Source organism: Protopterus annectens, chromosome 3.part1, assembly GCF_019279795.1.
Source record: "Protopterus annectens isolate FY-2018-M chromosome 3.part1, PAN1.0, whole genome shotgun sequence".
Lineage (NCBI taxonomy): Eukaryota > Metazoa > Chordata > Ceratodontiformes > Protopteridae > Protopterus > Protopterus annectens.
In genome coordinates this window covers 898,831,060-898,975,238 of record NC_056732.1, presented here as the reverse complement: position 1 = coordinate 898,975,238, position 144,179 = coordinate 898,831,060, and positions in this window count along the sequence as shown.

Genomic DNA, 144,179 nt, shown 5'->3' with positions numbered 1-144,179 from the left:
TCGGCAGCCACCATACAAAACAGTATTTAACTCAGAAGGTAGGCTCAGATTAAAGGTTATGCTGGATGGAAATAATGGTATGTTTTGGTAGGGGTGGGCAAAACAACAATAAAAATATAGATAATTATGTGGATCATTTGTTGATTGTCCAGTCCTATCAGAAAAAGGAGAAAATAGAAAATGATAAATAGAATAGGGAAAGACATTGATTTATTTCAAGAAACAAAATTAAAAGTCAGAGGTGGGGAAAAGATTCCATGCTATGACTACCCAAAGGGAGAAATGGACAACAAAACAGAGGAAGAAAAGAGGAAAGTTGCAGTTTTGTTTTGAAGAGGGCTTCAGTCAACCATGGAGAAAGTAATAAAAAATGGGATAGGTAGGTGGATCATCTGGCAGAGAAGGGTTGAATGTTCATAGGTTCATACTAAGCTAACTGCCCTTGCGAGCCATTTTAAGCCTAGCCAATTATCACTTGTGAGACTCAAACCCTGAGCCTTGTGTTTGTAAGGCAAACACCTTAACCATTAGGCCACCCTCCCTCCCAGAATGTGTCTGCTGGACAATAAGAAGCACACATAAATCAAATGGTGCAAAGACGAATTTTTGAAAAAAATATTTATCTAATTGTTCAGGTATGATAACAGGCAGAAGAAAGATTTTAAGGGAGGACTACAATGTCATCACAACACCTGAAAATGACAGGCTATACAGAAGGAGCAAATATAATAAAAAGATGAGACAAGAACTAAATCAACGAATGAAAGAGGGTGGGTGGTTGAACATATGTAGAGGAAAGTTATCCCACCGAGAAGGAATATACCATTGCAAACATTTCTAGACCTGAAACTTGGTTAGACAGGTTCTTAGGGAGGAAAACCTAATGAAAATAATGGAAGGGATCCAAATACAGGAGATGCGCATATCAGATCATGCAGCAGTGAGACTTACGGTAAATGCAAAGGAATAGAAAACATGAGAAGGGGGAGGTGGGATAGCTGTAAACAGAAGAAGACAAATAAAACGACAAGTAAAGGAGTCAGTACAATATGAAAGAAAAGAACAAACTGGGTGAGCACAGATGGGATGAGTTCAAGGTCACTGTCAGCAACAAAGAAAGATGGCAAAAGAAGAGAAGGAAAGAAGGAAGTGTGATTGAGGAGCTGAAGAGAGAGCTAGAGGTGGTACAGAAGGAAGCCTGAAGATAGGAAAGTAGAAGGAAGCATGACAGAACAGAACAAAAAAAACAATATCAGTGTAATTAGAGAATAAAATTATTACAGAGAAAACAATTCAGTGATGGCACTGGACAGTCTCTTGGTGGATAGTTGGATAGGCACAGGGGAAACAGCCAAGAAATATAAGAGGCAAACATGGAGAGAAGTACTAAAAATAAGGGGATGCGTTGGAGAATATTTAGAAGAGGATGAGCTAAGCAGGGGAACATTTCAAGAAGTACTACAGGAAGATTTCCAAACAACAGGATGGGACTGAAGTCTCAGGATAGAACTGAAGAAAGAATGCAGAATGATATAAACTGGACGAGGAGTGAAGAGACAATTTGAACTTAGAGGTGACAAGTTATGAGATACGGAAACCCATATACAAGATGAAAAACAGGAAATCCAGAAGGAAAGATAGATTCCCCCTAGAATTCTACATGGGGAAAGGAGGAAAAATGGAAGGTACTACAGCAGGAATGTAAGAGAATACAGGACTGAGGCAATATGCTTAAATGTATGAGAAGGATTAGTATAACCATAACATCTAAAAAAGAGGAGAACGTGAGGAAGTGGGAATTATAGGTCTGTATCTTTGGCAAATGTAGATATCAAGATTTTGCCAAAGGTATTGACAAGAGGACTGGATGAAGTATTGCCAACAATATTACAAGCAAGACAAAATGAAAGGAAGGAAGGCAGAACAAAAACATGGTGGTACCTGCTGGAATTGATGAACAGGGAGGAATGAAAGCAAGAAGTGAACGGTGGGATTCTGCTTTCTGACCAGCAGAAGACCTTTGATGTAGTGAGGTGGGAATTCCTATGGAAGACACTGCAACAAATGCAGGTAGGGGAAAAGATTTAATTCTAGATATTTGCTATATACTGAGACCAAGACGTTGACATTTTGGGAAATGGAGGAGTAACGCAGGAGACAAGGCTAGAAAGAGGGGGCAGAGAGGGGTGCCTGCTTTCTCCAAGCATGTTCACACTTGTGATTGAGAAGGTGACAATGAAAGTCATACACAATTTAGCAACACTTTAAGAAAAGGAGGGAATAAAATCTCAGGTTCTGTAATATGTAGATATTTGCATGTTAATGACAGAGAATGTAGCCACAGCAATAGGTAATGCAAGAGAGACATGCAAGAAGTTCTTGGATATGGTGACACTCATATGCAACAACAAAAAGACAGAGATGGTGAGCTTAGGGGGGAAAAAAGGAGGAAAGGGCAAATAGGTAAGAAAAGTGGTGTTTGGAGTTCCCCAGGAACCTAGGGCTTTATGTTGGGATACAAAAGAGAAAAAATAAAGGATGTTGGAAAAAATGCCCAGACTGGGGACTGTGCAGATTTGGTGGAGAGAAGACTTATGCATCCCTTGGAAGAATAAATGCAGCAAAAATTATAATACTGCCAATAAACCTTCATCTACGGTGTACTGTACAAATTATCCTTATAAGCAAAAGGCTGCAACAAAGGCAAAATGACCTAGAAGACCAGATCAATGAAGGCAAGGGAAAAAAAGAGAGAACAAGAAAAAATAAGAATAAAGTGTAAAAAACGTGGGGGGGGTGCTCCAGCCGTTCCCTATATATGCATGGATATGTAACATCATTCACTGGGTAGAAAAAGAAAGAAATTAAGCAAATGAGACTAAAGGAGAGAGACAGAGTGAGACAGAAAGGGAGAGAGCGAGAGAGACATGTAGAAGCCTATTAAAGGACATGAATGAAGCAGCACTAAAAGAACTGGGATGTATAACGTGAGTGAAATGAATCTCAAAAACTATGTAGAACAGAAGAGTGCAGGACAAAACAGGGAAGAAAAATGAAGAAATCTGGAGGAGAAGAGAGATTGCTCAAGAGGAAGATTCAGTGTGCAGACAAAAGGATTGTGGGTACAGGCTAAACAATGAAAGAGTTACTACAGAACACAAGAATCCTAGTGCTGGGACTGTTTCATGCTCAGTGAGACCTGGAAAAAGAATATAGAAAGGGCAACAGAAAAAAATAAACAGTCAGGAAGGAAAGACAAAGGCAGAGAGAATACCACCCTGGCAGCAATAAACGTGGTTAGGCAGGCAAAAGTCCAAACAGATCCATGAAGCACTTAGGAAAAGAAAACAAGATTGAAGAAGAAAGAATTAGAAATATTTGAGAAAGGGGTAAAGGATGGAAGGTATTTGCAGGATACTAGGAGAAGACCATTCGGTCAGTGAGGCACATGCAGAAAGTGCATGGCGTGGGAGATCAAAGCCCAAGAATACAGCATAGATAGCATCGCACCTCAATGCGAATGGTAGTGGAAGGCAGAAAGGAGGATAGCAGAGGATGGAAATGTGAGGAAGAAGAGGCAAGAATGCTGCACATGTTCTGGGATTGTGGGTGGACACATGAAGTCTGGAAGATTTTAGGAGGCATATTTCAAAAGGAAGCAGAGCATACTTGGGAATTCTGTATATGAATCATAAGGAAAGAGGAAAGCATCAGGAAAGAAAGAGAGGGAATCATTATCAGACTGATGAGTACTGAAGTCAAAACCATCCTCACCTAAAACTGGAAATGGACAAAAACAGTACAAGAGCATAAATTACACAAAAGGTTCCTGGGCAAGGTAGGAATGTGGCAGAAACTGAGTAGAATGAGGAATGGAAGGGAGGGAAAAATAAAAAAAAGTAACGGAAAGAAGTATTAGAATACTAGAAGATTGAAAAGCAAGCAATGTGGAATAGGAGGGTGAAGCCAAAGGTAATCTAAGGAGGGGGAATAGGGACTGGAAAGGAAATGAAACAGCCAGCCATTGATAACATATGCATCATGCATGAGGACTATACATGAATGTAATATGCTCTATGGAGTTAATTATGTTTAAAAAAGAAGCACCATGAAATTGGAGTTTAAAAAAGTAAGAATAGAAAATGAATGTCTAAGCAGATGTGGTCTTCCTGCACAAGCACATCCAAAGTTAACACTAAGTGCAAATGAATATAATTAAGGGCATGATATAAAGCTGCATTTATCTATTATCAGGTTGGATTAGCAAAGAGATGTAAAGGAGATGGTCAGTTGCAGTTAGGTGATATATCCTGCAGTGTTGGATTTGTGCAGAGCTTGTTATGCAGGTAGACCTTGAAATGGGGTCTGAATTTCTTGTAAAATGAGACGTCTTTTAGAAAGGATGGGAGCCTTTGTCAGGATTTTTAATGCTAGGAGACATAGAAGCTACAGTTGGTGATGTCCAGTTGCGGTTAAATGGTATGACCTGTAGTGCTTCATTTGAACAGATGTTGTTATGCAGGTAGATCTTAAAATGGGTTCTGAATTTGGTGTAAAAATGATCTTTTAGGTAGAATGGAAGCTAGGAGAGAGAGGCTATGGTTGGTGTACTGAAAAGTGGTTCTGGGAAATTGTAGAAATGTCCAAGGTTAAGAGCGGGTATGGAGCGTTTCAAGAGTGAAAAGAAAAACAAACTATACTGGTTGATTGTAAGTCATGAGGTTCCTGTACTGCTTCTGTCCCTGCACCTTTTACTGTTCATCAGTGTTTCATGAAAGAATGGCAGTGGTGCAGCAGTGATCACAGTCACTATAGTGCAATACCCAGCAATCACCACATCAGCTTAGCACACTGGCAAACAAGAACAAACGCAGGAAAGTGAAGACGTATTACATTAACTTTGGCTTTCGTGACCAAGAAGCAGTCTCAGCCATGTCTGGAGAGCATAGTAAAATTATCAGAAACGCAAATGAAGAAAATGTTATCACATTCTTGATACAAGTGGGATGATAAACTTATTAAAATGTGAAATTATCATGCAATAATGCCTACAAATATAAGGATAAAAAAGGTGACATAATCTAAAGATAATGAACTACTTTAAAGGCTTTGACTGATAGAGTCTTAATGGAATGGGCTTCAGTATCTCTGTTTTGGTTGATAAAGCATTCTTTTTTTTTTAATTTTATATATACTTTTTGACAAGTATAATTAAGTAGAGATGCTAAAGGAAACAATTCTGCATTATCTGCCATTTCCTTCTTTGACACTCCATTTTCATCCTGATCATAAAATATTAATAATATTTAGGAGTGATCCTCTGCATACTGTTAGATTTAAACACAGCCAGTAGGAAAACGTGTGACACTTACTTTTTATACAAACAAATCCATGGAGCACCATAATGTACCAAATACTTATTCTCTGTATCTAACTCATGATTTTACCACACATAATTTTGCTCTTATATTTGAAAAAGGTTCGCCCATTTATGCGCAAGCAGTGGTCACCAAAAACTTACAGTTGAAAAGATCGCTCAGAAGCAATACAACAGCTGATAAGATTACTGATTGGTAGCACCAGTGATGGACTCTAATGAAACAAGGGATCTCAAGAGTAATGAAATTCTTGTAATCTGGAATACATTATACTCCTGATGAACAGTAATTCAGGTTTACCATCATAATGTCGAGCTCAATTGCTCGACACTGCAAATGCGAACACCGACTGCTGAAAATGCCAAATGCTGATGTTCCGAACCGCAAAATATCTCCCCTTTTTTGACCCATGTTAGCACTTGCTTTTAGGTGTAGAGGGGTCAGAAATGTTGACGTTCAGTGTTTTTACATTTTGACCGATCGGCATTATGAGATTCACATAAAGGTATACCTCATATGCAGTGTCGAGCAATGTGCGCTCAACATTATGACGGTAAACCGTAATTCATTTATGTATGCATGTATGTATGTATGTATGTGTGTATGTGTGTATAGGTATATATTTTTTTATTTATTTATGACATACTGCTGATATTGTTAAGCTTTGGCACTTAAAATATTTGACACAACACACTGCACACTGAGCCAGGTCTCATACATAATAGCTGAAGAACAATTATGACATGTGAATTAGATCTTTCTTGATTCTTTTAGTTATAATTCTGCACTATGTAAGGCTAATCTTTTCCCAAAATCATCATACAAATGTAATATTTTCTTATCTTGTGTTTCAGAAATGTGTGCGGCAAAGAAACTGCAAGTCTATGTAATGTTACTTAGGTTCATAGGTAGGTACTAGGCTATTGGCCCTAGGGCCTACATAAGCCTAGCAAAAAGGTACCCTGGCTTTCGCCACCCAAGAAAATTATTTTCCTGTGCCCCTGTCGAGCAGAGCCATAGAAGTGATCCCCGGAGTGAATTTCCTATCTCCCATCCAATCATCAAGATTTTTCCTGAATAGTGTTAATGAGGAGCTTTGCTTGATATAGATAGGTAGTTTCTTCCAGAGTATGGGAAGTCTCTGGGGGCAGGAATCTATCCCTCCAGCATGTCCTGTTTATTGTGGTGACAAGGTTTAGGCCCCTAGAGCATGTAGCTTGGAAGGATTGGGATTTCTTTAAGTAGAGCATGTCCAACAGCTCTGGGTTTGACATAGCTTTGTATGTTAGGCAGAGATCGCCTCTGAGAAGGCAATGTGCGATGGAGTAAAGCTGGAGTTTTTTGAGACGGTCTGCATAGGGCATCTGTTTGAGGCTGGTAATCTTCTTTGTGAGGTATTTCTGTGACCTTTCTAGTTGTTATAGACATCTTTTGAGGTAGATACTAAAATGGGCATTGTACTCTATAATGGGTCTAATGAGTGATGAGTAGAGGGGAACAATGACCTCTTTTTTCCTGGATGAGAAACCTTTTGTGATGAGGTGTGCCATGTAGAAGGATTTTCTGACTACTGTGGTGATGTGATTATCAAAGGAGAGACTACTGTCCACCTCTTATCACACTTTCGGTGTTAAGTAGACTACTGTCTATGTGATAGTTCATGAGTACAGAGTTTTTACCAAAAGGGATGACAATGCACTTTTTGGCATTGAGTTTGAGGCCATGGCTTTAACACTAGGCATCTGACTCATTGGGGCCCTTTTGTAGGATGTCCACATCATTAAGAGTTTCGATTATGGTTCCTAGTTTGCAGTCATCTGTGACCTTCATTAGCCAAAGACCTTCTGTGTTAGCCTGTACTTCTGAGAAGTAGATATCAAACAGGAAAGGACTCAAGACAGAACCCTGTGGTATTCCACTTGTCACTGATTTGAAGTCAGATTTGGAGTCTGCTACTTTCACAGTGTGTGTTCTGTCAATGAGCCACTTGGCAACCCATCTTGTGACATAGTGATTTATACCTAGTTTAGTGAGATTATCTATAATTCCAGAGTGGGGGATGGTGTCAAAAGCCTTAACGAGATCTAGATAGGCTGTGTGAACCACCTTACCCTCATCTACGGCTTTGGTGACTGCTTCAAAGAAGTCTGTCAGGTTTAGGAGACATTATCTGCCTTTTACAAACCTGAACTGGGTGGGGTCCAGAGTTTGGAGATTACCAATGTCATTGTTTATAAGTTCCATGATGATATCCATGCAAACCAGGCTCGTCAGGCTAATGGGGTGGTAGTTCCTGGGGTCTGTGGTGGCTCTCCCTTTGTGGAGTGGGATAACTGTTGCTGTGTGCCATTCAGTGGGCACAAAGCCTGAGGTGAGGCTATGACTGAACATGGTACTTAGGTGGGGTGCCAGTTCATTCTGTAGTCCGTGTAGCATGCAGCCTGGGATGTTGTCAGGTCCCATGGAGCTGTGTTCTTGGCTTTGGAGAGTGTGTTTTTCACCTGTGCAGCCATGATTACAGCACCTTTGCATTCTTCTGGTATAGAGATGGGCCCTTTAGGGGGTGAGAAGGGGGTAAAATTAGCACTGAACCTATCTGCCAGGATGTTGGCAATATCAGTTGATTCTGTATATTTAGTGCCATTTTGCTCTAACTCAGAGCAGATCTGAGTATTGCCATTGAGATTCTTGGCATAGCTATAGAATGCTTTGTGGTTGCCTTTAGAATCAGTGGTGATTTGTTTTCGTAACTAGCTTTTGAGGATTTTATGAGGGATCTCAGCTTTTTACTGAAGCTGACCAGGGAGTTCCTCCAGTCATGGGATTTTACTCTTTTTTGCAAAAGTTTCTTTCTTCTGTTGTAGAGTTTGTTTATGGCAGGGGACCACCAGCTTGGCTTCCTTTTATTGGAGGATAGCATATTGGTTCTGCTAGGGATTGCATGATCCATGCACTCACGTGAGTGCTTATAAAGTGCATTTATGTAGGATTCAGCAGTCGAACCTCTATTGTCCATCTCCATTGGTGTCGTGAAGTTTGCCACTTCTGTCTTAAGAAGCATGAAGTTGCCTTTGGAGAAATTTTTTTCAGTGGTTTCCCTAAAGGGGGTGGGGCAAGATGTGGATGTCTAGGGTGATTACCTTCTGGTCAGATCTGACCAATGAGGAATTGACCTCTGCTGTGGAACACTAGTTGCCCATGTTGGTATTGACCAGGTCTAGGATATTGCTGCTCTTGGTGGGGGTGAGGATAAGTTGATCCAAGGTGTTGGAATTTATGAATTCCAGAAAACGTTGAGCAAAAGAGTTGGTGCTTGAGTAGTTTTTCCAGTTAATGGTGAGGTAGTTGAAATTGCCCATTCTTAGGGTGTTAGGTTTACCCTAATATTTTCCAGTGTATCAAGAAATGAGGAGTGGGAATCCTGGGGCATGGTGAGGGATCTGTAGCAAGCTACAATTTGGATTGTGGTCTTGCCCAGAGTTAGTTACACTTGGATAATCTCGGATGCATTATGCTGAGCAACTAGCCTGGAGGTGTGGATATCCTTAATAAATATGGACATGCCTCCGCCTTTAGTGTTTCGGTAAAGGTTAGGTGGCCGAAAGGTTTGGTATAAATTATAGCCTGGTAATTCAGGGGTGTTCTCTGGAGCCTTGAACCAGGTCTCTGTCACTGCACAGATGTCAATGTTCTCCATTTTAAGGAGTGCCTCGAGTGAGTGCATTTTAAGATTTAGACATCTAGCATTCAGTAAAAATTACCCTCAGATTTTGCTTGCTTGTACCTGTTACGGTGGTGAATTTGTCATTTGAATCCTGCCTAAAAAAGGCACTATAGGGTTGGCAAGAGCCTTAGCCAGTATCCGGAATCCCAAGGGCGACAGGAGCAGGCCATCTCTGGAAAAGCATGGTGGCTTGTCGATCATGTCATCCCAGGCAGACAGATATTGGATCCCCTTAGAATGACACCAGAATCTTAACCAATTGTTGAAGTCAATCATTTTGTCCTTGTACTGTGGTATCATTCTGGGTGATGGCAGGATGCTACTCAGGGTTTGGGTCATACCTGCCTAGGCTACAAGATCAGACAGCTCCTCCATGTCTCTTTTCATGTAGTCCAGGCGGGTACATCTCAGGTCATTTACACCAACATGGACAATGACAGAGTCATATTTGTACTTGTTGTGGTGTGACCTGAGTCCATGCATTATGTGGCAGATCTTGGCACCTGACAGGCAGCTGACAATAACGTTCTCCTTGTTTAGCCTAGTGAGGGGAACATCAGTGTTCCTGACTGTAGAGTCACCTGTGACTAGAGTGTTGGGGTTGTTATGCCTTATGGGCTGTGGTTGAGTGGCACACTGAGTTTGTGGGCTCTGTGTCATTTGGGTTGTGTTGGGGGGGTGGAGGTTGCTTGCGTTTCTGCTTTGGAGGTCCCTGTTGCTTGGGTAGATTTTTTTTGAGAGTTTCCGCGAATGTAGGTATGTTTTGTGTTTCTATGTGTGTGTTTTGTTGGTGTTAGTTTTGAGGGACTATGTGATGAGTGTGGTGTGTATATATATATATATATATATATATATATATATATATATATATATATATATATATATATATATATATATATATATATATATATATATATATATATGCCAAAGAACTGCAAAAAACAACGACTAAATAACTAACAAATTTCTAAGACCTGGAAGAAGAGAACTGAGCCAAACAGGTGTTGAGCGCTTTCATTCTTTAATAGATATAAGAACTTCATCAGAAAAAGCAAAGAATGAAGTAAAGCCTTGTTGTGTCTCTCTTTAAAACCAAAAAAAAACAGCCAATAAACATCATGTATAAGCAATGTAGCAAAATAAAACAATGCATTTGCCAAAGATAAACAGATGTGTAATGCAGTAGGTGGAGTTCACCTGTACCATCGCAAAGCACATTTTATATTCAAGTTTTCATTAATGCCGGAGAAGCTTCAGCATTCAGAAGCAACTGCCATTTCAATTCTCGCACTTCTAAAAGAGTTTCACTGTCACCTAAGAAGGAATCAAGTTGCTCCAGTAAATTAAACTTAAAAGGTTGAAATCCATTACAAAATGAACTGTGTTTACCTAGTGCATTCCTTTGATCTTTATGTCTGATTGCTGCTAAATGTTATTTTATCCAATCTGATAATTTCCTGTATATTTTACCAACATAAAAGAACTCACATGCCACAAATACCAACATAAAAAACATTACAACTTTGGAAGTCATAGTATATGAGAAATAGCATTTTAAAATTACAATGCCTGAAAAAAATTCTGTTTATATTTGAATGGGTTTGCAAGCGACACACCGACCACAAAACAAAAAAAAAAAAACCTGGGGGCTTGTTCCTATTTTCAGAGTCTTTAATCCCAAATGGTTTATCATTCTTTTCAAAAGAGTTGCAAAGAGGTTTTTTTTTAATGAAGAGCTTGGCCTTTTGCACAGACCCAGAGCAAGCTCTCTGCAGCTTTTGATAATGTCCCAGTTTTTGGAAATAACATTTCTAGCAGCAAACATGTCTACACTAATCGGTAGTGGAAAGCTAAGCATATGGTCAATATTGGAGACCCTTAGTTGTTTAGGTTCAATGCGAAATCTAAGGACAGCCAAACAACCAGAGGAACATGAACACCAGTTTCAGAGGAAAGGAGAAAATGATAGGGAGCAATTTAATTGGAAAAGAAACCAAAATGGATTGTACACCAATGGCAATGAGTCTGGATAATTTTTGACAAGAGGCAGGTGGCAATGACTTTGTTAGCATGAACTGTAATATGGTTGTAAATCTCTCTGGATGTATTTTGTCAGATGAACAATATGCTGTTTTGAATTTGGGGCTGAAATATGTCCCTAGTGGTCTACCTAGGAAACCTATTTTAAACCAGGAATTGTTCTGTTTTGTTCATAAGTTGCACCTTAAGTTTTTTTATGCTAATAGTGATGTTAAGTTACCATGTGCTGATGTTTTTATGGAAGAAAGTTTTCACTCTTGTTTTTCAGATTTGAATATATCTGTGGAGCAGGTGGAAAATAATGCTTATTGTTCTATTGACACTTCTGTTGTGCATATGAAAAGCATATATCTATATATAGATATATATATATATATATATATATATATATATATATATATATATATATATATATATATATATTACTTCTATTCTAATGAAAAAATTATAAATTTTAATTCACTGTTAAAATTTGCCATGAATGAAATCTGTGATAAGTTGTTATACAATAAGAACAATATTTGTTATAATTTGACATTAACAGAGTTGAAAGTCCTAAAAGAACTGCAAGAAAGAAGGGATTTAATTATAAAGCCATCGGATAAGGGAAATAAAATTGAAGTAATGCATTTTCATCAGTATCACAAAATGTGTTTGGAGCATTTACAGAATAAAGATATATATGAAAATAGTGAAATGAAAAGTAATAAACAAGCTATAACTAAGTTTCAAGAACTCCTAGAAAAAGGTGTGAGGCTAGAGTATTTCACAGATGATGAAGTACATAAAAAATTAATAGTGAAGGTTGTGTTCTAGCTACATTTTTCTATTTGCTTAAACTGCACAAAGACATGAATAATCCACCAGGACGTCCCATTATTTCAGCTTGCAAATATTTTTTACATGGAGTTGGGCTTTTGCTACATAATATTTTTTTACCATATGTCTTGAAAATTCCATCCTATATTAAGGATAGTTTTGATTTTTTTAGATAAGATTTCTCATGCTAAGTGGAATAGAACATGTATTGGATGACATTGGATGTTAAAAGTTTATATATATCAATTCAACATAAGGATGGACTTCATGCTATAATGTGTTTTTTTGGGGGCTAGCCCCTTAACAAATTATTTGCTTGATTTGACTTATTTTTGTTTAAGTAATATTTTTTTTTACATATAATAATGACATTTTTAGGCAAAAACAGGGAACAGCCATGGGGGCACCATTTGACCCATGTATGTAAACTTATTCATGGCTTATTTTGAATGAGTATGTTTGCTTAAATGTAATTTTGTTAAGAATTATGTAAAATATTATTTTCATTTTATACTGTGGTGGTAGTGCTGCGGTAGCATTGTCGCCTCATAGCAAGACGTTGTCCCATTCAATTCTCAGCTAGAGCGTCTTCTGTGTGGAGGCATACGTGAATGGGGCATGCCTTCCTTGAAGGTTGTGCATCAGGCCTGGTAACCCGGTACATAAAAATCCACTACCAATCATTAGCAGACTGGAGTTCTGCTGTGGCAACCCCTAACCGGGAAAAGCCGAAAGACACAAACAAATTATTTTCATTTTATAGATTATTTAATGTTTGTATGTGAAGGGGATTAGAGTGGAATTTTGCAGTTTGTTGCTGATTTACAACAAAATAAATTCAATTTGTGTTTTGATGGGATACAATTTTTAACCCATGTTGCTTATCTAGATCTGACACTTGAGGTTTTGGATAATGGCAACATTTGTACTGGGGCACACAGAAAATGTGTAGATGGAATCCAGTACCTGTATGCTACTAGTTGTCACGCCCCATGTTCTATCATCTTATCTAGAATATGTAATGTTGGGACAAATTTGTTGTAAGAAATATACAATACTTTCATTATGTTTTATAACAGAAGTTATAGTAGGAAAGCAATAGAAGAAGCTAAGCAAAAACTTTTTATGTTAAAATCAAAAAATAATGTTAGTGATAGGTTGTGGGGCAATGGGGGGTAGAGAGAATGGTGAAAACAAGAATGAACAAATGTATTTTGTTAGCACATATAACATTTAAAGTAAAGAAGTAAGTAGTATTGTAATATATTATTGGAATTTTCACCACAAGGATGGGGATTTGAGTAAAATTTTAAGTAAGCACCTTATGATGCAATACAAACAGGGAAGAAGTTTAAAGGACATGCTTGTTCATTGAAACTTTTCTTACCAAAAAGTAACTTAAGTGTTTGTCCAACATCTATGGGCACATACAAATCCAACAGTTGTTCTTTTTGCAAATATATAATATGTTCCTTCGAATATAGGAATAAAATCAAAGATGTACCAAGGGGAAATTTTTCATGTAACAGCAAGGGGGTTATTTATGCCTTAAGATGCCTGTGTGGTTTCTTTTATATAGGTAAAACAAAAAAAAGTTTTAAAGTGAGGTTAATGGAATATATCAGGGACATTAAAAATCAAAATGAAGACAAGATTTTGGCATGTCATTTTAGAGATGTATTTGACAGTGATTTTTCTATGCTTCAGGGTTGTATTTTAGAGCAAGTATTTGTAGAAAATGATGAAATTTTTTTTTAAAGAAAAACTGTTATATAAAGAGTCTGTCTTAATTATTAAATATGATACTTTCATCCCCATGGGACTGAATGGAGAGGTTAATTGGAAGTATTTTATTTAATTGTTTGATTGTATTATTGATTGATTGAGTTTGTGTTTTTTGTATAAAAGGTATCACATTTTTAGCTGAATTTTGTAACTCCTGGAAGGTTTTTATACCAAGGAGCTGGAGAATAAAATACATTTGGGTCTGAACCAATGGTCTTGATTTTTTATTGTTGCTAGTTGTATGCACAAATCAAAAATAGGTCTGAATCTGGTAGTAAGTGTTTAACAAATATGACCAGAAATGTTCTCCATAAGCTGTCTTGGATAGTTTATGTGTATAAATAACTCATTAAGAAAATTATACTCTTGCAGGAAATCATTATCATTACTTATTAAGTGAGACAGCCTAATAAACTTCCCCCTAATAATGTTCCCTTTCATAAAATGCGGTTACTGACTAGTGAAGTCTAAAAAAATATTTCTGTAAATTTTCTTGTGGAACACATTTGATTCCAATGAGTCAGCAACCAAAGTGATCAACATATCTAGGAACTGGACAGTAGAACCATATCCTGAAATAACAAAACTAAGAAAATCAATAACCAAATAATCAATAACAATGACAACTGCCTTTCTCGGAACAATTTTGTAAATACTATTCTTTGATATGTAAATATTAGTAATTGTATTTCTTATCTACTGTATATATTCTGTTTATACATTGTTTATATTTTGCTGTTTTATATTTTGCTGTGTTTTTTATTTTGTAATGTTTGCTATAGCTGGAGCTTTTCTCCCTGAGCCCAGTGGACTTCCCCAGTCATCAAACTGGAAATAAATAAATGCTGTCTCACACAGTCTGAATAAATGAATGTAGTTTACTTCTGGACTCCTTCCAAATATAAAAGATATCATCAATATACATTTTAGCTTTGCAAAACCAGCCAAGTGAACCAAAGTGTGCATTTTCCATGCAATCAAAACTAATTAACATATGCAGGGGCCATTTTTGACCCCATGACAACTCCTTTTATCTGCTGTTAGTCTTTCCCATTAAAGTGGAAGAAATTGCTACACAGGATTATGGACACAAGTTTACAGATAGTATCTATTTTAGCACTAAAGAACGTAGTATGTTCTGTCAAAAAATATGAAACAATGCTAGACCTTCTTTGTGTGGAATGATAGTATATAAAGATTCAATATCCAGAGTTACTAACATCCAGTTTGAGTCTACAGTATCCGGCAAGAATAATTGATGGAAGAATCACGTAAATAAAATGGAGTAGCTTGCACAACAGGGTTTAGCACTGATTATATATATTGTAAAAGCAGCCACCTGTTCCACCATTTGTTCTGCCTATGTTATATTTTTTTCTAGGTTGTTTGTTTTATCCCTGGGAATGTTATTGTATCCAAATTTTTGCAGGCCTTGTCTAGAGCTTTGGTCTTAGGCAGCCATCTTAACAGTGCTCTCTAGTACCCTCACTCCTTTGAAACTATCTTGACCACAACTAATTATCTAGGTTCCACCTCCGACCCTACTTAACAAAAAAACAATTTGAGCAATTAAACATACATCTTAGTTGTTCACAATCTGTAATTCACCATGTAAATATGTATTCAGTATTGATTTTTCTTTAATTTCATTAAAATGTAAAATGCTATTGTATTTTTATTTATGCATTTGTATTCTTACTTCTCTTTCATGTCTTTGTGATTTACAGAACTTCATAGTGTGCTTCTGTAACCTACTTTGTTGTCTGTGTGCAGCCTAGGCTGGGAGTAAAATCGGTCATTTTTGCTGATAGCCCTATTGGGGTAAACAAGTTTAAATGAATAAATAAATGGCCATATATCAGATGAGTGGGGTCTATATTAAATCATCAAATTCTTAGAAAAGTGAACGATGATTTATCGACCCCGTGTAAGAGAAAGCTACAAACTCGAATGCTTAAAACAGCGATTTATTTCCAAGGGAAAAAAAAATTGCTGTTCCAAAAAAAAAAAAAAAAACACTTAAAACATAACATAAAGTGGGGGGCACACCGCCCTACTTAAATATACCAACTCCAAGATTGCACTACAGTGACAAAAATGGCAAAGTAATGGATGCGGCCAAGCGATTTTTTTCCCAGGGAAAGAATTTGCTTATATACTGCTTCGTCATTTTGCCTTTTTGTCTTTTCAAGTTCGACCAAGATGCATTCAAAAGAATGCATCTTCGGTCATCTAATAGGAGCCCGATGATTGCAGGTAATGCAATGTCAGACATTTGTCTCTCAAAAACTGCTTCATACAACCAAATTATTTATGGAATGTTTTAAGACTAATGAGTTGAAAAATAAGAACAGTATTGTTTTGCGTATTTAATGCTAGAAGAAGCATCTGTAGTCTGCGCCCATTTCATACCTATACTTCCATGTTCTCCAGGAAGTGCAGGAGATGTTGCACCAATGTATAATTGGCAGTTACACTGTGTGTGCTTTTTGTCACTATACCAACAGAGACTACACTGATTTTTTTAAATGTAAATGATAAAAATTAATGTTTTAGTATATAATGTTATGGATACACAGCCACGGTACTCTGCTGTCATGTTTCTGCATCTCAGCACCAGTTTAAGAAAATAAGTTAGATCCACTCAAAGTGAACAGCACTCGTTACCACTGTAGACATGATAGAAACACTGTGTTCTTGTGAATGGTGCTTCAGGCATGAATGAGTTACGGCATCAGCTGGAAGATACACTGCAATGGAAAAAAAGCATTTAACTGAGCTATACTAAGTCAGTGGTTTAAATCCCAGCATCTGCCCATTTGAGAACTTTATCAGCATTATATTATCACTCACAAATTGCAGAGCTTCTCTATAACATGAAAACAGTAAGCTTTAGTAACAATGATTCACTGAATGTGGATCATAAAAACTTAGACAAACAAAGGAAAGGTACCACAAGGAACATTTGTAACATATGCTCTTTGGAAATTTGCATTGTATTACACATAATGGAACTCTGTTTCTGATACTTATTGTAGAGCCTTTTTGCAGTTTACTATACTACTACTGACATAGATAACACACTGCTTGTCCATTAGTTCTAAGGCAACTAATAACAGCCTGCTTGGTCCATGAAATGCATCTCTAACTAAAACAAATGCATGTGTCAAGCCTAAGAATGAATACTCACCCAACACAATATTTACTCTGATTTTATCTGAAAGATTAATAAATATTTGTGCATTGACAGCTGTCTCTTATTTAACATCTGAATGTACTGGAATGTATTGCATTTATATGCCATACAGAAAAAGGGGCAGTTCACCTGGCCAACAAAAACAAACAAGGAAGCCATCACCCAAGAGAGAGTTTTCTAAAAATCCTAAACAACCATAATGTTGCTGTTGAAAAGTGGAAAGGAATTACAGCAGTTACTCTGGTAACAACCTATGACTTTCTATCTTTAGGAAGAATTCCATGTCCAGCCTGCGGTAGGCTAGCAAATCCACTGAGAACAATTAAATCATGGACATTACTAGTGCATGTTTCTTTTCCTAACATTTCATACATATTACCTAAATACATTTCTTTCAGGGACTTGCCTTCAGTCTTCAAACAAAATTGGACAGGATCTCACATTTAGTGTAAAAGGCTTGCAGTTTATGTATCAGATAATGAAACAAGCAGCAGGAAGTTATAATTCATTTTTTCAGCCTTGGCTATCTGAACGGATTAGGCTATATCATTACTTAAGCTCCCTAAGAATTAATTTGGCTCTTCATATACAGCTGTAGGTAATGACAGCATGGTAGTTTCATTAGCAAAAAGTACCATCTGGACTATCTGTTTCTGTCGTTATAAAAGCTTGCATGCTCTTGTACGACACAGAGTATACTTTTTTCAAAATATAGATTAAACAACTTTCTTGAATACAAAAATAATGACATTTTTAAATGAAATTGAGAAAGTTCTGAATTTTAGCTTTCAATTGCCTTAAAGGAAGCAAAACATTTTTTTTACAAATTAGATTTAAAAACATATAGGACTGAACAAGAAATGAAATGTAGCTCTAATGCTGTGTGCACAGAAGCAGAACTTTGCAGTGGCATATTAATCTAAATTATTCTGTTCTTTTCATTATCGGAAATCAGGAGCAGTGACCTGGACCTGAAGGCACATCCTGTAAAGATGTAGAGCTGCACATTTTAAAGGCTAACAGAAGCAGGATGCTACTACAGATACTTTCTTTCCTGTCATCAAGGTCTGGGTACAAGATGAAACATTTGTTCTTTTACAAAGGCTTCATTCATTATATTGTTACTGTGAAATTATGTGAAATGCTAATGCAAGCTTAAAGCATTTTGAAAAGTATGCTGTCCACAACAGTGCTTGTGAACATGTAGTTAGAATTAATTAATGTTTTTTTTTTTTCAATCTATATTGCTGCACTGCTTGTGTTATTGTTTGTCATATCTGAAAGCTTTTGTGGTAAAATAGTTAAACCATGAAGTAAAAGCTTGGATATCTGAAAAAAAACAGCTACTTGGGTAATTCAACTATATCTTGTTTAGCCATATCAGCTCCAAAAAAGATTTGAAGGGAATGAAACAACTCAGCAAGGAATACACTTGATGATCAAAACTGGTTAGGAATTCAGCCTGAGGAAATAATTAAACGCATATGCTTCTTCCTGAACCTATATTTAAATATACATACATATATATATATATATATATATATATATATATATATATAAACATGTAGAAACCACACCAGCAGAGATTTTCTATGGCAAACAGTGAGTGAGAACTTCCACTGAGTGACCTCCCAAACCTCTTGTATCAGAGGCACATGGGATACATGCAAATGACCCTTATGAACATCAGGTGTTTCAGCTAAACAAGTCATGGGCATTCAGAATTGTCATTTAGCTGAAACACCTGATGTTCATAAGGGTCATTTGCATATATCCCATGTGCCTCTGATACAAGAGGTTTGGGAGGTCACAGAAGTTCTAGCTTTGCTGGAGTTTTCTTTTTGTTTTTACTGTTTTTTTTTCAGTGACCTTCTCAACTTGTTTTCGTTTGTTGTTTGGGATATTTCTGCAGTGACCCTAATGATAATGGACATCAGCTGGTTATAACAGCCCTGTGTTTCTTATGCTTAGTCATACACTCTACTTGTGCTGTACTGACGAGGTCATAACAAGGCCAAAATATGCATATCCACAGCTAGTGGAGTTTGACTTTATTGGCCTGAAATCCTCCATTAAAATGACAAAACAAGTCATGGGCATGCTGAATCGCCAATTAGCTGAAACACCTGATGTTCATAAAGGTTATTTGCATATATCCCATGTGCCTCTGATATAAGAGGTTTGGGACGTCGCTCGGTTGAAGTTCTAGCTTTGCTGGAGTTTTCATTTTGTTTTTACTGATTGCTTTTTTAGTGACCTTCTCAATTATTGTTTTAGCATGATGTGATGTAGGGAAGGCAAAAAGAAGATCTTGCTTGTTTATGTTATTTAGCTAATTAAATAACAAATAAAATGCAAACCTTTACAACATCAGTTCAATAAGCCAAAAGTAATACATTGAAAAATGCGTCACAAAACCAGTGGCGGCTGGTGACTTCAAATCAAAGGGGGGCTGCAGGAAATAGCTGAATGGGTGTGGTCAACTGGAAGGGGTGTGGCCAACCACAAAGGGGTGGGGCTATGCTCAAAACCACAAAAACTGTAACTTTAATTAAATACACTGCCCTGGGTGCCAAACTGTCATTATGAGAATCCAATCAAGACAAAATGAAGTGTAGAAGGAAAAAAAAATATTTCACTGCATTGGCTGCATGACAGCTTACTTAATATCTAGATGGAAACAAAAAGGTTGTGAGGCATGAAAAAATAAATTACTTTTTAAATACATTACTGGAATTTTTGTCTTTTCGGCTTTTCCTGGTTAGGGGTTGCCACAGCAGAACTCTGGTCCGCTAATGATTGGCAGTCGATTTTTATGGTGCCGAGTTGCCAGCCCGACACCCAACCTTCAGCAAAGGCACGTCCATTCATGCATGTCTTTTGGAGGCCATGTCAAAACTGAGTATAAGAAAAACAAGCAGCACTCAACTCAAACCACTTCTCCTTGCACTGCAGTTCTAATTATAATTTATATTCAGCTTTATTAAAGTAGCAAGTAACATGCTGAAAGTAGCAATCTCTGTGATACCCCCACTTGTAAAAATGTTTCTCATCCAAAAAAGACCTGCTGCCTGACAACAACTGTCTACATGTTTCATGGGGAAAACATGATCAAAGTAAAAAATGAAAAGCAAACAAGAAACAAGCTCAAGATACATTGCTTAAAGGATTACTGCACAGGTTATGGACCACACATGATCGATTGGCATTCTGTTTGGTTTACAGGTAAAGCCTGCAAAGATGACTGCAAGTCTCCAACAAATGTAATGAGCTTCTTAAAATAATGTAATCCTGTCCTTTATTACAAATACTGTCATATGCATTTCAATACCCAAGGCTTATATGTTATCTAGTTATGTAAGCATTCTCTGCATGGCAACAACAGAAAGGCTTTGAGTGTTGGCAATTCTTTAACAGTATGCTTATTAAAGCTTACTTGCATCTTACAATCTCAGACAAGCTTACCTGATGGTCATTAAAGCATTGCTACTTAAACACAGAGCAACAGGCACTTTCTGAATAATAATAATAATAAGCATAAATCAACAGTATAAAAATATGACAGAAACCAGAACATTCTGCAAAAACAAGGACAGATAAAATGCCACTGTAGTACTTGTGTCTACCTTGGATGGGGGGATACTCTGCACATTTACACTGCATAACTGCTCCTTGCCTTGCTTGGATACTTCCAGAGTCACTACATGGGGGAGTGGGGTGCAACAAGTATGTCACAATTTGAAATATCTCTGGCTGACTGTGATGGCCCTGACACATTTGTCATATCTTTAACCTTATAGCAAGACATCTGGACAAAGCCATACATAGAAGTGGGACAAAGCCCCCAAAATAGGGACAATTTTTAAATATTGCTCTTATAAACTTAGAAAGATAATTGAATAGTAGGTCTTGGATTAGTATGAATTTTCTGAAGGGTATGAAATCTGAAACTCAAATGTCTGTCATTATTTTCTAACTTCAGTCTTTAATGATTTGCCAGTAATTTGCCCAAAAAAACACAATTTTATGAAAAATGGACCAAAAATGTGATTCAAAAATATAAAATAGCCACACAATACAGCTGGGAACCTGTCAAAGAAGGGACACATTTCTAATATTAGTACTGCTAACTTGAGCAGCTGACAAAATAATAGAATTTATATGTATTTCTGAAATAAAGGTAATCTATAACTCTGATTATTACACCAAAAGCCCTCCACGTTTTCTTCCAAAATTGCCATTTTGCGGAGGGATTATTATGGGAAGAGCAACATTTTGAGCCAAAATCTGGGACAGTTGAGAGGTTTGGATATGCCTAATTCTATAAAGCAATTTATTTGCACGTACCTCTCAACTTGTTAATGCAGGAAATCTGGACAAGGCCAAATATATTGGGGGAACTTATAAACAGTACTACAAATTGCTCTTGTATAAACTGAGACAGTTGATAGAATATAACAGGTCTTGCTTTAGCATGCAGTTTTCTGAAGGTTATGATGTTTGAAACTCAGTGTCTGTCATTATTTACTGACTTAATTCCTAAATTATTTGCCAGAAAACCACAAATTTTATGAGGAACAAACCAAAAATAAGAAGCAAAAATCTATTCATTCTGTGAAAATCTGGACAGTTGAGATGTATAGTTCAGCCGGGTCTGTCTTTGAGTTTGCCTGCCTTCCCCCTCACAAAATCATGGTCCCCCCTGCAGCCATTCCAATGAACCATTACTTGGCTATTTCACCCCATTTACCATAAACACTAGTGTGCATACTGCTTTACTTCTACGATGATTTGGACTTCATTTGAAAGTTTTATTTTGCATTTTACAGCACAAACACTAAGACATCTGCTAAACAAGGCAATGAGGTCTCACAATGAAAACAGACTTAGCATTAAAACGTCTCTGCCTTGAAACTCACATTCATTGAAAGCACTGAAACCCACATTCAAAGAAAATATGTTTTGCCAGTGGCAGATAAAGATTAACTTTAGTCTGTTTTCAAATCATTGGCCCCTTGCACACGAAACATACACGTGCTCTTTGATACACCTTCCTGATTGTATTCAATTATATTCCTTGTACAATACAGTACAGTTGTTAGAGGGCATTTTAAATTTGTTTTTAACATTTTTCCAGTAAATAATGAAACAAAATGCATGCACCAATAATGACAAAACTGCCCAATTCTGACCATTTTCCAGTAAACAATGGAACAAAATCCATGCACCAATAATGACAAAACTGCCCAATTCAGAACATTTTCATCATAAAAGTCTACTCAAACTTCTATAGTCCACCAGTATCAGTAAATATGCACAATCTCTGAAGAAGTAAAAGTCATCTAAATAATTCCACATTAAAGAAATCTGTAACTAATGAAGAGGTTGCTGCTAGCAAATAACTTTATATTTCATTGTCTCATCTACAAATAAAGTGCCTGTTGCCCTTGAGGAATAAATTGCCTATGTTGCATTAAAAATGATAAGCTAGTAATATTGCATTAGGGAATGGATGGCAAGGACTGCATCATCCACCTCCTTTACAACACAGTACAGTACCAGTAATGCATCTACTTAGTGTGGGAGTAGAACCCGCAGCCTTCTGCATCAAACGCAAGTATATTACCTGTTGTGCTATTAGCAACACAAGCAGACTCTGCATAAGCACCACTAAACTATTGTTTCCCTGCAGCTCTCAGCTTCTTATAAAATCTACTTGACAATCGGCTATATCTCTGAACTTTGCAGCACAAGAAATCTTGAAAAAGTCAACATTTATTGTGGGGGGGACAAAAGCCCAAAAAACAGGGAAACATTTTAAACATTGCTTGTATAATGTTGGAGAGTTGCTAGAATAAAACGCTGTGTTACCAACATACATTTATTGTCAAGTATTGAACCTAGGACCCTGTGCAAAACAGTCAGAGCAACATACCACTATGCCAAATCATCTGTTTTGTGAAAGAGAGGAAGACTTAAACTTAAATGGCTACAATTTAGTGAATTCAGTTCGCACCATAGCTGTCAACCTCTTAGCACAAACACCTTAACAAAGCCAATAATGGGGGAATACAGCCCCCAAACATATTCAGTGAATTCAGTTCTCATCATAGCTCTCAACCTCTTAGCAAAAAACACATAGACAAAGCCAGTAATGGGGGAATACAGCCCCCCAAACATATTCAGTGAATTCAGTTCTCACCATAGCTTTCAACCTTAGCACAAAAAACCTGGATGAAGCCAATAATGGGGGATTACAGTCCCAAAAATAGGGACAAATTTCAAATACCCATGTTATAAACTTAGAAAATTGCTAGAATAAAAGGTTTTGTGTTACCGTGTACTTTCTGAAGAATATGAAGTCTGAAATTCAAATGCCTGTTATTTTTATTTATTTAGCATTTGTTAACCAGGAAAGTCTGACTTGGAACAAAAGCCAATGCACCCCAGCCAAGAATCAAAACAGAGAACCTGTAGCTGTCAGGCAGTAATACTACCAGTGCACCACGGCACTACTGAAATTGTCAGACAACAAAAATACAGAAACCACAGATTTTATGAGGAACAGAACAGAACAAATATGAGGCAAAAATCTGCAAATTATTTACAAATTGTGGTGGGTAGGGAATTCAGGCCCTTGCTACCTGCAACCAAGGTACAGGATTCAAGCCTGAGGTATTCTCTACCCACCAACATGTGTTCTTTATAGCCACCAGTATACAGCAACTAGGCCATTACACTTTTACAAACACACACATACACACATACAAGATTATACCGATTTACCTTCGCCTACTACTCCTATCAAGCAGGGGACATACAACTAAACTATAGACCACATAATGTAACCCAAAAGAGTATTAACAGGTTAAACCCCTCCCACTACTTATATGTCACCTGTCCCACTTTGAGGCTACAACGGCTAAACCAATACACAAATGAATACAACAAGCTTGAATAACAAATGGGAACAACTGGATTCATGGCTCTCAATCAACAATGACAAAATAATTACCTTAGCAGAATTATGGCTAAAAAAATGGTAGTTGGATGTCACCAAACATATAAAGAGATATTACATATACACAAACAACTGTCCTGGAAAAAAAATAGAATAACGGATCATAATGCCAGTAAAAAAGAAAGCCAACTCAATGTCATCCTAACAGCCACAAATACCTCCTCTAACTTCAGTCCAAAGTGGACCCTAATACAGGCAATGCATGGGGATAAAACAAAGCCTTTCATAGCATCAGTCTATTTCTCACCACAAAATCAGACTAATGAAATAAACCATAAACCATGTGTTATCACATACCAAAAGGTGTTTAACAGTAATTGTGGGTGGCTTAAACGTTGAGTGCAAAGGTTATTTAACATTGCAACATACCAGGGGAAATATTAATCAACCTAACACAACTGTTACTGAGAAGGTAGTAGACCATATCCCACAAGAGGTAAATGTACCATCTTTGAAACTGGCATCACAAGGATTGCAGATATATCATTTGCGCTAGTGATATTCCATTTCATACTAAGCAATCCCTGTTGAATCATCTCTAGAGAGAAAAAAAGTAAGCACCCAGGATCACTCCAATATGCACCATAACTAAGGCAAGCAAAACCGCATGGTATAAAAGTTACAACTTATAAACTGGGAACAAGTTTACAAATGTTAGAATCCTACAACTGCACTATCCAACTTCTGCATAATAGTAATTCTAATTAAAAAAATATATAGATAAATATGCACACACACACACACACACACACACACACACACACACACACACACACACACACACACACACACACACACACACACACTTACCTGGGTCCAGGGCCTTTGTTGGCTGTATAGCTCCATATTTCCACTTGCTACACTCCTAGGGCCTTCTGTTAGCTCCTGTGGATGTCACTGATCCCGTGGTGACATCCTTCCTGCGAGAGCAGGCCAGACTGCGGACGTTGCAGTCCAGTCCCTTTCCAGTCTATGCAGTTGTACCTAACTGCATAGACATCTGGGATGTTCTTGATTGCTGTGTTTGTAATCCAGACTGCTGCTGAATCAGTCCGGAGCTCTGCACATGCTCCAGACTGGTTCAGCAGCAGTCTGGATGTCGGAAATGCCACGAGCACACATGTGCAAAGGTAGGCAATTTTTGTCCTCCCATTTAAATGTTTTTTCTTTTTCTTTCTTCTTTGTTTTACAGCTGGGGGGCTACAGTCCTGCAGTCCAATAGCACAGGCCGCCCCTGCACAAAACATCATAACCAATTGCATACCCTGACAAACCAGTAAAAGCAGTTATGTTAACTTGTGGAACAATAGGCCTGTTTAAAGGAATGCAGCTAACGTATTGCTCTTTGAGGAGCTTGTAATTCGATAAGGAAACACAGATATATTAGAAGTTAACTATTAAGGAGAAAAGGGTGGGGAACAATCATGCAAAAGATAAGAAGGAATAATAAGATGAGCCTGTAAAAAAGTTGAAAGAAATTAAGAGTGATATGGTCAGTTTCTGATATTTATCTTTTATCTGTCTGCCTGTCTGTCTTTATATTAATTTGTTAAAGAATAAGTGAACTGGACTGCTAATGTCCTTATACAGGAATGACCTTGTTACAATACAGAAAAGTCATTATTGAAAACACTACACATTATAGGTTCATAGTTTCATAGGTTAGTACTTGGCTATCAGACCTAGGGCCTATACAAGCCTAGCCATAACAATTCCCTGGCTATTTCTTCCGACACTATTTACTTCCCTGTACTCCTGTCTAGCAGAGTGACTGACATGATCCCTGGGGTGAATTTCCTTTCTCCCATCCAGTCATCAAGGTTCCTTTTGAAGAGGGACAAAGAGGTGCTCTGCTTGACATGTATGAGCAGACTATTCCCGAGTCTGGGGAGTCTCTGGGTCAGGAACCTATCCCTCCAGCATGTTTTGTTTATTGTGATGACAAGGTTTAGATCCCTGGAGTGTGTGTCTCTGAGGGACTGGGATTTCTTTACGTGTAGCATGTCCAACAGCTCTGGGTTTGACATGGCCTTGTATGTTAAGCAGAGATCGCCTCGGAGTAGACGATATGTGACAGAGTATAGCTGGAGTTTTTTAAGGCCATTAGCATAAGTCATCTGCTTTAGGCCTGTGATTCTTTTAGTGAGGTATTTCTGTGGCCTTTCCAGTTGTTGCAGATGTCTTGAGTGGTACATACCAAATGGGGTGTTGTATTCTATAATGGGTCTAATGAGGAATGAGTTCAGTGGGACAGTGACCTCCTTTTTTCTGGATGAAAAGCCCTTAATGATGACGTGTGTCACATAGAAGGATTTCCTGACTATTGTGGCGATGTGGTTATTGAAGGTGAGACCACTGTCCACCTGTGTCCCTAAGTCTCTTATCACACTTTCAGTGTTTAGTGTACTGCCACCTATGTGGTAATTCACGGGTACATGTTTTTTCCCAAAGGGGATAACCATACATTTCTTGGCTTTGAGCTTGGGCCCATGGCTCTGGCACCAAGCATCTGTTTCTGTAAGGCCCTTTTGTAGAGTATCGACATCATTTGGGGATTCAATAATGGCTTCCAGTTTGCAGTCATCTGTGAACTTTGTTAGCCAGAGTCCCATAGTGTTGGCCTGTACTTCAGAGAAGTAGATGCCAAACAAGAGAGGTCCCAGGACTGAACCCTGAGGTACTCCACTTGTCACTTGTCTGGAGCTGGATTTGGAGTCAGCTACTTTTACAGTGTGGGTTCTGTCAGTAAGCCAGTTGGCAACCCATCGAGTAATGTAGGGATTAATGCCCAGCTTAGTAATTTTAGCTATGATTCCAGAGTGGGAGATGGCGTCAAAGGCCTTGGCGAGGTTCAGATAGGCTGTGTGGACTGCCTTACCCTCGTCCATGGCTCTGGAGACTGATTCGACGAAGTCAATCAGGTTCATGAGACAAGATCAGCCCTTCACGAACCCAAACTGGGTTACTTTTAACAATAACAGCATTAAGCTAGCTTAGCAAGAGCCACCTTCCTGAATTGTATAGGTAAACATAATAGAGGATTATGAGTGGGTTACTGATCCTAATTGATTTATTATGTGTTCAAGACATGGATCCCAAGAAATTCACCGTGAGAGTTAAGGCTAAGAGGGGAATCTTGGCATCCATGTCAAGAACACATAATAGGTTATGGAGATCGATAATAATTCTTTGAAGTACATGATGCTTTATCTGCTACATGCATTACTAGTTGCAGGAAAAAACATTCTAAATGTTCTCCTGGCTTTCAAAGCCATAAAGCACTTAGCAAGCACAGTAAAAAAGGTGATGTAATACAGTCCCTTACATTTGCATTCACTTTTCACGCTTTTGAAATTTCTAGATTTTTGCCTCATATATTTGGCTTGTTCCTCATAAAGTTTGTGGTTTTGTGACAAGATATGAGGATTGAATTCTTAAAATAATGACTTACATTTAAATTTCAGACATTGCATCCTTCAGAAAGTGCAGGGGAACACACATCCTTTTATTCTAGCAACTTGTTATTCTAGCAATATTCCACAAAGTAAGGGCACATTAGTGAGAAGAACAGCAGGCAGAATCAACTCTTTATTCTGTTGCCTTAACTTGCTGGTCAGTACTGTAAGATTTGTATGCCTAATGCTAGACCCGACCTTAACAACGTAAGCAGGGGATGCTTAACAATTGTTAAGATCGGTCTAATAACACTCTAGCTCTTAACTGATTTCTCTTTTTTTCCAGTTATCAGAGCACACACTATGGGCTTAATGTACTGCATGGTTATTTAAGTGACTGTGGATGTTATAAGTAGTTTGACAAATTACAGACCTGCTAACCATGTAATTGTCATATTAGTCTACATTAATCAACTACTTTGATGCAATGCCTAGAGATAGTTAATAGTATTGTTCACTGCCATACAGTAGAGCATTACAGATGTTATGATGAGCTGGGGAAGGCATTGATTATAGAGGATAAGATTCATGCAATACCTCAGGGGTGGCTGCATTGAGCACTATAAATTATACATGCTTTTTTCTATGTGTGTATCTTTATTTATAATCACAATATCCATATAAACTGAGGTACGTCAATGACATTAACAAAACACATGAACATAATTGAAATTTACTTTTGTATTTTCATAAAAACATATTGAGAACAAAGAGCAGGTGTAGTAAATAAAAAGTATATATCTTGAACATTCACGATTTTGTCCCTCAGCATAAAAAACATAAACTCTAACAAAGCATAATAAAAAGCAACAGTTTAAAACAGAGAAGAAGACAGAAAAATAATAGCAAGGAATCACTGAATTGCTGAAACTAGCAGCATCTACATAAATAATGCATCAATATTAAAAGTAAAGATCAAAACACATTTTTAGACCTAGTTCCTCACTGAACCTTTTGAATATATCCAATATTTCTGACAAAACTCCTATGCCCTCAAGTGGTAGCATGCAGTTATTTATACTGCTCCACTCCATCATTGTACTCCGCTCTATAAAACCAATGTTATATTTGTGCTACTACCTCAATTGCTAACAAAAAAACTTGGATGATAGCAGACAGCTACCTATGTTCCCACATGAAAATTTTTTCATGTCAAGATGTGTTTATTTACCAAAATTGTGAACCATGATTACTTACATACAGGCTCAAACCCTGTAAGAATCCACACTAATATATCACCTGGTCCTGCATACCAAAAAATAAATAAATGCACGCACAGCATTAAATACATTTTCTATATCTCTTAATTGCTTCTCAGCCTTTGGCTAACATCAAGTATAAAATCTGTTCTTATCAATTGGCCTGGTCATGTCTCTCCTCCCATTCTACAAAACTGATTATCTATTATCTCATTAAACCAGTCCATATAGTAACATTGTAGTTACAGAATGTCAAAAGTTATATGGTTGAGATCATACGATTAACATTCTATAATGTTGCAAACTAAAAATTCAGCCCCCCAGTACCCCTCACACCCCCTGCTAATTTTATATACCAACTCCAAGATCACACTACAGTGGGGAGGTGGTGATTTCCCTAATGTCTACTGTATCATGATCTCCTCAGAAAATATCAACTTTTTGGAAAGTCAATCATATAGTCTCGACCATATAATGTTCATTTATCTGAAGAGTCGCTCTACTAAGTGGGATCCATTACACACCTCTAAAAGTACCTCTTCTAACTCAAACTCTGCCAACTTATAATTTAGTAGAGAAACCATCTGTCTCACTCCCATCCTTCTCTGTTTCCATAGATCTGATCACCTCCATCAACTCAGCTCTGCCTAAAAAGGGAATCTGTGCCTCTATCCCCATCTATCCTTCCATATATCCACCAGCATTCTAACTTGTATCTTCCATGGAGCACTTTGCTGTCCTGATGAAAAGGTTATCCAATTTTGGATCCATCATACAAAGTTAAAATTGCACACCATAAACATCACATCTCACTCCCATATCTATTAAACATCACATCTCACTCCCATATCTATTAAACATCACATCTCACTCCCACATCTATTAAACATCACATCTCACTCCCACATCTATTAAACATCACATCTCACTCCCATATCTATTAAGCATCACATCTCACTCCCATATCTATTAAACATCACATCTCACTCCCATATCTATTAAACATCACATCTCACTCCCATGTCTATTAAACATCACATCTCACTCCCATGTCTATTAAACATCACATCTCACTCCCATGTCTATTAAACATCACATCTCACTCCCATATCTATTAAACATCACATTTCACTCCCATATCTATTAAGCATCACATCTCACTCCCATATCTATTAAGCATCACATCTCACTCCCATGTCTATTAAACATCACATCTCACTCCCATATCTATTAAACATCACACCTCACTCCCATATCTATTAAACATCACACCTCACTCCCATATCTATTAAACATCACATCTCACTCCCATATCTATTAAACATCACATCTCACTCCCATATCTATTAAGCATCACATCTCACTCCCATATCTATTAAGCATCACATCTCACTCCCATGTCTATTAAACATCACATCTCACTCTCATATCTATTAAACATCACATCTCACTCCTATATCTATTAAACATCACATCTCACTCCCATATCTATTAAACATCACATCTCACTCCCATATCTATTAAACATCACATCTCACTCCCATATCTATTAAACATCACATCTCACTCCCATATCTATTAAGCATCACATCTCACTCCCATATCTATTAAGCATCACATCTCACTCCCATATCTATTAAACATCACATCTCACTCCCATATCTATTAAACATCACACCTCACTCCCATATCTATTAAACATCACACCTCACTCCCATATCTATTAAACATCACACCTCACTCCCATATCTATTAAACATCACATCTCACTCCCATATCTATTAAACATCACATCTCACTCCTATATCTATTAAACATCACATCTCACTCCCATATCTATCCTATTGTAAGAACCTACTGATAGCATCTCTCTTTCCATTCACACCTTCCTACCAACCATTTTCTATGTCCTTCAACTAAAATGCTACAATTTTGCTATCTTACTAGTTGTTTGATTAATACACTCCCTTTCCTTCTTTCCACAAGCAAAGCTAGTAAATTCTATCTCCTTTGTAGATCAATGTGTATGTATTTAACATTTAAGAAGTTATTCAAGGGTTTGCTCATGTGTATAAATACTGTGCACGTGCAAGCTCGACTGCCATTCTGTAGTTAGCTTTTGAGATGTAAGCAAGTATGTATGTAAGGTCTTTCTGTTAACTAGTTTGTTCATATTTAATGATTCTGATATCCAGCCTGATGTGTTTCTGTTTATTAAGTCATCTCAACGAAAACCCCAGCCTTCTTGTCATATGTGTTTGAGACAAATGAGCAAAATGGTGCCAGAAGTGGCATGTCTAAGGGACATGGAATTAGAAATGGCAGATCCAAGAGGCATGAAGTCTGAGGCAGCGTGGCTAAAACGACTTAATGAACTTGCTTGGAACTGGTGGAATATAGAAAGAGTGAATTATCCCTAAATGCGTAAACTTCACAAAACAAGTTCTAAACTAATTTCAGGTGCTAAAACTTGCTCAGCATTATTTCTTTTTACATAATATGAAACGGGGATGCAGAACATTCTAAATAATATTTGCTTAAGCCAATATGTATGATATTGATAAAATATTCTAATTACTATGGAAAATGTTTGAAATAAAGTCTGAATTGCGTAAAGTTAATAAAATAAAGGGAAAGGACTACATTTTCACAAAGCATACATTTTTCATATTAAGCAAAGATATCAAACTTCTCAGAAGTGTATAAAGTGTTAGCATGTTTGTGCAGTGTTACAGTAAAGCTATTTCACAAAATACAGCCATTACAGGGCATATTTCACAGAATACAGCCATTACAGAGCATATTTTGCTAAGTTCAGTATTTCAGAGAGTTTATTGTGCATTTGAATGTTATTAAAAGCTAACAGAACTGATTGTATGCATATAATTACAAAGGCCATATTTTCAGTATGTATGTGTTATAAAGTGTTTGTATGTTTGTGCAGTATGGGCATGGCAGATGGATTTCAAAAACCCAGTGCATTTACGTTTGACAATAATATTGCTGAAGAACTGGAGTGTGTTTGAGCAAGAGTATGACATTTCATACAGGCTTTATTTTCTGATAAAGATGACCATACAAAGGATTCATTCTACTTAATTTAGCTGGGTCAGAAGCCATAGAAAGAGTGCGTTCATTTGTGTATGCACCTGCTATCTATACCAGAGAAAACTATCATATTGTTGTACTGGCTGAGTCAAGAGAGGATGCAGAGTGCTTAAAATGTACATTTTTGAGAAATGTGTAACCTCCAGACAAATGTTACAATGGAAAAGCACTTATTTTATACAAGGGATTAAAAGCCTAGTGAAACTTTTGCAGCATATATAATTGACCTGAGAAATAAGGCTAAAATGTGCAGATATGGTGATTTCAGGGATGAGTTGATAAAAGGCAGACTTGTGTGTGGTATAAAAGATGATGCTGTGAGAACGATTTTGCTTTTTGACAGTGATTTAACTTTGAATAAGGCTATTGAGATTTGACAGATATATGAGCTCACAGAAAAGCACACAAATATGCTTACAAATGAAAACAGCTCTAGAAGGCCCAGTGATAAAGCTCATGTTGATAGTATGCAGCACATAGTTAAAAGACACAGGCCCAAGCATATGGCAGCAACTGTAACCCCTGCAGCGCTCACTGGTAAACCCCAGAGCTTTCTAGCAAATTCTAGAGCTTGCACAGTCTCAGTGAAGCATAAGAATGAGTCAGCAAACTCAAAGCATAGGCCCCAATCCAGTTTCATTGCCAGTTGTTGTTAAGTGTGGTGGAAACCATGAATCTAAAAGGAAGAAATGTTTAGCTTTTGATCAGCAATGCCACAAATGCAATAAATGCAATAATTTCAAAAGGTTTTGTAAATCACAAGGCCCACATTCTTTTATTAAAAGGGAACATTTTAAGAAACGAGTTGATAAAGGGGAAAGCTGTAACCCTACTCTTTGCCGTTGATGGTGTGTCACTCCTTCATGAAACAGTCAATGCAGCAGATTTAAGGGCAAAGAATGAAGTATTTTGTACTGTTCAGATAAATAGAAGACAAATAGTGTTCAAAGCTGATACAGGTTCCAAGTGCAATGTTATGTCAGCAGAAAAATTTGCTAGTGTGTCATGGTGAAAGGCTTGATTTGGCAAGGGGTGCGAAGCTTGTTGCTTATGGAGGTGAAGAAATTCAGACCGAAGACTCAATAGTGCATTCATGTTACTCAGCTGGCAGAAGTTATTACTTGTTATTTTATGTGGTCAAGAGGCACATCCAGTCATTATTAGGGCTCAGAGACAGTTTGAAAATGGGACTGCTTTCATTTAACAAGGAAGTCCATCATATTAGCTTAAAAGACTACTACTCAAATTTTTCTCAGTACATTTTTTCTACCTATGCTGATCTTTTTGAAGACAAACTAGGCAAGCTTCCAGTTGTGTACTCCATGAAGTTAGACCCAGAAGTCAGTCATGTTATTAGGCAGGCATGTAAAGTTACAATAACCATGCAGGACTGAGTCAAAACTGAGTTAGATAAAATGGTGAAACAAGGTGTGATTTGTCCAGCTGAAACTCCAGCTGAATGGGTATCTCCAAGGTGGTAGCTTTTAAGAAAAGCTCAGATGACATCAGAATATGTATTGATCTATGAGATTTGAACATAGCATTAAAAATACCTCATCATCCAATGCGAACAGTTGAAGATGTCTCGGCCTTGATGCCAAATGCCCACTGTTTTTTTCTGCCCTTGATGCAAAGAGTTCATTTTGGCAAAATCAGCTTGACAAGAAATGCTCATTGCTCACTATATTCAATACTCCATTAGGCAGCTACAGATTTTTGAGAATGCCATTTGGGATAAATTCTGCAAGTGAAGTCTTTCAATGAGCAATGGAGCAAATTTTTTTCTGGGTATCCTTGTGCTGTTATAGTAGACAACATACAGGTAAGAGGTCGTGATGAAGTAAAGCATGACAGAAACCTCAGAAAAGTTCTGGAAAGGGTACGTCAAGTCAGTCTTAAGCTTAATCCACACAAATGCAAGTTCAGGCTACAAGAAGTTGCTTATGTTGGTCATTTATTTATCAGTTCAGGCTTATGACCAAACCCTTCAAAACAAAGAGCCATTCTTGAAATGCCAGCACCAGACAATGTTCAAGCCCTGCTATGTTTCCTTGGCATGGTCAACTATTTAGGTGAGTTCATACCAGACTTGAGCTAACTGTCAGCACCACTCATTGAGCTGAAACATAAAGATATACCCTGGTCTTGGTTAGAGCAACACCAAAGAGCATTTGAAGTCCTGAAACAGATAATTGCTAGTTCACCAACTCTCAGATACTATGATGTTCACAAGCCAGTCACAGTTTCCTGTGATGCTTCAAAATTTGGTTGTGGTGCAGTCATACTTTAGGAGGATTAACCTGTTCCCTATGCACTGAGAACTCATCCAAACTGAGATGCAGTATGCCCAGACAGAGAAAGAGCTTTTGGCAATTGTGTTTGCATTTTCAAAGTTCCATGATTATGTTTATGGTAGACCTATCCAGATTGAAACAGACCACCCACCTTTAGTCACTATCTTGAGAAAGCCTATGCATTCAGCTCCTACCCGACTGCAACATATGATGCTGAAATTGCAAAAGTATAATTTCAATCTTGTCTACAAGAAAGGCAAACTTCTTTATCTTGCTGATACCTTATCCAAATTGCCCACTAATAACACAGAACTGCATGAGAATGAGAATCTTAATTTTGATGTCATGGAAGTGAGAATTTTTTCTTCCAAATGTCTTGAAGAGTTGAGAGATTATGCAGTCACAGATCCAGTTTTACAAAGGCTTAACCACTTTATCAATCATGGATGGCAATCAAGTTTACCTCAAGAAGTGCAACCTTATTTTCCATACAAAGATGAGATTTTGGCTGACAAAGGATGATAAACATCTTGGTTCACCTGCTCAGAGACTTTTATCAAGACAAACCAGAACCACATTACCAATCAGTAGTCAATTGTTGGTTCCATGTGATAAGAACAGCAGGTTAGTGAAAACCAATCTGTTGAAGAAACGCCTAACCCAGACGTTGTACTGTGATAAGACCAGCAAACCGTTCAGTCCATTATGAGAGGGAGAAGTGGCAAGGATGCAGATGACCAAAAGTTATGATTGCATTGGTGTCATGAGGAATATTGGTCCAGAGCCAAGATTGTATATCGTGGAATCAGAGGGAGTAGTTTTTATTTGGAATTGGAAACATATGAGACCGGTGTCTGAGCCTATACCACAGCACATAGCCTGTGAAAAAGATTCTTTATCTCAGAGTGAGTTGTCCAGTGTTCCAACTCCTGAGGAAAATCCAGAGGGTATTCCCTTTTCTGTGATGAATCCAGAAGTTCCTGATTCAAGTTGTGCACTGCAGACTGCCTCTGTTACTAAATTTGGTCCACACTGTTATATTATGAGATATGGTCGCATCTTTAAACCCTGTAGCAGATATGAAGCAATTTGGATATAAACACTGTGTTTTGTTTCTAATGTTTATAGTAGTGCATGTTTAGCTCTAATATTGTTTTTCAAAGGGCAGTCTTATTAAGTGGGGGGATGTTGGGAGGATGTAGATCAATGTGTGCGCATGTATCTTTAAGAAGCTACCCAAGGGTTGCACAAGTGTATAAATACTGATCACGTGCAAGTCTGACTGCCATTTTGTAGTTAGCTATTGAGATGAAAGCATGTATGTATATAAGGTCTGCTAACTAGTTTGTTCGTATTTAATGATGCTACTATCCATCCTGATGTGTTTCTGTTTATTAAAGCATCTGAACGAAGACCCCAGCCTTCTTATCACATGTGCTAGAGATGAATGAGCAGCACCCTCCTTTGCATGTTGTTTGCCTCCTTTGCTTTTTTAATTCTTTTAAGAAGGCCATTCCATTCCATTCTGTAACCTTTTTAATCAATACTGGTGGTACGGCGGTAGCATTGTTACCTCACAGCAAGAGGTTCTCCCGTTTGATTCTCGGCTTGGCTTTGGAATGCCTTCTTTGTGGAGTCTGCATGTCCTCCCCATGGTTGGGTAGCGTTCGAAAGACATGCGTGCGTAAATGGGCATTCCTTTTTTGAAGGTTGGGCGTCGAGCTGGCACCTCGGCATTTTGTAACAATCTACTGCCAATCATTAGCGGACCAGAGTTCCGCTGTGGCGACCCCTTACCAGGAAAAAAAACGAAAGACAAACAACAACCATCTCTCTCCGTGTGGGATTATTTATTCCCCACATTCCATAGTTATCACCGTAATCTTCTCATTTCTTTCCGCTATTGCATCTATTTTTTCCCAGACTCACAATGGCACTCATATGGCGATGGACCTGGATCACCTAAGATACCACTTCCCAGCAGTCAGTGACTTTACTTGCTGTCAGTAATCTCATCACTAGCTGTCCTGGCCATTCTCAACACCTTCCTTAAAACAGTGCACCCCCCACCCATCCCTGCCACATCAGCCAGCCTGTTGATATACTGACAGACATATAGACACACTACCCTGCAGGCGGTCATGTCACCACCAGTCATTTTCAGTTCTGCCTAGCTAAGATAATCCCCTTCTGTCATAGTCTTATCAGTAGTCATGTCCAGAGAAGTAGCACATGTTGTCTGTCCTTTTAAGGCTATGCTATGACCAACAAATGCCAGATGCAATGCAGTATACCATGTTTTTATACAGCTATTATAGATGCCCTCTACAGGCCCATCTTGATGAACATCCATCTGTTTAAATGCTACAACATTCTGAAAATGAGAAATTGATTAAATAGCATATGCCCATATATGCATTTCCTATATATTTATTCAGCCATGCCTCCACATATGTATATCCAAATGTATTCAAAAATACAATGTAACAATTACCAAATCTAGATTTACTGGTACAATTTCAAACAAAAATGTTACTGTGCCTTGTGTCTGTGAGGTAAAAAATCTTGAGCACTATGCCAACCCCCACCTTCAACGCAGAATGCAATCTCAATGGCTGCAATTGTATTGCAGGTAAAGGTGTAATTGCTCCTCATAACCACCACATTTATTAAAAAAGAAGTGCTTAAAAAGAGATATTAAATAAAATGTCAGGTGCACTATTGAAACTGCACATTTTACGTAGGGCATTCATTGTTTTAAATTACCATCTTTTTTCAGATGCAGATATTACAATTCCTTCTGCTGATGTAATCCTGCTGTTGGTTCCCTTACATTTTTTGTTAAAGGATGAATTACTCTACATTACTCTACTTTGTCTTGCATGACATTCACTAACAAGCCAAGAAAGAATGTTAATGTACTTATTTTTGAAGGTGCATGAAGCATATAGTTTATGACACCTGACACTCACCCCCCCCCCCAGTTAACTTACCAGCTTTTATTTAAAAAAAAACAGATTGTTAGGCCCAGCAGACACTGTACAGTCTACTTATAACATCCACTGGTTTTAATGAGTAAGTCTTTAGCTTCTACCATCGTTTTTGCTGATTTGTAAGTCTGTCTGTGGTTTAACTTTATTTGGGAATATTACTAACATGGGACCATGCTGTTTATGATGCCCTGGTGTAAGCTTATGATTCTAGAGTGGGATCCCTGAAAATAAGATAAAATGTGTATAGTTCACTACAAATAAATGCAAACTGGAAATGCTAAATTACACATTAAACTAAAGTGGCTGGCTACACTGCCATGCACTATACCTCTACGCAGGCAAACTCTTACACTGTCAAACCTTGGAGAAGATGAAGTTTTCTTAAATGCAGTAGATTCATGTATAATATATATTTTTGGTTTACTATTGTTACAGTGATCACACTTTGTGTGAATTATTGCTTCTATGAACCATAGAAATGAAAACTTACAGTAAAGAATGTTTTTGCAGGGGCAAGCCCCCCTGCACCCCCATACCCCCTATTACTTATATATACAAACTCTGAGATTGCACTACAGTGAGGGAAAGGGTACATTTCCTGATCCCCACTATAGTGCAATCTGCATTAAAATATAGAAAGTCACAACAGTGAATGCTGTAGTGCATTCACTGTTGTGCATTTCTATATTTCTATGTTTGTTCATTCCATACTATCGAATGGGGCATTTTAGACTGACATGAATCGCACAAAGTCCGATCGCCCATTTGATAGTAAACCTATATTTTCTCCAAATTGTACTTAAATTTCCACAGTTCTGAGGACCACACATTACTGAATGGGCTGGCTTAAATGGGGCATATTTATCAAAAATACATTCAAAATTCACTAGATCCAGTGTTAGCAACAACTGCTCATTTCAAAATGTAAGCACTTTTTTTTTTGCACCTGGTGCATAGCTTAAACACAACATTAAAGATACAGTACCTAAACCAAAATTATTACGTAATATGCATTTGTTGGCATACCTAGTAATATGAGAAGCAAACATTCATCTGGATGTGATTTTCACATTTGACAGCCATTTTTTACCCTTCTTATTGTATTTGTTTGCTTGAAGCAGGGGGCATGTTGTGCCCTTATGATGAGCAGAGCATTGTACCCTTAAAAATACATTTGTAGAACATGGTTTATATGATGTGTGCCAGGTTACATCCCTAATTCCAAATATGCTTGATTAAAAACTCATCAATCACATCCTTGTGTTTCAGAAGTTTAGATATCTACATATTTGCTGGCCAATATGCTGGCCATGATTAAGTCTTTGGCTTAACTCGATCAGTTTTTCCCAAGTGACTTATTTTATTCACACAGAAATAACTGCTTACCAAAGCTTTTATGTGTATCTTGATACAGACCATCTGAACTCTAAACACACTTTATTATCTGACCATTGTAAATGCAGTGTTGCCAAATTTGTGAAGAGTAACCTCAGTACAATGTTATCTGTCAGACTATCTATCTAATTATCTGTCATCAGCCTACTCTTTCCTATTTTTCTTTTACATGGTGTTGGGGAGCTGCATCAAATATTGCCATGTTTCTTTATTCAGAGGTACTCTCCAACCTTCTTCAAGAATCATGCCTCAATGTTGTTGGTCTTCGCTCATGAAACCCATCCAGCTCTTCACTGGACATCTATCTTTCCTCTTTTTTCATATTGACAATAATCTGCTTTTGATTAAACCACCACAAAATGTTTTCCTCGACCTTCTCTGCAATTTGGACTATTTTGGCTTCTGCTCTGATATCCTGATTTGTTTATCTTTCTCACAGTGGACACACTACTACCCACGTTATGTATTTCATTTCTATCACCTCAAGTGTTTCCATCAGCTTTGTCTTCACTGTCCATGCTTCTGTGCCATACAGAAGCACTAGCCACATTACTGTTTTATACACCTTACTTTTCATCTTCTTTGGAATCACACTACACCTGACATTTTGTGTCAATTGGCTGAAGTGCTTCTGTACTTTTTATTCTATTTTTGATTTTATGTGCACACACACACACACACACACACACACACACACACACACACACACACACACACACACACACACACATATATCTTCCAAAAAAAGCTTCTGGCACCCAAGTAATATACTACTGCTTTAATTTCAAATGTCAGCAATAGCAAACCAGGTTTTGGCCTTTAAATAGGCTTTTCCAGTACTACATTATCAGAGGCCAAACATTTATATACAAGCCATGATATAGCTTACTGATCTTATGTCTACTAATATTTCAGTTTATTGCAAATAACAAATGGATTTATATCACATTAAATATATATAAAAGAAAAAAGAAACATCATAGCAAAATTCAACACTTATCTGTCTATATAAAAATATATACTTACAACACATTCCCAAATAAAATGAGGAAACGAGAAACTGACACATTTTTATCTTTTACTGCTATCTAATGGCCGTTTGGAGAATATACCTTCCAAACAAGAAAATAAATTCCAAAACTGGAGCAAGGTCAAGCAAAAATGCAGATACTGATTTTAATGTATTAGTGCTATCTAGTGTCCATTTGAAAATGTATCAACAAAGCCAAATTACATTAGTTTATTTAAATCTGGATGTACATTGCCCCCAAATCAATAATTCATTTTTGTACTAAATAATCCATCTTTTTATATCTCTGTGTCGTAGTCATAAAAGGATTACCCAACCCCTTGGCAATAGCTATAAGGGGGAAAACCGCCCCACTGTGTTTCAAAAAATGTTCTTTACATTCCATTCCTAACATCGCTCAGATGAAGTGAAATATGCTGTTTCCACATCAATCACGTCTGTCACACATAAAAAGCACAACACTGGCATACTGCCATGTAAACCAACCAGTCAGAGGTATGACTAATAAGATGTCCTATATCATAAATTCTTGTAGTGTTAACAGAGGTAAAAAAATCTGGTCTTACACACCTTAACACAATGTTTGCAGTTTCCACAGGAAAAACTGCCAGTGTGATTAAACTATCCCTTGTCCTAATCTTCTCTACCATTCTCTTATAACTAGAACAGAACTTAAAATGGTATGTTGCCTCCTATATATTATCTGGCACCAGTTTTCCAAAATATTGTTATAATATGTATGTGTTGCCAAAATATTCTAATGTTTATTCATTTTTTTTTATATTAAACATATTATTAGCATAAGTGGTGACAAATCTAATCTGTGTAGGTTTACTGTTTTCCTTTACATCATAGGTTAGCAAAGCTGATCTATCCAACTCATTTACCTTTTTCAAATCATTTTCCATCCCCCTAACATCATTTTTTTCATCTCAAATTGCCTTAATATCATATTAGCTTAGTTGTGGTAGTCTTCTTTATTATTACAAAACTGCCTGAGTCTTAAAAACTGTGCACAAGGGATATTTTTCCTCACATACCAGGAATGACAGCTAGAAACCATAAGAATTGTGTTCCTATGGAAGGACTTTTTACAAAGAGAAGTAGATAATGAACCATCAATCAGTTTGTTAATCTGTACATCTAAAAACTGGCTGACAAGTCTGCAAAGTAAATTGTTTTCCAATATCGTAACTACTTATATAGGAAACAAAATTTCATAAATCTTTCATATTGCCCCTTCAAAAAAACCAGCAGTCATCCACATAATGTTCATAGGTTCATAGGTTCATAGGTTGGTACTAGGCTATCAGCCCTAGGGCCTATGCAAGCCTAGCCATAACAATTCCCTGGATATTTCTTCCCACAATATTTACTTCTCTGGACCCCTGTCTAGCAGGGTGACTGACATGATCCCCAGAGTGAATTTCCTATCACCCATCCAATCATCAAGGTTCCTTTTGAAGAGGGCCAATGAGGCGCTCTACTTGACATGTATGGGCAGTCTATTCCAGAGTATGGGGAGTTTCTGGGTCAGGAACCTAACCCTCCAGCATGTTTTGTTCATTGTGATGACAAGGTTTAGATCCCTGGAGCATGTGGCTCAGAGGGATTGGGATTTCTTTAAGAGGAGCATGTCCAACAACTCAGGGTTGACATGGCCTTGTATGTCAAGCAGAGATCGCCTCTGAGTAGACGATATGCCACAGAGTATAGCTGGAGTTTTTTTAGATGGTTAGCATATGGCATCTGCTTTAGGCCTGTGATTCTTTTAGTGAGGTATTTCTGTGACCCTTCCAGCTGTTGCAGATGTCATGTGAGGTACATACCAAACAGGGAATTATACTCTATAATGGGTCTAATGAGGGATGAGTACAGTGGGACAATGACCTCCTTTTTTCTGGATGAAAAGCCTTTAGTGATGAGGTGTGCCACATAGAAGGATTTCCTGACTGTTGTGGTGATGTGGTTATCAAAAGTGAGACCACTGTCCACCTGTGTCCCTAAGTCCCTCATCACACCTTCAATGTTTATTGTACTGCCACCAATGTGGTAATTCATGGGTACATGTTTTTTTCTAAAGGGGATAACTATACATTTCTTGGCATTAAGCTTGAGCCCATGGCTCTGGAACCAGGCATCTGTTTCTGTAAGGCTCTTTTGTAGAATATCCACATCATTTGGGGATTCAGTAATGGATCCCAGTTTGCAGTCATCTGCGAACTTTGTTAGCCAGAGTCCCTTAATGTTGGCCTGTACTTCAGAGAAGTAGATGCCAAACAACAGTGGTCTCAGGACTGAACCCTGAGGTACTCCACTTTTCACTTGTCTGGAGCTGGATTTGGAGTCGGCTACTTTTACAGTCTAGGTTCTGTCAGTAAGCCTGCTGGCAACCCATCGAGTGACGTAGGGATTTATGCCCAGCTTAGTAAGTTTATCTATGATTCCAGAGTGGGGGATGGTGTCAAAAGCCTTGGCGAGGTCCAGATAGGCTGTGTGGACTGCCTTACCCTCATCCACAATTCTGGAGACTGATTCAAAGAAGTCAATCAGATTCAGGAGACAAGATCGGCCCTTCACAAACTCAAACTGGGTGGGGTCAAGTGTTTGAAGGTTGCCAATGTCTTTGTTTATAAGTTCCATGGTAATGCATTCCATGCCCTTGCAGATCAGGCTTGTCAGACTGATGGGACGGTAGTTCCCGGGATCCAAAGCAGATCCTCCCTTGTGGAGCGGGATAACTGTAGCTGTGCGCCACTCAGTGGGCACGAGGCCTGAGGTGAAGCTATGATTAAACATGACACTTAGTTCAGGTGCCAGTTCATTTTGTAGTTCATGTAGTAAACAGCCTGGGATGTCATCTGGTCCCATGGATGCTGTATTCTTAGCTTTGGAGAGTGCGGCTTCTACCTGTGTGGCCATGATTATTGGAATTTGGCACTCTTTTGGTATTGAGATGAGCCCTTTGTTGGTGAGAGAGGGGTGAAGTTGGCACTAAATCGATCTGCCAGGATATTGGCAATATCCTTGGGATCAGTATATTTAATGCCATTCTGTTGTAGCTCAGAGCAGATCTGAGCATTGCCATTTAGATTCATGACATAACTATAGAAAGCCTTGTAATTGTCTTTGGAATCTTTGGCAATTTTATTTTCGTAGCTAGCTTTTGAGGATTTTATGAGGGATCTCAGCTTCTTACTGAGGCTGGTGAGGGAGTTTTTTGCATCCTGGGATTTTCCTCTTTTCTGCAACAGTTTCTTCTTTCTGTTGTATAGTTTGTTTATAGGAGGGGACCACCAGAATGGTTTCTTTTTTTTTTGGAGAAGAGCATCTTGGTTCTATTTGGGATGGCACGATTCATGCATGAGTGGATGTGCTCGTACAGTGCCTTAGTGCAGGATTCTGCAGTCGAACTTCCAGATCCCATCTGCGTGGGTGTTGTGAAGTTTGTCAATTCTGACTTCAGTATCATGAAGTTGGCTTTGGAGAAGTTTTTTAAGGAGGTTTCCTTACTAGGGGGGGTGGGGGTGGGATGTGGATGTCAATGGTGATTTGCTTATGGTCAGACCAGACCAATGAGGGGGTGACCACTGGTGTGGAGCATCTAGCTCCCATGTTGGTAATGACCAGGTCTAGGACATTGGAGCCCCTGGTGGACAATGAATTAGTTGATCCAGGGCATTGGCATTTATGAATTCCAAGAACCGTTGGGAAAAGGAGTTGGTACCCGAGTTAATGGCAGGGTAGTTGAAATCACCCAGTATTAGGGTGTTTGGTTGTATCTTAATATTTTCCAGTACGTTTAGAAAGGTGTAGTGAGAATCTTGGGGCATAGTGGGGGATCTGTAGCAAGCTACAATTTGGATTGCAGTCTTACCTAGTGTAAGTTGCACCTGGAGAATTTCAGATGCATTGTGTTGAGCAACTAGCCTGGAGGTGTGAATATCCTTGGTGAATATGGACACTCCTCCACCTTTAGTGTTTCGGTCTTGGTTTTGTGGCCGAAAAGTGTGTTAAAAATTGTAGCCTGGTATTGCAGGCGTGCTCTCTGGAGCCTTGAACCAGGTCTCAGTTATTGCACAGATATCGATGTTCTCCATTTTTAGGAGTGCCTCGAGAGAGTGCATTTTGAGGTTTAGACTTCTAGCATTGAGTAGCATTACCTTCAGATTTTGCACGCTTGTATCTGTTACAGTGGTGTTTTTTTTCCTTTGAAACTTGCCTAAAAAAGGCACTATAGGGGTGGCAATAGCTTTAGCCAGTAACCTGAATCCCAGGGGTGACAGGTGCAGACCATCTCTGGCAAAGCATCGTGGTTTATCGATCATGTCTTCCCAGGCAGACAAATACTGGATCCCCTTTGAATGACACCAGAAGCTTAGCCAATTGTTCATAGGTTCATAGGTTCATAAGTTCATACTAGGCTATCTGCCCTAGGGCATTTATAAGCCTAGCCAGAATGTGTTTGGCTTTCGCCACCCATTTTAAAATAATTTTGCTATGCCCTTTTTTGAGGTTAGTATACTGTGCCTCTGTCTAACAGTGACACAGAAGTGATACCCGGGGTAAACCTACGATCTCCCATCCACTCATCAAGATTCCTCTTGAAGAGAGTCAATGAGGGACTCTGCCTAACCTGGACTGGGATTTTATTCCAGAGTGAAGGGAGCCTCTGGGTTATGAATCTGTCCCTCCAGCATGTCCTATTTATTTCAGTGCTGAGGTTCAAGTCTCTCGAGCATGTAGCTCGATGGGATTTGGATTTTCTGAGGTGCAGCATGTCCATTAATTCCGGGTTGGACATGGCTTTATACGTCAGGCACAGATCGCCTCTGAACAGGCGGTATGCCACTGAGTAGAGCTGGAGTTTCTTTAACCGGGCAGCATATGGCATCTGTTTGAGCCCTTTGATCCTCTTGGTGAGGTACTTTTGGGGTCTTTCCAGTTGCTGCAGGTGTCTGATAAGGTACATCCCAAAAGGGCATTGTACTCAATTATGGGCCTGATGAGGGATGAGTAAAGAGGCACGATGACCTCCCCTGATCTATGTGAATCCCTTCATGATTAGGTGGGCTGTATAAAATGTTTTTCTAACCACTTTGGCCAAGTGGTTGTCAAATGAGAGATTGCTATCAACTTGGGTCCCCAGGTCCCTAATTACTTCTTCTGTACTTAATGGATTACCACCTATGTGGTAATTTGTGGGCACTTTGTTTTTGCCAAAGGGGATGACTATACACTTTTTGGCGTTTAGCTTGAGGCCATGGCTCTGGCACCAGTTGTCTGTTTCTATGAGGCCATTTTGGAGGATGCTTATGTCAGCTGGAGAGTCGATTATGGCGCCCAGTTTGCAGTCATCTGCAACTTGGTCAGCCACAGTCCTTCCATGTTGGCCTGTACCTCCGAGAAATATATACCGAACAAGAGAGGTCCCAGGACTGAGCCTTGTGGGATGCCACTTGTAACTGGTTTGGAGTTTGACATGGCTCCAGCAATTCTAACCATGTGGGTTCTGTCCTTGAGCCAGTTTGCAACCCATCTAGTGACATAGGGGTTTATATTTAAGCTGGTGAGCTTATCTATAATGCCCGAGTGGGGTATTGTATCGAAGGCTTTTGCGAGGTCCAGGTAGGCTGTGTGGACCACCTTCCCCTCGTCAATGGCATTGGTGACTGTTTCAAAGAAATCAACCATGTTTAAGAGGCAGGATCTGCCCTTAACAAAGCTGAACTGGGTAGGATCCAGTGTCTGTAGGTCCCCAATTTCTTTATTTATGAGGTCCATGATGATCCTTTCCATAGCTTTGCAGACCAAGCCAGTCAGGCTTATGGGGCGATAGTTTCCAGGATCCATTGAGGCACCACCTTTGTGGAGAGGAACCACAGTTGCTGTACGCCACTCTTTGGGTACATATCCTGTAGTAAGGCTGAGATTGAACAGAAGTTTTATGTTTGGGTTTAGCTCTTCTTGGAGTTCATGTAGGACACAGCCCGGGGCACCGTCTGGTCCCATTGATGCTGTGTTTTTTGCTTTGGAGAGGGCAGCTCTTACCTGAGCATCTGAGATGTCAGGGGGGCAGCACTCTGCTGGGATAGACATTTGCCCTTTTGGTGGGGGGGAGGGAGAAGTTTGCGCTGAACCTGTCAGCTAGGATGTTGGCAATGTCTGTGGGTTTGGTGTATTTTTTGTCATTTTGGACTGATTCTGAGCATATCTGGGAATTACCACCCAGGTTCCTAACATAACTAAAGAAAGCCTTGTGATTATCCTTAGTGTCCTGTGCAATTTTTCTCTCGAAGCTGGCCTTAGACGATTTTATGAGTGCCCATAGTTTTTTGCTAATACTGATCAGAGATGCCTTCCCTTTTTGGAATTTTGCTCTATCATTTAGTAGCTTCCTCCTTCTATTGTATAGTTTGTTTATGGCTGGGGTCCACCAGACAGGACGTCTGCCTTTGGAGGATTGGGTCTTGGTTTTATCTGGGATTGCATGATCCATGCATTCCTGAAGGTGTTCATAGAATGCATTTATAAAGGATTCTGCGGTCTGGACCGTATTTTCCACAGGCCCGGGGGCTTTGAAGGATTCCACCTCGGTTTTGAGGAGTGTGAAATTTGCTTTAGAGAAGTTTTTTACTGTGGTTTTCTGGGCAGGGGGTGGTGTCGGGATGTGAATATCCAGTGAGATTAGTTTATGGTCTAATCTTACCAGTGAGGGATACACTTCTGGTCTGGAGCATAGATTCCCCATGTTGGTGATGATCAGGTCCAGTATGTTTTCCCCTCTTGTGGGAGTGGTAACAAGTTGTTCCATAGCATTTGAGTTTATAAATTCTAGGAACCTTTGGGCTAGGGTGTTGGAGCTAGAGTAATGCTCCCAGTCTATGTTTGGGTAGTTGAAGTCGCCCAATATAATGGTGTTTGGAGAGACCTTCATATTTTCCAGTGTTCTCAGGAAGGCTGAGTGGGGTTCCTGGGTTAGGGAGGGTGGTCTGTAGCAGGCTATAAACTGGAAGGCAGTTTTACCCACTGTTAGTTGCACATGGATAGTCTCTGATGCTTCGTGCTGTGCCACCAACCTGGAGGTGTGGGTATCTTTGACGAATATTGATACTCCCACTCCTTTTGTGGGTCGGTCCAAGTTTTGGGGCCAAAAGGCATGGTATGAGGTATAACCTGGTAGTGCTGGGGTGCTCTCCGGAGCCTTGAACCAGGTTTCTGTTACTGCACAGAGATCGATGTTCTCCATGCTAAGGAGAGTTTCGAGTGGGTGCATCTTGAGGTTTAGACTTCTGGCGTTGAGTAGCATTACTCTTAGTTTCTTATCCCTTGTGATACCTATGGAGGTGGGTTTGTCTTTTGAGCCTTGCCTAAAGAAGGCACTATGGGGGTAGCAAGAGCCTTTGCCAATATCCGAAAGCCCAGGGGTGACAGGTGCAAGCCGTCCCTAGCGAAGCATCGTGGCTTGTCGAGCATGTCATCCCAGGCTGACAGGTATTGGATCCCCTTTGAATGACACCAATACTTAAGCCAATTGTTGAAATTGATCATCTTGTCTTCATATTGTGGCATCATTCTTGGTGAGGGTAAGATGCTTCTCAAGGTCAGGGTCATACTGGCCTGGGCCACATGCTCAGAGAGCTCCTCTATGTCTCTTTTCATGTAGTCCAGGGAGGTACGTCTCAGGTCATTCACACCAGCATGGACAATGACTGAGTCATATTTGTACTTGCCTTGGAGTGACCTGAAGGCTTGTGTTATGTGGCGGATCCTAGCGCCCGACAGGCAGCTCACCGTGACCTTCTCCTTGTTCAGCCTGGTGAGCAGGACGTCAGTGTGCCTGACGATAGAGTCACCTATTACAAGTGTATCAGGTGTGTTGTTTAGCCTTAAGGGCTGTGACTGTTCAGCACACTGGCTTTGTGAGCTATGTGTTGCACGTGTTTTGTTTTGGGGTAGCGGTTGCTTGGGTGTCTGCTTTGGAGGTCTCTGCTGCTTAGGCAGATTTTTATTTAGAGCCTCCGAGTAAGTTTTTGTGTGTTTATGTGTTTGGTTTGCTGTCGTGGTAGGTCTATGTGAGACTGGAATTGTACTGAGTGTGGTTTCCTTCTCCTCCTGACTGGTTACGCCAGTACTGAGTTGAGAGAGCTTAGCCTCCAGGTTGGCTATATGGATGCATCTCTCACATGTGTTGGAATTTGTTGGGAGGAGGAGAGGGTTGTCTGTGTACATGAGGCAGTTGTAACATTGCCTCAAGATTCCCAGATTCACCAGCTGGACCAGAGAGAAGATTGACAACTGACCTTTGGACATGCTGGAATAGTATTGGGAATTCCTTTATAATTGAAAAGGTTGAAGTAAATCATTTTGTCCTTATACTGTGGTATCATTCTGGGTGAAGGCAAGATGCTACTCAGGGTGAGGGATATACCTGCCTGGGTCACATGATCCAAGAGCTCTTCCATGTTTCTTTTCATGTATTCCAGGGAGGTATGTCTCAAGTCATTCACTCCAGCATGGACAATGACAGAGTCATATTTGTACTTGTTGAGGAGTGAGTTGAGTGCATGTGTTATGTGGCGGATCCTGGCACCTGACAGGCAACTGACTGTAATTTTCTCCTTGTTTAGCCTGGTGAGTGGGACATCAGTGTGCCTGACTATAGAGTCACCTATGACTAAAGTGATGGGTACATTGTCTTGCCTTAGGGGCTGTTGTTGGGTGGCACACTGGTGTTGTGATCTATGTGTCACTTTGGTTGTGACTTGTATTTGTTTGCGTTTCTGCTTTGGAGGTCTGTGTTGCTTGGGCAGGTTAATGTTAAGGGCCTCCGCATATGTGAGTTTAGTGTTGCTATGTGTGGATGTTGATGGTGTGGGTTTTGAAGGGCTATGAGTTGCTTTTGGTGTAATGCAGGTGTTAACGTTCTCCTCTTGACTGTCTAGCACAATCTTGGCCGGAGAGAGCTTTACTTCCAGTTTGGCTATGTAAGTGCATCTCTCGCAGGTTGTAGTGTTGGGTGGTAGGAAGAGAGGATTGTCTGTGTACATGAGGCAGTTGCCGCATTGCCCCAGTATGCCGAGATTCACCAGGTGGACAGGAGAAATCACCGGAAGCTGACCCTTGGACATGCCTGTTTAGGTGCTTTTTTGTAAAGTTTAAGAGCTGTTTTCCATTTCCTTTGCAAGGTACTTTGCAATTATAGGCTGTTTAGTGCCTATGATTCATTTCTCCTTATTGACAAGGAGAGCTGAGTGCTTGAATCAGTTTCAGGCTTCCTAGTGCTGCAGGTTCTAGAGCTAGTGTTATACAATTCCATTTGATTCAAAAAGATGTTAAATTTTATAATAAATTTTGCATCATAAAGATTTCGTAACTCAAAATATCCCAGAAAAATATCTGCATGAATGGAGGCAAAGGTAGCCCCCATTGCTGTACCTCACATCTGTAAATAACACGGACCAGAAAAAAAAAAAAAAAATTTTTGTCAATACCAAAAATCTAACAATTCCAATAAAAATCTAGAAAAACCTGCAGTATATATGCATGTGGCTTCTAAATAGTAGCTCACTGCCATCATGTTATGCAGTAACATCCAAATAAACCATATAAGTGTCAGAACCTATAGCGATATCTTCTAACATGGCTAAAAATTGACTAGTTCCCTTTATTCATGATGAAATATGAGACAATAACAGCTTTAAAAATGCTCTCAATAACTGAGAGGGGTTCCATTAATAACCCTGGACTACACACTATAGGCTGTCCTGGAGTGAGAGTTTATCATTTATTAACCTTAGGGACCAGGTAACAATACTGTTTAGCCAGATCATCCACCTTTCGTTTGTTGATATAACTGTTTTATCAACTGATTTGGCAATACATCTATCTATTTCCACTTTAAAATGTCTTGTGGGGTTCAAGCTTAATCTATAATAAGAAAAAAACAAAAAGAACCAACTGCAAACTATGAAAAAACAAGACAGGCAAACTGACACGACCACACACCAATTTATTTTTATAAATTGGTGTGTGGTCGTGTCAGTTTGCCTATCTTGTTGTTTAATCTATAATAAAAACTGTACAAATAACAGTTGTCTTTCCAATGCTTTTACAGGTGAATTAAATCTAAAGTATTGATTTCATACATGACCAAATGAGTGTGGTGAGGTTAATGAAATGTGGAAACTTAATTTTAAGAAATCTGACTTTAACCCTCCTTACCATCCAGCTGTTAGGTTATTTGAATAACAAGTGTTAAGAGAACAGGTGGTAGATCACAAACTGGTGTTGAGAAACTATCACTATAATTTGATAAGGGAAGAAAGACATGCTTTGAAGCACTTGGCTGCAAATAAAGACCTTATTATTACTAAGGCAGATAAAGATGGGGTTGTAGTAGTATAGGACAGGTGTGAGTGCAATAAAGGTGGGTGGTAGTTGTATGGGACAGGTGTGAGTACAATAAATGTGGGGCAGTGGTAGTATGGGACATTTGTGAGTACAATAAAGGTGAGTGGTAGTAGTGTGGGGCAGGTGTGAGTACAATGAAGGTGGGTGGTAGTAGTAGTATGGGACAGGTGTGAGTACAATAAAAGTGGGGCAGTAGTAGTAGTATGGGACATTTGTGAGTACAATAAAGGTGGGTGGTATTAGTATGGGACAGTTGTGAGTACAATAAAGGTGGGTGGTAGTAGTGTGGGGCAGGTGTGAGTACAATGAAGGTGGGTGGTAGTAGTAGTATGGGACAGGTGTGAGTACAATAAAAGTGGGGCAGTAGTAGTATGGGACATTTGTGAGTACAATAAAGGTGGGTGGTATTAGTATGGGACAGTTGTGAGTACAATAAAGGTGGGTGGTAGTAGTAGTATGGGACAGGTGTGAGTACAATAAAAGTGGGGCAGTAGTAGTAGTATGGGACATTTGTGAGTACAATAAAGGTGGGGCAGCAGTAGTATGAGACAGGTGTGTGTACAATAAAGGTGGGTGATAGTAGTATGGGACAGGTGTGAGTACAATAAAGGTGAGGTGGTAGTAGTATGGGGCATTTGTGAGTACAATAAAGGTGGGTGGTAGTAGTGTGGGGCAGGTGTGAGTACAATGAAGGTGGGTGGTAGTAGTAGTATGGGACAGGTGTGAGTACAATAAAGGTGAGGTGGTAGTAGCATGGCCAGATGTGAGTACAATAAAGGCACATGGTAGTAGTATGGAACTGGTGTGAGCACAATAAAGTTGGGGCAGCAGTAGTATGAGACAGGTGTGTGTACAATAAAGGTGGGTGATAGTAGTATGGGACAGGTGTGAGTACAATAAAGGTGAGGTGGTAGTAGCATGGCCAGATGTGAGTACAATAAAGGCACGTGGTAGTAGTATGGAACTGGTGTGAGTACAATAAAGGTGGATGGTAGTAGTATGGGACAGGATTGAGTACAATAAAGATGGGCAGTAGTTGTATAGGACAGGTGTGAGTACAATAAATGTGGAGCAGTAGTAGTATGGGGCATTTGTGAGTACAATAAAGGTGGGTGGTAGTAGTGTGGGGCAGGTGTGAGTACAATGAAGGTGGGTGGTAGTAGTAGTATGGGACAGGTGTGAGTACAATAAAGGTGGGTGGTAGTAGTGTGGGGCAGGTGTGAGTACAATGAAGGTGGGTGGTAGTAGTAGTATGGGACAGGTGCGAGTACAATAAAGGTGGGGTGGTAGTAGCATGGCCAGGTGTGAGTACAATAAAGGCACGTGATAGTAGTATGGAACTGGTGTGAGTACAATAAAGTTGAGGCAGCAGTAGTATGAGACAGGTGTGTGTACAATAAAGGTGGGTGATAGTAGTATGGGACAGGTGTGAGTACAATAAAGGTGAGGTGGTAGTAGCATGGCCAGATGTGAGTACAATAAAGGCACGTGGTAGTAGTATGGAACTGGTGTGAGTACAATAAAGGTGGATGGTAGTAGTATGGGACAGGATTGAGTACAATAAAGATGGGCAGTAGTTGTATAGGACAGGTGTGAGTACAATAAATGTGGGGCAGTAGTAGTATGGGACATTTGTGAGTACAATAAAGGTGGGGCAACAGTAGTATGAGATAGGTGTGAGTACAATAAAGGTGGGTGATAGTGTGTGGGACGGGTGTGCGTACAATAAATGTGGGGCAGTAATAGTATGGGACAGTTGTGAGTACAATAAAGGTGGGTAGTAGTAGTAGTGTGGGGCAGGTGTAAGTACAATGAAGGTGGGTGGTAGTAGTATGGGACAGGTGTGAGTACAATAAAAGTAGGGCAGTAGTAGTATGGGACATTTGTGAGTACAATAAAGGTGGGGCAACAGTAGTATGAGATAGGTGTGAGTACAATAAAGGTGGGTGATAGTGTGTGGGATCGGTGTGAGTACAATAAAGGTGGGACAGCAGTAGTATGGGACAGGTGTGAGTACAATAAAGAGGCAGAAATAAAGGCTGGTGAAGTTATTGTGCCACTGCATCAATTTAATTAGAACATGACATTTGTGACAATGTACAAGTTTTTTTATTAGCCGAACCTGCTTAATATAATAAGAAGTTGTACACAATGCTTCAAAGTGGTGAGCTTCAGAGCAAAGGTTAACAGCAAAGCAAGGTTTTCTCTTACAAGCTTTGCTTCAGTTTTTGCTTAATACAGAAGTGCAGAATTGTGAAATGGAGAGGAAAGAATGCAGCAAAAAGTTAACCAGTGGGTTGCTTTGTGAGCATAATTTGTTGTAAATGCTTTTGCTGTGTACAGTATGCCAAGTTTCTGGTTACTCTTAGTAACTAGAAAAAAGTAGGTAGCAGCGAGCAAAGGTCAGTAAAAATCACACAAAGCCATACAAAAACAAAGAGTCACCGACTGCCATGGCTAAGTCAGGCACAAATATTTGATATTAAAACAATAGAAGAAGAAAACATTGGTCAGCACTTTCACGGCAATGCCACTTCCTATGGTTATGGTCTGAAGAAGCAGCATTGCCATGAAAGCGCTTCCCACTGTTTTCTTTTTGTGTTGTTTTCATACTAAATGTTCATGCCTGATTTATCCATGGTGGTCGGTGACTCTTTGTTTTTATACTCTTAGTAACTGTAACCTTAATGCAGAGGCCAGACCTGAGGTACATGCTAATGATTAGTATAAGGAATTTTAAGAATTTTCTGCTTCATTAGGAGAATGAAGAAGTATATGACAGAAGCCAGAAACAGAGCTTAGTAATGCTGAATCAAACAAAACAGGATAAATTTGATTTGTTTATAAGTAAATGGAAGGCTAACTATCCTGAAGGGTTATTTTAAGCCTAGCATACAAGGCACGCACGTAGGACTGGTGGTGCTCGGTCCAAACTACGTCAATGAAGAAAAATGAAGGGACCAGCACTCGAAGGCAACAATATAAAACTCTTTTTTATTAGATTGTAAAAACAACCTAATATGAAATGCACATACCGGTTTCGGCCAACACTGCCTTTCTCAATGTGTCTTATCCAAATGGTTTAAATTTAGCCCATAATGCATCCAGCTATTCCATTTATAGTCACTTCTTAAAGTGGTATATTCCATATTCATTCAGTGGTGCTGACTACATAACTAAACACTGTATAACCATATTTAACAAATAGATTCACCAAAATAAACCTCTTATTTACCATAAAGACTGGCTTAAATGTTAACATTACAATCAACCTATATGTTGTACTCATTAGTATGGTGAAATCCATTTTAAACAGCAAATATTAAGCATAATATGATTAATGTGAATTGTGTTTTATGCATAAGAAACAATAATATGTTCAAAATGTTTTAAGAATAGTGAGTACATGTACTAAAACAGATGCTTATTTGTCTGTTTTGGATAATGGTAGGATGCTGGAGATTATTGTGGAGAATATTACAACTGAATGAAGGAAATAATAATATTATATCTGGGATGTAATACCAGATTTTCCTCAGTGTAACTCCACTATAAACATAACTTGTGTGTCATTTATCCTTCATGTACATGATATTCATTAAGTCCAGGTTTAAAAAGGGCTCCAAGTGTAGTAATCCATCTTTGTTCCATATTATTTAGTCTATTATGCCAACCCATTTTGAAATTCCTATGTGATTGTATTCTGTCTATAATAATGAATTGGAACGAAGCTGTAGTATGTTGTTTGGTATGTTTGTATAATGCATTGGTTATACGCCTGTTTCGAATGGCGCTGAGGTGCTCGCTAATTCTGATCCTCATAGGCCTAGAAGTCTGGCCTACGTAGAAAGCAGAGCAAGAGCATTGTGCCAAATATGTCACCCAGTCTGAACTGCAGTTCCCAAAGATTTTAATATTAAAAATTTTTGGTGTATTTTTGCTGGTAAATTCTTTTGTTTTTCGGATATGTTGGCATAAACTACAGTGTCCACATGGGTAACAACCAACCAATGTGTCTCCAAATAATGTAGTTTGGTGTTGTATACCAGGAACATGATGTTTATAATGTGCAAAATTCGACTGTATAGTCCGTCCTCTCCGATAGGAAAATGAACAGTTTTCAGGAAGAATCTCTCTAAGAAATGAATTGGACTGTAAGGTACCCCAATGTTTGTCAACAATTTGTCTGAACCATTTTGTATTATTACCATATGTAGTAATTAACCTGATTGGTTGTTTGGCTGACCGAAGCCCTTCTTTCGATTTATTATATTGAAGCAAATCCTGCCGACTTTTTTGGTCAATTTGTGCAGCTGTGTGATTAAGTCGGTTTATATTATATCCTCTGTCTGTAAATCTGGCGGTTAATTCACTAGTTTTTTTGTAATAATCTGTGTTGGATGAACAAATCCTTTTAAGGCGCATATATTGTGATTTGGGAATGTTGGTGATGACGTGGCGGGGGTGAGAACTTGTTGCATGTAGAGTCGTGTTGTATTGCGGAAATTTCCGGTATATTGTTGTTGATAAAGTATGATCCGCAAGTCTTTTGATTAGCACATCCAAAAACACAATCTCTGTATATGCAATGTTGATGGTAAATTCTATATCCCATGGATTTTTGTTGAGATATGCCACAAACTTAGTAAGAACATCTTGGCTGCCTCGCCACACTAACCAACAGTCATCTAAATATCTTCGCCATATGTCCATATGTTCCAGATAAATGTTTCGCTCACTATCATAAATGAAATGTAATTCCAAATATCCCATGAAGAGATCGGCATAAATGGGAGCAAAGGAAGCTCCCATTGCTGTTCCCTTAATTTGCCAAAAAGGGATCCCTTCGAAATAGAATATGTTTTTTTGTAAAACAAATTTGGTTAGTTGGATGAGAAAATTGTTGAATCCAGTTGGATATAAATTTGCTTCTGTGAGCCAGTATGTTACAGCTTGGATGCCCGGTGAATGTGGGATGCTTGTGTATAAAGAGGTTACATCTAACGTACACAAAAGCCAATTTTCCTCCAATTGGGAATCTTCAATAATGTTTAGGAATTGTGTCGTGTCTTGAATTCGGGATTGTACCTTAGACAGTAGCGGTTTAAGATATTCCGTTAGGAAAGCAGACAGTGGCTCAGTTAAGGACCCATGACCTGACACTATGGGTCTGCCAGGAGGGTTGTTTAAATTTTTGTGTGTCTTAGGTATTAAATAAAGGAATTGAGGCATGGGTTCTTGAACCTTTAGTTGGTTGGCCACCTTTGATGTAATAATTTCTTCTTCTTCCGCTAAATCCAGAAATTAGTCTATTTCAGATTTTAAATTGGAAGTAGGATCAATTGCCATCTTAATGTAAAACCTAGAGTCAGAAAACTGTTTCGTTGCCTCTGCCTTGTATTTAGTATAATCCATAACTACAATGCCCCCACCTTTGTCTGCATTGGTTATAACAATGTTTTTATTTTGTTGTAATTGCATTAGTGCTTCTCGTTCTTGTTTATTTAAATTATTCCGTGAAATATCCATGTTTTTTGAAAAATGTAGATCCCTTAAAACACATTCCTTAAATGTAGATGCATATTTATCCATTGGGGGCATGAATGAAGATTTGCCAAATTTAAAACCTGTAGATCTTTGAGAGTTATTAGAGTCTGAAAAAATAGCTTAAGGTTAAGATTTCTGCAAAACTTGTTAATGTCTTCTACAAATGAATGTTCTGACACTGATGCTGTGGGTACAAAATTAAGTCCTTTATTAAGTACTTGGTATTGACATTCTGTTAATTTGACTGATGAGATATTCAAGACATTGTTTATTGTGTTGTCACTTGTTTGAGTAGTGTCTGTAAATTGGTTATTCCTCTTTCCGTGTTTATGTTTATGCTTCCTGCCTCCTCTACGTGTCTGGCCCCTAAAGGGATAGATTGTTTTCTTTTAGCCACTGGGGACGCCTGGTTGGAGGAAACATCTCCTTCGGTGGTGGATGAATAATCATCATCCGTGGTGACCAAATTCCTATTCTCTTGTTTTTTCAATATGGGTCTAGGTCGCTTTCTACCTTTAGAAGGTTTAAATGTATCATCATTAAATCTAACATTTTTAACAGTGACAAAAGGTATACCTTGTTCGTAATCCCCTAAGTCACGATTAAATTTGTGTAACTTCCTTTTTTTAAGATCTGTTTCAATGTTCTCTAATTCTTTAGATAGTTGTGTTAACTGTTCTTGGTAATGAGTGGTTGAAGAAAAAATTTCAACTTCAGAACAGGTTTTATGTAGTTCTGGAGTAAGGGTCTCAATATTTCTTTCATAATACTTAATAAGGCAATCTATAAGTAACATTGATGCCTGATGTTGCGCTTTAGCCCAATCTTGTCTTAATTCTTGATCAATATTGGAAACCAGAGGTTGTAACTTAATACGAAGGCCTCTTGGGGTTATGTCCTTAATTTTGTATGCTTTAAATGATTTCAAGTGCCAGATATTAGTTCTAAAAGCCTTCATTTGTCGTTGTAACTTAGTAAATACCTGTATACATTTATCCTTTGAAATAATATTACTATCATTCATGGGTGTATGGTCCAAATTGAGTCCAAAGACTTCTAAGTTATCTTTATCTGCAGACAGGCCTTTTAACAGGTCATTTAAATCCATGTTTACTTTGATGATGTCCAAACAACACTATTGATCCCAATCTTATATATAGTTTTTAATGTGTATTTTTGGATATATCCAAGAATATTTGTACAATGTTTGTTATAGTTATTGTCATTGAACCTGACCTAATTATTATTAAGTTTTTTTCTATTTTTGTTGGTGCAATGTGCAACCAGTGATTGGACATAATCAATCAACTTAAGCCAAACTAGATGATTTCAATATTTATATCCTTACAATAAGTGGAGAAGGATTCAATGTAGTCTAATAATCAACCACCGTAAGGATAAATAAACTCAAATTTTTATAGTATTCACCTTCCCTTACAATCAGTGGAACCACCTTAACCATGATATTGTTCTAACAGCTGTTTTTTAAGAAATGCCACCGTAAGGGTATTTGTTAAGACTATTGTGGTTAATCTGGTGACCAAATAACATAAAATATTTATTATTTTAAATTAAATTCTCTCACTCTGAATGATAATTAGGTCTGGTCACTACCAATAATGTGTGTTAATAAACACCATTCAATAATAGAAAGTTAAATTCGGATATATCCAAAAATTATGATCTAATTTATTGTACAAAAGATGTGTAATAACCACATCTGGGATGAATGTGTATTTCAGACAACATCATTATAAACACCAAACTATGTATATATTGGAAATAGTGACCTATATATTCAACGCCTATGGTTTAACCCTTAATAGAATTAAGACACCTGGTATATTATATCAAAAATACTTGAAAATATAATCCACTATATGACATATTTGGCACAATGCTCTTGCTCTGCTTTCTACGTAGGCCAGACTTCTAGGCCTATGAGGATCAGAATTAGCGAGCACCTCAGCGCCATTCGAAACAGGCGTATAACCAATGCGTTATACAAACATACCAAACAACATACTACAGCTTCGTTCCAATTCATTATTATAGACAGAATACAATCACATAGGAATTTCAAAATGGGTTGGCATAATAGACTAAATAATATGGAACAAAGATGGATTACTACACTTGGAGCCCTTTTTAAACCTGGACTTAATGAATATCATGTACATGAAGGATAAATGACACACAAGTTATGTTTATAGTGGAGTTACACTGAGGAAAATCTGGTATTACATCCCAGATATAATATTATTATTTCCTTCATTCAGTTGTTGTAATATTCTCCACAATAATCTCCAGCATCCTACCATTATCCAAAACAGACAAATAAGCATCTGTTTTAGTACATGTACTCACTATTCTTAAAACATTTTGAACATATTATTGTTTCTTATGCATAAAACACAATTCACATTAATCATATTATGCTTAATATTTGCTGTTTAAAATGGATTTCACCATACTAATGAGTACAACATATAGGTTGATTGTAATGTTAACATTTAAGCCAGTCTTTATGGTAAATAAGAGGTTTATTTTGGTGAATCTATTTGTTAAATATGGTTATACAGTGTTTAGTTATGTAGTCAGCACCACTGAATGAATATGGAATATACCACTTTAAGAAGTGACTATAAATGGAATAGCTGGATGCATTATGGGCTAAATTTAAACCATTTGGATAAGACACATTGAGAAAGGCATTGTTGGCCGAAACCGGTATGTGCATTTCATATTAGGTTGTTTTTACAATCTAATAAAAAAGAGTTTTATATTGTTGCCTTCAAGTGCTGGTCCCTTTATTTTAAGCCTAGCCAATATTCTGAAGTCAGACTTAAACCTTGCATGTTCTGTTTATGAGGTGAAGACCTTAACCGTGATGCCAAACCAACTCCCCCAAAAGAAGGGTAAGGGAGCTGTGAGCACATTTAAATGCATTTTCTTCAGGGAAAGTTGATACCATACAAAGCATTTCACACACACACACACACACACACACACACACACACACACACACACACACACACACACACACACACACACACACACACACACACACACACACAAATTCCACATGTTGACTATTGAGCCTCCTGCCTATTTAGTTATGCAATGTACAAGCACCCCAGAAGTCTTCATCTTCACATTTCGGTAAAATCATGATTTAGCTGGATGAGCTCCCATAGATTGAGAGCCCTTTTGACAGACATTTCAGATTTTGTTACAGAGGTGGCATTATATGAGAGATTTTAGTGAATCTGTCTGGAATTAGCATAGTACTGCATCCATGTCACTTACAAGGAAGGTGATGAGAAATTAACCAAGTACGGAGCTCCATAAAACTAAAAGCCAGGCAACATAATGGAAAGGAAATTGTATGTTTAAGAAATAATCCTTGATTGGGTGTCCATAATGCAGGATTTCCCCATGGTCAGCATGGTTTGATCATGATGATGAAGCCTAAGTGATAAATCAAAACTAGCCTTGGGTAAATTCTGCATTACCCTCACCCTGTCATGGGATTATTGCGATTACACAATGTTGTGTCTTTCGGCTTTTCCCAGTTAGGGGTCGCCGCAGCGGAACTCTGGTCCGCTAATGATTGGTAGTTGATTTTTACATGCCGAGTTACCAGCCCTGATGCACAACCTTCAACAAAGGTATGCCCATTCACGCATGTCTCCATGCAGAAGAAGCTCTAGCTGAGAATCAAACTGGACAGCGTCTTACTGTGAGGCGACAACGCTACCGCAGCACCACCACCGCGGCTATTGCTATTACACAATAACATTATTTATTAAAAGAATCTTACTTTTTCTAAATAATGCCATTGTGTTAACTGGCTTTAGTGTTCTTCTACCAGATTCTTATAGTCTGTGACACTGAAGATATGTACTGCACATTCTCTAAACCTGTATGTGCTTCGCAGTATATTGCTGTCTTGATTTTTTTTTAATCTATATTCCTCCTTTTTAGCATCAGTGAATCATATGTACACACAAAACAAATATTCTTCTTTTGTCAAATGTACTCTTTTTTTAATTTCTCCAAATATTTGGGTTTTTAATACCATGACAGGAATGAACCCCATTCCTAAGTCAAAGTACAATTAAAGTTCATGAAATTAGTATAGTTTCACGCTTTGATGTCAGTCAAAAGTGTTCTTTGCAGCACCCACAATGTGCCCAGTAATGACTCCTGCAACTCATACAGAGTTACTTGTATTTGTAGCATATCTAAATATGATTGTAGACTTTTTTTATAAGACCCATTGCTCCTACAACTATTGGAACTATCTGGGTAACTTTCTTCCACATTGCTCTCATTTCTGCTTGCAAATCCTGATATTTTATGACTTTGTGTCTCTGTACTCAAGACACTGTAGTCAATGGGTGCAGCGATTTCAATGATAAATGCTACCATTGTCTTCTTTTCATGGACAACTATATCTGGTTTTCTCGCATCTATCTTTTGAACTGTTGGTAATGGAAGATCCCATGTGATATAGATTTCATCATTTTCTATGATGCTTTGTGGCTCATTTTCTAGTGCTTTTCAGCCTCTTCAATACCATAATGTTTGCACAATACCTAGTGCTACAATCTCACCACATTATTATGCCTTTCAGTATACAGTCCTTCTGCGATTAGTATGTCACAACCAGCAACAAGGTCTGCAATTGTTTCCGATTATGTTTTACAAAACCTATATTTGTCTGTTTTCCCACATGTTCACTGGACTTTGTAAACCAACGTGTACGTAGCCCACTATCTTGTGCTGCCAATATTAACCTTTCATCTCTTGGTTTGAATTCTCTCTCCTTGACTATTCCTGCATTCGTTCCTGATCAACATGAGGGTCTTCCAGAAGTTTTCTATACTTGCAACTATATTTCTGCATTTTCCACATTTCTTGCCTTCTCATCTGGTATTTCACCTTATATTCTTTCTTTTGTATTTTGGCACATTCATTTGCCGCCTGTTTTTTTTTTTCCACTTGTGATTTGATTTCCATTCCTGTTCGACATCAATATGTTTCTGCTAACCTAAGCAGGGAATTCATTTTAGATTTATTCTCCTCATGTTTCAAAACTTTCATTACATTTGGGTCTTGTGAGGTCAGTAGATATGTGTGGAGTCCCATGATTGCAGATCTGTACATGTAATCAATTTCAAGGAGGCCCATCCCTCCTTCAGAACAAAGAATATGTAATCTTGGTATGCACTGATTTTTATAAATCATTTGGTGAGCATGAAGCATCCTCCATGTTTTCCTGTATAATCTATCCAACACGTTTTGGGGCCAGTCAAGAACGTTTTATTGTAGATCCTTCATCAGTTCCCAAATATTTATACACTCCCTCTTGCTCAAGTTATTTTATATCACATTCTTGTCCTAAATTGATGTTTTCTTGGTGCTGCAGTTTTCCTGCTTTAAAGGTTGCTTTTACACATTTAAGACCAAATGACATTCTTATATCATCTGAAAAAGTTTTGACAACTTGCAGTTGTACTTTCAGTTCCTTATCTGATGAACTATACAGTTTCAAATCATCGACAAAGAAAAGATAAGAAGTCTTTACACTTTGTTGCTTTCTGGGAGCCAAATTATAGCCATGACCTAATCTTCTAAGCAGACAGCTTAATGGGTTAAGGGCAAGGCAAAAGAGCAATGGTGACAGAGTCACCCTGGAATATCCCCCTTTGATTTTTTATCACTGGAATAACAATTTGTCCTTTATCATAGCTTAATGCAAAGTGGTTTGCTACTGTTTCATGGCCAATGTAATGTAGTCAATCAGTGTAGGGTGTATCTTATAAATTTTTAAGCACTCTTTTATCCATAAATGTGGGATACTATGAAATGCTTTTTTGCAGTCAATCCATGCCATAGTTAAATTCTTCCCCTTTTTATAGTTCTCCACTATGACTTTATTTAACAACAAATTATCCTATGTTCCATATGACTTTCTTTCATTGCCCTTTTGTTCTATTGCCATAACTAAGTTTTCCTCTAAATGACTATAAATTCTGTCGGCATCAATTCCAGTGTATAGTTTATACGTCGTCAGAAGGCAAGTTATTGGTCTATAATTTTTAGGGTAGCTTGCCGGTTCACTCTTAAGTAGGAGCATTGTTTTTCCTGTTGTTAGCCAGGTTGGTGTCTGTTCAGGGTGTGCATATAAATAGTTCTTACTCATGGCTAAATCTTCATGCAAAGATGTTAATACTTTTAACCAGAAGTTAGGTACTGCATCTGGCCTGGGGTTTTCCAATTTGAGGCTTTTCTTAACTTTGTTTCAATTTCTCTGGCTGTTATTTCACCCCATTTCATATCCTGTACCTTTAAACTTCTTATTCTTTCTTTTACTTTTTCTCTCCATTTATCATCTCTGTTATGTTCCACAGGATCTTCATAGATGCTTCTCCAAAATGTATCTATTTCTTCTTTTTTTGGCAGTCTATCAATTCCTTTTACCTTGTTTCCCAGTTCTCTGTGAAGCCTTTTTGGGTCATCAATAGATTGCTTATCTTGTACTTTTCCTTTACATTTATCTGTGTATCTTCTAAGTTTTTCTGCCTGTGCTGAGATTTTTAGTTTATTTGAGATAGTGCATACTAGATCCTGATCTGTTCTAATACAGTGCATTGCTTTTATCACATCTATCTTTCTAAGCATTTTTGTTGATCTGTTCCCTCTTCTATACTCTTCTAACAATGACACTTCTTGTCTTAGTTGCTTTATAATTTTCTCTATTTGATACTTCCATGATGGTATTCGACTTCACCCCTTTCTCTCCCTCACTACCCTGTGTTCTTGTGGTAGAACTTTATCAGTTATTAGTTTAGCTGAACAGTATATCCTGTTTACTTCTGTTATATCATGTGGATTTCTATGAACAGCCCTAATAATTGTGTCCATTTGTTTTATCAAACTTCTGAATTTTTGGGTTTTATTGACCTTCTGCAGTTTGGATGGCCACGGTGGTGCAGTGGTTAGCATTGCTGTTTCCCAGCAAGAGGTGCTCTGGTTTGATTCTTGGCTAGGGTGCCTTCTGTGTGGAGTCTGCATGTTCTCCCTGTGGCTGCATGGGGGTGCTCCAGTTTCCTCCCAATGACATGCTGTAGGTGGATTGGACACTTTAAATTGGCCCTAGGTGTGAGTGCATGCATGTGTGTGCCTTCTGTGGAAGGTTGGGCACTGGGCTGGCAACTTGACACTGTAAAACTCCACTGCCAATCATGAGTGGACAGGTGATCCACTGTGGTGACCCCTAACCGGGAAATGCCAGAAGAAAAATTGACCTTCTGCAGTCTATTTCTTTCATTGATCTTAATATGTCTATCAATCTTTATTAAGTCAAGCAACTCTTCTTTAAGCTCGTTTTCTTCTAAACTGAGGGTACATTTTTGTTGTTTTACATTTCCTGCAGGCATTCTATAGAAATATCTGTTGCATCTTCATGTGGTACATTCTCTTCAATTTCCTCCTGTGCCATCCATTGGTCTGTCATATGAGAACTCACTGACCTGTCACTCCTCAGCATTAACTGTGTCAGAGTTTCCATAGTTTCCTGTTCCTTCTCTTGCCATCCAGCTTCAAGTGAATGTTTATACACATTTCCTGTGGAAGGCTCCAAAATATCTGGCACCTGACCAATTGCTTCCCATTCTACTGGTTTCCACTTAATCTGGAGTTCCATTGCTCTATCCATTTGTGGTGCTTTCTGAATTAGATTTTCTACATTGAATCCTTCACTTTGTAGGTACTCCATAACCTCAGTTTCTATTTCATTAACTCCTCCATTACTGATTTCCTTTTCTACTTTTCCTCTTTGTCTTCTTATTTTTTGTATTGTAAAGTTTTCCATATCTGCATTTCTTTGCCTGTATTTCTCTTCAAATATCTTTGGTGTTGCTCTTTTTGTATTGATTATTTTTGCTTTTTCCTTTGCATAGATATTACACTATATTAACTCTCTTTTTCTTTCCCATATCCATATTTTTTCTTCAGATGTCTTCTGTTCTTCCTGTTTCTCCTTACTTTGGGGACTCGTTCCATCATGCTGTGATGTAACCTGTGTTATATCTTCTACATCAAATCCTCCACTTCGCAGGCACTCCATAACTTCAACTTCTATTTTTTTTTAACGTCTACTTTACTAATCTGCTTTTCTACATTCCCTTGTTGTGATATTATCTTTTTTATTGTGAAATTTTCCATGTGTGGATGCCTTTGCCTGTATTTCTCTTTGAATATCTTTGGTGCTGCCGTCTTTATGTTGGTTAATTTGACTTTCGCCTTTGCATAAATATTGCACCATATCAAATCTCTCTTTCTTTCCCATGTCCATATTTGTTTTTTATACTTTTCAAAAATATCTAGGTTTTTGTTGTTTATATTTTTGTACTTCCTCAGATGCTTCTTTGTCCAAACAGATCAAAGTTTCTTGGTCTGTATACTGTTTTTCAAAAATCTGTTTCATTAATGACCACAACATTTTATTTGATGCTTCTGACAGTTTTTCTTGCAGAAGTATTTTTGTTTCCTCTAATTTATCTCTTAATCTTGTTGTATATCTTTTATCTGGTAATTCTGGGCTTTTTGCATAATAGCAACAATGCATAATTTCTTTCTTATCCTCAATAGTCCACTCTGTCATCCTTATGGCTCTTTTCTTGCCTATCAGTTTTTGTTATTTTTGTGGACTGCTACTTCCTCTTACAACAAGGAGTCCAAGCCCCCCTGGGCCTGGCGTGGCCCCATTGTAGGAATGTTTCCATGGTCGCTTTATGTATAAATAAATAATAATAATAATGTACTCTTTATGAATGAATAAATTAATTTGCAGTAATATTTAAATGCCTCTGTTGTATTTGAAGTCAAACCGCATTCGTTTTGGTGTACCAGAATTTCAAAGATTCATCTTCACTATTCAAATATAGATAGGAGCTGCCAGACACAGCTAACAAAATAATCATAAAGGAAATGAAGCATTTAATAAAGTTCCTTTTTTGATACACCAACAGCACTGTAGTCAGTCTGTCTTTTCCATCTTGGCTACAAAGTTTCAATACAGAGCAGGATGAATATGATTCATTTGCTTACCTATTTCAGCTGTGAATGCTTTATGGAGATGAGGATATGGCACATTCTGTTGTTTGAAGAAAAATTAATTTTATCCTTTTTTCAAAGACATTTACAGAGGTCTTTTGACCTAATTTGCAGGTGGGAATCTGTCGATTTACAATGGGCATGCTGATTGGTCTGTCCAATCATAGTGCTCACTTTTGAATAGTAAATAGTAGTGATTGTATAATTCCATCTCACTGTCTAAGGCCTGCTTTCTGGGCATCACAAGGAGAAGCACAGAAGAAAGGTGGCACTTGTTGGTTTACCAATACTTTTATAGGTTAAGGAGCAATAAACGGACAACCACATTCACTGTTTAGCACTGTGCAAAGTATTTAAGTTACTGGCAGAACATCAATTTGAGCAGGGCATCATTGTGTCCAGAGCATACCTGTCAACCTCTTAGCACAAAACTCAGGGACAAAGCTAAACATAATGATGGGACAAAGGCCCAAAAATTGGCACAAATTTTAATAACTGCAGTTATAAACAGGAAGTTGCTTGATTATCAGGTTTTGAATTAAGCATTCTTTTATTGAAGAATTTGAAATTTGAAATTCAAATGTCTGTCATAATTTAATGACTGCAATCCTTTAATGATTTACCAGAATCAAATAATTTTGTGAGGTACAAGTCAAAAATAAGAGGCAAAAATCTGAATGTTCTGTGAAATTCTAAAAATTGAGGGTATGGTCGAGAGAGAAAGCCCTGCTCTGAGTCTGAGACATTTTGTTAAAATTCATTTTATAGAGAATTTGTATATCAATATATTTTTAAGACCATTGAGGAAGGGCTTAATAGTATATATGAGCCTGCTTAACCTTGAAGACGTACAATTGCAGAGAACAAATACATTAGACTTTCAGATCTGAGGGCATATTTCTTGGACATATGTTAATTACAAACTGATTTGAAGCTAGCATCAGTTTTATCACTTGAATGGCAAGTTATCTGCTACCAGTAAGCCTTGTTTGAGATTACTGAATAGCTTTTTTAATTAGATCAACATGTTCCAGTTTGACATTTAGTTCAAGTTCTGCTAGTTAGTCTGCTTATTAGAGAACCATTGCATCAGTATCTTTACTGGAGTGCTTTGTTATGCCTGATAGGGTTGTATAATGGAATGTATTAAGTTTGGTTCAACCTGTATAGGGGTGGGGGCAGTCTCCCAAGGCAATGAGGTTCAATGCATGTGAGAGCTTCATTTCAGGAACAAGCATGTAAATCTGAAGTAGATGATAGTTCTTATAAAAGCTGTCAAAGCTTTAAGTCAGCTGAGGATCCCTGTATCATTGCTAGTGATAACAGACAATACCACAACAATGTGGTATATAAACATAAAATGGAGAACAAAGTCATACCCCATGTGCAGACTAGCCATGATCGCCTCAGACCTAGAAATACAGAACAACCTTACACTTCAAACTTCGTGCTTTCCATTAAAATAAAACAGAACACAACAGATGACATCTTGAGCAGATCCAAGGTAGACCCTCATGAGAAGATGCTATACCCAGAGATCCTCCAGAACACTGTGCATCTATGGGGGAATTCCCTATGTACATATTTGTCTACTTTCTCAACACATAACTAAATTAGTTCTCTTACAGAACACATTGCAAACAGGCCAGGAAAATGGAAGCACTTTCTTTCCCATGGAAGAGGATGTTCCTCTATGCCTTTCTCCTTCTTCATCCCATACCCAATGTTGTTTTAAGATTAAGACACACTTGCCAAAGAGGCTTCTGGAAACTCCCTACTGGCCCAGAGTGCATTATCTCTTAATTTTCATGCATCTAGCCAAGGGCAATTACAAAACATTTTTTCATAGATCTTTTCACAAAGGTGAGGGATCCTTAATCCATCTCTGTATTCAAAACCTCCACCTAATAGTATGGATGATAGCATTTTAGCACATTTATGCAGTAGGCATTAAAGGAGGCTAGGACACCTGCTACTTGGAAATAATTTGTAACAAAATGGAAAAGATTTTCTAGCTGGCACATCAAAATAAAACAAAATGCATCCCAAGTGGGAGCTCCTTTTGTTCTTAACATATGTGAATTGCTCAGTTCTGGCCTAGGGTACACCTCTGTAAAGGTACATCTTTTGTCCATTTCTGCCTGTCTCCTTTGGATCCCCTCTTTCTTTTTTTATCTAAAGCAAAACCATTTTTGAAAGGGAATGTGTATATTAAACCCAGGGGCGGCCCATGCTATTGGACTGCCGGACTGCAGCCCCCTCAACTTTAAAATAAATAAATAAAAAGAAATAAATAGAAAAAAAAAAAATTAAAAATCAAGACTTTGCGCATGCGCACTAGTCCGGACTGCTGCTGAGACAGTCTGGAGCATGCACAGATTGTCTCAGCAGCAGTCCTGACTGGGAAACATGGAGAACAGAGCTCCCAGAAGTCTATGCAGTTTTAAACTGCATAGACTGTCCTGGGAACTCGCTGGGGAAACGTGTCGGGGTCGGACTGCAACGTCAGCAGTCAGGAATTTAGGATCTCACGACGGGCAGGGTCTGGATTGGAGTTTGCTGCAGTCTCGTCGGGGGAAGATCTCACAACAGGCAGGGTCAGATGTGCACGGGTTTTGGATAGGGATCGGATGTGCAGTGGTGGTTTACAGGCAGGATTTATTTTATTTCGGATTTGTGGTGTACTTTGGAGTTATGGACTACAGGAAAGAGTGTGTGTGTGTGTTAATGCCCCAGGTGCAATATACTGGTGGTTAGACTCATGGTGGTGTGGTAGGGAATACCTCAGGCTTGAACCCTGTACCTTGTATGCAGGTGTTAAAGACCTGAATTCCCTACCCACCACCATTTGTAAAAAAATTGCAGATTTTTGCCTCATATTTGATCTGATCTATTCCTCATAATATCTGTGGTTTGTAAATATTGCAATACTTGATATTTGATGGTGCAGAGGTAGCATTGTTGCCTCACAGCTGTAAGTTCTTGGGTTTGATTCTTGGCTGGGGTGCCTTTTTGTGGGGGTGGGGTCTGTATCTTCTCCCTGTGTTTGTGTGGGTTTGCTTTTGTGTCCTCCCATGTTACAAAGACATGTCTGCATTATTTCTTCCTAGGCCTCTGCTGAAAATTGTTTTGTTTGTTCCAAGTCAGACTGTCCTGATTAACAAATGTTAAATAAAATTGACAGGCATTTGAATTTCAGACTTCAGGTTTCTGAATGTTTACTTCCTTACATATTTGATGGTGCAGTGGCAGTATTGTTTCCTCACAGTTATAGGTTTTCTGGTTTGATTCTTGGCTGGGGTGCCATCTGTGTGGAGTCTGCATCTTATCCCTGTGTTTGTGTGGATCTACTCTGGTGTCCTGCCATTTTGCAAAGACATGTGTCTACAATATTTCTCCCTGGGCCTCTGCTGAAAATTGTTTTTGTTCTGTCAGAAGTAAAATTGACAGGCATTTGAATTTCGGACTTCATATTCTTCAGAAAATACATAGTAAAACAACTTTTTATTCTAGCAATAAATAAATAGTAACACAACCTTTTATTATAGCAATTTTTTAAGTTTATAAGATGACTATTTGAAATTTGTCCTTATTTTTGGGACTGTAATACCCTGTTATTGGCTTTGTCCATGTTTTTTGTGCTAAGGTTGACAGCTATGGCAAGAACTGAATTCACTGAATATGTTTGAGGGCTGTATTCTCTCATTACTGGGTTTGTCCAGGTGTTTTGTGCAAAGAGGTTGACAGCTATGGTGAGAACTGAATTCATTAAATGATAGCCATTTAAGTTTCAGTCTTCCTCTCTTTCACAAAGCAGCTGATTTGGCGTAGTGGTATGTTGCTCTTGACTGTTTTGCACAGGGACCTTGGCAGTAAAATGTATGGTGGTAACACAGCATTTTTCTTTCACAAAGTAGGTGATTTGGCATAGTGGTATGTTGTTCTGACTCTTTTGCATGGGGACCTTGGCAGTAAAATGTATGGTGGTAACACAGCATTTTATTCTAGCAGCTTTCCAAGATTATACAAGCAATGTTTAATGTGTCCCTGGTTTTTGCCCTTTTGACCCACCCCAATAAATTAGGCTTTTTCCAGACTTCTTGTGCTACAAAGTTGAGATGCAGTTGAGTATTGAGTAGATTTTACAAGGAGCTGAGAGCTGCAGGGGAAGAGAAGTTTAGTGCTGATTATGCTAAGTCAGCTCACATTGTTAATAGCACAACAGGTTGTGTACTTGTTTTTGATGCAGAAGGTTGTTGGTTCTACTCCCATAAGAGGTGAATGCTGCCGTACTGAAAGTTAAGATACTAACTATGAGCCTGTTATCAGTTTGCCATCCATTTCCTATTGCAATATTACTAGCTTATTTTTAATGTAATTTAGGCAATTTATTCCTCAGGGGCATCAGACACTTTATTTTTCGATGAAACCATGAAATATAAAGGTGATTGCTAGCAGCAACCTCTTCATTACAGATTTATTTAACGTGGAATTATTTAGATGACTTTTTTACTACTTCAGAGATTGTGCATATTTACTGTTAATGATGGACTGGAGAATTGTGCATATTTACTGATAATAGTGGACTGTAGAAGTTTGAGTAGACTTTTATGATGGAAATGTTCTGAATTGGGCAGTTTTGTTTCATTGTTTACTGGAAAAATGTTCAAAACAATAGGAAGGTGTATCAAAGAGCACATGTATGTTTCATATGCAAGGGGCCTATGACTTGAAAACAGCCCAGAATTAATTTTTATCTGCCACGGGTAAAATGTATTTTCTTTGAATGTGGGTTTTAATGTTGTTTCAATGAATGTGAGTTTCAAGGGCAGAGAAGTTTTAATGCCAAGTTTGTTTAGCATATGTCTTAGTGTTTGTGCTGTAAAATGCAAAATAAAACTTTCAAATGAAGTTCAAATCATCATAGAAGTAAATCAGTATGCACATTAGTGTTTATGGTAAATGGAGTGAAATAGCAAAGTAATGGATCATTGGAATGGCTGCAGGGGGAGGCTCCATTCGACCATGGTTTTGTGAGGGGGAAGGGCGGCAAACTTAGGCAGCCCCAGCTGAACTATACCTCCCAACTGTCCAGATTTTCAAAGAATGAATAGATTTTTTGCTTCTTATTTTTGGTTTGTTCCTCATAAAATTTGTGGTTTTCTGGCAAATCATTTAGGAATTAAGTCACTAAATAATGACACACTAGTTTCAGACTTCATAACCTTCAGAAAAATGCATGCTAAAGTAAGACCTGTTCTATCAATGGTCCCAGTTTATACAAGAGCAATGTTTAGTGCTGTTTATATGTTCCCTCAATATATTTGGCCTTGTCCAGATTTATTGCATTAACAGGTTGAGAGGTACATGCAAATAAATTGCTTTATAGAATTAGTCATAGCCAAACCTCTCAACTGTCCCTGATTTTGGCTCAAAATGAAGCTCTTCCCCTAGTGATCCCTCCGCAAAATAGCAATTTTGGAAGAAAACATGGAGGGTTTATAATTAAGAAATAACTGTAATAATCAGATAACTTTTATTTCAGAAATGCATGTAGATTGTTTTATTTTGTCAGCTGCTCAAGTTAGCAGTACCAATATTAAAGTGCACCTTCTTTGACAGGTTCCCAGCTGTATTGTGTTGCTATTTTATATTTTTACATCACATTTTTGGTCCATTTTTCATAAAATTGTGTTTTTTTGGCAAATTAGTGACAAATAATTAAAGACTGAAGTCAGAAAATAATGACAGACATTTGAGTTTCAGATTTCATACCATTCAGAAAATTCATACTAATGCAAGACCTCTATTAGCTTTCTAAGTTTATAAGAGCAATATTTTAAAAAGTGTCCTTATTTTTGGGCCTTTGTCCCATTTCTTTGTATGGCTTTGTCCAGATTTCTTGCTCTGAGGTTGAGAGGTATGACAAATGTGTCAGGGCCATCACAAGTCAGCCAGAGACATTTCAAACTGTGACATACTTGCTGCACCCACTCCCCCATGTAGTGACTCTGGATGTGTCGAAGCAAGGCAAGGAGTAGTTATGCAGTGTAAATGTGCAGAGAACCCCACCCATCCAAGGTAGACACAAGTACTAGAGTGGCTTTTCATCTGTCCTTGATTTTTACAGAATGGTCTGGTTTCAGTCATATTTTTTATACTGTTGATTTATGCTTATTAGTCAAAGTGTCCGTTGCTCTGTGTTTAAGTAGCAATACTTTAATGACCATCAGGTAAGCTTGGCTTAGATTGCAAGATGTAAGTAAGCTTTAATAAGCATACTGTTAAAGAATTTCCAACATTGAAAGCCTTTCTGTTGCCATGTAGAGAATACTTAACTAGATAATGTATAAGCCTTGGGTATTGAAATGCATATGCCAGTATTTGTAATAAAGGACAGAATTACATTATTTTAAGAGTCTCATTACACTTGGAGACTTCCAGTTATCTCTGCAGGCTTTACCCACAAACCGAATGCCAATCGCGTGGTCCATAACCTGTACAGTAACCCTGTTAAGCAATGTATCTTGAGCTTATTTCTTGTTTGCTTTTCATTTTTTACTTTGATCATGTTTTCCCCATGAAACAAGTAGATGTCAGGCAGCAAGTCTTTTTTTGGATAAGGAACATTTTTACAAGTGGGGGCATCAGAGATTTCTACTTTCAGCATGTTACTTGTTACTTTAATAAAGCTGAATATAAATTATAATTAGAACTGCAGTGCAAGAAGTGGTTTGAGTTGAGTGCTGCTTGTTTTTCTTATACTTGATTTTGACTGGCATTCCATTAATGTATTTAAAAAAAAGTAATTTATTTTTTCATGCCTCACAACCTTTTTGTTTCCATCTAGATGTTAAGCTGTCATGCAGCCAATGCATTGAAATATTTTTATTCTTCTACACTTCATTTTGTCTTGATTAGACTCTCATAATGACGGTTTGGCACCCAGGGCAGTATATTTAGTTTTTGTGGTTTGCTACTACAGGTGTGTGTGTGTGTGTGTGTGGTAGGGAATACCTCATGCTTGAACCCTGTACCTTGTATGCATGTGTTAAAGACCTGAATTCCCTACCCACCACCATTTGTAAAAATAAATTGCAGATTTTTGCCTCATATTTGATCTGATCTGTTCCTCATAATATCTGTGGTTTGTAAATATTGCAATGCTTGATATTTGATGGTGCAGTGATAGCATTGTTGCCTCACAGCTGCAAGTTCTCAGGTTTGATTCTTGGCTGGGTTGCTTTCTTTGTGGGGTTTGTATCTTCTCCCTGTGTTTGTGTGGGTTTGCTTCTGTGTCCTCCCATGTTACAAAGATATGTCTGCATTATTTCTTCCTGGGCCTCTGCTGAAATTTTTTTTTTGTTCCAAGTCAGACTGTCCTGATTAACAAATGTTAAATAAAATTGACAGGCATTTGAATTTCAGACTTCAGGTTTCTGAATGTTTAATTCCTTGCATATTTGATGGTGCAGTGGTAGTATTGTTGCCTCGCAGTTATAGGTTTTCTGGTTTGATTCTTGGTTGGGTTGCCTTCTGTGTGGAGTCTGCATCTCTTCCCTGTGTTTGTATGGATTTGCTCTGGTGCCCTGTCATTTTACAAAGATGTGTCTGCAGTATTTCTCCCTGGGTCTCTGATGAAAATTGTTTTTGTTCTGTCAGCAGTAAAATTGACAGGCATTTGAATTTCAGACTTCATGTTCTTCAGAAAATACATAGTAACACAACTGTAACACAACCTTTTATTCTAGCAATTTTCTAAGTTTATAAGATGAATATTTGAAATTTGTCCCTATTTTTGGGACTGTATTCCCCCATTATTGGCTTCGTCCAGGTTTTTTGTGCTAAGGTTGACAACTATGGCAAGAACTGAATTCACTGAATATGTTTGAGGGCTGTATTCCCTCATTACTGGGTTTGTCCAGGTGTTTTGTACTAAGAGGTTGACAGCTATGGTGAGAACTGAATTCACTAAATGATAGCCATTTAAGTTTCAGTCTTCCTCTCTTTAACAAAGCAGCTGATTTGGCGTAGTGGTATGTTGCTCTGACTGTTTTGCACAGGGACCTTGGCAGTAAAATGTATGATGGTAACAAAGCATTTTATTCTAGCAACTTTCCAAGATTATACAAGCAATGTTTAATGTATCCCTGGTTTTGGGGCTTTTGAGCCCCCCCCAATACATTTTGGCTGTTTCCAGTTTTCTTGTGCTGCGAAGTTGAGATGCAGTTGAGTATTGAGTAGATTTTACAAGGAGCTGAGAGCTGCAGGGGAACAGAAGTTTAGTGTTGGTTAAGTGAAGCTGGTTTGCCTTGTTAATAGCACAACAGGTTGTGTACTTGGTTTTGATGCAGAAGGCTGTGGGTTCTCCTCCCACAAGGGGTGGATGCTGCCGTCCTGAGAAGGTTTTCCTTGGTGAAGATACTAACTATGAGTCTGTTATCAGTTTGCCATCCATTTCCTCTTGCAATATTACTAGCTTATTTTTTTAATGTAATATTGGCAATTTATTCCTAAGGGGCAACATACACTTTTTTTTGATGAAACCATGAAATATAAAGGTGTTTGCTAGCAGCAACCTCTTCATTAGTTACAGATTTCTTTAATGTGGAATTATTTAGATGACTTTTACTTCTTCAGAGATTGTGCATATTTACTGATAATGGACTGTAGAATTGTGCATATTTACTGATAATGGACTGTAGAATTGTGCATATTTACTGATAATGGCAGACTGTAGAATTGTGCATATTTACTGATAATGGTGGACTGTAGAATTGTGCATATTTACTAATAATGGTGGACTGTGGAAGTCTGAGTAGACTTTTATGATAAATGTTCTGAACTGGGCAGTTTTGCCATTATGGGTGCATGCGTTTTGTTTCATTGCTTACTGGAAAAATGTTCAAAACAAATTGAAAACGCCCTCTAACAACTGTACTGTATTGTACAAGGAATATAATTTAGTACAATGAGGAAGGTGTATCAAAGAGCACATGTATGTTTCATATGCAAGGGCCCTATGATTTGAAAACAGCCCAAAATTAATCTTTATCTGCCACTGGCAAAATGTATTTTCTTTGAATGTGGGTTTCAATGCTGTTTCAATGAATGTGAGTTTCAAGGGCAGAGAAGTTTTAATGCTAAGTTTTCATTGTGAGACAGCATTGCTTTGTTTAGCAGATGACTTAGTGTTTGTGCTGTAAAATACAAAATAAAACTTTCAAATGAAGTCCAACTCATCATAGAAGTAAAGCAGTATGCACATTAGTGTTTATGGTAAATGGCGTGAAATAACCAAGTAATGGTTCATTGGAATGGCTGCAGAGGCTCCATTCAACCATGATTTTGTCAGGGGGGAAGGGCAGCAAACTCAGACAGGGCCAGCTGAACTATACCTCCCAACTGTCCAGATTTTCAAAGAATGAATAGATTTTTGCTTCTTATTTTTGGTTTGTTCTTCATAAAATTTGTAGTTTTCTGGCAAATCATTTAGGAATTAAGTCACTAAATAATGGTACACTAGTTTCAGACTTCATAACCTTCAGAAAAATGCATGCTAAAGTAAGAACTGTTATTCTATCAACTGTCTCAATTTATACAAGAGCAATTTTTTGTACTGTTTATATGTTCCTCAAATATATTTGGCCTTATTCAGATTTACTGCATTAACAGGTTGAGAGGTACATGCAAATAAATTGCTTTATAGAATTAGGCATAGCCAACCTCTCAACTGTCCTCGATTTTGGCTCAAAATGTTGCACTTCCCCCTAATAATCCCTCCGTAAAATAGCAATTTTGGAAGAAAACATGGAGGGTTTACAATTAAGAAATAACTGTAATAATCAAAGTTATAGATTACTTGAAATGCATGTAGATTCTTTTATTTTGTCATCTGCTCAAGTTAGCAGTACTAATATTAAAGTGGCCCTTCTTTGACAGGTTCCCAGCTGTATTGTGTGGCTATTTTATATTTTTGCATCACATTTTTGGTCCATTTTTCATAAAATTGTGTTTTTTGGCAAATTAGTGACAAATCACTAAAGACTGAAGTTAGAAAATAATGACAGACATTTGAGTTTCAGATTTTATACCCTTCAGAAAATTCATACTAATGCAAGACCTATTCTATTATCTTTCTAAGTTTATTAGAGCAATATTTAAAAATTGTCCTTATTTGTGGGCCTTTGTCCCACTTCTGTGTATGGCTTTGTGCAGATTTCTTGCTCTGAGGTTGAGAGGTATGACAAATGTGTTAGGGCCATCACAGTCAGCCAGAGACATTTCAAATTGTGACGTACTTATTGCACCCCACTCCCCCATGTAGTGACTCTGGATGTGTCCAAGCAAGGCAAGGCATAGTTATGCAGTGTAAATGTGCAGTGTGTCCCCCCATCCAAGGTAGACTTAAGTACTACAGTGGCTTTTCATCTGTCCTTGATTTTGCAGAACGGTCTGGTTTCTGTCATATTTTTGTACTGTTGATTTATGCTTATTACTCAGATTTATCCTTATTACTCAGAAAGTGCCTTTTGCTCTGTGTTTAAGTAGCAATGCTTTAATGAACATAAGGTAAGCTTGTCTGAGATTGTAAGATGCAAGTAAGCTTTAATAAGCATACTGTTAAAGAATTGCCAACATTGAAAGCCTTTCTGATGTTGCCATGAAGAGAATACTTGACTAGATAATGTATAAGCCTTGGGTATTAAAGGACATTTTAAAAAGCTCATTACACTTGTTGGAGACTTCCAGTCATCTCTACAGACTTTACCCGTAAACTAAACAGAATGCCAATCATGTGTGGTCCATAACCTGTACAGTAATCCTTTAAGCAATGTATCTTGAGCTTGTTTCTTGTTTGCTTTTCATTTTTTACTTTGATCATGTTTTCCCCATGAAACAAGTAGATAGTTGTCAGGCAGCAGGTCTTTTTTGGATAAGAAACATTTTTACAAGTGGGGGCATCACAGAGATTTCTACTTTCAGCATGTTACTTGGTACCTTAATAAAGCTGAATATAAATTATAATTAGAACTGCAGTGCAAGGAGAAGTGGTTTGAGTTGAGTGCTGCTTGTTTTTCTTGTACTTGATTTTGACTGGCATTCCAGTAATGTATTTAAAAACTAATTTACTTTTTCATGCCTCACAACCTTTTGTTTCCATCTAGATATTAAGTAAGCTGTCATGCAGCCAATGCATTGAAATAATTTTATTCTTCTACGCTTATTTTTGTCTTGATTGGACTCTCATAATGATGGTTTGGCACCCAGGGCAGCGTATTTAATTAAAGTTAATTTTTGTGGTTTTGAGCATAGCTCCTCCCCTTTCTAGTTGGCCACACCCCTTCCTCTTGACCCCACCCTTTCAGCTGTCTCCTGCAGCCCCCCTTTGATTTGAAGTCACCGGCCGCCACTGATTAAACCACATAAAAAAGTAATGGGTCCTCCTGGAATCATAATTCTGTTTTGGAGATGTTAACTCCCTCACCTGTTGAACTTTCAGATAAGGTTTCTTTAAAATTTCAAACTTGGAAGACTACTTTGCTTATTGCTCTGACTTCTGCTACATTAGTATTTGAATTACAGGCCTTATGCTTTACATCCTTTCTTGATTTTCCACAAGGACAGGGTGAGTCTTAGAACTGACACTCTAAATATACTTTGAACCAAATAATTCACCTCCTTTGTTTTACCCTGAACCCCAAAACAGAGGAGAAAGAATTATGTATACCTTAGAAAATCACAGACACTTGAGACTTTATCTGGACAAGAATAAGGATTCTAGAGAGTCTAATCAACTTTCTGTATCCTTTGAAGTCTACCAGTTTCTAAAAAAACCACTTCTAGATGGCTGTCTCAGGCTATCAAAGTTTGTTACACTCACCATGGAAAAAGCCCGCCTCAGAAAGACAGGGCTCCCTCAACTAGAGCTGTGGTTATATCTGAGACTATTTGGAAATTTGTTGACTCATGTTTTATCCCAGCAGAAGCTACTTGGTCTTCTTTGTACACCTGTACTAGGCAACAGAAGCTTGATTAGTCTTCAGAGCTGGAGTTGGATCTGCAAAAGCAGACCTTCACAGGCTTCTAGATTCTAATGCTTCTCTACCCATCATTTCTTCTGAAGCAACTGCAATCATGCCACATAGCTACTGCAGCAGTAACCTAATGAAGGATATAGTAAATTGCCATGAAAATAGATGTTTAAATAGATCACTGTTGCAGTTTTAGCACCCTTCAACCTTCCCCCCTTTCTTTCAATTCTTTCCTTGGTCATTGTGAGGTACCTTTCTTTACCTTTAACCACCTGGCATGACAGTGTTTGCTGTTTTTGGCCTAACTATTATAGAGCTTCAGGCTTTGGCCTCCCCTATCGAGCAAGAAAGTTCTGAGTTTTTTTCACATCTATATACCCATCTCGTACCAGCATTTACTCTCATTTTAAGGATAAGTACATGCGATGTGATTAAGGAGCTCAGAGGTTTGTAGACTGGATGAACAGTAGATTCTTGACAGGATACATTCCATATATTTGTGGCAGCTACAACACTGATCCAGTCTAACATCAGCTGTTATGGTAAATAAACTTACACAACTGTAATTTATTATCAGTAGCTTTCTCCTCATCTGTACCACACCATTCATCACCTTCTTTGTTTTCCATTACTGAGCTATGCTATTTTCCTGCTATCTGCTGTTAAATATTATTTACTGTACTGTGTAGTACTGTGTGCTCATTACTTTGCACACAAGTCTTCAATATCCATTCCTGACATTTCTTACTTGCTCTTGCTTGCACCTCATTGATCCAGGTTTACTTTTGCCATTGCATTATGAGAAGACACATCTGCCGTTCTCAAAGGCAGTTTCTAATCTGAGTCAGCATTATTTTATCCTTGTTAAAAGAGGTTAGAATTTGTGAAGAACTGTAGTCCCACTTCCTACTCAGTTTAGCCTACTGGAATACAGACCATAATGAAAACCTTCTTCTCTGTTGACAGAATTCAAACTGTTTCCCTGCACTTTATTATTAGTGTCTTACGTCTCTCACAAAATACTACCCAAGACTTACTTGTTCAGTAAAGATCATTATTCCCTGGTCTCTACTTCTAGGAGCCCACCAGCTAGTCTTTATTCCTCTTCAGTCTGCCTAGCAGGGTTTGCATATTTTTTTCTGTATCAGCTGATCCTGGGAAACATCCTGTTACCTGTCCTTCACTGAACTGGTTCATCTGTGCTTGGATTTAAATACTCTATCAATATATAAGTCACTTGGATCTTACCCACTACACAGATTGGAAAACTCACAGGTGTAAATGTCTGTAGCATTCATAATAAACTTCCAGGCCAAGCAATCGATTATGTATATAGCCCTGACATTCTAACAATGCCAGGCAACTTCCTGAAGCCGTATATACTGGTTGCATATGTTTCACCAGTGCAGATGGCATAAAGGCACTGGAGTAGTGACCTCAATCCTTATGGCACTGCATAGTGTGCCTCTTCATCTCTGCACCTCCTGAGCTGTATATACAGATGAGTAGTCCATCATATACTCATTCCCTATGGCACTATATAACACGTTACATCATCTCTGTCCTTTCCACATTATATATACAGATATTCAGTATATCACAGTCTTATTGTAGAGCAACAAAGATCATAAACTCAGCGTATAGCTTTGGCCAGCAAAGGACTTTGCAAAGGGTACTGTGTGCTGGCTAACTGCAAACATAAGGAGGACCTAAAGAACTTGCAGGACTATAACACTGAGTTGACATTTGTCATACATCATTACATCTACCCATTCATTGAGTTAATAGGAAGAGCACAACTTAGTGACTTAACTATCAGAGCTGATAAATCCTTTGGAAAAGATAACATAAAGGACTGGATTCTAATGTCTGATCTTGATTATGCAGCAGTAGTTGAAGTTATGTTTCTCACCATTTTTCAGTTCGTCCCTACATGTGCTGCATGGTGCCAGGACAAAATCTGGAAAGCATAGCATCTCACCTGCACTCATAACATCAAAGACTTTGATAGTATCATTATTAGCAATGTCATAGTCAGTTCTGACTAAACTCCACTTCATTTCCTCTCTTGGTTTAATCTACAAAATGCTTCAGAGACACATTTCTGAAGACATGTCACAACTTGATACCTACAAAATAACAATGCAAGAGCATTTTGGTGGCTTGCACATCATATAAAATTGCAGGTGTCCATTAAAAATTAAGTCATATAACGAATGTCATAAAAACCAGAATCCCCCTGAGTTGGTTCAAAGGTGTAAGAAAACACACAGCATATCAAAAGACAAAATTTGAAATGTCTGTTGTGATTGACTAAGCAGGAAGTGGGGTAGAAAATGGGTGGTCTGCATGTATCAATACCCTCATGAAATTGAGCACGGAATTTGATAGGACAAGTGATGCTGGATCCAAACTGATTTCAGATATTACTGGATTTTCCTCATGGGTAATCTGGGAAATGGAATTATTAGAATGGTGGAAGCTGTAAAACCCAAAATGCTGAGAAACTCTCTTGCAGTGGACATGCTCTGATGGTCCAGACTCAGAAAGTCAACTTGCCAAGATGACACTTTGCCTGGCAGGAGATATGCGATTGATAGAGAGATGTTTAGCAAGCACCTTGTGGCAGAGGTTTAAGCAATATTTTTTTAAGATTTAGCTTGAACCCAAGATTGTTGGAAAGATGCATTGTGAACTGAAGAGCAGCTAAGGTGTCTTGGACTGATGGAACTGTGACTGGTCAATTGTCCAAATACAGAAAAAAATATGAATGCCCTGAATTCTGCAAAAAGTTATGACAGGGTCAAAGCACTTTGTGAAAGCTTTTGGATTAGTGGAAAGAACTAAAGGCAAAAATGCAAACTGAAAGAGCAGCCCAAAATGACTAATCTTAGAAATCACCTGGTCATTTTTGTGGATTGTGATGTGTGAGAGGGAATCTTTTAAGTCCAATGATAATAATAAAGCCTTGGTAAATAAAAGTGGAAAAAGGTTTGTAAAGTAAACATATTGAATTCTGGATCCAAAAAGAAAAGTTGTTTATCTTTCAAATGTACAGAATTGATCTACATGGGCATGCCTTCCTGGGAGCCAGAAAGATCTTGGAATAAAACTTTTTACCACTTTGGGAAGGAATCACTAGTCATATTGCACTTAAGGACAGCAAATCTGACAAAACTTGACCAAAGAGTTTGATTTGATTTTTTTAGCAGACGAGGGTCAGTGATTGAGGTGGAATGGATATCCAATGAAGTCTGTAACCATCCTTGGTTACATTTAGAATCCAGTCACCTGAAGTTATTTTTCCTGTAATAAAGGTAACGGGAAAGATTGCTTGCAATTTTGGGAAGAATGGATAGAGTGAGGATGAGTAGGTAAGGGGTGAAGGAGACACAGGTAGTCACTGGGTTTTCTTTTGAAAGAAGGGTTCTTGGGATATGTCTCCTTTCCTTTTTGAATCTCAATGACATTTTTTATTGTGTCATCTAGTTGGCTTTTGCTGGGGGGTGGGGGGCTTTAAAGACCTTTTAAAAAATAAAAAAGGACTAGGGGAAGATGGATAACTCTTTTGACATCTGGGGATAGGTTATAAAAAGATATTCTAGACTCTTTGCATCAGCTTACCCCTTTCTTCCAGTTTCTATAACACATCTACTGAAGAACTGGCAAACAAAAGGTCTCTGTGAAGAGGGGCATTAAGCAACTGAGCTTTAACATCCACAGGGAAACTCTGTAATCTTAGTTAATCAAATAAATGACCATCTTTGTCATTCGGGAAAAGGTTAGAAGCACAAAAGGTCTTAGATGCTCTGTCTGCCCCCTCCAAAGAAATAATACCAGGGTCTGCAACAGGGTTTCTGTAAAGAAATTTATTTGTGTCAGGCACTATGTAAAATCTACTAGATTTCTTGGGGCAGGGAGATGGGACTCAGGAAAATAGAGAAAGAAAGAAATGTATTGTCCAAGGCCCCTAAAACTGGGAGATGTCTACTGGTTTAGGGGAAGTCATACCTGATAATGCATAATAGCTCTTCTAAGATTATGACACTCCCCTACCTTCCCATTTAAAATATTCCATCATTTTTGAAATGTTACCGCAAAAGAAATTTCATCATTGGAAGAGTCTGAGAAGAGGGTCTTTTCTAATTCAGACTTGCAAGGAGTAGGGGAAAAGAATTATGAGGCATAGTCCAAGCCCTCAATATCATCTTCAAAAGTAATATCTTCATTATCATCATCATCATCAGACTAACAGATATCTCTTTCTCGTGATCAATGTAGAAACTGAAAGTGAAGGTTGAAGAGACTGGATTGCCATGAAACATCCTCAGGTAAAATTTTACTAGTCTTCTTGAGAAGTTTTCTGGGTAGAAGGAGGTGAGAAATGTTTTGTCTTTTGCAACTTTTTTGTAGGAGTCTCTAAACTTAATTTCTTATGAAGGGTATCCAAAGGCCTGACATCCATCAACAATTCAATAATTCCTTCCTCAGCAGTACCTGGTGAATACCTCTCTTGCCCTAAGAGATTATTATTCTTCATTCTCCCTTTTCAGCCAAAGCCTGACATATGGTCTGAACAGATTTGCTGAAATACCAGGCCATAGCAGCCTCTTAAGGTAAAGTTCTAGAGGACAAGAAGAAAACGACTGATGGTCCAAGGGCTGTAAAAGCATCACAGCAGAGATGTCGGAGTCAGACTGCAGAACAGAGAATAAAGTACAGTATTCCTCAAGTGTCTCATTCAACACCTTTTTCATTTTTCGCTGAGAGGGAAGGTCCACCAAAAGAAATTTGGTTTCCCTGGTGACACACAGCAACTCTTTTAGATGGCTCCATATCAAAATATTGGGACTAGAAATGCCAAGTTCTGACATGCCAAACATAAAATACCAAAAAGGCAGGAGAATAGTGAGTATCAAACATTGCTCTACACCTCTAAACTTATGCAAGCCCCCACAGCCCCCTGAATATATATATCTATATTTATCTATACCTATCTATCTATATATATATATATATATATATATATATATATATATATATATATATATATATATAGATATATATTTATATATGTACATGGTCCCCTTCAGATGGTTGAACTTTTAAAAGCTCGACTTTCATATGGCTGAGACCATATGATCAAACTTTTAAAAGCTTGACCGGTCTGAATGGGGATCTCCATAGAGTGTGGAAAAGGAAGATTTCCCTTTACCGCAATGTAGTGCGATCTCGGATTTGGTATAATTAAATAGCGGGGGGTATGGGAGGCACAGCCCTCCATGTGCTATCACTGTTTATTTTATTTTATTTATTTATTTTTTTTTTTTCTTCACATTTTCGAACATTCAAATGTTGGATCATATGATCTCGACCATATGAAAGTCAAGCATTTGAATGTTCGATTATGTGAAGTAGACCCATACTCACACACACACACACACACACACACATATATATATATATATATATATATATATATATATATAAAATAAAACTAAAACCGCACAAGTAAGAAGAGACTTATTTGTAATATAAAAAATCTTCTTGAAAAATAATTAAACACCATTAACACTGAACTATATGCGACTAATGATTAAAACAAGTAATAAAGGACACGGACACTGAACGGATGAATATATATATATATATATATATATATATATATATATATATATATGTGTGTGTGTGTGTGTGTGTGTGTGTGTGTGTGTGTGAGTGTGTGTGCCAAATGCAAGACCACTATACCTCAGAGAAAAGGGAATATTCCCAGAAATGGCCATCTCAGACTAAGTGTAATGTCTGGATTTTCAGGCTTTCAGTCTCCACATTACAGGACTCAAAAATGTAGGTCCTGACCTTTCAAATGGTTGCCATTTAAGATGCATACTATTCTCTCCAAACAATTTTGAAGTTTTTGCCAAGTTCTTAATTTTGTGCACCTTTGCTAAATTCACAGATTTTGAAAATGGGTGCAGGTGTAAAAAAGTAAAATAAACCATTGTAATTGTTTTTCATTTTTGTCATGCATTATAACCTAAACAAAAGGCACATTTGATAAGATCTAGTTACAAGTTGATCTCCTAAACAAAACAAAAAAAAAAACACAAGAGGAATGGGTATCCTTGTAGGTAATTTGTCTACTACACAAACATTTACCCTTCCTCAGACATAAGCAAATTTGAATAAACTTCTTTTCAAAAAAAGCAAGGTTCTCCAATGAGGATACTTAATTGCCCAATTTGTAGCTGAAGATAACGACCAAATTCACAATGCTGAGCTGTTGGAGAGACTCATTAATTATGCTATACAGCAAAAAAGTTATATATTTTTTTCATGAGTGTACATCACACTAATAGCAGCATGTAACAAATGTGAGGAAGGATCCCAAAACTTGGTAGACTGGCCATACATCCAATCCTTGGTATGAAATGCTAAATATGAACCATAAATACAAGTGTGTTTAATCATGCAACCCTAGAAACAACCTGAATATAAATATTTATACATATAAAATAGTAAGAGAACCTCCATAGTTTGTGAATAATGTGGACAAAAACATCAAAACTATACTAGAAGGTAATAAGACAAGGGGCGACAGAAAGAAGAAGGGACACCTCACCTTGGATCTTCCAAGTGCGAGAAATGTAACTATTGTCTGTACATTATTGAGAAAGAGACAATACATTTGAGGAATTCTTTTAGCACTAAAATTAACTTTGTGAAATGCAATTGGGAAACAAGAGGCTTAATATATATGCCAGTTTGTAATAATTATCAGTCCTTTTATGTAGGTAAGAGTGAATGTACACTGGAGAGGAGGATTTATATAAAAAATTATGAAATTAGAAAGGAAAACAGTAAGAATGCCCTATATACACATTCTTGGATTTGAAAAGGTTTTATCAAATTCAAGTTTGGTATACTGGAACAAATAGTAAGCCAACCAGTTCTGAAAGGAAGGCTTAACAATGACACTCAAGATAAAAGCAGGCTTTATTAAGCAAATTCAGGAACATAAACACAGATATTATCCACACAGCATTTTCATCAGTTAAAAACAGACTTCATCAGATAAAGCAAATGAAGCAGTGTTGCTTGTTAAATACTGAACCTCATTTTGGTCAGCCAATAAGAAAATTACATTGCAATTCAAAAAATTGAAGTATATATCCCGATAATGAAATCTTTTAAAAACCTTAGTAAATAATAATATTATCAATAAAAATAGTATTAAAAGCCTATTCCATGAAGCCTGTTATATAAAATATTTCAGTGGGTTCAACTTTGTGTGTTAAGAAAAATAAATAAACTCCGCATTTACAAAGCCCTGTAGAGCATGCAGGATTAGTTTAAGAGCTATTTTTGGCAATATGGCTGATGTGCGATTCAGGAACGAGCTCTCGGGACGTGCACGTGAACTCCTAGACTAATGTTGAATGGATCGAGCTCCTGTATGCAAATTACCCTCATTTGCTGGTGAAAACCATGCATATGAGGGTAATTTGCTATCCAGGTAGCCGGCAGCTGTCAATGCAGGACAAGTGCAGTCTGCAGAAATGTACTCGGTTAGTAACCGAGTACATTTCTGAAAACTACAAAACGGAGCTATGACAACTCCAAATAATGGCTGCATATTATTGAGAAAGCATGCCAATGGCCAAGTAGAAGGCCACTGGCATTGCAAACTGTTTAAAAAATTAAAAAAAAAAACTTTTTCTTTTTTTTGCCGATCTCGGCTGTTTAAGCATAGGGCAGCGGCACGCAAACGGGATCGGGGGGAAAATAATAAAATAAACCTAAAATAAGCATTCCAACTAAAAGCAGTATTCTGCCATGCAAATCAATGGCAAGCATAAGACAACCTGGCCAGTGAGTAATGGTTGCTAAGGGGGGAGGCTCAGTGTGGGACATTTAACTATGCATTAGCAGAAAATCCTATGCAAATGAGGGGAAGGATAGTGAATCCCAGATTTCCCCCAGGGTGTGAGGCAGGTCCCTAGAGTGTAAGAGTATAAATAGCTGGGTGCAAGACTAGGATATAGGTGACATCATGGGTGTGTGTGTAAGGATACTATAAGTGGATTGGAGCCCTGTGGCTTGGGATTGCTCCTAGCTTAGCACAGCTAAGCTAGGGGTGTGTCTAAACCTGCCTAGCACTCTTTACAAACTGTAAGTGGATGTGTGCACCACGCACCGGGTTTTATAGGAAGAAAAAGGAAGTTAAATCAGGAAATAGCAGCTCTGTGCACATTTGAGGACTCCGCTTGTGTGGCGCGCACACGGGCTTAAACAGGGAGGCAATGTGAAGGGAAAACAGCAGTAAGAAGGTAATCAAGGAGAACTAGCTTAGCTGGCAGGTGAAATGTATCAGAATCAGCCAATTACACAGGCAGCAGACCAGCCCAGCCCAGCACACCACTATAAACTATGCAAACACCTTTCCCCTTTGTTTTTCCCAAAAACTCTGCACCACTGGTGTATAAAGACGGGGAAATTTTACAAAACGAAAGCAAGAGAAAAAATGTTAGGGGCTGCTTTTGCTATCATAAACCAGCATGTGCAAGAGGCTGAGGGTGGTGAGAATGTAAATGCTGCTGAGCAACCCACAGTGAGGAGACAGAGAAGAGTGTACAGACCCAGGGTAACCTACCAAGGGCTACATGAACTGGAGATAGTGGAGCACTATAGGGTGGACAGGGACGTCCTACTGCAAATTGTTGAGCTGTGCTGGCCACGCCTCACACACAGAACTGACAGAGGGGAACCCATCCCAGTGGATACCAAGGTATGTGTAGGCCTAAGAATACTAGCTACAGGTACCTTCCAAAGGCCAACTGGAGATACAATGGGGATTTCGCAGGCATCAGCATCCAGGGTACTCCACCAGTTCCTGGATGCCATGTCAGCACATGTCGGTGAGCACGTATATTTCCCCATCACCTGTGAGGTGTTGGCCAGCAATATGCTTCTCTTCCACCAAATAGCAAGATACCCTGAGGTAGTGGGTGCAATAGACTGCACGCACATATGCATCAAAGCACCACCTGGTGAGCATGGTAGGGTCTACATCAACTGCAAGGGTTCCCCTCCATCAATTTCCAGGTACTGTGCAATGCTCAGGGCATAATAATGAATGTGTGTGCTGCCTGCCCTGGAAGCTACCACGATTCCCACATCTGGCACCTGATGCAGCTGTACCAGACATTTGCCAATGGGGACATCCCACACGGTCACCTAGTGGGGGATGCTGGATACACCCATCAGAAATGCACACAGACCCAAACAAGAACTCCATAATGAGGCATACGCACAAACAAGAATCATAATAGAGCATGTGTTTTGGATGCTCAAGTCACGGTTCCGGTGCCTGGACACATCTGGTGGAGCCTTGCAGTACTCACCAACTACATGTACCCAAATTGTCCTTGTATGTGCCATGCTGCACAATATGATCCTGTGGAAACAGCTGCAGCTGGAACAGCATGGGGCAGAGCCACACAGCCCCCCACCATTGCCAAGGCCTGCACAGGCACAGAGTGACTTGGAAGAGGAGCAACCTGAGCCTGCCCCAGTAGGCAAAAGTAAACATGCCCAGTATGCCCCGACCTTGGCAAAAAAGCAACACATAGCACACGCACTGACACAGAAGGGACCCAGGGAATGACACCTCTCTCTGACTCGCACATACAGTAAAAGGGATGCCAAACATGAAACTACCTGTGCTCAACCATGTATAGGGAGTGTACTATGTGCATCTGACATAGGCAGCCCTGCAGCACCACTCTCAATACTGAGACACCCACAAGGTAATTGACTCACACATGCCAGTGGGGGAGGGGGTCACATACCCAACAACAGTTGCAGCCAGCAGGATAGGTATAGACAAACACAAACAAATGTTGTACTATGGCCTCTGAATGAGCCTTATGGGTAACCCCACCCCCAGGCCTACACAGATGGACTACAGCAGGCCAGGCAGCTGGATGTAAGTTGTGAAGGCTAGGAAGTCAGAAACTAATATGTAGGTAATTACAGCTAAGATCTGTAGTACACTGGTATGCCTTTAGCCTGCATGATAGGTAAGACTACAGACTGAAATGGAGTACCCAACATACCAGTACAGTCCTAGCAAATGTGTACAAGTGTCAGGTGTGCCCCTCCATCCTACATACACTTATAGTAACAGTCAGGTGTGTCCCCCCACTCCTGTGTAGAAATGTAGAAACAGGTGACCCCCCCCCCACTTTGCAGAAATGTAGTAACAGTCAATGCCAAATGACCGACGGATACCCTGCAGACACAGCATGCTACCTGTTGGTGTACAACACAAAGGTCAGCACCGCAGTACAAACTACCTGGACTTGATCCACACATGCAATACAGATGGCCATACTGGGCATGCTCACACACTCAGAGGAATGAAGGCATTGTCAGTCCACAACATACTGAAAGGTCATACTGGGCATGCTCACACACTTAAACACATGAAGGCCATGTCTGCAAACACCAGTGGACCAGACATATCAGGCAGTCGCAGTTCTTAGTGCAGACACAAGTTAGTATGCACCACTCCTGCCTTGCACACACAGTGGATAGGAATACAGACATATATGTATGGACAACACACTATAATAAGCCAAAGGTAGATGGACATAGATGTGTGGAAGAGGGTGACCGTGACAAGGAGCCATCCAGGCCTGTCCCACCCAGCACACAGCAAATGGGCCCCAAACACATAAGGTGCAGATGTCACTTACTGCAGATACTAGCCACCAGTATCTGTCTGCCTGACAGACTATGTGGTGCATGTGCCAGCTGTGCAACATGACTGTACAAGGAAGTAGTCATCTAGTAGCTGTATACATGTACCTGTGACATATGACCTCGTGTGTGCCCGCATGTGGCATGTCAACCCCTACATGAATGGGTCATGGCCCATGCACACACCGCCCTCCCCATAGCAGTATTATGACAAGCCTGCTGAAGTCATCCAATGTGAAATACATCTTTGGGGGAGCTGTAGCTCAGTAATCTTCATGGCGCGTCCCATAACTGCATACTGCTGTAGTGATAAACTAGTTAGGTAATAGTTCTAACCCCAGACTTGGCAACTGTGTGTGTGTCTGACTGAGTAGAGAGCAATGCTTTTTAGGTTACTCACACTCTGTACAAATCATATACTCAACTTTGGCAAGGCTGCTGATGTCACTCACTTAGATATACACCTCTGGGAAGTCATAATCCAGTCATCTCTGTAGTGTGTCCTGTAACTGTTTATTGCTGTAGTGTGCTAAAGTAGTTAGATAAGTGTTCTAACCCAATACCTGGCAAATGTGTGTGTTTGTGTGTGAATCTGTGTGTGTCTGACTGAGTAGAGAGTGATGCCTTTTTAGGCTGCTCACACTCCGTACAAATCATATACTCAACTTTGGCAAGGCTGCTGATGTCACTCACCTAGAAATACACCTCTGGGAGAGTCCTAACCCAGTAATTTCCGTAGCGTGTCCTGTAACTGCGTACTGCTGTAGTGTGATAAAGTAGTTAAGTAGATGTACCAACCCCAAACCTGGCATGTGTGTGTGTGTGTGTGTGTGTGTGTGTGTGTGTGTGTGTGTGTGTGTGTGAATCTGTCTAACTGAGTAGAGAAGAAATGCTTTTTAGGGTACTCACACTCCTTAGAATTCATATACGCGTATTGTAACTGTGTACTGCTGTAGTGTGATTTAGAACTGTGGTAGGGTTCCATGGCAGTTCTGGATGTTTTGTGTGTGTTTCAATGTCTGTGTGTGGAGCTATGCATTTTAGGCTAGTTACTTGCAGTACAGTTTAAATGCCCTTCTTTGGCAATCCTGCTGATGTCATTCAGTGTGAAATACAAATTTGGGGAGAAGGTTTATTAGTAATCCCTGTGGTATGACCTATAACTGCTCCATGCTGTAGTGTGATATAGGCCTTGGTCAGGGGTTCTATACCCACACATGTCGGTTGTGGATGTTTTGTGTGTGTCTCACTGTCTGTGTAGGGCACAATGCATTTTAGGCTAGTCACTTGCAGTACAGTTGTAATGATCTTCTTTGGTAAGCCTGCTGATGTCATTCATTGTGAAATACACCTTTGGGGAAGGTTTCCTCTGGTAATCCTTGTGTTGTGTCTTATAACAGCTCCATGCTGTAGTGTGATATAAACTTCCGTCAGGAGTTCTATACACATACATGTAAGTCGTGGATGTTTTGTGTGTATCTCACTGTCTGTGTAGGGAACAATGCATTTTAGGCTAGTCACTTGCAGTACAGTTGAAATGCCCTTCTTTGGCAATCCTGCTGATGTCATTCATTGTGAAATATACATGACAGTGTGTGTGTGTGTGTGTGTGTGTGTGTCTGTGTGTGTGTGTGTGTGTGTGTGTGTGTGTGTGTGTGTGTGTGTGTGTGTGAGACACCTGTGGGCAATGTGGAGGGGGTTTTGCTTATGTCTTTTATGGCGGCCCTACTATATATCATAATGTCAACCATACAGGGATAACAGATGTAAATTAGCTGTGAGGCTGGGGTGCAAAGCCATACCCATACATGTGACATCAAGGCCAGCCAATCGCAGTTAGCAATCCCACTATTACCCATAGCACACACTCAACCCATGTCTCATACGCACACACATGTCTAGGCAACAGTCAATATGTGGGTAGTACACTGCATATTGGCCACTGATAGTAACTATGCAGTGATAGCAGTGGGCTACAGAGGGCATGTCACCCTACCCATCTGTCCAATATGCACATACATGCAGACAGTGCACCTCCATGTTCCCCAATTGATACCTGCACCACCTGTGGTGCCTTCACATGTGACTCATAAAAAACATACCATTTCTGACAACATGCCCTGTATGGACAGATGACACTGACATCAGGTAATGCTATTAGCTTGCTATCAATGTAGGTGCAGGGTAAACCTGCTGCCCATTCCCAGTTCCTGCCACAGGTGGCCAAAACTGGCACATCTGATGATAATCTGTGCTCACAACATGGGCCAGACACCCCAGGTACAGTTCCGTATGTCACTGTACATGCATGTGGGAGGTGTGCACATCCCAGACACCATCCATGTCATGGACTAAGGAACATACATGGCAAGTGATGCACAGCATTGGTCACACACAATAGTCACCCGGGTGACTGGAAGGGGGATGCAATACCCGCCTGTGTGGGAAAATGCAGACAATACAGGCCTGAGCCACAATGCAGACTATTGTCATGTGGCCTGATGCCAAGGTATACCCATCGCCTACTCCTGTACAGCCTGCTGGCACAGTTTGCCACCACACACCCGTGCAGGCATGCACCCATGCATGTCAGAACTGGCACCCTGTGTGTTTGAGTGTGTTGTATTGTGCATATGTCCACATCCACACTCACTACAACCACCAGGGCATACTGAAGCATGCTGTCTGATGTCTGACACCTCCACATCTCTGTACTCATATGACCTCTGTATGACCCATGCGGTGCATGTGATACTTACACATTGATGTGTTGTGGCAATCCCATTAGTGATGGGTTGCACTCCTGGCCCTGCCAAGTGTGTCAATGTGTGTGCATCCCTGATTGAGTGAGCTTGTTTTGATGCTGGCACCTGTTCATGCAGACAGGCACGTGTATGTCACTTACCATATATCTACTGTATCCCTGTTGCAGATATCACTCTCCATCACATATATGTTCTGAGTGCTTCACAACAGGTAACCCATGTGGTGCATCCAATAACTGCATCGAACTGTGATAGCGCTATATAGGCATCAGGGGATTGATACCCTGTGCGAGTAGGTGTGTGACACAAACATGCTTCAGTTTTACTCTCCCACCCCTCCCTCACATGTATTTGCCTCTGTCTGTCTCCCCCACTCCTCTCTGGTGGATGTGGAGACCCACACCTGCTTTGCATAGGCAGCAGCATGTGTACTGTAAGTGATGGTCATGATCAGCTGATGGCCTCTGCACAAATTGCAGCACTCCCCTAGCTGATTGCATGTGGAACAGCTGTGGTAACATTCCCATAGCCAAATGCATTGAAACACACTCCAATATCTAGGAACATCATGGTGGTGTTGGCCCTTTTCAGTCACTGTGAGCAGGAACTAGATTTGTTGTTTGGCAAACAGCATCTCAGATTTGGGGATTTACCTCTAACAACATACACTGTGGAAAGAGGCCAACAAACAGGAGGGGAGTGTGCCTAACCTGACTACAGACTGTAAGTGCCGCTATACTGCATTTGGAGTAATATTGGTTTAACACTGTTTGTCTGGATATGCCTGTTGTACATGTCGCAACACCTGCCATGTCAGTTCCATGTATATGAGGAATCTCCATCTGCAGGGTCATGTACAGACTGGGCAGTGTTGGGCCTTTGGTTTCATGTGTTAGCCACGGTGCATCCATCTGTGGATTGCAGAAGGTACTGTGAGGATTGCAGTCTGTAGATGGCAAAGGCTGTGACAGTAATTGACTTCATATCCCTCATATAACATATGTTGCAACAAACCCCATTACAATGGTAAATTTATGAGGTTATCACAGCAACATGTCTATACTGGCCCTGTGTATGTGCTGTCAGCCACACCTCTGTCAACCTTTGTACATATGTCGTGCATGAAGTGGTGCATATGTGCTGTACACCATAAATAGTGTCATCATATCTGATAACAAGCCAGTGATATATCAGATTGCTACACGTCATGCACAGTAGGGGTTATATTTTGTGACATAACATGGGCATTCTGTGGATGTTTGTACAGTACTGAGGTCTGTGTAGTGATGGTGAATGTTGGCAGTATGTGTATTGTTAATATGTACTTTAGCCTGTGTACAGACTGTGGTAGATGTCATTGTTCTAGCTCCCCTTCTATCTGATGTTACATGCTGCCCCACTGCATGGTACCATTATGCCATACATGTTTGTAGGACCATCCACACACATGTTCCACACCACAGACAGCCATCAAACCAAACTGTGTAGCACCCCAGTAAATGTATGGTCATTATGTGAGTGGCACATATGAGGATGGTGTAGAACAGATAGTCCATTTAGTGTAATATTATGCTAGCTTACCATATGTGGCTGTGTTCACAATGATTGTGGTTATGCACTTTCATACAGGTGTATCTTACCCTGTGCTGTGACATGGCTGTTGAGCCTGCTATATATGTAGGTACATGTGCATTCCCACATAGGAGATGTAGGCCAGTGTTGAGCCAGTCTGCCTGTAGCCTGCACAGTGCACTGTTACATGCCTAGCAGCTTAGTGTACTTACTCAGTGAGATATCATGTGCAGATACTTGCCAGATGTACCGCTGCCGGGCCTCCCTTAAAAGTCATGTATGTCAGACAGAGCAGTGGGATGCTGCACAGATGTATGTCAATATCTAGTGGGTAGCATGTGTCCATGGCACCCTTGTATCAGCAGCCATTATGTGTCAGACCAGACAGGAGTGTGTGAATCCAAAACCTATGGTGGCATATGCATACCAGTCGTTATGTGTTATACCCATCTACATGGCTGTCTACATCCATATTGTCAGGACTGGTACACATTTTGTGTAGTAAGGGATTATGTGTAAACCTCTGGACTGTACAGGGTGTATCCGAAGTTCCACATATATTGGCCAATATCTCTGCTGCACTCCACAGGGACATTACATGCTAGCGGTGGTACTTTACAATGATTTCCTTAGGATGTCTGTCAGTAGCCAATGGCACACATGTTATAAGAAGATGCCACCTTCCAAACACAACATGTCTGTGAAGACAATCCCAATAACAGTAGCAATAGTCTAGTAATATACCTGCTATACATACCTGACATCCCCTTGCACTACGACTTTGGGACTATAAGGGCTGGGGTAGGGCTACACTCCAAGTCCAGGACATATGGTGGAAATATATGTACATATACTTATCTATATATATATATATATATATATATATATATATATATATATATATATAATTACACGTGTACTACTTCCAGTTACCACTGGCATGGCAAACACCCACTGTAAATCCCTACAGCATGTGGGTGTGGTGCCTTTACATTTCCTGTCTGATGGACATCCTTCCTGTGTGTGGGCATCAGTGTTACAGACAGCAGGTAGCAATACCTCTTACAGGAGAACCTGCACACTCAGAGCAGCCACATATTTGTAGGAGGATCAGGAACTACAGACAGACTGTGAGTAGAGTTGTGTTATGCTTTGCAAAGTACTGGTGTTACAGGGTTTGTGTGTATGTGTGTGTGTGTGTGTGTGTGTGTGTGTGTGTGTGTGTGTGTGTGTGTGTGTGTGTATACATACTAGTGTACCTTGGAATGCAGTCTGCCTGCATAGCTCACTACTGTGGGTCTATCCTCTTACTGGACAGAGGTATGCCTATCATGTGTTGTCTGTCCACCACACAAGTCCTGTGTCATATATTACACTGGCACTGTGTGTGTTGAGTACTATCAGTACATGGCTACATCCATTTCTGTGTCTAACCTCAATTACCTGACTAAGGGTATGTTGCAGACTATCCTGTAACACCAGCACCTTTCTTATTGTATGGCAACAGTGTTTCACATATGTGCCTGTGTTCCAGCCTCTGTCCTCCATCTACATACTAATCCTTGCACATATGTCATGCTGTTGGGGTCTTTTCTGTAGTGGGCTGTGAGTATATCACACTGCCATTGCTGCCATTAATCCACTGCTGTTGTATCCCCCACACATACAGTGGGGCTGGGGCCATATATGTGTGGGCATCACCTACACAACACATGTGTGCCCTTAGGCACTCCAGAGGCCAGTGTATGTAAGAGTGGTATATGGGCCTGTATGATTGAGTGTAGGTGGACAGCACCATAAATGACCTAGGCTGTTACAAAATGTGGGGATATCAGGGGTGAGCTGTCACAAGGTATCTGGATGTACAGTACCGTATACTTCACCTTTATTGACATTACTTACATGAATTGGGGTACTGCAAGCCTACTGCCTCCTGCCATACAGACTGTTCTGTTTGTCGGTGTGCTCGTGATGGTGTCAGTTATGCCTTGTTATGTACCAGTTACAATCCATTTGATCACAAAATGTCTTTAGCTCCTACTTAGTTTGTACAGAGTATAGATAGAGGCTGCTGAGTTACACACCTGCAGTACATACTGTTGATTGTTTGGTATCCTGTGGCCCAGTCTGTCTTCACTATTGTACAATTTGAAGGGCTTGGCCTGGACAGCAACAGTTGTGAACCTTTCCAGACTACTGTATTAGTGTAACTGTTTCACAGTTGCAGTACTCTGTTTAAATGTTGTCAGTATCTGAACAGCTATATGACATGGCATATAGAACTGGTATAGTACACAATTAAAGGAGTCCCATTTCTGAAAACCTGTGTGTGGTGTCTTTCCTATGACCTTTCTATGGGTATATGTTGCAGGCAACGATTGGCATTTGTATGAGTGGCCCATACAGTGTCCAGTTGTTCAGGTGTTAACTGTAGGCATAGTGGTTGTTCCATATTGTGTGCACCTTCTACATATGTATCTTACTGTACATATATCTGCATGTGTATGTGTAGTCACATGTATATATATATATATATATATATATATATATATATATATATATATATATGTATATCTGTATCTGCATATCTGTGTCTGTGTATCTGTATCCTGGGGATGTTGATGGCTTCCACATATTACATGTCCTATGGGAGGCAGACTGTACTAGGTAGTGTATTGCAGGGCGCACATATTTGGCTGGGGGGGTGCCTATTTCTACAAGACGTATAGTGTGTGGGCCTCTCAATCCCATTAACGGTGCACATGGACATATGTATATTTGTTAATCTGCCATTGCTATCTTCAGATTTATGGCTATATTTACCTATATAGATATATGTATATCTGCTAACATATATATATATAACTATGTCTGTATATATCTACATAGATATATATATCTGCGTACACATATGTAACATGCTGTGTATATGTAGACATATAGGTGTACACACATATATGTGTCAATTTAGGCATATGCATGTATATATGTGCATATATATTGCTATATATGTATATAGTTTTAGAAATTAATATATATATATATATATATATATATATATATATATATATATATATATATATATATATACATATCTAGATAAGTTGTATCTGTTTAGATATTAATATATTGACACACACACACACATACATCTAGTTTTTGGTATACATTCTCTGTACTGCTGTATGACTGGACTGGATGATATGTTTCTGAAAACATTAAAGCTTGTTGTATTTGTCATGGCTTAGTGGTAAATCACTTTGTCTATGGTGTGCAAGGTTCTTGGTTTGAGGCTTGGAAGAGCTGTTTATTTTGTTGCTGGGCAGAACACGGCCTGTTTGATACACAGTGATTAAGGCACTTTAAAGCAGTTGTAAGCAGGTTTGCGCGGGTTTGCACCAAGCTAAGCAATGCCTACACATGTTAAGCAATTCAGAAGCTAACTGAGTCTAAGAAACCGTAACCAGACTTTAGCAGTGTTTCCCTCCATGCAAACCTACACAAACCTGCTTACAACTGCTTTAAAGTGCCTTAATCACTCTGTATCCATTGGCCCTTGTTCTGCTTAGAAACAGAAAAAACAACCTCTGCTAAGCTCAAACCAAGGACCATGCACACAATAGCCAAAGTGATTTACCTCTAATCCATCTCAGATATACATAACCCTGCTGTATTCACAAGCATATCATCCAGCCAAGTCATTCAACAGTACAGAGAATGTATTCCAACATGCAGATGTATGTATGTGTGAAAATATATTAATGTCTAAACAGATACAACATATATATATATATATATATATATATATATATATATATATATATATACATATATATATACATACATACACACACATATACGTAAGCAGATATTTACATCTATATAGGTATATACAGACATACATCTGTAGATAAAGTGGACACATAACAGAAACATATATGACCACGTGCACCATTAATGGGGATGACAGGCACAAACAACATACATCATGCACAAATAGGTATTCCCCCCACAGCCAACATGTCTGCCCTGCAATACACTACCAACTGTTGAAGATCCCATAACCAGGACCTTACGCAACAAGAGCACAAGATGTTAACAGTACTCTATCCCACTTGCATGATGTCAGGCTGGTATCAGTAACATATCATGCAGTACAGTCAGGCTCATAATGACTCCCATTTTGCAGTCATCTGTTAACTTTGTTAGCCAGAGTCCTGTACTGTTGGCCTGTACTTCAAAGATATATATGCCAAACAACAGTGGTCCCAGAACTGAACCCTGAGGTGCTCTAGTTGTCACTTGTCCAGGGATGGATTTGGAGTCAGTTACACCTACAGTTTGGGTTCCGTTAGTAAGCCATGTGGCAAACCATCGAGTGGCATAGGGATGCATGGCCGGATTAGTATGTTAATCTATGTTTCCTGACTGGGGGATGGTGTTGAAGGGCTTGGCAAGGTCCACGTAGGCTTTGTGGACTGCCTTAGCCTCTTCAACAGCTATGCAGACTGAGTCAAAGCAGTCAATCAGGTTCAGGATACAGGACTGGCACTCCTTGAGCCCAATCTGTGTGGGGTCCAGTGTTTGTGGGTTCCCAATGTCTGCATTCAAAACTACACTGATAATGCATTCCATGGCCATGCAGATCAGGCACATCAGACTGATGTGATGGTAGTTCCAGGGTTCCAAGGTGGATCCTCCCTTGTGGAGTGGGATAACTGCAGCTGTGCACCACTCAGTGGGCACCAGGCTTGATGCGAGGCTATGATTAAACATGATGGTTAGGTGACTTGCCATTTAATTTTGTAGTTCATGTAGTACATAGCCCAGGATGTAATCTGGTCCCATGGATGCTGTATTCTTAGCTGTGGTTAGTGTAGTTTCTGCCTGTGTGGCCGTGATTACTGAGCAATGGAACTGTTTTCATATTGACATGGGCCCTTTTGGGGGTGACAGGGGGTGAATGTGGTACTAAATCAATCTGCCAGGATATTGGCACACTCTGTGGGAGCAGTCTATGTAATACCATTCTGTTGTAGCTCTAAGCACTTCTGAGCATTGCCAGTTAGATTCTGGACATAACTATAGAATGATATGTGATTGTCTGTGGAATCTGTGGCGACTTTAGTTACAGAACCAGCTTTGGAGGATTCCATGAGGGATCTCAACGTCTTACTGGGGCTGGTAAGGGAGTTGTTTGCATCCTTGGAGTAACCTTTTTTCTTGAACAGTGTCTACCTTCTGTTGTATACTCTGTTAATTGCATGAGACCACCAGACTGGCTTGCTTATTTGGGAGGTGAGCGTTGTGGTTCTATGTGGGATGTCAGGAATCTTGCATAAGTGGATGTGCTCATACAGTGCCTTAGTGCAGGATACATCAGTTGATCTGTCAGCTCCTGTCTCCATGAGTGTCACAAACATTGTCACTTCTGCCTTGAGTAGCATGAAGTTGGCTTTGGAGAGGTCTTTCCCTGACAACTGTATATACATTCCTTTCACATGTTCAGTTTGATTAGCCTATGGTGGGATTACTTTGGTGGAACCTCAGTCTCTTGTGCTGCTGTGATGGCTTAGTGGTTAGTTACTGTGATTATAGTGTACAGGGTCCTGGGTTCATGACCTGCAAAGGCAGGTTATTTTTGTTCTGGCCAGAACAGCGATTAATGCATACAGGCTAATTAGGGCAATTTAGGTTAGTCACACTCAATACAATTCAAATACCCTACTTTGACAATCCTGCTGATGGCAATCACTGTGAATTACACCTTTGGGGAAAGAGTACTCCAGTCATCTCTGTGGTGTGTGCTATAACCGCATAATGCTGTAGTGTGGTATAGAACTCTGGTAGGGGTTCTAGTCTCCCACATATGAGTTGTGGATGCTTTTGTGTCTGTTCCTATGCCTGTGTAGAGAGCAATGCATGTTTGGCTAGCCACACCCACTACAATTCATTTGCCCTGCTTTGACAATCCTGCTGATGTCACTCACTGTGAAATAAACCTTTGGGGAAACAGTACTCTAGTAACCTCCACAGTGCATTCTATAATTGCATAGTGCTATAGTGTAATAACTAGTTAGGTAGGAGTTCTAGTCATGTGTGTGTGTGTCTTAATGTGTCACTGTTTGTTGTTCATGTCCTGTGTGGAGGTGGTTGTGAGTGTTTAACAACTGGACTCAATGTTTAGTGGGTTTTTAAAATTTCTTATATGGTGCCCCTAGCATAAATCACAATATCCACCATGCAGGGATAACAGATGTGATATCAGTACATATTCAGTCAGGGGTTCGATACCCTGTTCTGGTAGGTGTGTGGCACAAACATGCTTACCTTTTACATCATGTTGGTGTTGGGCCTTTTCATTCACTGTGAGCAGGAACTAGATCTGTTGTTTGGCAAACAGCATCACAGATGTATTGGGGACTTACCTCTGACAACATACACTGTGGAAACAGGTGAACACACAGGAAGGGGATGTGCCTGTCTTGATTACAGACTGCAAGTGCTGCTATACTACAGTTGGGGTAACAGGGTGTGTGTAGATATGGCTGTCCTAAATGTTTTATTACTTCTCATGTCAGTGCTATGTTTATGAGGAATCCCCATCTGTAGGGTCATCTGCAGACTGGGCAGTGTGTGGTGCCTTGTGTTCCTTGTGTTACCCACAGTGCACCTATCTCTCAACTGCAGAAGGTAGTGTGAGGATTGCAATTAGCAAATGGTGACAGCCAGAAGAGTTATTGACGTTGTATCCCTTAGGACATATTTTGCATCAACCCTTTTACAACAGGAAATGTATGAGGTTATCACAGCGACATGTCAATATTGGCCATGTGTTTGTGCCTCCAGCCACAACTCTGTCAACCTTTGTATATATGTCATGCAGTAGGGTGTGCATATGCTCTGTACACCATATTCATTGACAGCATATCTGATAACAAGCCAGTGAGATATCAGACTGCTACACATGTTATGTACATTAGCAGTTATATTTGGGGACATAGCCTGGGCATTCTGTGGTTGTGTGTACAGTATTGAGGTATGTGTAAGTCTGGTAATTGTTGAAAGTGTGTGTATAGTGCATATGTACCTTGGCTTGTGTAGAGACTGTGGTAGATGTCATTGTTTGTGGTCCTGTTCTATCTGATGTTACATGCTGCTCCACTGTATGTCACCCTATCAGCTTACATGTTTGTAGGGCAAACACACACATATCCCAAACCACAGACAGCCATCGGACCACACTGTGTAATGACCCAGTATATGTAGGGTTGTTGTGTGAGTGGTACATATGAGGATGGTATACATCAGATAGTCCATATACTGTAATAGTATGCTAGCTTACCATATGTGGCTGTGGCTGTGTTCACATTGGTTGTGGTTATGCACTTTCAGACAGGTTTCTGTTACTCTGTGATGTGACATGCCTGTAGAGCCTGCTGTCTATGCAGGTACATTTGTATTCCCACATAGGAGATGTAGCCCAGTGTTGAGTCAGTCTGCCTGTAGCCTGCACTGTGCTTTGTTACATGCCTAGCAGCATATTGTACTTATCCAGTGAGATGTCTTGTCCAGATACTTGCCAGATGTACTGCTGCTGGGCCACCATAACAGTCATGTATGTCAAACAAAGCAGTGGGATGCTGTTCAGATGTATGTCACTAACTACTGGATAGTATGTGGCCATGGCACCTCTGTACCAGTGGTTATTATGTGTCAAGACAGACAGGCGTGTACAAATGCATAACCTATGGGGGCAAATGAATACCAGTATGTATGTGTTATACCCATCTACATGGCTGTTAACATCCATATTGACAGGCCTGGTCCACATGTCTTGCATGAAGGGGTCCTGTGTATACCCCTGGACTGATCAGAGTGTGGCAGACTTTCCACATATATTGGCCATATCGCAGCTGTAGTCCACAGGGGCGTTACTGTGCTAGCAGTGGTACTGCACTATGATGACCTTAGGATGTCTGTAAGTAGCCAATGGACCACATGGTAACAGCAGATGTGGCCTCCCACACACACTCCATTTCTGTGAAGACAATCCCTATTACAGTAGCAATAGTCTACAAATATACATGCACTACATATGTGACATCCCCTTTGACTGAGAGGTTGGGACTATTGGGGATGAGGTATGTCTCCACTCCATGTGCAGGACATATGGTGAACATATATGTATATATAAGTATACATATATCCATATAGATATATACTCATATACATATCTTGCTTACTGTATGACAACAGTTTTACACATATGTGCCTGTGTTCCAGCCTCTGTCATCCACTTACATACAAGGCTTTGCACATATGACATGCTGTCAGGGGTTGCTATGTAGTGGGCTGTGTGTATGTCATGCTGTCATTCCTGCCATCACTCCACTCCTGTTGTGTCTGCCACACATACGGGGCGGGAGTTGGGGCGATATATGTGTGGGCTTCACCTACACAATACATGTGTGCACTAATGCACTCCAGAGGCCAGTGTATGTAACAGTGGTATATGGCCCAGTATTAATGAGTGTAGGGGGGGGTGCACCATGACTAACCTAAGCTTTTACAACATGTGTGGGTACCTGTGGTAAGCTACCTTAAGGTATCTGGATGTACATTACCATACAATCCACCTTGGGTAAATGCAGGCCTACTGCCTCCTGCCATACGGAATATTCTGTTTATCAGTGTGATTGTGATGGTGTCAGGTATGCCTTGTTATGTAACAGATACATCCCATTGTGTCAGCTGGGGTCTGTATCCCCTAGGGAGTGTGTACAGAGTGTAGATAGAGGCTGCTGACCTATACATCTGCTTTATGTACTGTTGATTGTCTGCTATGCTGCGGCCCAGTCTGTCATTATTATTGCACTACTTGAAGGCATTGGCCTGGACAGCAACATATGTCAACCTTTCCAGACTACTGTCTTAGTATAACTGTTTCACAGTTGCATTATACTGTTCATATGGATGTCAGTGTCTAAACAGCTATATGACATGGCATATACAACTGTCATAGTACACAAATAAAGCTTTCACATTCATTTATGCACACCTGTGTGTGGTGTTATACCCTTTGATATCGCTGTGGGTATATGTTGCAGGCTATGAATGTCATTCAGTCTCCAATTGGTAAGGTGGTGACTGTAGGAATACTGGCTGCTCCATATTGTGTGCACGTACTACATATGTATCTTACTGTACATATCTCTGTGTGTGTATGTGTAGTTAAATATATATCTATATATAATATATATATATATATATATATATATATATATATATATATATATAGATACACTAGTATCTGCATATATGTGTCTGTGTATATGTATCCTAGGGATGGCCATGTCATGTCTGGTCCTGGTTATGGGATCTGCAACACTTGGTACTGCATTACAGGGCGGTCGTGCTTGGCTGGGGGGTATACCTATTTGTACCAGACCGTATATTGTGTGGGGCCTCTCAACCCCATCAACGTTACATGAGGACGTATATGTTTTTCTTATTTCCCCATTATCTATATATATATATATATATATATATATATATATATATATATATATATATATGTGCTGACATATATGTATAACCAGCTGGATATATTTAGACATATAGATGTGGAGATATATATCTATAGATGTAGGCATTTGCATGTTTATATGTACATATATATTTCTATATATAATATATATATATATATATACTGGAACAGTTGTGGGGTATGAATATGCATGCAACTTTCAATTTGAACATTCTAGCAAATTCTGTACAGTTGTTGGGTGTAATTATGCATACAGTTTTCTATCTGAACATTGTAACAAAATCTGTACAGTTGTGGGGTATGATTATGCATACAACTTAGTAGCACTCCCAGGATTCAAACCCCTGCTGTGTGTGACAAAATTTTTAGCTAACATCACAGTACACTGCGCTATCAGGGTATTGATGTAAAGCTTTCTACTGTTTTCTAAGTCTCCCTCACTTGTACAATATGACTGACTTCTTGGCACTTCCAACAGTGTTATGCAGGACTTCATACACATTTTATCTGCATGCCACAGTATGAATGACACTACTTAAAATACAACAGTACTATTTATAGTATGCAACAGTTTGCCAACATATGACAGAAGAGTAAACAGAAGCACTCCAGGGGTTATACCTTTATTCACAGAGTATTACACATTTATTTCTACTGGTACAGCACTTTCTAAGACTCTTATATTTATTTGTTATGACAGTACATGCAGACTAATTACTAACTTGTCTTGCGACGCAGCCTTTGCAACCTAGCATCATGAGCTTGCTGGTTCGCAGCCCACTCGTCTGCAGCTGTCGGAGAAATACAGTGATATTTAGCCATACCTATCCATAGTATACACAAGCTAGGCAATTCTTAACTACTTAGTAGAATGTGTACTTACTCAGTATTGGGGCATTAGCCATCTGCCGAGACTCCTGGATCCACTGTTCCAGTACATCCCCCCTCTGCCGCTGCAGGTCAGCATGGTGGTGCCTGACCTTCTCACCAGTTAGGGGGATACTTGTGGCACTGGTGAGGTCATGGGCGAGACTGTCCCATGCCTTAGTTTTATACTACCAGCCCTGGTACTGGCCTTGCAGTAGTCTCTCCTCATGGTGTTTTACCAGGAGCCATACCATGATTTTTGACTCCTGGATGCCCCAGCGCTGCGCTCTAAAATGAGTGCCTTCACCCACACCAGCCATTCTGCCTGCAGAAGGAAGCTACAACCAGTTATGGAATGATTACCGCCTGTGCGATTTAAATATGGCCAATTACTCGCACTTTTCCGTGATTGGCTGGGTTTGAAAAGGCTAAGCTATGGGCACACCTGCTTACTTAAGGTTGGTAGTGCTTAAAGGGGTATACCGCTAGGCAGATTGGATTGGCTCCCCTACACATTACTTACTATTACTAAGTTGAGCCATGCTGCAGTTAGCATTGCTGAATAGTTAATTAACACTATATTTGCCTTTTGGCAGTGATTTATTAGTCATTACAGGTTCTATATGTGTCTGGTATCCATGATTCTACATTTCTACTACTTCTACACTTTATTACAATAACACCTCACATCTATGCTTATTGCAGTACTCCAGTTCACATATTTATGTTATGTAGCAGGTTATACTACTTCACACTGTACATAGATTCAGTTCACATGTTTGGTTTGATTTTCCTGTGGTGACGATTAGTTTGCTGATACCTCATTCATATCTACTGCAATGATGGCTTAGTGGTGTACTACTGTGACTATAATGCACAGGGTCCTGAATTCGAGCCTTGCAGAGGCAGTTTATTTTGTTGCTGGGCAGAACATGGGCCATTGGGTACAGAGTGATGTTAGGCACTTTAAAGTAGTTGTAAGTGGGTTTGCATGGGTTTGCATGACGGTAAGCACTGCTAACCTCCAGTTACAGTTTCTTACACTCAGTTAGCTTCTACTTTGCTTAATCTGTGTAGGCAATGCTTACCCCCACGCAAACGCACTTAAACATGCTTACTAGTGCTTATATATGCTTACTACAGCTTATTTGTGCTTAAACCTGCTTACTAGTGTCATTCATTATGACACTGACACTTCACATGTGCATTTTTTTCCCACATAGAGAGAACTTTTTTGTCTTTGAATGGATACCCAAGGATGGTAGGGATGGCCTTTTGGAAACTACCATAGAATTCAAGGAATTATATTGGCAGGTTGTGCTTGAGGCAAATGAGCCTCCAGGACTTAATGACAACATCTCCATTGTTCCAGTGTTAAAACAGAGAGCTGCAAAGTTATAAAACAGTACAAATTTAAATACATACTTATGATACTAGATGGAGATTTTTGCTTAAATTTTGGCTGTGAGGATTTTCTTTATTTTTCTTAACACACAAAGTTGAACTCACTGAAATACTTTATGCAACAACTTTCATGGAATAGGCTTTTAATATTATTTTTATTGATAATATTATTTATTAAGGTTTTTAAAGTATTTCATTATTGGGATATATACTTCAATTTTTTGAATTGTGATGTAGTTTTCTTACTGGCTGACCAAAATGAGGTTCACTATTTAACAAGCAGCACTACTTCACTTGCTTTATCTAATGAAGTCTGTTTTTAACTGACAAAAAAGCTGTGTGTATAATTTCTATGTTTATGTTCCTGAATTTGCTTAATAAAGCCTGCTTTTTTCTTGAGTGTTGCCTTCCATTTAGTGCTGGCTGGTTTACTAGTTGGTTCTTGCAGTTTGCGAGGACTTGACCTGGTATACTTTTTTTGTTATACTGGAACAAATACCCTTTGATATCAGAGATGGGCAGTGGGAAACTATGATAGAATATAGCGAACTGGTTTGGTAAATTAGATTGGATGCTTCATCTCCCCAGGGCTAAACAAATGTATTTCAATATACCATGTTTTGTAGACTAGGGCTGCTAAGTTATGATATGTTAGCTTTCTCCGAATATATTTTAATATTCTGATTATTATTAAAAAAAATCAGAATTGGAAATCTTATATCAAATATTAAATGTTTTACTCTTGTTGCTTCGTTTTTTATGTTTTATAAGGAAGTTGTGAGTGGTTCTTTAGCAAAATTAATTGGATAACTAATTATTTACTTATTCGGTGACTGGCTGTATGTATTTAAGGTAACTGTTTTATATTGTGAACTGTTCTGAAGAAGTCCTATGTACAGGGATGAAAGTGATTAATGAATTCCAGATATAATAAATTTATTTCAGTAGTCTTATATTGCTCCAGTCTGCCTTGTTACTACTTTGTGGTTGTGGTTGCTGGCTTTTTTTCCTAAGACTAGGTAAATCCTCTGTTTGGATTCCATATGCTACATATGGTTATGGCTATTAAAATAGTGATCTGATGAAAAACATTGAGTTGAACACTCATGTAAGAGATAAGTGAACCAGGAATGGTAGCTCTAAATAAACTGTTTTAAAAAATGCCATAAATGCTGTATGGCAGTAAAACTGATATAGCTTTCACATGGTAATGTGATCTCCGCATAGCTGAAGACTGTATACATACAGACAAAATGGCACTTGTCAAGCAGTCAAGACCATGTTAGTGTATATGGGTTTCCCATCACATAGTGCATCAAATGTTGTTTACAAACCTTTTACACAAAGTCGCACACAGCACAATTTTCTTTTTAACACAGCAGTGCTATATGTTGCTTTTGTGATAATGTTAAAACACTATATTTTGCTTTTCCATAATCATAAAGCCAAAAACATTCAGTTCCATTCAGTTTCTTATCCTTCGACTTTGCAAACTATACTATACACAGAATGGCATCTATAAAGACACAAGTAATACTATCAAGCACAGTAGAGCTTTCTGTTCAACAGCATAGTCTTCTGTACACACCATATCTTTATTAGCATGGTGCAATTAATACAGAGTTCAGATGGAAAGTGGATCTCTGCAAACATGAATACAGCAGCGAATGACTGTATTTATTCAGACACATACACACACACACACACACACACACACACACACACACACACACACACACACACACACACACGCACACGTGCACACACACACACACACACACACACACACACACACACACACACACACACACACACACACACACACACACATGCAGAGCAAAATTGAATCTTCTGTTTTCACAGACTGAGCTGGGGTTGTAAGAGAATGGTAGACCAAGAGTCAGAACAATCTGCTGTTTTCACCGCAGTAGTTCTTTCTTCATAACCCCGAAGATTGGAATTTGAAATTAGAGAGGTGAAAATGTTGGGTCCACGTAGTTTTTAAGTATCGTTGGATTTTTCTCATGTGCAGCCTGACACAAGGAATCATAAAAATCATGAATGCCATGAACCCTAGAAACACGAATCCTGTATGAAGTCTGAGACTGATTTGAGAAGCTCAGAAAGACTTCCAGATTCAAGTCCACTTTTTCCTGGGTTAGGAATGCATTTTGCAGGAAAGAATCTATAAGGTATCCTAGAAGCAAAATTCTATGAGAAGAAATTATAAAGGATTTTTGTATGTCGATCTAAAAGCTCAGATTGAGAAGAAGATTTGTAACCAATGAAAGGGATTCCTGACACCTGGAAAAAGACTCTGCAAAGATAAGTAAGTCATAAAAATATGGAAATATATGAATTTCATGCAATCCAGAACGCACTATCATTGAAGATAGACATATATTTTGTAAATACTCTTGGGGCCTTTGATAACCCAAAGGGTAATGCAGAAAACTGATAATGTGATCCATACAAAGAAAATCTGAGTCAGTAGAGATGTGATAATAACCATATTTTAAGTCTAGAGTTACCATGAAACAGAAAAGCAATGAGAGGTAACAGGCTCCGAAAGGCCAATATTTTGAAGTTTGATACTCTCACAAACACATTAAGAATGGATAGGTGAAGTACTTGAGAAAGAGTGGCAATAATATGATTCAGAAAGGACCAACCTTCTGAGGATAATGTGGCAGAAAATGTATTCAACCTGTCTAGACAAGTCAACATGTATCTATGAGCTTGGTAATTCAAAAATCTGAAGGCCAGAACTGAAGATATGAAATTCTTTTACCGAACCTGTCAAAGGGTTTACCATCCATGTCTGAAGGTGAAAGATTAGCATTTATCAGAACTTTGTCAGCAACTAGAGAAGAAATGAAAACAGCTGTTGGACCAGACCTCAGGTGAGAAAACAAATACTTGTTAGAATGAGGAACTTTATAGAGTTTATCTGACTTTTTACGTACTGAAGACTGATGTTCAGTATTACTGCAGGCAGAATCAAAAACACCCTTTAAAACTGGCTAATTGGAAGAACAGGTATATGATGTTGCATATCCACTTATAACATATCATAGTATCTCCTTAAGGAGAGCAGTACATTCATTTGTTGCTATAAAAATACATTATTCATCCTGGACAAAGTCTCAGAAAAAGAAAAAAAAAACTCCTCTATAGGATAAACTGAGGAAACCCTCTTCTCAAGATCAAAGTTGGATGCTTGTGAGGATAATACAGAAAAAAAAGCTCTCTGCATATATCAAAATCCTCTAATAAAAAATCCTCAGGATTTGTGTTTAAAAATTATTTCTGTTCCAAAGGATTGAAATCCTGTAATATAAATTTAGCTAATGTAAGTCATTCTTCTTTATTAACAGACGCGCTGTCTTTAGATGAAATATGTCTAACCTTTTGTTTCTTTGTTCTAGGGACATCACTAGAAGAAAACCAATTGAAAGATGACACTTCAACCTGGGAAATAGGTCTCCTACCCTGAGCAGCCTTGGAAGAAATTTCTATAGAAACTCCCGTACCTAAAGGTGAAGACTCTCCCATATCAGGTATGACCACTCAGCTGTAGAGAACTTGGCTTATCCCCAGTCCATGATGGTAGAAGGGACTACAGCAGAAGGTCCTGAAGAAACCACTTTGTGATATAATGAGAAAGCTGTGGCCACTGCAGAGTCACCCACCAATTGCTGAGGTGCAGTCTGAGCCAGTAGCACAAGCAAGGGCTCTTTATTTGTTTTCTTTTACCTTTTTAGGTACAGCAGGAGAAGTAACTGTAGGACCAGTAAGGGTATCTATGTTCCTGGCTAGTGAGAAGCCTGTTTGTCATAAAGTACTGCTGGAACAAGTTGATCAGAAGGTTAGTTGTCACTGTAGTTCTCACAAACAGCACACAGTCTTACAATTTCTTACACTGTCTCATAAATATCACAAAAGTAAATTCTGATGCAGTACAGTTCAATCCACCACAAATTAGAAATCCCTATTCACACAAAGAGTCACTGATTTAATTAAAATGCAGGTAAGTTGTCATAAAGTGTACACACGCAGAAAATAAGCTTGCAGTCCTTTAAATACATTTAATTTATTCAGTTCACACACAAAAACTACAAAAGCAGTTTGTTTTTTTCACAAAGTGTCCCAGACATAGTTAATCAGTCACAACAACTAAAAACAACTCATTTACGCTAAAATGTCAATACAGTAAATTGCTATTTTTAAAGCAACTGTCACACTTACTTGTCAAAAACAGAGAAAAATATTTCTGTTCAGAAAGGTTCCCCAAAGAGGACTTATCTGCCAGTCTTCTTGTGGATCTTGCAACACATCAGCCTGGAAGTATAAGTGGAGGGGAACCAAAGACTTTTGAAGACTGAGCAGTCATTATATCTTGGGTAGGATATTGCCAAAACAGCTATAGGTTTCTGCAACAGTGAGAATGATGAACATTTAAGGCACGCATGTGTGAAAGTATAAAATCATGAATTTACAGCATATTCATACTATATATATAAAATTCAAGCAATGCAACCCAGAGAACAAGAAAAGTAGTATTACTGAAAAGTGCAGAATAATTGACATAATGCAACATTCTCCAAAATGAAAGACAACTTTGGTTATTGTGGATTTTGACTTTCTACAAAGTTTTCTGTCACTAGCCATTGTCTGACTTTTAAAGAAATGTTTGATAAAACATCTGTTAGAACATTTTCTTCAGTGATCACAACATGCGTTTGACATAAAGATTAATACAGTTGCAAGAAGAATTAGAAATCGTTGCATTGCTATTCCAATGTATAGACAAGTACCTTTTCACCATTGTTTCCCAAATAAAAAGTGCACCAGAGACCAACAAATGAAAAATAAAGTGAAATAGTATGATGCTTATACTTGACTATTAATTCTTGCTAACAGGTATCACAAAACAATATTCATTACACAATGAAAACCATGCTACTTAATGCTGCTTCACAATAATTTTTCACTATTGCATTTATATAGTAAAATGAATACAGTATCTTTATGCTAGTTTAGTGCCCTCCCCATTAGGTATCTCAGAACTGTGCTTATCAAACAATCAAATACGTGTTGTTTTGGTTTCTTAAATCATCCTTTTCTGTTACATCTGCCATCCCTTCATCCCACTACACCACTATTACATTTGCCATCCCTTCATCCCACTACAACACTATTACCACACTGCCATCCCTTCATCCCACTGAACCACTATTACCACACTGCCAGTATTTCACAAGCCCACATTCAGCATTAACAGGTTTGTGTTTTCTGTATGACTAATCTCCTAGAACTGATTATAATTACTTAATTACCTCATTGTTCTTTTCCTACGACCAACTCAACATCAAACATTGATTTCTGAACATTTTACAAATTATTTTTATATGGTTAGTAGAAACAACCCCATCATAGTATGAAAAATCTTAATCATCATCAACCCCCCCTTTTCCCATTTCCTACATGGGGTTGGGCTGTCGTGTCAGCTGTTGCCATCTCTCTCTCTCTCTTCACTCTCCTGCCTTCTTCAACACTCATGCCTGACTGTCACAGGTCTTCTCTCACACAGTCCATCCATATCTATACTGGAAACCCTTCTTTCCTCTTGCCATCTAACTATGTACCTCAAATCTTCTTCACCAGATTGTCTTCTGCTTTGCTGCACATGTGCCTGAACCACCATAATCTGTTCTCTTTTACCTCTTTTGCAATTGAAGCTACTTTGGCTTCTGCACTTATGTTCTCATTTCTTTGTCTGTCTCATATGGGGCATTCTGCCACCCATCTCACGCACTTCATCACCCTCACCTCTAGCTTCCTTAACTGCTCTGCCTTTACTGCCCAGGTTTCTGTACCATACAGTAGTACTGGTCACACAACTGCTTTGTACACCTTACTTTTCAGCTTCTTTGGTGTTCTTCTCTCATACAGTACCCCTGACACTCTGTGCCAGTTGTCTGAAGCCCCTCTGATTCTAGCTTTGACCTATTCATTCAGACTTTCCTTCTCCTTTACCACTCCTCCCAGATACTGGAAACTGCTAACTTGTTTTGCTATTTTCCCTTCTATCTCAGTTCTCAGCTTCTTTTGATCTCCACCATTTGCTGCCATTCAGCTGTCTTATCTGTACTCAGTTTCATCCAATGTACCTTCAGTTTTGCATTCCATTCCCCTATCCTTTGCTAAAGTTTTTGCTCAAAGTCTGCCTGTAATGCCACATTGTCTGTATACAGCAACTTTGTTGATCAGTTCCCTCCAACCTGTTTACTAATGTAGCCCAACACCAGCATGAACAACAGTGGGGTCAGAGCTGAACCCTGGTGTACACCCAATCCCACTGGTAACTCCTCTGTGGGACAGAACACTGTTTATACTTGAGTCACTGGGTCCTTGTACATAGCCTGCACTAATTCTACCACTATTTCAGGGACTTTGAGCCACCGCAGGACTACCAAAATCAGCTTTCTTAGGACCATGTTATATGTTTTCTCCAAGTCTAGAAATGCCCATTTGGACTCTTCATTCATCTCATCTACTTAATATATCAACATAATATGCACTAAAGTCTGCATTTTCAAAAATACTAACAAAATACAAAAAGCAGGCACACTTTATGGAATAAGAGCAAATAGATTCATTAAAGAGTTGTGATGCGTTGCCTTATGAAAGGTAAAATGTATTAGATTTGAATTAAATTTCATACCTATGAAGGGAAGGCTGAGAAACAATGAGATGAACACTAAATATTTATAGTTGCTTGTATTTTCCTACTGTGTAGAGTCAAATGAGTCCAAACCTAAGCTGATCAAATCACTTCCTTGTAGCATTTGACCATAGAAATGTGACCATAATTCCACAATGTACCACAGAGAATCCATCTTAAGTTATGCTAGGTGCAGAGCAACCCAAGACTCAAACCTAATGAACTTACTGCATGCATATCTGTAAATCAAATGGGTCTAGGGCTACCTGTTACAGGGACTTAATTATGGCCTGCGACTTAAATAGGACATGCTGGATGGACCTATTTATCTCCCAGTGACTGCCATATCTTTGGAACAGGCTACCAATTCATGTGAAACAGAGGACTCTATGACACTGTTCAAGATGAACCTGGATGAGTGGATAGGGCACCATAAATTCTTACCAGGGATAGCACCCATGACCCTCCTGGACATAAGCAGTCATCACAAATGTAATCTTGGGTATTGACAAGTATATCTACAGTATTACATTGGGTTGAAACAGCTAGGCTTAAAATTACATCTGGGTCGATAGCCTAGTAATCTCCTATGATCCTATGAAAAGGAGCAAAATCTAATTCTGGACTGTGCTCTAACAGACAGGAACACTGGCCTGTTGTTTTTTTCACAACTACAGCAATTATAACCAGTTGATGTGCTGTAAAGAATCCAGTACAAGCTGTGCTAGGAGAAGATGAAGAAATACATTTGCTTCTAGATGTTTTCCTTAGTACTACAAGTCAAAAACGGGAATGCAATTCCTTCACTAACTTCAGCATCTGGATTTGCAAGAGACATGCATCTGGAGCGTTTCTCCCCGGGCCTCTGTTGAAAACAGGCTCTGTGGAACCTAGTCGGACATTCCCTGTCAACAAATGTTAAATAAAATAAATAAATAAATAAAATTTGGGTACTGAACTGTTGATACTCCTATGTCATTCGGGTAAGGAGCGAAGACATTTTTGATTCTGATTTATATCTGTACTTATTCTGATGTGTAGGAAGCTGGACTGCAACTCATCTGTCCCCTTTACCACATGTAGTTGGATAATACAGTCCTGTTATTTTCTGAGTAGTATAATTGTCTGCGATAACTTCTGCTGATTATCTTTATATTTACCCCATATTAATATTTTCCCAATCTATAATGCTATTACTTCAGTATATTTTTAATGACTTCTGCTGATTATTTTCATAATTACCCTGTATTAACCGTGACATGATTTATGCTGCTATTATTTCTGTAAATTTCTGTTTTTAATAATTTCTGCTGATTGTTATTTTCGTAATTACCCTGTATTAACCTTATGTGACTTATGCTGCTATTAGTTGATGTGATTTATGCTGCTAGCATTTCTGTATATATGTACTTGGAGATTTTTTCCCCGGGCCACCATTGAAAAAGGGCTTATTCTGACCCAATGGACTTTCCAGGTTAACAAACTGCAAATAAATAAATAAATAATACACGTATTTCAGCTCTATGGCCCACCACATTTTTGTGAATATTAAATTTTATTAGGTTATCACATTAATGAGCAAATGTTTAGTTTTGGTTATAAAGTTCTTTAGTTAATCTCCAGAATGCAACGGTCTTCTAAGATTGAATTATCAAACTTAACATTTTTTTACCATATAGCATTTAGTCCAGCCTCATTTTTGATTTTTGACATTCTGATGACCTGAGAAGGAAGCAAACATCCTTCTAGCAAAACTCTTTCTAACTTGTATAACTTTTGTTTTTCATAATTAGATAACTAATATGTCATTTACACATTGACATTAGCATGTCCAAGCCCTCCTCCATTTCAGACCACTTATTCTCCTCAAAAACAAGTTATAATCAAAGGTGGATTCATTTAAATTGACTATCCTCCATTATCACTTCTAGAAATTAGCAGCTGGATATTTTGCTTTCTATAGAGCAACCATAGTCAGTTCAGAAAACAAGGTTCCCAAAATTATGAAAAATGTCCATTATTGTTCAACTCTATATAAATGATGCTTGGGACACTCAGCAGAGCTTCTACCCTACTTTTCAAATGGCACTTTTGTAAAGATGTATAGAAATCTTCCTATCTGATTATTAGCATGAGTTTAGCTCACAAACTATGCTAATGAGCATTGTCTCAGTTCTGAAATCAAAAACAAGCAATTGAGAGATCATCACCAAAATATTTTTTAATATCTTTGTGGTTTTTAACATTCACTCACTGGCTTTTCCTAGACAGGCTGCCCACCCTTCTCTCTAACTAAGTCATCTTGTGAGTCAGAAGATACCTATAGACATGGACCCAAGCTGTCAGATTAGGCAAAACCAGGGAGATGGCCGAGTCTTAGAATTCAGATACTTACTCCTCGCTATCCTTATGCATCTCTTGTCTTATTATTTTGGATGTGTCAATATGATTCATTCTGCAGACAACTGCAGCATTTAATTTTATTCCCCTGACCTCATTTCTATTACCTTCACACTTTAAGGAACCTTCATCAAAGTACAACACTGCTTGCAAACTCCAGTGGTAGTTCTCATCTCCAATAAAGACAGCCCTTATAGTGTATAAATGACCCTAACATATCCATGTCCATACTTGGCATGAAACTATCTAGATCATAACCATTGTTGTAATACTCAGTGAGACAATGAGCCATGACATTAAACTCAGTCATCTATGGACATAAAAACTCAAGTTGTATTCTACCAGGCAAAAACACAACTTTAGTCACCAGAAAGTGTTTGCCACTTTCAATGTATTCCATATCCCTAAGCTACTGAGTGCGGACAATATTTAACAACCAGCCCACTACTTAACTTGTTAAGTTCAATCAGCCCTGCTATAATATTGCTAGGTTCATATTCAGTCTTCCCTCTAACTCTACTTACTGAACATTTTCGACAATATTCAAGTGACTTGCTATAAAATATTACCTTTCAAAATTTTACCTTTTCCTAACCTGTTATCTCTTGTGTAAACCATTAAAATGTTTTAATTGAACTCCCAAATGAAGTACTACAACCTCTAAGAAATATATGATTAGTCACTGTTAATTTCCCATATACCCTGTCAATCAGTATTAATTCATAGACTCTACTTTGGTATTTGCACTGTGCAAATTATGGAATAAGTTACATTAAGTCACAAGAAATTCTATATGTACTTATATTTTAAAAGATCACTACATTTTACATATCTTGCCTCTGCCAATCCTGCTGAATCCCTAAACTGTCACTCTATATTACATCTACAGATAAATAGTATTACCATATATCTATTAATCACTTATATCCTTCTCTTGTCTTGTGTTCTACCTCCTGACATCTATATCTTACTCTAGTAGTGCCATCTTGGGCCCCTACAGTTCAATATATTTAAAAATTATATGAAAGAGGGTTGATACCAATGCCATCAGATATTGTTATTCCTATTGTTTCACTGATACAATATGCAGATGACTCGACCCATTTTCTGATTGGTTTTGTTGATCACATATTCTACATGCTTAAATTTATGACTTCTTTGTGTGATACTACCCAGTATTTTTGTATGATCTACCATTTCTGTATGGGTGTTTTTGAGTGAGTTTATGCAGAAGTCATGTTTTTTTTTTAGTTCTATTGGCATTTGAGAATAGCAGTGACTGGATGTTTAGCATTCACCCAAATTGTGAATTGATTAGCCAATGCTCAGTCAAAGTGAATACATGCTGTATAGTTTTATATTGTTTATCTTTTGAAGTACCTACCAGGAATAAGTACAAAATTAATTCTAAAAACAAGCCACCCTGGTAGAATCAAAATATTAATAAGCTATATAACAGAAGAAAGAAAATCGTGGCAAAAATTAGGAGGTATAGCACCTACCCATCGGGATAAAAATACTCTCATCGGACTAAACAAATGCCTCAGAGGACAAATTTGGCATCCTAGACCAAGGACACCCACAAGGCATTCTATAGCCACGTCCACAGCCTCAAAGGCAATACACAATTGTGTGCAGAACTCATTGTGAATAGTGCCACCTACACTGGGCCAGAAGCTATAGAAAACCTACTGGCAGACAAATTCAGCTCTAACTTTATCTCTCTCTCCCCCTCAACCTCCCCTCATAAAATACCATTAGATATAACTCTCCCTACTATCACTAGGGAACCGGTCTTCAATGCTCTCTGTAAATCCAAGGACACTGCATTAATGGGCCTAGACAATATTTCAGGATGCCTTCCTAATAGCATGAAACCTGACCTATCAGACCCTATGGAATCACTATTTAACTCTAACCTCCAAACAGTCTCCAAGCCTCACAAATAGACAGCAGCAACATCTGCACAAAGGTGGCACAGATACAGACCCTGGAACATCAGAACATTAGTCTCATTACTCTCAAAGGCAAAGGCATGAAAATAATTATCGTGGAAATAATATATGACTTAAAAACCTCAGCTTTGGCCAGCTAAGATCTAGTTGTATTCAACTGGACGTATAAGAGAATTTAAGTACCTTTTTATCTGCACTTTTTTCAAATAATACAGTATTTAAATTGATTTAATTGTGTTGCATGAATATTAACTGAATTGGAAGTTTTGACTCTGTTCTTCAGTTACTGCTTGCTTGAATTTTATCGTCTGTTAGTAATTACAGGTGTGGGGTAGCCACATTCTTTGATTTCCTGTCAATGCCTATTTAAGTGGTACAGTTTGAAATATTTTCTGCTTAAAAACCCCAGCTTTGGCTGGCTAAGATCTAACTCTATTCAACTGGACATATAAGAGAATTTAAGTACCTTTTATCTGCACTTTTTTCAAATCATACAGTATTTAAATTGATTTAATTGTGTTGCATGAATATTAACTGAACTGGAAGTTTTGACTCTATTTTTTCAGTAAGTTCCCCACCCAACCCCACTGTTGCTTTTTTCAGTTAGTTCCCCACCCACCCTGTTGCTGTTTTGGTGTTAATCTTAGTGGCTTTGAAACTGCCCGCCCCTCTTGTAAATTTGTGTTTGGATACTCCTTCTGGGACCATCTCATTTGCTCACTCAACTGAGTACAGTGAGATCATATTCTGATTTCAGACACTCCTACTGTGTGCAAAGAGAGCATCTGGGAAAGAGAACAAAAACAATTTAAGCTTGTTTCCTGCCTTTCCTGTTAAGTGGTCTAGACTGTTTGCAGGCTTCTGAGCCCCCAAGCCCTTTTGTGTTGGAGGGAAGCCTTCTAGCTTAGTTTTGTTTCTTATAACTAGCCAGTTTTCTAGTTTCAGCACTCAGATCTGTTTGTTTGAACTCAGCACTTGTTCAGAACTCATTGTAAGCACTACATAAGCTGCAAATTACTACAGCACTCAACTTTCCTCACTTGTCTAGAGGAAAGCAGTTTTTAGTACTTAATAAATAAGCACCTATCCAGGCAAGTCTAAGGGTCAGCTCCCAGTGATTTCTCCTGTCTACCTGATGAATCTGGGCATCTTGGGGCAATGCAGCAATTGCCTCATGTACACAGACAACCCTCTTCTCCTACCACCCAACACTACAACCTGTGAGAGATGCACTTATATAGCCAAACTGGGAGCAAAGCTCTCTTCACCCAAGACTGGACTAGACAGTCAAGAGGAGAAGGTAAACACTTGCACCACACCGCACTCATCACATAGTCCCTCAAAACCTACACCACCAAAACACACACATAGAAACACAAAACACACACTTGCATTCACGGAGGCTCTCAATAAAAACCTGCCCAAGCATCAGGGACATCCAAAGCATAAATGCAAGCAAACTCCACCCCCCAACACAACCCAAATGACACATATCCCACAAACTCAGTGTGCCACTCAACCACAGCCAATAAGGCATAACAACGTACCCAACACTCTAGTCATGTGTGACTCTATAGTCAGGCACACTGATGTTCCACTCACTAGACTAAACAAGGTTGTGCTGCACTCCAGGTGCCTGCCAGCCAGTATCAATAAATATGTGTCAATCCAACGTCAACACACTCCATAATCATGTCCTGCACATGAGACCAGTACTGACATGATCCAGACATGGAATGACCAGAGACGGCAGGCATCACCCTATGAAAGAGTACTCTGACCTTGTCCCCCAGGTAGCATCTGAATGCACTCCAGTATGTATACCACAGTCACCAGACAAAATGATTGACCACAACAATTGGCTAAGCTTCTGGTGTCATTCTAAGGAGATCCAGTATTGATATTTTCTGGACTTCATGATAGACAGATGACCTATTCAGACAAATGACGATGCCTGGGGATACTGATAGAGGCTTAGGCCACCCTTAGGAAGCTCCTTTCACCTCTTTCCCTCCCTTTTAGGCTTTTCAAATTTCCAGTCAAAGACAAAATTTACCACCATGCTACAAAATGACAGGCAAATAAACAGTCAAATGCACCTCAAAAACCTCAAAATTAAAACTCACTCTGCACTCACTAAAAATTAAAGAGAGTAACTCTGAAAAGCACTGACACCTGGAGAAGACAGAGACCTGTGTGGATTGCACCCCTGCACCAAAGTTCCAGAGGACCACACCACACCACCTACCACCCTACCCAGACCCACTATTGGAGCGATAGAATCCATAAGGAGAAAAGGCAGCATAATGTCCAGATTCATATCACTCCAGGCTAGTTGGCAGATATCCGCATCTCCAAATAACCAAGCACACCAAGACGAATCCAAGACAGCCAAGACCCCAACCAAAATTTCTCCCCCCCCTACCTTCCCTCTTGATTCACAGGATTCACCCCTAAGTACCAAGGATTCACCTACACCCCGAGGCACCCTAATACACCTAACACTGGGAAATGGGAACATTCAACGTAACACTACTAAACACCAAGAATTCCAAGTCTAAAATTATTTGCATGCCCAGGATTGCTCAATCCCTTTCAGACCTCAACTCAACAGCATCATCCCCAGGCCTTCCACACCACCAGTCAATAAGTTACCAACATGGGAAACCGGTCAACACCAGAGGTCAGGCTTCACATCAGATCCCACCATCTAATCCAAGCCCTACCACAACCAAAACCATCCACAAAAAAAACTTCTCCAAAGCCAACTCAAACCTCTTAAGAAACTTTCTACTTCTTAAGACAGAAGTGGCAGATGGACAATAGAGGCCATGCAGAGAATCCTACACAAATGCAAATGATTCACTAATACCCGGATCCTAGTGCATGGAATATGCACAAAACTGCCTCCCACCAAGATGTTATCCTCCAAAAATCCAGAATCAAAAAAAAACTCTACAAGCAATCTGCCCTCTGCTGCCATAAACAAAACTCACAAAAGAGCTGGGAAAAGAGTAAAATTCCACTCCTGGAGGAACTGAGATCTAAATAACCTCCCCTCCAAGATCCCCTACAAAAAGTTCCAAAAAAAAAAAATAACAAACACTGAAAAAAATGAAATGACTCTAAAGCTCTATAGCTATGTCAAGAATCTCTCAATGGGAATCTCAATGGGACAATGGCTGCTCTATACAATGGAAACATTATATAACCAACAATATAACCCATACAATAACAACAGATAGGTTCAGTGCTAACTTTACCTCCCTCAGTGCCCCTCCCTACTCCCTCTCTCTATACTGGAAGAATGCAAAGTTCCTAGATAAAATGCACACACAGATAACAACAACACAAACACAAAAAAGCCAAGAAAGCAGCATCAGCATCCATGGGACTCGAGGCAGGCTGCAATGAACTACATCTATGAATCTACAGAATGAACTGGCACCCTCATGTTCAATCATAGCCTCATCTCAGGGGCTCACCTCCACCGAATGGTGTACCGCGACGGTTATGTGTTATCCTACCCACAAAGGTGGAGACGGACCCACCCCCGGACCCCACCACCCCATTAGCGTGACAAGCCTAGTCTGCAAGGCCATAGAATGTATCATCATGGAATTCATAAACAAAGACATTGGTAATCTCCAAACTCTGGAACTTACCAAGTTTGGATTTGTAAAAGGCAGATCACATCCTCTCTAGGACTGGACAGACTTTGAAGCAGTCACCAAAGCAATAGATGAGGGTAAAATGGTTCACACAGCTTATCTAGATTTCGCCAAGGCTTTCGACACCATCCCCACACTCTGGAATTATAGATAAGCTCACTAAACTAGGTATAAATCCCTATGTCACAAGATGGGTTGCCAACTGGGTCACGGACAGAACCCACACTGTGAAAGTAGCGGATTCCAAATCCGACTTCAGACCAGTGACAAGTGGAGTACCACAGGGTTTAGTCCTGGGTCCTCTCCTGTTTGATATCTACTTCTCTGAAGTGCAGGCTAACACAGAAGGTCTTTGGCTAACAAAGTTTGCAGATGACTGCAAAGTAGGAGCCATAATCGAAACTCGTAACGATGTGGACAAACTACAAAAGGGCCTCACTGAGACAGATACCTGGTGTCAAAGCAATGGCCTGAAGCTCAATGCCAAAAAGTGTATTGTAATCCCCTTTGTTAAAAACTCTGTACCCATGAACTACCACATAGCTGGTAGTCTACTTAATGCCAAAAATGTGATAAGAGACCTTGGGACACAGGTGGACAGTAGTCTCTCCTTTGATAATCACATTGCCACAGTGGTCAGGAAATCCTTCTACGTGGCTCATCTCAGCACAAAAGGATTCTCATCCAGAAAAAAAGAGGTCATTGTTCCCCTCTACTCGTCACTCATTAGACCCATTATAAAGTACAATGCCCCTTTTGGTATGTACCTCACAAGACATCTACAACAACTGGAAAGACCACAGAAATACCTCACAAAGAGGATTACTGGCCTCAAACAGATGCCCTACGCAGACCGTCTCAAAAAACTACAGCTTTACTCCATCGCATATCGCCTACTCAGGGACGATCTCTGTCTAACATACAAAGCTATGTCAAACCCAGAGCTGTTGGACATGCTCCACTTAAAGAAATCCCAATCCCTCTGAGCTACACGCTCTAGGGACCTAAACCTTGTCACCACAATAAACAGAATATGCTGGAGGGATAGATTCCTGTCCCAGAGACTTCCCATACTCTGGATCAGACTACCTGTCTATGTCAAACAGAGCTCCTCATTAGCACTCTTCAAGAAAAATCTTGATGATTGGATGGGAAATGGGAAATTCACCCCAGGGATCACTTCTGTGGCTCAGCTCGACAGGGGCACAGGAAAATAATTTTCTTGGGTGGCGAAAGCCAGGCTACATTTTTTGGCTACGCTTATATAGGCCCTAGGGCCAATAGCCTAGTACCTACCTATAAACCTATGAACCTAAAAGAAACCTCCAAACAATGGACACAACCAAATTTGGTTTTGTCAAGGGCAAGTCATGCCAACTCAACCTAGTGGAATTCTTTAAAAAGGCCCCCAAAGCAATTGATTAGGGCAAATGGTTGACAGTGCCTACCTTGACCTGGCCAAGGCATTTGACAAAATACCTCATTCAGGCATTGTTGATAAACTGAAGAGGTTAGGTATAAACCCTTATTTCACCCTAGTGGATAACCAGTTGTTTCACAGACAGAACACAGGAAATTAGAATTTTAGAGTCCACCTCCACAAACAGGCCAGTCACAAATGCAGTCCCTCAGGGTTGGTCTTGGGACCGTGTCTTTTTGACATTTATTTCTCTGATATCAAGGTCAATGACAAGGGCCTCTGGATAACCAAATTTGCAGATAATTGCTAATTAGGAGCAGTCATACAAGTCCCGCACTGACACAAATGTTTTCCAGGAAAGGCTGATACAGACAAATAACTTGAGTCAGACTGATGGACTAAAACTAAAAGCAAATAAATACATAATAATATCCTTTGGGAAGTCATCCATCCCTGGTAACTATCATACCGAAAACACACCACTAAGACCTAGTAGTTATGGACTTGAGGACACATGTAGGCAGCTGTCTAACCTTTGGGCATCACATGTCTATATTAGAGAGGAGATCATTTTATGTTGTTCAACTTATAAACAAAAGTATGGTATTTAGGTTCAACGATGATATTGGTCCACTATATTCAGCATTCATCAGACCTATCATTTAGTACAATGTTCCCTTTGGTATGTACCTGACCAGACACATGCAGCATTTAGAATAGCCACAGAAGTTCCTCACTAAAAGAATACAAGCCCTATATGTGTACTCTGTCTCAAAATCCTGTATTTGTATTCTGTCTCCTACATGAAGTTGTGGAGAGATCTATGCCTAGCATACATGATATTGTCAGATACCACCCTGATGGAACTCCTGCATATCTACAAAACAAACAGCACCAGAATTACCCATTCTAAAGACTTAAACCTTGCCTGTGTTATAAATAGGACTTGCTGGAGAGACAGGTATGTATCCAAGAGACTACCCCGCCTCTGGAGCAGGCTCCCCATCCATGTGAAGCAGAGTTCATTCCTAACCCAATTCAAGTGCAACTTGGACAATTGGATGGGGAACAGGAAATTCATCCCTAGATTGGCACCTATATCTTGAATGGACACAGGCAGCATATAAATGGTTTATCTCCCAGGCCCCTGTTTATACTTATCAAGGATAACATAATTTGTCAGAGATTTGGGGTGCATGGCTAGGGTTAAAAAGGCCTTAGTGGTCATTAGCCTAGTACACACCTATGAACCTGTGAACTAACTAAAACTTGTCCATATCATTCTTCACAAACCACACAAATGTCAAGCCCTGGAAAATATCTTTCAAAATACAATCCAGCAAGACCTCTCACATGACTTAAACAAAATCAAATACGAAAGAAGAATCACACAACAGACACAGGGGTTCACTCTATTCCATAAGTATGGTCATCAAATGGAATACCATTCCAACAGACGCTAAAAATTAGTCTGTCACTGCAAATGTTGTAACTAAGCTAAAGCAGTATTGTGCAGAGAGTCAACGTTGCCCAAGTGCTGCATAAAATACATGTTGTGTAGTCAGATACAACACTCCAAATAAATGTCCCAATATAGCTACAGACAGCTAAATGTTTTACTTGAGAAACCATAAACTAATACTTACATTATTTTCCCTTCTTCTTTCCTGTCCATATACTCTAACCTCCCCACTCTATTTTCCTTTCACCCCACTCCTCTCAACTTCCCATTTGCATCCTTCATATTTTGCACTTCTTTAATTATACACCATAACTATAGATCTCAAATTCTTCTTTCTACCCACTCCAACTAAACTTATTATGACATTCTCTCCTATAATCATTATTCTTTTTTATATCATAAATATAGACCAGTAATTAGGTTACCCTTGTCAACTCAACTCTCACTCTACTATATTTCCCTAGTATCTCACTCCATCACTGATGGCTCAAATCCTATGAATTTCTAAGCTAATCTTTCGTTAGAGTCATGCACTGTTTGTATCTGATGGTGCATTCTCACAGATCAACCCCGGGATTCATGAAGCTTGCACCAGGCACCAGAGTAGCGTCGGCAATCTAGTGCCAAATACGTCTGCCGAGCGATTCAGGTACGAGCTGTTTCCACATGCACTACCAGCGTACGCCAGAGCTGCGCAGCTCCTGGCACATGCATACTAATTACCCCATGTGCAGCAGTGTAGCATGCAAATGAATGTATATAGTGATTCATGAAGTGGTGCAGGCGTAGCGTAAGCATGAAAAAATGTAAACCAAAAAAAAGATTTACATTATTTCAAACATAAAATCAGAGCTATGAAAGCATACCAAACTTACGTATTATAATGTTAATATATGCCAATGGCTAAATATACAGCCAATGGCATATAAAACATGCAAAACACATAAAAAATAACATTTAATGTCATGGCCACACTAACGCAAAGTAAAACTGCAGTGCATCGGTGCGCAAACGGGATCACAAGGAAAATATATTTAGATGTCATAAAACTGCAATGTAACACAATTCATGAATTCCCTATAATAGTCAATGGCACGCATGCTACACCACAATCATGGTGCAAGGGTTACTAAGGGTCTGTGACAGTGTTCTGCATGGTAACAAGGAATTAATAGTCAATGCCATGCAAATGAGTCAAGTAATACTGAATCGCAAATGCCCCGCCGGCATAAGGATGTACCACATGGTGTAGCGGTACAATACCGAGGAGTGGCCTGGAGGTAAACATGACATCAAGAGAGGGGTGCGCCACCATAGCTGTAAGCACATTGGATCATTGCTAATCCGGGTTGCCTGTTGCTAAGCAATGCCGCAGGATAGGGGTGTGGAAGTAGCCATAGCTTTGCTTAGCTGAGAGCACATAAGGTAACCGAACGTTCATGTGAACGTGGATGAAAACGAGCTTAAAACCCAGTAAACGGCTGTGTGCAGCGCGCACCGCAGCTGACAAAGGAAGGATATGGGAGGGCAGTAAGGAAATGCTGCAGCATGGTAATTGAAGTACAAATTAGTAATTAACACCTAGGAACTCACAGTGGGCCATTGACAACAGCTAACAAGGTTGCTAGCAGCTACCTGCAGAACAGAAAATGAGAGGTGACATACAGCAAAGAAAAGAGAACTGTCACAGCAGAACAAAGCAAACTTGCAGTAGATCAGCTACACAACACATTTCCCAACACAATCCTAGGTTAACAATATCTACATAAGCATCGAGGTACATATAAATGGGATACCTATCACATACCGACTGCTTGACATACTGACGCCCGTAATCACGAGGCTTAAAGTCCGAAAGAACACAGTACTGAAACACCAGATGCGCGAGGTTTAAAATCACAATGTTAAGGGACAGTTATTTAGTGCTTCTGGTGTTGCGGTTCAGGTAGATTACTATGTGTTAAGTGTGTTTCTGAGGGCTGTAGTGTGTGTAAGTGCATGTTCTGAGTGTGGTGTGTGTTCCTGGGGGACTGTAATGTGTGGGTGTGGGTTAGCTTTGTGCGTCTGCTTGTGTGATCTAGGAGGTAGAATATTAAAGTGGGGAGGTGTGGGGGCACAGACACCCACATGGGAGGTGTAGGGGGGCTTGCCCACCTGCTCATACGTAGTTTAGGATGGTTTGTTTGGATGTGTTGGGTAGCAGTGTGTCTGTGTGTGCATGTTCTATGATCCTGTTACTTTCTCGAGTTACTGTCGCTGCCAGTAATGTAGGGTATGGGAGTCTGGGCCCAGTACTGTGGGCGTCAGAACTGTGTGGTTTCGGGATTCCATAGGTATCCTGTATACAGTGGTTGAAGTGTTCATATATGAATATAACATGGAACATAGCAATCACACATTCTGCCACGACCAACCTTTATGAACAAAGGATATGGATAGTATATGCCTATACACTATTACAAATATGTGCTATGGACATGAGTCAAAGATAGGGTTACCACCTGTCCCATTTTGCAAGGGCAGCCCCTCTTTAAGCGGTTGTGTCCTGACCAAATATATTAAACGTGGCAAATGTCTTGAGACTGTAGGACATAATTATGTCCCATATGTAATGTAATAGTTGCATACAATAGTTCTTTCTGTATCTAAAATACCTACATGTTACAAGAAACAGGATAAGCAACTAAACTGCTACAAGAATAAGCTTATATTTAGGCAAGAAAGGAAATTTCTATCCCTTGTACAGACCGTGGGTTTGTGTCGGCCTGTAAAATCAGATGTGTGCCCCAAAAATGTCCCACTATGGCCATATGAAAAGGTGGCAACCCTAGCCAAAGAGGGTCAGTCACCAACACAACTCCAATGACTGCAAATACCTATGACAGAAATACACAGCTTTCATGTAGCAACACTTTATTATATTCCGATGTATTGCCGAAAGGATTCAAGGACTAACATCACCTGCATGCTATACAGGAACCACTTAACAGTGCCTTAATGAATCAGCTTGCAATTACTATAGTATTAGTCCACTAAAGGATAGGTGTTCAAATAGGGAAGGAACCCTCACGCACATATCGATTATGTATAAAAGTAGTTCCTACACACCTGCATCTGCTATGCACACCCACCATCACCCCCACACCCAAACAAATTACAATACAAACTGTAATAGCATCACAAATCATTCACTCACTGTATGACATCTGCACAAGCCTTAACATACCTTGTCAGAGACACACTAACATGGCCCTATGTAACATAGTTGCTGTTATACAATGGAACAGCTGCTGATGTTACAGGGTTTGTTTGCACTAATCCCGTTTCAGAGGGTTGTGTGTACACCGGGAAGTTTTACCAATTACTGAGTAACAGCACAGTATGATACACATGTACACCAAATCAAGGATGTCTGGTGAGCACACTGTGAACCACATAACAGTTCATGCATAGCCATACAACCTTGAGCTGCCCAAACATCCTTGCCAGACTGAAACATCTGCAGAAGTATCAGGTACAAAGAAACCTTGCATAAGTAGCAATGTTCTGAAATATAACAGCTGCACTCACATGTAGAACAACATTGTCTAGCCATTACACACAATCCATGGGACTTATGAAGTTAATATATCTCCGTCTGTCACCCTATAGCTGTTTAAATACATCACAAGCAACACATCCAGGCCGTCTCCCTCAAAAGTAAGGCAAACGGACAATGTCCAAGTGGAGTACTCAGTTATACATCACTGTTGCCATGGTATCGGCTAATGGAGTAGCTGTACAGCTGATGTGCATCTAATTAACTACTTTAGAACACCAATTGTTGGTCAGGATAGCACGTTACTGATATTTAACTAGGAAAGTATGGCTTATCACACATTCAAACCATCCATATATTCCAGCAGAATGTTACAAAGAAGATTGAAACACAAACTGAAAAGGATTGAATCAACAGTCAACGACACCTCGGGTTACTAATAAGGTATGTAGAGCACTCAGTATGTCTGTGTATTTAGTACCTGTTCTGTAATATTTAAAGTGTACGTAATCCATATAGCAGAAACAGTTATCTTGTAGTGATGTATTGTTGAGCATAGTAACGCTTGTAGAATTTATGTGTGTACTGCTGTAGATGACAAGGCATACACCGCATTCACCACAAGGGATGCTATATAAGGGTTTCGAACACAAATATTCCTCACCCTCCTCTTTCAGTGGCAGGGCTGGTCCAACAAGTATGTGCTATAACAGGGGATAGTATATGTTGATATATTGTAACAGTAGCCATATGTATGGGTGTATTACTGAGAATAACATGTCGAAGGTTGGCCCACTGTGCAATTATGATTTGCATTGTGGGATATTGTGCCAATAACTGTGCAATGTACAGTATTGTAGGCAGATATGTATTACAAGTTACATAGCATTACTGTTATGTTGGGCAAACATTATTTATGTCTATTGGCATTTACAATACACAATAACAGGATACATATGACTTGTAGTCACCCGACAGTTTATCAGCATGATAGCAAAGTAAAATGGAAGAGCTAGTTAACTATCCATGCACATAAGACATGTAATAAGTGCAAAGGTAGGTACTAGGCTGTCTTACCAAGGGTATTTATAAGCCTAGCTAGATTGTGATGGCTTTTGCCACCCCCATAGGTTAGTTCCCGGTGCCTCTGAATGGCAGAGCCATTAGTTCCCTGTGCCTCTGTCCAGCAGAGCCACTGCAGTGATCCCCGGGGTACATATCTGTCTCCCATCCACACGTCAAAGTTTCCCTTGAAGAGTACTAATGATGGGCCCTGCCTGATGTACATTGGAATCATGTTCCAAAGCATGGGGAGTCTCCATGTCAGGAATCTATCTGTCCAGCACGTCCTAGTCATCGTTGTGGTTAGGTGTATATCCCTAGAGCATGTGGCTCTCAGGGGCCTCTGTTTAGGTGGAGCATACCCAGCAATACTGGGTTGGACATGGGCCTTGTATGTCAAGCAGAGATCACCTGTGAATATGCGGCATGCAACCGAGTACAGCTGGAGTTTCTTAGGTTGGGCTGCATAGGTCATCTGTTTGAGGTCAGTAATCCTCTTGGTGTGGTACTGTTGTGGTCTTCCAAGCTGTTGCAGTTGTCTTGTAAGGTATATCCCAAATGGGGTGTTGTATCCTTTAATGGGTCTAATAAGTCATGAGCAGAGAGGCACAATGGCTTCCTTTGTTCTGGATGTGAACCCATTACACATTAGGGGGGCCACATAGAAGGATATTCTAACCACCTTGTAATTTTGGGTATTGAAGGAGAGATTGCTATCTACTGGGGTTCCCAGATCCCTTATTACCTTTTCTGTATGTAGGGGACTAGCACTGATGTGGTAGTCCGCGGGTAATTAGTTATATCCAAAGGGGATGACTATGCACTTTTTGGCATTCAGCTTGAGGCCATGATATTGACACCAGGTATACGTCTCAGTGCGACCCTTCCAGAGGGTGTCTGTAACAGCTGGGGAAACAATTATGTCCATAGTTTGCAGTCGTCTGCAAACCTTTTCAGCCAAAGCCCTCCTGTGCTTGCCTGTACATCAGAGAATTATATACCGAACATGAGGGGTCCTAGGACTGAGCCCTGGGGGATGCCACTTGTAACTGGTATACAGTCGGACCTAGGGTATGCAACTCCCACTGTGTGGGTCTGTCCTTGAGCCACTTTGCAAACCATCACATGACATAGGGGTTAATGTTCAGGCAGATAGGTATGTCAATAATACCAGAATGAGGAATGGTGTTGAAAGCCTTTGAGAGATCTAGGTAGGCTGTGTGGACCTCCTTACCCTCATCTAATGCCTTGGTAACTGTCTCTAAGAAGTCCACCATGTTTAGGAGGCATGGTCTGCCCTTAACAAAGCCAAACTGGGAGGGGTCAAAGGTTTGGAGGTACCCAATGTTTCTGTGACTAAGATCCATGATGATGTGCTCCATAGCCTTGCAGACCATGCTAGTCAGGCCTATAGGGCAATAGGTCCTGTGGTCCGTTGTGGCACCACCTTTGTGGAGTGGGATAACTGTTGCTGTGTGCCATTCAGGGGGCACAAAGCCCGATGCAAGGCTATTATTGAACATGGTGTGTAGGTGGGGAGCCAGTACGTTCTGAAGTTCGTGCAAAACACAGCCTGGGATGTTGTCCAGTCCCATTGATGCTGTGATATTGACTTTAGAGTGTGCAACTTTTACCCACGTAGTTGTGAATACAGGAACTCTGCACACTTCCTGTATAGATAAGGGCCCTTTAGGGAGTGAGAGGGGGGGAAGGTAGCACTGAACCTATCTGCCAGGATGTTGGTAATATCAGTTGGTTCTGTAATGTTTGTGCCTTTGTGCTGTAACTCAGAGCAGATCTGAGTGTTGACATTGAGATATTTGACATAGCTATAGAATGATTTGTGGTTGTTGTTGGAATTAGTGGCAGTTTTGTTTTCGTAGCTAGCTTTGGAGGATCTTATAAGGGATCTCACCTTCTTACCGAGGCTGACCAGGGAGCTCCTCCACATATGGGATTGTACTCCCTTTTGCAACAGTGTCTTCCTTCTGTTGTACAGTTTGTTTATGGCAGGGGACCACCAGATTGGCTCCGTTAATTAGGAGTATAGCCTCTTGGCTCTGTTTGGGATAACACGATCCATGCACTCGTGTAAGTGCTTACAGAGTGCATTTGTGTAGGATTCAGCAGTTGTAACAGTATTGTACATCTTAATGGGTGTCATGATGTTCACCACGTCTGTCTTAAAAACCATGAAGTTGGCTTTGTAGACATATTATGCTGTGGTTCCCTTAATGGGGGGTGGGGGTGGGATGTGGATATCAATGGTGTTCAGCTCATGGTTGGATTGTACCAATGAGGAGTTGACTTCAGGTGTGGAACACCGGTCACTCATGTTGGCAATGCCTAGGTCTAGAATATTGTTGCCCCTGGTGGGTGTGTGGATATGTTGATCCAGGGCATTGGTGTTTATAAATTCCAGAAAGCATTGAGCTAATGAGTTGGTACACAAGTAGTTTTCTCAGTTAATGGTGGAGTAGATTCAGTGAGACTATGTGATGAGTGTGGTGTGGTGCGAATGTTTACCTTCTCCACATGACTGTCAGGGTCAGGCTTGGTTGGAGAGAGCTTTACCTCCAGTTTGGCTAGATAAGTGCATCTCTCACAGGTTGTAGTGTTGGGTGGTAGGCAGAGAGGGTTGTCAATGTACATGAGGCAATGTCTACATTGCCTCAGGATGTCCAGATTCATCAGATAGACAGGAATGAACACTGGCAGCTGACCCTTGGACATGCCTGAATATAAAGCTACTTTCCTCTAGATAAGTGAGAAAAGTAAGTACAAGAGCTATTTTACTCTAGTAAGTGAGAAAAGTATGTACAAAACCTGTTTACCTCTAGGTAATGAGGAAGACTGAGTGCTATAGTAATTAATACCTTACGTAGTGCTTACAAGTTCTGAACAAGTGCTGAGCATGAATAAGCAATCCAGATAGGGTCTTGGATAACATAAACACACTGCCCCCCCAACAGGTACACAATCATATATCCATGTACACCACAGAGCCCCTGTACCCACAACTATGCAGGTACAAGCTGCACTCAGGCTGCATGGGACCTGTCCACATCCCAGGTTGTATCATACACATATGGCAAAACAAGTTGCTCTCCACGCAAACATCATGTAAAACATAGCTCCACATCAGGCTGTGTACACACTGAATGGTGCACACCAACAGGTATCACAACCCACAAAGAGGGAGACACCACTGATAATGGGAAGTACTGTACTACTACCCTGCTGAGTCTGGTCTGAAAGGCCATGAACCTTGATCAAATTATTTGATGTCAGCAGTACAGATGTAGATGACAGTAAGGTTAATTTCACACTGCATATCATAACCTTGCCAGGTCATAGGACATCATCACCCATACTGTGTTCCACCTACACTTGGCATACTAGATGTACATTACTATGTCAAAGGAGTGTTTTGCAATGGGACTGCTGGCAGAACCAACACTACAGAAGGTGTCTGAACAATACATGCTCATCACACCAGTGCCAGCTACAGTAAGACAAGGTTAATTAATTGTATTCTCCCTCATTGTAGTCCATACCACACAGACAAACAGAAGGCATCTGCCTTTTGAAGTATGCGAATGACTATGACCTAGGAGCAATAGCTGACTCAAGAGTGTTGTGGACAACATACAGAAGGGGCTTTTTGGGTGAGGTGTGTGTGACGTGACATATGGCCACAATCTGACAGCTACATATTGCACTCACCCCTATGTTAATAACCCTGTACCCATGAACTACCACCAAGGCAGCGGGCAACATAATGGGCACTGTGTTGAGGGATACAGCTGGGCAGTTGTCTTTCCTGTGATAGCTATGTCACCACACCTGTCAGGTAGTCATATGTGGCAACCCTAATAATGACAGGGTGCCATCCATGAATATGGAGATCATTGTCCAGCCATACACAACACTCAAGTGACCCATATCAGATCACATATTTCCTTTAAGGGGTATTGGCCATGTGCAGATGGCCTACACCAGCCTTCCAATTCCCCATCTCCACTATGTAGCATGATGCATACCCTGAATAAATCCATGTCCAACCCAGTTATGTTGGACATGCTACACGTACACATCTTGATCTCAAACACATACTTCATGGACATCCACCTTCCACATGCTGGACAGATCCTTGTCCCATACACTTTACATAGTACGGCCATACTATGAATTCCTGTCTGTCAAAGCTGCACATCACTCCCCTCTCAGACATGGTGTGATGACCGCTTGGTAAATGTATCATTAACCCTGTGGATCAGTAATGTGGCACTGCTCCACCTGACCCCAGAGACCCACCTGTCGGCTACAGCCAGGTAACCATTCATCCTAGATTCATACATGGCCCATGGCATATAGCCTACTACTTGACTTTGTCTGTACATGCTATAGTTGATATCCATCCCTGCAAATACCATCTGGCTATCCAGTGTCCCATGTATATCACATGTGCAACACAGGTGATACATGGCAGGATGTTGAATTGTTGTACAGTGCCGTGTAGATGTATATGGCAGAACACATACATGTAAATCCTTACATGAGCAAGTCTGCAGGGTCACAGGTCATGTCTGTTAAGAGAGTGTAAGTCTTTATATGTGACATATACACAGCATCAAGGTCAACTGCATTAATGTGGAACATTCAGGCATGTGCTGATAGGTAGGAACACCAGTACAGACAAACAGACATGCCCACATCATGACAGCATCCACATGGAGTATGAGCAATGTAATCAGGTGACACACACATATATGGTGATAATATCCACTCACTACTGAGTGTCACATGTGTGTGACACAAACATGTCAATGTCATGTAGATTTGTAAATACAACTATTTAATCGTAATAAATGTGATACACATGTATATTCAGCTGTATTTCTGTATGTCTCTGTGAGTTACTGTGACCTGTCTCCATCATTATGTCTTCCAGGTATGCTGCGTGCAAGGCTACCCCCTTTAACCCGCTTGGGGGATGAGGCTCTCATCCCTTACCTACATGACAATCATGATATCATGATCCAAGAAAAGAAGTGACATCCTCTAGAGAACGCTCAGCAAAACAACAACAAATGTAAATAACAGAAACTTCAAACGTACTGAATATCCAATGTGATGAACATACAGCTTCAAACGAAAACTTCAATTATAGGCTCTACTATGCTGAGTTCACAGTGAAACTATGTTTACATGCTATGTTTACACACTGTAAACTCAGCATAGTAGAGCCTATAATTGAAGTTACAGACAAAACCATGATATCCTGTTCAGCCATGTGCCACAGTATGCACAACAGTGGGATTCCCTGTGGATGGATCTTCGCAGGAGGGTTAATGATCTGGGTAGCCACAACCGCACATATTAGCAGGTGCACAGACACTGTACAGACCTCATTAGATGGGCAAAACAGCGTGCAAATGCAATCGCCAGGGAACAAGGTGCAACAGGTGGTGGACCACCAACCCAGCCCCCACTCACACGTACCGAGGAGCTACTGGCCAAACTGGGGACACCTGCAGAACCACATCCACAAGCCTTAGCTGATATTGTGGAGGTGGGTGTCTCAACCACTAAGCCTGGAGTTGCCTGATAAGTCAGTACTGCACCTATAACAACTATATTCCATATAGTCGCATGTGTCACTGTACAATATGTAATGCAACATCATATGCAAGGCATGTATACACACATGCTGCATACTATAGTAGTATACAAGCCGGCACATACCCCATCACCAGTGGCCATAGAGGAAGGACAGTTGGCATGTGATAGCTTGTAACAGAAAAGTGTGGGGGCTATGGAAGGTGTGCCTGCACACCATGGTGTCAGCCAACTGACTGGTGGTGCCCCACACAGGCACATGACCAGTGCTGCTTGTAGGAGGACCTCTGGCCAACATGCTCCTGAAAGACACGCCGCAGCAGCTGGTTTCACCAGACACATGTTTCAGGCTGTAATGGAGGCACAGGCACATGCTGAATGGCACAACAGAGAAGATCAAAGGCTTCAGAGGGCTGCTGTCCATTCTTTAAACAACAACATCCAGGCAATGGTAAATGCTTAGCAGCAGATTGCTGAAGCTTTGGATAGACGGTTGGGTGACATGGTCGGAGTCCTTGACCGTGGCATGGCAATCCGCGAGCGTGAGCTGTCTGTGTTGGAACATCTGGTAGAAGTGAGGCATCAGGCATGTGGACGTAGGCCTGCTACATCACCTGTTTCAGGTCTACGTGTACGAGCTACCTCACATGTCCACTCCCATAGTGGCGGTAGCAGCAGTAGTGCATCTGGTGCTGTGCTGTCCATATCACAACACAGCAGGCTACGTGCACGTGGCCCGGGACGGTCCCAACAGGGACACGGTTCCAGTGGACAAGTGACATCAGACGGTACCCAATCTGCACCCCTGCCTGTTAGTGCCCGTGCAACCCCTGGCAGGCACAGGTCACATGTCCATGGCTGGACACTGTGAACTGTAAAACCTGGCCTGTACAGTCCGTATCTGTCAATAATACCCCTGTGTAGGCCAGACACACACCAGAACTGTGTGCATACATACACGCACACACTGAAAACCTATGTAGGGCACTACAACACACACATGCATAACATCCACACACGCCCAATTAGGTCAAAGGCCCTAACCCACACACATGATGTCATCCAATGGTGCAGCCTAGGCCTCTGGCAAACATCATCACCCTGTGCATATGATGATGCCTGTGCCGCATCCCTGACATCCACACCATCGGTGCAGAGACATGCTCATATGGTCTGATGCACAGGGTGAACAGACTAGGAAGATAAGTGTAGTTTACAATTGTTGAGTACTGTTGACAGGCAGCAGACATACCATGTACTACAGGTGTACAATGCATTTTGTACTGTTAACAGTATGTGTCTTGTGTAACAACAGTAACTGCATGTTGGTCTTGATGTTCTGCTGTCATCCTTCAGGTCTAATTGCACATGCCGGTGGATGTCAGTGTTTGCAGTTAGTGTCCCATATGTCAATGTGGACTACTCATAGGTATGTATGAATATACCAGCATGCACCATGTAGCTGCCACATAACAGTGAGAATGTCCCATGTTCCAAACAAGTCTACTGATCCAAGAGCATGATAGCTGTGTATTAAGCTACTGTGGCTACAGACGTGACATCCATACTGGGTGACATCACAGGTACAGTTACATGGAGTGGTGAGGTAAGAGAGCGGTCTAGCTGATTACAAGGGTAGAGGCCAGTGGGAAGTGTGATGTCTCATTGGGAAGCAGTAATACATGTTCCCATGACAGGATGCCAACACACAACTGCACCCACACACTCAGGTATTGACACACATGTATTCTCTGACACAGTAACACACCATCACACTCACGGATTCATCGACACAGTAACACACACTCACACACAGTTGTTACTGTTGAGGTGAGGACCCCTGCCTACGTGCAAATCATCATTACAGTACTGTGCACCTACATGACGTGCCACAGAGAATACACATGTACAGGTAGTCAGTATGGCCTAAGATTGGGGACATCAACACCGATAGCAGATTGCATCACCTGGATGGGGGAAGGGGACTTATCAGTTCAGTATGGTAACATACATCCTCACTCCAGGGACCAGACAGCCATACATACACACACACACATACACACACTGTGGCATTTAGTATTGAATACACCTATGTCATCACATACAGATACCTCACATGTGTGAGATACACACCCCTGCCTATGTCCTGCTTTCTACATTGCAGTCTGTACAGATGTGTACACTAGTGTACAGAAGAGAGAGTAACAACTGAGATGTATTCCCCACCATTCGTGACATATATGGACACACACGCAACCACACATGGCAGTACTGTGAATCAAAGTTCTGCCTATCTCATGATATGTATGAGAGACTTACAGCAGTATTGCATGTGTTACAAAGTGTACAGATGCTTTCTTTGGCAACAGTGCTGATATATGTACACAGGACGTCTTAACTGTTAACAGGTGTCAAGTGATTTACCTTCAGTGTCACCCTGACCGCTGTCTAAGTTGTGTGTTATGTCCTTCAATTACTGAAACCATTGCTTACTGGTTACACAGGTTATTGTAGGACCATTTTTGACACACCTGTGAGCTGTCCTCAGCAAACATCCATCTGCAAAGATGCCCCACCACTTAGTTATTTCCACACATCTGTCCATACCTGAGGTACATCTTTCCATACATTCAGCATATCACCATATGCAGTTGACAATGTTGAGGCTGCATTGCAACTGCATGATGTCCTAGGATACATGTCACTTGCATACATCAGCAACTGCACACACATGTTATCTGAATGCAAACCACTACATGTACATGTATGTAGGTCCTACAATCCTTTCATTTGGGCATGTTTGTAGGCATTGCAATTGGTGGACATGTGTAATGACATACATGACACATGGACTGTTGTATGATATGATAGGTGTAATGGGTGACCGGTACAGAAGGAATGTTACCTCTGTCAACATTGATATCACACCTTATGTACTGTTAGCATTCAGCAGCCATGGACCTACATTCCATGTGCATGTGTGTAATGGGTGTAGCCACCTGTTTGCACAAAGGACAACAGCAGCTATGCTATTTAAATGCATGTTGTGTGTGTGTGTGTGTGTGTGTGTGTGTGTGTGTGTGTGTGTGTGTGTGTGTGTGTGTGTGGTATGTACATACCCAGGGCTGGTACATATATGTCATATCCATACATGAGGGTGCGTACTGGTGTACAGCAACAGTCATCTGCTAATTCTGTAAATAACTGAGGGCCCCTGGTATGTGTACAGCTGACCTGGTTACAGACAGTGGTATCATTGCATTGCATAACACATGATGCAACTATGTCAGTACATGGGTACTCTCTACAGTTGATGTAGAGGTTGGTACAGTCCACTGGTCAAGGGTCACATGGTGGTGTACTCTTATATGTCCTACAACATGTATGGATGCATGTTGGTGGTCCGAGGGCATGGTGGTGTATGAGGTTTACATCCTAGAATGCAGCATGTGACACTGTGTCCTGCACATGACTCATCTGTGATGCCTTTCATGGGGGTACCGGTCAGTACATGTGAGTGGCCTCTATGTATGTGGGGACACCATCACCTGGAGTGGTCCGTACCTGTGTTATGGCTCACATCTGGTTCTGAGGTATATGGTGGTAGTGCTATTGTGCACTACAGAGCCATCAGCCAGGTGTTCCTCACTGCATAGATGTCAGTACTCCCCATTGTTGAATCTACAGTGAGCAACTGTGATTATGGATGCTACACATCTAGCACTGATTAGCATAAGCATGCAATGCAGTTGTTCTGTAGGTGTCAGGGTGTTATCTGTGTTTAGGACATTTGCCTTGGAATAGCACTGTATGGACCGATACGACTTGGGTATTATCCCCACTCCCTTGAATCATGGATGCATGTGATACGTGTCAAAGGCCTGGCTACTCTCAGTCATGTCATCCCAGAATGACAAACACTGGACAACCTCGTACTTACTGCAGGACATTGGCTCATTGTGTTGTTCAAGCAGTTGCCACCTCTAGCAAGGCTCATTGTGTTGGTCAAGCAGTTTCCACTCCTAGCAAGACATCACTGCAAATGGTGATATTGTGCTTGGTATAGGATGGTACATCTAAGGTGATGGACAGCAGCAGACATTGTGTAAAAGACCGGTGTCAGATATATGTAGAGCAGCGTTCCTGCTAACAATGACAATTACTAACACAATGTGTTCTTTACGTCTACCTGTAATAGCATGGCCACTGTGGCCTTCCGTGTTTAGAATCAGAGTGCATCCCAGACAGCCCTGTGCTACTAAGTGTATGAGCATGCCCAGTATAACCTTGTGTAGATGGACACATAGTGCATTCCGAACAGCCGTGTGCTACTAAGTGTGTGAGCATGCCCAGTGACACCTTGTGTTGGTTGTGTGCCTCTGTGTATGGGCATGGCCATTGTAACCATGTATAGTGATAGTAGTCGTCCATTCCACAAATGAGCATACTCCAGGTCAGGATGGATTCCTACTTTAAACACACAGGTTCACAGGTATGTACATCTTAACTGCCAGCATCCCTGTTGATGTCCCCATTCCTAGAAGGTCATAATGACAGCCTTGAAAAGTGTAGTCCATGTGGCATGACTTGTAACTATGTAGTATTGTAATAGTGATCTGTAAATAGGCAGGTGTTCCATTCCCACCACTGGCATGTGTGTGTGTGTGTGTGTGTGTGTGTGTGTGTGTGTGTGTGTGTGTGTGTGTGTGTGTGTGTGTGTGTGTGAATGTGAATGTGTGTAGTTTGTCCCCGTTTGCCAGAGGACTGAAAAATGCTTTTAGACTGCACACACTCCATACAATTTGTATACCCACCTTTGTCAGGGCTGATGATGACACCCACCTACAAATACTCCTCTGGAAATGCTGTGTCCCAGTAATCTTGGTAGCACGTTCTGTAACTGCGTAATGCTGTAGTGTAATAAAGTAGTTAGGTCGGTGTTCTAATCCCAGACTTGCTGTGTGTGTGTGTGTGTGTGTGTGTGTGTGTGTGTGTGTGTGTGTGTGTGTGTGTGTGTGTGTGTGTGTGTGTTTGTCTCCGTCTGCCTGAGGACTGAGTAATGCTTTTAGACTGCTCACACTTCATACATTTCTTATACCCACCTTTGGCAAGGCTGATGATGTCACCCATCTACAAATACACCTCTGGGAGTGCTGTGTCCCAGTAATCTTGGTAGCGCATTCTGTAACTGCAGTAATGCTGTAGTGTAATAAAGTAGTTAGGTCAGTGTTCTAATCCCAAACATACCAAGTGTGTGTGTGTGTGTGTGTGTGTGTGTGTGTGTGTGTGTGTGTGTGTGTGTGTGTGTGTATGTCTGTGTGTGACAAGTATGGTGCTTTGTAGAGTATGCACTCTCTGTACAAATCTCATGACCACCTTTGTCATTCCTGCTGTTGTCACCCACCTAGGTATACACCTGTAAGCGTGCCGCATCCCAGTATTTGCTGTAGCGCGTGCCCTAAATGTGTATTGCTGCAGTGTGATACGGTAGGGGTTTGTATACAGGACATGGCAAGTGTGTCTTTGTCTGTCAGAGCCTGTGTAGAGGTGGCCGTGATTGTCTTACTATTGGACATGTTTGGGAGTGGATTTTGTAGTTTTCCTATATGGTGTCCATCTTATGACACATTGGCCACCTCACAAGGAGTACAGCTGTCAGTCAGCCACGGGACTTTGTTGGCAAGTCATACCCATACATCTGGCAAAAGGCCTGGTGAACAAAGTATGCAGCCCTACTAGTACCCGGTATATGTCCCGCACCCAGGTGCCATGCACAAACAAACTTGCCTAGGATATCTCGCTATGTTGCTAGTACCATGCACATTGATGACAGATAGTAGGCATGGTGTAAATGCAGTGGCCTACAAAGGACATGGCACCTTGTACAGTGGTACAATAGGCACATATATGTGGACATTGTGCCTTCACTATGTTCCATACTGAATGCCTGCAACATATGTGGTGCCATCAAATGTGATCCACAGAGGCCAGGCAATGCTGTACACATGTGCCCTGTATGCCACTGACACCACGTAATACCTGTATCATACTATCAATGCAGGTGCAGGGTCAACCTGTTCACTATAAGCAGGTTTCGCCACACCAGGCCAGTATTGGCATATCAGGGGATAACAGGCTGTGTAAACAACATGTGTCTGCCAAACCAGGTACACCTGTACATGTCACTCTACAGTATTGTGGGACATGCACATCCCAGGCAATGTCCATGTGAAGGACTATCAAACACAGACATGGCATGCATTGCAAAGCTATGGCCATACACATTGGTAACCAGGATGTCAGACCAGATAATGCAGTACCCATCTGTGTGGGACATTGCAGACACTACACCCCTGCACTGCACACCATTGTCAGGTGACACGATTCCAGGGATTACCCCTCACCCAGCCTTGTACATCCATCTTGCACAGCCAACCACTACACACCCATGAAGCAATGAATACCTGCATGCCAATACTGGCGCCCTGTGTCTGCATGTGGGTTGCGATGCTCCCAACCACAGTCACTCCCAGTATAACCCTCATTGGCATACCAACAGATGTCAAGCACTTTCCCATGCCCTAGCCCATAGAACCTCCAGATATCCCCTGTGGTGCATGTAGTCCTGTGCATTACTGCAGTGTGGCAAACTAAGTAGTTACGTTATGTATTTGTGGCCCTGGCAAAGGTGTCAATGCGTGTACATTAGAGAGTGTGGCTGTAGTGACAATGGCATCCTTTCACGTGGACAGCCATGTGTGCCACACTTAATGTATGTCTACTATATCTCTGTTGCAGATGTCACTCACCTACACACATATATGTTCTTACAGCACAGCAACATGTCATCTTTGTGGCATATGTAGTAACGTCATGCACATGTAATAGTAATGAATAGTCAGTCAGGGGTTTGACCCCTGTACTGTTCAGTGTGTGGCAGATGATGCTTATAGTTAAGTCTTCAATCCCTTCCCTGGTGTACTTTGCCTGTCCCACCCACACACTCTCTGGTGGATGTGAAGGAGTACACCTGCACAGCAGCAGCATGTATATTGTAAGTGATGGACATGGTCAAGTGATGGTCTCTGGACCTATTGTAGTCCTCCTTTAGCTGGTTGAATATGGTACAGCTATGATGGTGTTCCCATAGCCATCTGCATGATAAACACAGTATACTATCTAGGGAAAACATGTTGTTATTTGGCCATGATAGTCGCTGTGAGTGGTACCTGGATGTGGTGTTCTGACATGGCATCACAGATGATATCTGAATGTACCTCAATCATTTTTCACAGTGGGAAATAGCCTGAAGGCAGGAGGGTGATGTGCCACACATGACTACCACATGTAAGTGTAGCTATGCTGCATTGAGACTACTGCCTGTTTAACATGTGTGTGGTAATGGCTATTCTGCATTTTATAATACAGACATGACAGTACTCTGTTCATGAGGGACCCCCATCTGTAGGGCCATCTGTGAACTGGTCAGTGTGTGCAACCATTTGTTTCCTGTGTTACACACTGGACACATATCTGTGCACAGCAGAAGCATGGTGTGAGGATTGCAGACAGTACATGATGATAGGGATGTGTTACTGCCATCGCATCCCTGACTGGACATGTGTCATATGAGACAGTGGTAATGACAGACACTGTCTGGAGTTCCCAGTGACAAGCCAATAATGGGCAGCTGTTCATAGCTGCGGTCATACATGTACTACACATTGTACAGATGGTATGCAGTATATATGCATGTGTTGTGCTCTCTCTGCAAATGTATACCATCTGTTGATGGTGATATCTATGCATACTGTTGTAGATAATCCTGTATGCTGTTGTGTTGGGTTGATGATGTTATCTATGCATTCTGTCATAGGTAATCCTGTATGCTGTTGTCTATCACTAAGCCATATGTGGGTTTAAACTGCAACACCATAGGCTGAATGGGTTTGGAGGTCCTGGCAGAACCTCCTGTCCCACTTCAGCTGACCATGGCACTGGGCACTTGCACATCTGGGGCCCAGCCTTAGACATCAACCTCTGTTGTCTCTGCACCACCTTCTGGTGGTACCACCACTGAGGATGGAGCATGTCCCCCCTGGGAACGGGAGCAGACAGGTACATGTCTGCTGTCGTGCGGTCCCAGATGTGTTGCATTGGTGGCTCACTAAGGGGTTCAAAAGCCAGATATGCCAGGTCAAGGGTGGACTGTCACATTTACAGGGTGATGCTGCCCTTCCTGGACAGCCTCCAGCACTGCCTCCTTTGCAGCTGTTTAGGTGCAGTTGCCCATGGCTGGGGACCTCTGTCCCAATTTTTCCATGGGCTCGTGAATGCCAAACACCCATCCCCATCCGTGGTGTATCCCCCCCCACATGTGTCATATACCAACCATGTATGCTGTCTTTTCTGTGATCCTACCTATCCTCCACAGCCATACCTACACTCCTTCTCCTACATCTGACCCTCACCTACGGAAACATAAGGCCAATCGGCTCCTAGGGCAACATCTGCCCTATACATAGCTGTCCATTACACACACATGCCCACTGGACACATGAAACCCTTGTAATATGCATCACAACATACTCCTGTTATCCTCACCCCTGTCCCTCAGGCGCACACTCCTGGTATGCACATCACTCCTACATGGTCCAGTTACATGTGATGAGGATGACCCCATTGTACACACAACACTACCGGTCCATCTATGGTTACCCCATTTATCTTTATCATGATGATGATGTTCCACACAGCACCTTGCAAGAGTACTGTTCACACATAATGATTGGACAGGTACTGTTGTGTTAATGTACATTACATGCACAGAGTGATATATACGGCCAATGTACAACTATTTGTGTGTATGACTGACACATGTCTGTCTGAGGGAGTCTTGAGATCACATAGAGCAACACCACTACATAATACAGGTGTCGCTGGTGTTTCCCGTGTCATTCGTTTGTAATGCTTTGTTGCCACATGGTATGTTCATGATATATTTCTATATCTGTAAGTACCTATATGCTGGACATAAACACTCACATATACATCTACATGATGGGATACATTCCTATACTGTTGAATGACTGCACTGTATGATATGTTTGTGGTACTGTCCTTTGTCTGTATATCTGCCATGGCATATTTTTAATTCATATTAGCTGTGTGTACAGGGTCCTGATTCTGACCCTTGCAAAGGACGTTTATTTGGTTGCAGGGCAGAACAAGCCCATTAGATACGGAGGGAGTAAGGCACATTAAAGCAGTTGGGAGCAGGTGTGCGTGAATTTGCATGGTGTTAAGCACTGCTAACCTCTGGTTACAGCTTCTTACACTCGGTTAGCCTCTACATTGCTTTACCAGTGCAATACTCGCATACTGGTAGCCAAACATGCTTACACCCGCTCGCTACTGCACTTGCAAATGCACCGACATTGGTGCTTGCATCTGTCACTTACACCCCTGGGTGGGAGCGAGGACCACATTATTACCTTGTGATGCCTATTACATCGGGTTACATGACTACAGTATCGGGAATCGCTGCTCATTAGGTGACGGCATGGCGTTTTACTGTACGGAATCAGCGGCCTGTCCAGTGAATCAATCATATTATTTGTGTGTTCCTCATACAATCTGCTCCCATCTGGCTGACATATGGGAACCGAGACTCTTCAATACAGACAAGTAGTTGGGTTTTGGGAGCCACATCCGTCGGCCGAGTCATGCTACCGCATACCTATTATGGGTTTGCCACCTTTTCAATTGGCCAAGGTGAGACTTTAGGGTTAACACCTGTCCCACTTTGTGGACAATATTATATTCTACATTTCTTTAATAGTTGCATAAACAGTTATATTATATATGAAACTTCTATATGTTATGTGAAGTAGCATAAGCAATTCACATGTTACTAGAATAAGTTTTTATTTGTGCAAATAAGTATAATTCTGTACTATGCACGGTTGTAGGTATGTTTTGACCTGGAAAGTCTGACATTTCGACAGAACATGTCCCACTTTGGCCATTTGGAAAGTTGGCAACCCTATAGGACCTGTATGTAGAGAAGTCAGATTTTGCAGGGCAACACATACCCACAGCCAGTAGAAAGGAGAGTACTTCACTGTTTTGCCTAAATAAAAGGTTATTCTTGTAGCATTATAGTTGCTTATACTGTTTCTTATAATATTTAGGTGTTTCAAATACAAAATATTTGTTTTATGCAACTACTACAGACAATATAGGAAATCTTTGCCCTACATCACAGGACATTTGCCATAATTACATTTATTTTGCAGGACACAACTGCCCAAAGGCGAGAGTCCCTCGCAAAGGTGGACAGGTGGTAACCCCAACCCTATTATTCTATCATCTTTCTAAGGAAGTCGGCAGAACATGCACTTTCTCTCAATAGCAGACCTCTCATATGAATGGGGAAGAATGAACACTGAATCAGGGACACTGCATAACAACCTCAGGGACACATTTAGAAGGTTTGTGCTATTAACCTGACACATTGATGGACCCAGAGCACATATGTATTCATACACATTGTCTGAGGTACACGCTGTTTATGACTCTTAAATGTTGTCATTATTCATTACGTCTATTCTGCCACCTTTCCTCCTAATATCACTAGGTCTAGGAGAGTTTAGTTGGGACTGTGTTAGATTCTGATTCGTAATCACGGACGTCCCTGGTAATCGGGGACAGTTCAATGATATGGACCCTATGTGTTCCCCCGATGGTTTACGGACTATCCAGTAGATGTGCTCTTAAGGTTTGGGAGGTATGGGTGTTTGGTATAACCACATCAGAATATTACTTACATCCACGAGGCAGTCCTATTACGTCTCTGCCAGCCAACACCTGCATGCCTAGGCCCATAATTGCATACTCATAGTTTCCCTACCTGCCACTCCTCTACAGCACTCATCCTTACTGTGGGCGCAGGTGGAGTATGAACACACCCCTACACAATGCCCACTCTCTCCATGTTGGGACACATGTCGTACGTTGTGTCAACCCATGTGTTTTCAGGCTTGCACAACCTACTGTTCCGTGTACAGCTACATCCTGGCTGCAGCAATCTTTACTGGCTTTGGCTGGAAGAACAACATTTTTGGTGTCCCACAAGGGACGTCACTGTCCATGTTTAAAGTGTAGACCTTGTAGATCTCTCACACTGGTAGTTTCCTGCTGGTGGTCTAGAAGGCAGTGGTGTATTTACCTTTATTTTGTGTCTGTATGTCTCACTGGCCTAGCTGGGGGGGTGGGGTGGGAGGTATACGTTTGTTTATTGGACCTCCCACCAACATATGCCCGGTCTGAACATATGTTACCCATAACTGCTGTAAGATAACCTAGGTATATACATGTGTATATTTACTGTAACATATATATATATATGTGTATATATATATATATATATATATATATATATATATTTACATTAATATATATATATATATATATATATATATATATATATATTCATATCTTGCTGTCTATATATATATATATATATATATATATATATATATATATATATATATATATATATATATATATATATATATATATATATATATATATATATATATATCTATATATGAATATATATACATCTGTGTGTCTGTAGGCCAATACATTCCCCGCTCATATGCACTTACACATGCGTAATGGTGTTTATTTATGATTCACCAGCATACTAGTGCCTTATTCATTATGACACCGACATTTCACTCCAGTTATCTGGTAATAGGTATTTAACATGTTATACAGCAGACAGATGTCACAATATGTTCATGTACAGATTACAGATGGTAATTGGAATGTGATACAGTGTGATTCGTCCTGTCCCTGTTCTGCACAGCCTATTATTCTATCTACTGTTGATGTTTGTATGTGCACATTCCTATTATTTATGTCAACAAATGGAATGCATGTGTTACAGAGAATGTACTTCAACATATTGCCGTATGCATGTGTGTATGTATATATACCATTAACGAACTAGCTGACCTCCACGGGGTGGTCTATTAGAACCAGGTCATCCAACCCTGGCACACCTGGATCCATAATTGCATACCCATAGTTCCTCCACCCCACCTGTGTTGAATTTACATGCGTAACATCCATTATCCACTTGTTATCGCAGCCATGACACACCTTTACACATTGCCCTCTCCAGAGCATTTGGAGCCCTACACACATTTTGTCCCACCTCGTGTATTCACAGGGTCTCCCGCCATGTATATTTGCACATACATGCCTTTCCTGGAGTTATGGAATGCGGCCATTTGCACTTTACAATTTTTGGTGGTCCCAGCATGGACTACGTTCCATCTGTGTGTAAAGTAGACTTAGCAATTCAGCGATGTTACTCCCACTGGTAAAACCCTGCCTGTGGTGTGAGTAGCAGTGCTCTGCTCATTCCTGGGCAGCTTTTTATGACATACGCTGAAAGCACTATATAATACCAACATTGCTCTTGATTCCCTTCACATCCCTTGTGTATGCTTTATTGTTACAACGTTCATTCTTCATATATCTATATATATATATATATATATATATATATATATATATATATATATATATATATATATATATATATATATATATATATATATATATATATATATATATATATATATATATATATATATATATATATATATATATATATATATATATATATATATATATATATATATATATATATTTCATGTATGTAGATATATATATACATATATATATATGTGTGTGTGTGTGTATATATATATATATATATATATATATATATATATATATATATATATATATATATATATATATAT